The 144,179-nt window shown below is 38.9% G+C and overlaps 1 long non-coding RNA gene across 1 annotated transcript; it reads right to left on the reverse strand.

Moving 5' to 3' along the window:
• Positions 1–17,410: 17,410 nt before the first annotated feature.
• LOC113599093 (uncharacterized) lies at positions 17,411–87,877 on the reverse strand. The gene is made up of 3 exons (XR_003419827.2): positions 87,768–87,877; positions 19,463–19,575; positions 17,411–17,706 (listed from the first exon to the last, which is right to left on the reverse strand). It is a non-coding gene; the product is annotated as an uncharacterized LOC113599093 (long non-coding RNA).
• Positions 87,878–144,179: the final 56,302 nt, after the last annotated feature.

The following is a 144,179-nucleotide window of genomic DNA, read 5'->3' on the forward strand; positions in this document are numbered from 1 at the left end:
CACAGAGATAATGAATTGCTACAGAGGAGCATTGAAGACCTGAAGGAAGAGAAGGGTTTTTTTTTTCTTATTTGTTCACTCTACCTCGAGTGCCTAGAATAGAGCCAGCAAATCATTCAGATCAAAATCTTTTAAGCAAGTGAATGAGAATGAATTTGCTGAGCACCTACTGTGCACATTTGGTATTTGTTTATCCAGAGAACAGTGAATACTAACTGGGAAAGTTGGAGGAAGGACATCAAAAGGAGAGCAGCGTTTTGAGCTGGATTTTGAAGGGTAAGATGCTCTCTGCCAGAGAGAAGAAGGAAGACATTCCAAGCAGAAGAAATGACCTAAACAAATACAAACAAGTTTGGAAATTCACAGCCTAAGGATGCTTTATATTTTTACAGATTTGGAATAAATGCCTTTCCCCGGCCACCTCCTAAGCTTGGACAGACATAAAAATAACAATGCCTGTGGCCAAGTGGAATAGAGGGCTAGGTCAGAGGAAGGTGGTGAAAGATGCCAAAGGGAGAAGCGGCTATTTGTTGGTTTTTGGACTTTACTAATGCCTTTTTTCCCAGCAGCCACTGCTGCCTGCTTGATCATTAGCACCCGAACATCTTGTTTGTTTCCACCAGACGGAAGTAATATACAATTATGCAAATTATCTTAACTCTAAGTATGGAATCACAGGCCAGTCAATAATGTTGATGCATTATGAAAGGGCAGCTCCTCCTGGAAGAAATAACACGAGGAGCCGATCATAAGCAAACATTTTGAAGCCTGCAGAGGACTGGTCCCTGCAGCGCAATCTATTATCATATTTCCACATAATTAGTTTGTTTTCCACTTGAAATCAGAAAATGATTCGACATTGCCCTTCCCTGCCTCAGGATGGAAGAGCATCCAGTGGAATTCTCCTGCAAAGGTTCGCATGGTGCATAATTAGTGAGAATTAATCAGTGGAAATTAAAGTTTGGAATATTGTAGAACTCATGAATAGTGCATGGGACAGTGGGTGGAGGAAGAGATGAGCAGCACTTCCTTGGTAGGCAATCACAGATGACTGCTGGCAATCTGTTTTTTAATCAGTGCTGTGCAAGCCAGAGGGTTGAATATGGCTACGGGCTGTGGCGAAATGCTGTCAAATCTGTACAGGCAGAATAGGGAAATGCTTCCAAAGATGCCTATCTCTGTGTTCCTTTTCAGTAGGTTTTACTTGGAAGGGATGCCCTGCAATCAGAGGGGTTTTTTTATTTTTTTTTTTCCTTCAATCGATGTTGATGGCATTAACTACTTTAATTCTTGCAACTTCCCTATGTCCTCGATTTTATTATCCACAGTTTACTGAGGGGAAACCGGGACTTCAAAAGACCCAGTGATTGGCTGGAGCCACCAGGTTGTAAGTGGAAGCATGGAGATCAAAAGGCAAGTCTCCGTGATGGCAAAACCTGATAACTAGGGGCAGGCAACGCACAGGCCGAAACCAAGCTGATGTAGGTTCAAATTTTAATCCATCCAAGTATCAATTTCCTCAATTGAAGTGTATGTGAGGAAGGTACATAGTTTATATAGTTGTCTGTGGCTTACCTGAAATAGTGCATATAACCTCATTCACAAAGTATCTGGCACAGAGAAGGACACAATGAGTTATACTTGTATCAAAATGTTAGTACAAATGACTTCTCAAAGATTACTCTGACACTAATGGTATATGCCTATCACCCTGCCTTGGGAATGATCCCCTCAACTAATGTCAGGATCGAGCTATAATGCCCTTTCTCCTACAGCCCTACGATGGCAGTTTTCCCAACATCTGCTTACCTGAAAATACATTTAAATGGAAAATTTGCAAGTGATCAGGGTTACTGTCTCTAATTATTAAGTGGCTGGAAAAATGGGACAGCAGGAACACATAGCGGGGGAGGAGTTTTTAGAAGTAGAAAGCAAAGATATTTTTTCTAGATTACAGAGTGGTTTTATTTTCCATGGTGGGAGCATATTTTAGCAATAGTTCCTTATGATTACTAAAACAATGTGGTCACCGGAGTTCAAAAACAGTAAGAGTAGAAGAAAGAAAGCACGTTTTCAAAAGAACAAATAGTTTTTCTTTTTTACCCCCAATTACAAATGTAAAATTTATTATAGAAGAAAACTACATAAAAGTAGAAAGAAAAAAACCTCACCATAACCTTAAAGATCTTCCCTGTTAACGTTTTTGACATTTTGGGTGTTTCCTTCCAATTTTTTTTTTCCTGAGCATATTTTTCCATAATTGTTGTCATACTCTATTTGCAATTTAAATGTTCATTTTCACTTAAAGGGGTAACATAAGCACTTTTACAAAGGTTCTGAAAGCAGGGGAACTTCTTTTAAATAAAAGTAAGACATAGTCAATATACAGAATATTAATCGCTTTCACAACAAGGAACTGCTTTCACATTCAAAGATCACCTTTTGTTTCTTTATCTGAGAGCATGGTTTCCACTCCAAATGCACATTGGCCTCTCAGGCATCTGTTGGGTTTGGAAGAGGTTTCCAGATTGAGTTGAGAAATGGTCATTACGGTTAAGCTACAACTTCAATCTTGAAAATGAATGAATGGATCCAGTCCAGTCCTTTGGCTGGAACCCAGTCTTTAAAATCCAGCAGAACAATGAGTATGTGGCTTCGCAGCCAGCTGGTATCAGACTTGGGCAGGGAGAGTGTCAAAATATTAGTGACTTTTTTACATTTGTCAAAGCTGAGGCCAATACAAGAAAGGCAGACAGCTTGCAAATGTGGGTTGAGCACCAAAGGGTTTTTGTATGTGTGTTTTTTTTCAATCCTGCCCACCGGATGTCAACATTTCCTTGCTTTCCGACTACATCCCCAGCAAAGGCAGAGTAAAATATCTTTTACTTTGAATATGAAAACCACTATAGATTTATCATCAACGCACCAACTACTAATTTATTACACTGAGGCAATGTACTCAGCTGGAATAAAGAGGCCATCAGCATTTCCATGGAAATCCCTCCGTTTCTTTCCTCGGTTTATAACTCATCTGCTTACTCAGTTGTTCCTGAACCTGGCAGGCAAGGTCTCAGTGGGAGAATAAATATATTTATACAAAATGTTTAAGAAAGGCTGCCCACATTGAGTTAGAAAAATAAGCATATGCTAGTGCTGTCTGGCACTCTCTTTGCAATTCCCGTATCTCTCCAAAAGGGAAAAAAAAAAACAAAAAACTACAACCGAACATTTTTATTTTATTTAAAAAAAAAAGAAACATAGCTGGCAGCCGACTTGCAATATGGGCTTGATGGGTTGGGTCTCTCTCACTCTCTCTCCTCTTTATCATTTTCTTTACCTTTTCAAAGAAAACTATATGGGAGAACAATTTCATTGCTTCCAGAATAAAAAAAAATCAACTATCCACATGCATCTGTGGATAAGAGCTGAAATGTCTCTTTCTCCATTTTTCTTCCATATTCCTGCAATAAAAATGGGCAGTTTCATGCACATGACCAGTTCATGTTCCATGCACCTGGTGAGAAACAGTCAAGTCCAACGCCTCTAAAGCTGTCCCAGGTCCTTCCACCACTTGAAAACTGTGGGAGATTAGGCACATAAACCTCCCTGAGCCTCATTTTCCTCCTTTGTAATATGGGGACACCACACATCTTGGGGTTTTATTGCTGAGTATCGAGTAGCCCTGTGCCAGCCACCTAATATTCATTTTGTAAATGTCTGATGCCTTCCGTTTTTTGTTGCATCAGGTAATATTTATCCTTATTAAAGTGGAAGAAGAAGAACAACCACCACCACCACCACAACAACAACAACAACAACACAACATCAACAACAACAAAGATGTGGAGACAGGGCCCATGGAGCCACTAATAATGACAATAACAAACAAATAACATTTCTACAATATTACAGCTATGAGGCACTTGTTATCATTGGATCATTCAAGCTTCACAGCATCTTATTGAACCACTTGTTATTCTGATTATCTGCATTTTGCTGATGAGGAAACTGAAGCTCCAAAAAATTAAGCCATTTGCCCAAATATATTGTATTTTGAATGAACCAGACACTAGAAGAACAATGATAATGATGATATTTGACAGTGTTAAATTTTACCTAAGCTTTGTGCTCCTGCATGAACAATACAGACAGCAAGGCAATGGTCAAGAAATCCCCTTAACCCCTGTTTTATGTCCCCCAAAATGGCTTAATGCAAAGAACTAATCTTCCCCATATAAGGTACATATGGCTCCTATTTACCTTTGATAAGACAGGACTCAGATCCTCCAAATTCCCATTCTTGGTCTGATACAGGATACATGATTAGCTTAACTATTTCTTTCCACTGACCAGTCTCAACAAAATGCTCATAACTTGACTTGAGCAAACTTTATACAGTGTTCTTTCCTTCCCCTGTGTCTCTGAACTTCAGCTCACCACTAAGCACAGAACTTGGAACAACCCCTCCTTAATGATCCTCCTGAGAACCAGCTGACCTTGGTAGTGTTTACTCCTCCCTATCAAAGAAAATTCCTTTTCTGTCTGAGGTGCTTGTAGGACTTATGGTCAAAGCATTCTCTCTATTACAACAGCCTCAATATCCTTCCTGCAATATTCTTTTGGAATAAAGCCTCTTCTTTAGTTAAGTGTACATTTGCTTTTTATTTGACATGTTAGTGATAATAGTAATAATTGTTAACATATGTGCAGTACTTAGAATTAACCGTTCATAAGAATCATACCTATATTTGAATAATGCAACATGGCTATTTTTTTAATGCTTCCATTTTAATTATTTCTTCAAAATGATTCTTCCTCATCAACAGGACAGTTATCGCCCCATTTAAAAAATAAATAAATAAAGCCCATGAGGATGAGAAATAAAGTAAATTATCCCATTTCACAGAATCTAGTAAGTGGAAGCAAAGTGGGCAGTTCTGGACAAAAACATAAGCCTTCTGTCACCTGGTCCACTATTCCTTTGCTTACTGCATGAAAACAAGCCAAGCTGGGCTTACACTAATTTGACAAAGACCAATCCTTCATGCATTGATGATAAAGGTGATAAAATTTACGCTGTAGGACTTAAAGAAGTCATTTCCAAAACCTAATTTTGATTTATAATTTTTTTTTCCATAGAGAGTCTCCCCTCCCCACTGTATAATCTTCAAATCCCATAAAACACTTGGGAATAATGCCAATATATTGTATTTTGAGAAATATATTATTCCACTGCCACAAAATCACTCCTTTCAGGCAGTAGTATAATGCCAGAATTTCCACAAAGACAGTTTTCTGTTAAGACCCTGTCTCCCAAAGTATGTTCTACGTAGTGCTAATTTTATAAGATATTAACAGGTAACTCACAAAAAGAGAATTAGCAGACAAACAAAGGAGAGGGACACCTGGGTGGCTTAGTCAGTTAAGCATTAGACTCTTGGTTTCCACTCAGGTCATGACCTCAAGGTCATGGGATCCAGCCCACATTGGGCTCTGCACTGCCAGTGCAGGGCTTGTTTGAGGTTCCCTGTCTCTCTGACCCTCCCGTGCTCGCATGTATGCGTGCACCAATTTCTCTCTTTCTCTCAAAATAGATAAATAAACATTTTAAAAAAACAAAGGAGAATCATTAAGTTATAAAAAGTAGTGTTTTTTGTTTTTTCGTCTTTTTTTTAAATCTTCAGGATTCCTGAGTGACTTTCACATGTTAGCCAATTATGATTTCTAAGAATTCCTTCTTTTTCTTTTTTCTGTTCTTTTATTATTTTTTTAAGTAGAGTTGATACACAATGTTACCTTCGTTTCAGGAGCACAATTTAGTGATTCAACAAATGTATACACTCTGCTATGCTCACCCCAAGTGTAGCTTCCAGAATTCTTTTTTAATGGAGCATCTCCTTACATTAATATTCTTAAGAACAGCTTTAACAAAGCTGGATTAAGGAATGGGTCTTCAGGGAAACTCTATTTCAAGGAAATATACAATGCAGGCACAATGCAATAAGCAAATAAAAGTCTTTTATTCCTTAGGATAAATCAGTTAATCTGGTAAATCTTTGGGTAAATTATTACCCAAAAATTTGGTGTTAAAAAAATTTTAACATTTAACGTTTTAAATTTTAACATTTAAAAAAAATATTAATTTTTTTTTAACACCAAAAAAAAAAAACATTTTGGAGAGGTAGTCTCTGAGGATCATGAACCCAGGTGATGTCTTGGTAAGCAGCCTATGTGGAACCTCAACATGTGGAAGCATTTTATCTATAACAAGAAGAAGCCCAAAAAGACACAGGGCACTTTAGGGACAGAAGCCCTCTGAAAAAACGTTGGAGTTCAGCAGATATTGACCTCACCCACTGAAGGGCAACAGCTAGTATGCATACAGCTTTTAGTTAAAACACTTATTTTTAAAATTCTCATTTGCTTCTTTATCATTAAGCAGCTGTGTTTGGGAAAAGAGCAATGGATTTAACTTTAAAAGGTAGGAGTCTTGATATCAGCTCTTCTATATCTAGCCATGTAAAACTGAGAAGACATGTTACCTCCCTGAGACTGAGTTTTTCCATTTGAATGAGGAGACCATAATATCTACCTCAAAACGATGGTGGCAATTTATTGCGATGCTACTTGTAGAGAGTAAGGTCTGAAGCTAACCTATAGCATGGTACTCAAAACATATGTGTTGGGGATAGTCTGGGTACTTCAGTCAGTTAAGCATCGGACTCTTGGCTTCAAGTGGGGTCATGATGTCATGATTCATGGGACTGAGTCTGCATTGGGCTCTGTACTGACAGTGGGCACCTGCTTGGGATTTTCTCTCTCTCCCTCTCTCTCTGCCCCATCCCTGCTTTTGTGCTTACTCACTCACTCTCTCTCTCTTTCTCTCTCTCTGTCAAAATAAATAAATAAACAAAAAAATACATGAGTTGGATCTGAACTATAACCCTGGGAAGGCAGATATTTTATATCCTCTATATTATAGATGAGGAAATAGGTTCAGAAACATTAAATTCCCTTTTCAATATTACTCAGCTGGAGGGCAAATGAGCAGAGGCTCAAAATCTGGACTACAGATTTTGAGTCTTGGCTTCTTTCTATATGATATGTGTTTCTTTTTATAAGTTACCCTTGGGTCACTTTTTAAAGAAGATGTGAAATAGCTACAAGGTGCCTGAGGATATAGACTATATCTTCTCAGAGGAAGGATTAAAACTGATCATCTAACAGATTAGAAACCCACAAGGCAAAGCCCAAACTCCTTAGCATCTTATGAAAGACATCTGATAGTCTGGCTTCTACATGCTTGTCCAGATGTTTTCCTTACCATTTCATTCACCTTATACTTTGAGCTCAAATTATGCTAAACTTACACTTTCCAAATTATCCCTGCTGTTCCATAGTTCCCCAGATTTATTCATACTGCATAAACCTCCCTTTTCCTCGCCATCATATTTAAAAAAAAATTTCTGAATGTTTATTTATTTTTGAGAGGGGGAGAGAGAGAGAGAGAGAGAGAGAGAGAGAATTCACACACAGGAAGGGGCAGAGAGAGAAGGAGACAGGATCTAAAGTGGGCTCTGAAGCGCTGATAGCAGAGAGCCCCACGTGGGGTTCCAACTCATGAACTTTGAGATCATGACCTGAGGCAAAGTTGGACACCCAACCAACTGAGCCACCCAAGTGCCCCCCTCTTCACCATTTTTAACCATAATAATTATTTCTCACCATAACTCAATCTAGATGGTGCCTCTTCTGACACAAGCTTTCTCTGACCCTTGTTGGCCAAGTTTAAGGCACTTCCTCTCTGCTTGCACACCAACCTGCCCAAACTGCTCCTCTAACACTGGTCACACTGAAGCACAGGTTTTGGTTTATATGTCTCCTCATCTACATAACTGTTTCTTAGGGAAATTTTGTTGCAAGAAACAGAAGCCTATTCAGATTCTCTTAAAGCCTCGCTGAAATCCAAGACCAAAAGTGCATAAGCAGGTCTCAGGAGGTCAGGAGGAAGGCCTTCCCAGGGACCACAGCAGCAGGAATTCATGGACATCTGTGTTCTACCATTTATACAGCTCAGAGGCCAACTCCTTCAGTATTTGTCCCTTTAATTCAAACATTTAACAAAGAGAAACTGAGTCCATTGGGTCAGGTGTCTACCCTTAGACCAACAGCTATGTCCAGAAGAGAAGATAAACAATTATTAACATGGACACCTGGTCTACCCCTTCATCAGGGATGTGAAACACTTCTTAGAAGTAGTGTTCAGGCTGTACAGGGACCTTAATTATGTAAACTAGAGACAGCTCCTCAATAATAGGGACAGTACCTTAACCACCTTTATATTCCCACTGGCTAACATAGTGGACACCCAATAAATATAAATAATGAGAGAGATGATTTTTACTATTTAAAAAGCCTACAGTCCTCTTTGAGTCCAGCCCCTCTCTCTCTCTCTCTCTCTCTCTCTCTTTCTGAATAGATGAGACCTTGGGTTACGAGAGATTAATTTCCTTTGGCCATCAGGCAGGATTGCTCACTCGGCAATTTTTAAATGCAAATCCAATTGTGGGTTGCTCACAAGGTAATTTTGCCTTATTTTTTTCTTTTTTTTTTTTTTAAAGGAATTGACTAGGATGCCATTCCAAAAGATAATGACCACAACCAGTTATATTAAAATGTCAGATATAAAGTAGAAGTAATTATCTGTCCTTCAAGAAAATCTTGATGTATGGAGCCAAAAGCCCATTATATAGTCCATTCATCAACATTTATTCAATACCCACTATGTACACAATATTGTACTAAATGCATAGGAAGCTTTCAAAGAAAGGTGAAAATCAGTTTCTGCTCCGAGGAAGTATATAGCAAGTTTGCTAGAATAGACTGTGACCACAGAACAGATTATAGTTAAAGAATTCACACCATACTACATAGTACACTTCACTAAGTATTTGAAAGAATAGGAAGTTTTGTCCTGAAAAAGAAAGGATTAAGGAGAAAAATAGTAGTTATTATTTTAAGAAATATTTATTAAGCAAGAACAATGCACTATACATTGTTCTAGGCACTTGGGATATTCTTGTGGACCTTGTATTCTATTGAAGAAAATTGGATAATAAGCAAACACACACAATAATTTCATTTCGATAAGAGTTATGTAGAAATAGAACAAGATTATTCAATAAAAGTGATATATTGCTTTTAAGTAGTTTCTTTAGATAGGGTAGTCAGGAATGGCTTCCCTGAGCTGAATCCTACAGGATAAGGAGGGACTCTCCAGGCTCAAAGAATAACAAGGGAAAAGCCCCTGGGAAATGAATGAGTTTAGTTGTTCAAGAACCAGAAAAAAGACTCAAAAGGCTGCCATGAATGACAGAGGAGAAAAGTAATACAGATGGATTCCAACAATAGCCAAAACATGTCAAGTTTTCAGGACACAGTAAGAAGTTTGCGTTTCTTTTTTTAAATGTAATGAAACATCATCAGAGAGCTTTCAGCAGGAAAGTGGCTTGACATAATTTTAGGAAGATTACTATAAATGTCTTTAAGAGCAAAGATTATAGATTTCAGGAGCTCAAAAATCCAGTCACAGAAAAAGTCTGGAGCTTTTACAGTGGCCCAGGGGAGAGATGATGGTGTCTTGACCTCGTGTGGTGTTGGGGAGAATGGTAGTAGATAGAATCAGGAAATGTTTTGGGTTTAGCAATAAGGGACTGGGAAAAAAGGAATCATGGAAAAATTTCAGAACGTGGACTTAAGCAACTGGCAATTAGGCAATGCCATTAACTGTGATGAGGAGGACATCAAAATCAAAAGTTTATGATGGGGCAGGTGAAGTTAGAGATGCCAAGTGGAACTAACAAGTAGACAGTGAAATAAATGTGTGTGCAGCTCAGAGGAAGGTCAAGGTCAAGTTATTGGTACACATACGATATGTAAAACCATGGGAATGATCATTTTCTTCAAGTGCTTGCAGAAACGTAAAGTGATTTGTTTGTAGTTGTTTGTGGCAATGATACTCAAACATTGGCTGTTTGATCAAACATTTTGAAAATGTAATTGTCCTGGTGTCATTCCAAGTGTTTCTGACTCAGTAGTTCTGGAATTTCTATGTATGGTGCAATAAGATACGTGCATTTTTAAAATTAATCTCTCCCAGGTGAATTTGAGTTGGGAAATCACTGTTTTAAGGGTAGAGTCAAGGTAAGTGAATAAAGTCAATACCCTCTGGTGCTTCAGTGAGGATTGGAGGAGCCATTTGAGAATCTATGTGTTAATAGTAGAGGGCTTGAACTGAAAACTAAAATATGATTTGGATAACTTATTTTTTGTTTTTTGGTTCTCCAGTTTGAAACACTATTTTGACCATTGGTTTTCAATTTTTCATATAGGACGCATGGCCACCCCATAATATCCTGACATTCCATTTATATGCCTTTTCTATGGGTGGCATGAAGGATTTATGCAAAAACCCTAATGCAAGAGTCAGCAAACTTTGTCTAAAGGATCAAGAGTAAGTATTTTAGGCTTTGCTAGCTATAGGGTCTGTGTCTCAACTACTCAACTCTTAACTTGTAGTGAGAAAACAGTCCTAGGCAATATGTAAATGAATGAAGTTGACCATGTTCCAATAAAACTTTATTTAAAAAATCAGGAAGTGTACCTAATGTGGCCTGTGGGTCACACTTTGCCAACCCCTGATCTAACGTATGGTGTGAAATATGTAAAAGGTCTCTAGTGGTAGCCTTTGTACACAGATGATGGTGAAAGCCTGGAATTATCTGGACTTTTTCATTGCTTTTATACTGGTGATATATTTTATAAAATTTTACTAGCAGGAAATCAGAAAGTTAGAGTGCCAACCTTGGATTAAGGGTGAAGGCTGCATTTCCTTTCCTGATAATGTTTTGTTGCATATGTGGATTAGGAAAAAGTTGGAAAGTGGGAAATGGTATATTACTTAGATGCGCTACTCTTAGTTATGTGCTTGAGCAAGTTACTTAGCTTCCTAAGTCCAAGTTCTTCTTCCATAAACTGGGGACATATCTTACTGGCTTATTGTGATGATCAAATTATATAATAGAGGAAATACAGTATAGTCTCTAACAGAGAAAATACTCTAAAGTCATAATTAGATATAGATATGATTGTACATTTAAGCATGTAACGTCATAAATAGAGATCTTGGTATATGAATAAACATAACAGTATGGGAATAAATATGGACATTGGATACATGGTAAAATCCTGAGCTCCTGGACACTGGAAGTATGCAAGTAGAGGCTGAATGCTCACTTTTTAAAATATTTTTTAATGTTTCTTTATTTTTGAGAGACAGAGAAAGACAGAGCATGAGCAGGGGAGGGGCAGAGAGAGAGGGAGACATAGAATCCGAAGCAGGCTCCAGGCTCTGAGCTGTCAGCACAGAGCCCGATGTGGGGCTCAAACCCACAAACCATGAGATCATGACCTGAGCAGAAGTCAGACACCCAACCAATCGAATCACCCAGGTGTCCTTGAATACTAATTTTTGATGAAAGGAACAGGTTGGACCAAAAAATAATCTGAGTTTCTGATTTTATATTTACAAACTAAGGACAAAGCCAGGATGCATAGGGATAGCTTAATACTTCTATTTCAGGGCTTTCAGAGCTAGGTAGAATATTTTGCATCTTAAGGAGGCATCATGCTACGGAGGAAGAAGCATGGTCTTTGGCATCAGAATGAATTTGAAATTCCAGCCTCCTATTTTACTGTTTGACATTAGGCTTCATCTCATTTATTCAATGAAGATCATAATCTCTAAATAGATTAAATTAGTACACACACACACACACACACCAGACACTGGCACACCATAAAGTTACTTCCCAGCATTTACTTTTTATTTTGAATACCCCGTATTCATTCCATGTGTCATCCCAAATAAGATTCCCACCTGAAGTTTCTCCCTTAATCCTCCCATTTTCTTCATCAGGAGCAAAATGAAGTTTCTATCAAGTGCTCACTGACATTACCCTGGCATCTGAACTATCCAATGTGACATACAAAAAAAACTTTAATGTGTAGACATGCTAATCAGAAGGGAAATGTCAAATCTGCATACATTTCAAGTGACCCAACAATATTTACCTTCGAGCTAAGGCTCCTATTTTTCTGACAATTGCCTCATTGAGGAAGTGACTCATTCAGCATACCAAACCCAATTCCATAAGAGAACTTTACCTCAGACTGGTTTGAAAGCATCAAAAAAGATGAATGTCACTGCCTTGCAGTTAGTAACAGGCCTAATTTGATTTGACAAATGATGTTGATTTTGAAGGGGTCACTAACCATTAGAACTGCTGAGGACAAAGAGTGCCTTGAAGGTGGATCAAAATTGAATGTTTAAACAGTTTGTTATGCAAATTTGCTTTCTACCTGTCAGGAGTGGGTAAAGGATAGGAGCAGAGGGCTGCTGGTAAGGCCATACGCAGGATTGATGACCACCTGGCACAGTCCTTGGTCACTGCACAGAGGAGGCTTCGCGGAACATGGCCCATAGGTCTGCCACTCTCATTAGTCCAGGTGGAGGGTCAGGTAAGCACCCTTTCACAAAGAGATCTGAGATGTCCCACTTTCTCATCCCTCAAAGCCCCTTTTCCAAGGCCATCAAAGAAGAGTAAGCCACATTCAAATCAAGCTTTACCAGGAATACCACTTCTACATTCGCAAATAAAATCTCTCAAAGAGATAAGTGGGTCCTCTTGAAGGTGAAACTGGCATCCTCAAGGATGTCAGCCTTTCACATTGACAAGGCCTCCTTCTTTTCTCTTGCACCCCTGGGAAAGCCTTCCTCTCCATAACCACTCATTCTCCATTTTAACTGAAGACTTTACTTCGTTTTGTTTTTCAATCAGAGTACCTTTAAGGAGGTCTGTGTCCTCACTTATGCCCCAAACAGTGACTGCAACTTGGTATTTTTTCCCTCGCTGCTGGCACCACAGCCCCGTATTTTCCCTGTACTCCGTGCCATGGAAGGGCAACTTCAACCTCTTGCTGTTTGAGTTTTCTCCAACATCACCACTGAGATGGAAAGGTTTGCCCATGCTTGGTCTCTCCCCTGGCTGGAACCTGAACTGAAGGAGGTTTCCACACATCAGGCAGAGGTATAGAAATGGTAATGCTCCTGTGCAATTCCACTGCCTCCCAATAGCCGCGGTAGGGTACACATTGCAAGTGTTAATCTCACTCATCATACTGTGTTTTCTACACTCGATTTGTGATGATCAAATTGGTCATGGAGGGCTTTGCGAGCCATGGTCAGAACATTTGGCACTATCCTGAATGACACAAGAAGCCAGTGGAGACTTCTGAGCAATTTCTTATTTTACAACTTATGGACAACCATATGCCCTCAGAGGGCCTTTGTGAATTAATGTATGTAAAGCACATAGCACAAGGCCTGTTACATAATTGGTACATAATAAATGTTAGCTACCACCGTTATGAACATTAAATTCATAGCCTCTTTACCTTGGCCTTTTCATTATGTTTTATTTCATTTCTCTTTCTTTGGGTGGAAGGGAGAGTACATAATAAATCAAAAGGATGCCCTTGCTCTTGTAAGACTGATATATACTTATGAATAGTCTAACAGAAACCTAACAGTTCCAGACTACACATGCTTTTAGCAACTGAACCAAAGCCAGTGTCCTTGTTTTTAATATCTTCATGGCGGGAACTGAAAGAACATCCTGTGACTGAAGGAAAGAAAGTTAAAGCCGGCCATGATTGGCCTTTGCCCATTAATTCAATCAACAAATGTATATGGAATATTTTTATAAAGTACAGAGGCTTTGAACCCAAAAGTCCTGGTTCAAATGTCAGCTCTGCTGCTTATTTAATGTGAGACTGTGAGACTGTTACTTCATTTCTGCAAATCTATTTCCTCATCTTCAAAACGGGAATACGTTAGAAGGGACTCTGTTGTAGGGATTAAAAAGATAAGGTAAAAGAATACAGTATCTTTTGGTAGGAGAAGTCATAGAATAACTTTAATTTAAAAAGTGTCTGTTACGTGGGCATCTATCATCTTTCTAAATGAACAAGTTGCTAAGTCAGAATAATTTGTTTTGAAGTTCTACAACCCCAGGTGCCTGGGTGGCTCAGTTGTTTAAGCGTCTGACTCTTGGTTTCGGTTTAGGTCATGATCTCATAGTCCATGGGTTCGAGTCCTGCCTTGGGCTCAGCGCTGCTGATGCAGAGCCTGCTTGGGATTCTCTCTGTCTCCATTTCTCTCTCCCTCTCTCTCTCTGCCCCTCTCCTGCTCACTCTCTCTCTCTCTCTCAAAAAGAAATAAACTTAGTTAAAAAATTCTACAACCCTAAAAAATTTAATTTCAACAATTGAGCACCTATTAGTAACAGTACTCTTCTAATCCCTAAGAAGGATATAAACTTAAAGTCTGCTTCAGTTAGGGCTCTTTGGAGCAATGCCTCAGCCCAGCAAAGCATGCTGGGAAACACACTGAAAAGAAACCCCAGGTTATGACCAGAGTTCAAAAGTAGGAACCTAAACTAAACCATCCCATTGCACAACTCCCTATCTTCCTTACTGTCATGGTTATTAACCCTTACAATAATCTTATAACGTAAATATTATTATTTCTCTATTACAGATGAAAAATGGAGGTAAAGGCACTTATTCACTGTTTTCCAAATGGCAAGTGGTTAGGCTGAGTTTTTATTTCATTTAACTTTGGCAAATATTTATACAGTACCTACTCTGAGTCAGAGACTGTCCTAGGTGCTGGGACTACAACCCGGGGGAAAATGCTCCTGACTTCTGGGAGCTTACATTTAAGATCTGAACCCAGATCTGACCTGTCCCCAAACCTCAGTCTTTCTACCAAACCCAGTGCCTCATTGTACTGGTGCTGTCTGCAAAGATGAACCTGACCCCAATTCAGTGAGTTATGATGTTCCCATTATGCCATTTTCATTCCTTTTATGTTTTAATCAGAACACTTGCTTAAATTAAAATATAGCTTAGTCATGCATATGATTCTTTTTCCCCCCAACATTTTTTTTCACGAGGCTGTCAGTTTTGCAAACTGGCTTGATTTACACAGATATTTTATCCAGAAATAAATTGAATTAACAATTTAAAATGCAGAACAGAATAGGCTGCCAGTGTGCTAATAGCTCCATTTCCCTGATTAAGAGGGCTTTCTCCAAGATGGCATAAAGAACAGAGTCCTCTTTGGCCTAAAATTCATTTGGACAATGGTCTTAAAAGAGATAGATTCTAGAAAAACACTCTTGTCTCAGGAAGAGACATCCACCCCTAGTCTTGCTGCCAGACTGAGTTTCAAAACTATCACTTTGCACATGTACTTTTGTCATAAGCTTTTGTGGTTTCCTATGCTTGCAGAATAAAAATTCCAAACCCCTAATGTTGTCATTCAAAGTCACAAATTATTCTGTAACTTCCATTAATCTTCTTCCTCTCTGTCACTTTTCTAAGTCCTGGGAGACAGCAGATTGGTGTTTGAGGCCCCACTCAACTACACAGTAGAGGCGTTACCTTAGCCAAGTCACTTTGCTCCTCAGAGTTTCTGTTTTATCTTTATCCATGCCTAAAAGGGAGATAGTGAAATTAGCCCTGTCCTTCTCTTAGATCTGAAGAAAGGTTCAAATAAGCAAAAGATTTTGTACACTGTAAAGCACAAGACACAAACCACCCTGCAGTCCCTTTGCTCCTCCCATAGTGATCAACACTTCTTCCCATACACAACCATATCCACTTCTTTTAAGTCATTTCTCCCTCTCTGCCTCATGCATGCTTCCTCCTCCCTGTCTACCTAAATAAAAGCTGCCTTTTTCAGAAGCTTGATCTCAGAGAACTCAGTTGTCCTAACTGTCCTAGCCCTCAAGAATCTCCCCCTCCACTGTCATGCCACGGTTTCGTTCACTTGGTTCTTGGTCTTTGCTGCCTTTACAGTGCCATTCTTCAGTGGCTCACCAAGTAGCTTGTAAACCCTGATGAGGGAAAGACTGAAGTTTATACTAATTTGTGGTCATGTGTGACACTACAATTCAGGTTCAACTAACCTTTATTGAATGCCTACGACATGCCTGCTCTGTGTCAAGGACAGTCGTAGATGCTTGCCTGTTTGCTATCTCATTTCTTCCTCATAAGGTAGATATTACTGTTATTCACATTTTACACACATGGAGATGAGGATTCGGAGGAGTTAACTCTTCATCGTTCCACATCTCACAGATAGCAAGTGGAAGAGCTGAAAATTGGTTCTGGGACAGATTTCAAAGCCCATGTTCTTTCCACCAAATTATGCTGTCTCCTTTATTAAGTGTCGGCTGATGCCCATCCTAATCGTGATGATGGTAGGTAACTGGGGCATCAAATGGGGTCTCTAGTAGCTCAGAGCACTAACCATCTGGACCTGATTACAATTGACCATACGGATTCATACTTGACTATTCATCCTATAAATATATGTTTCTCTGGCTTTTATTTTTTACATAGGTTAAGCACATAAAAAGCAAAGGAAATGATATGGAATAAAATGTATAATTCAAAACTTAAATGCCCTCCTTATTATCATTATAATTTGTTACTTTTAACTCTTTGTGCCCTAGTTTCCTCACATGAAAAGTGAAACTACCATAGCCAACCTCACAGAATAGTGCAAAGATCAACTGAGGTGTACAAAATGAAGCCTCCTTTCAGTAGTTTTTATCACAAGATAAGCATACCTCAGAGATAATGCAAGTTCAGTTCCAGACAGTGCAATAAAGAAAACATTGCAATAAAGCAAGTCAGATGAATTTTTTAGTTTCCCAGTGCATATGAAAGTTATGTATACACTATACAGTAGTCCATTAATGGTGCAATAGCATACGTCTTAAAAATAATATATATATATACCTTAATTTAAAATATATATTATTGCAGGGGTGCCTGGGTGGCTCAGTCAATTGAGCATCTGACTGACTCTTGATTTTGGCTCAAATCATGATCCCAGGGTCGTGGGATCGAGCTCTGTGTCAGGCTCTGCACTGAGTGTGGAGCTTGCTTGAGACTCTCTCTCTCTCTCTCTCTCTCTCTCTCTCCCATGCTCACTCTCTCTCTCTCAAAAAATTTTTAAAAGTATATGTTATTGCTAAAAACAATGCTAACCATCTTCTGAACTTTCATGAGTCATAATTACCGATCACAGATCACCATAACAAATACTTATAAAAAAGTTTTAAAATATTTCAAGAATTACTCAGATGTGACACAGGGACATGAAGTGAGCAAATGCTGTTAGAAAAACAGTGCCAGCAGACTTGCTCCAGGCAAGGTTGCCATGAACCCTCAACTTGTAAAACAAAAACAAAAACAAAATAGCACTTGTGCCAGTACCAGGTGTAAATATTCCCTTTATAAAATCTCTAAGTAGAGAATAATCTAGGCAATATAAGTGGACACAAGAATTTGTATGGAGATAAAAATGGTTAAAGCTACTTATGAAAATGCAAACATCAGGGCACCTGGGTGGCTCAGTCAGTTAAGTGTCTGACTTCAGCTCAGGTCATCATCTCATGGTTCATGAGTTCAAGCCCTGCATCAGGCTCTGTGCTGATGGCTCAGAGCCTGGAGCTTGCTTTGGATTCTGTGTCTCCCTCTCTCTCTGCCCCTCCCCTGTTCATGCTGTCTCTGAAAAATAAATAAACATTGGAAAAAAAATGTTTTTAAAGAAAATGCAAACACTTCATAGAAATCTTTAAAGGTTTTTAAAACCTGCATTCTGGTATACTTTCTGATACCATGGGACTTCTAGCATAGGTTTATATATTGTCAATGAGGCTCAAAAGGCCATTTTTGAATAGGCTGATATGAAATTTACTTACATATTTAATACTACTAAGTACACACCTGAACATAATTACAGAATAGGGTGGGACAGTCAGGGTGTTTTGGTCAGCTCAAGCTGCTGTAGCAGAGTATCACTGACTATGTGGCTTAAATAACATAAATTTATTTCTCACAGTTCGAGAGGCTAGAAGTCCAAGTCCAAAGTGCCAGCTGATTCGATTCTTGGTGAGAGCCCTCTTCCTAGCTTGTAGTCTTCTTGCTGTGGCCTCAGATAGCAGATGGGGCACTGATTTTCTGATCTCTTCTTTTATAAGGACACTAATTCCATCATGAGGACTTTACCATCATGACCTCATCTAAGCTAATTACTTCCCAAAGTTCCCACCTCCATCTCATCAGGGGTTAGGATTTCCCACATATTTATTTGGAAGGGACACATACATTCAGTCCATAGCATAGGGCAAGATGAAATCATAAAGATGAGTGATATCTTCTTTCTGCCATCAAAGTAACTCATATTCCCATATACCCCCAAAACTAAGAGCACACTGGATATACTGTATGTTAGCCAACTTGACAATAAATTATATTTTTTTAAAAAAGAGAAGTTCCTCTTGAATTTAAAAAAAAAGTTACTTTTTTTAAAAAAGAGAAGTTCCTCTTGAATTTAAAAAAAAAGTTCCAAAGATGTGGTCATCCATGTGTCCAGAAAGACAAGAGAAGGAGCTCAATGGAAGCATTCTGATTAGAGACACAATATGGGACCAGTATTAGGAATAAATGCTCCCATCACAAATAGATGAATAAATTACTATACAATATATTTACCTTCCTAAGTTTTCAACAGCAAAACATTTATTTAAAAAAAAGAATGAAACAGTTGTTATATAAAACTTCAATATATAAAAGGCAGGAGCAGAATAAATCCAGTTTAAATGGAGATACAGAGACCAAACTTGTTTACTTGGCCTCTATATTAATCTGTTAGGGCTGCCACAGTAGAATACCATAAACTGGGTGGCTTAAATAACAGAAATTTACTTTCTCCCTTTTCTTGATACAAGATCAGAATGCCAGCAGGGTTGGTTTGTGGTGAGAGCTTTCTCCTTCACTTGTGATGATTACCTTTTCACTGAGTCCTCACATGGACTTTCCTCTGTGCCTGTACGCTCCTGGTATCTCTTCTTTCTATAAGGACATCAGTCTTAGTGAATTAGGGCCCCCCCTTATGGCCTTATTTAACCTTAATTAACTCCTTTTTGGCTCTGTCTTCAAATATGATAACATTGGAAATTAGAGCTCTGACATACAAATTTTGGGGGGTTGCAGTTCAGTCCATAACAGCCTCCTCCTTGCCTCTCACATGGTCTATAACACATTTTTAAGAAACCATATCTAAGAATCTATGGGGGGAATATGGTAGTCACACTACTCCACATTATCAGTGGATCACCTGTATCATCCAAACCTTCTGAAATTTCAATGCATTGAAATGCAGTGTTTCTCATTCATTTGTGTTTCTTCTTACTAGAATTAAGTCAACAATAAAGGGAGTAGTTTAGACAAATGAGATCTGATCAATAGATCATTTACTTACCAAATTGCACCTACTTCCAAGGATGTTTTCTCTGGATTTGGCCAGTCTACACAGGTTTGTAGTCTCTACAATGCTGAACTTCTCCATGCTCTCTGCAGTAGTCAACAAATGTCCTGTGTACATACAAAAAGTTGTAAACAAGAGTTTATTTCACCTTTCTTTCTAGAGGTTCAGATAAAACCTCTTGATTGGATGGGGAAAACATAAACATTCTGACTTACCTTTTGTATCATCAGTTAAAATTGGATACTATAGAGGAAAGATGCTCAGTCTTGGTGAAATGTCTGTAAGTACACATATCGGTGCAAAAGATCTCTATCCCACCCCACCACACACATACACACACACACACACACACACTCACACGCACACGTTCACACAAAAATATAACACATTCAGATAGAGTCTAAGAAAATATTTAACACATCTAGGAATGAACTGGCTAATGAGGAATTCTCAAAGGAAACAATTTAGTTAGTTTTTGCCCACTCTGACCATGATAATTTTGGCTACAATATTCAGTTACTTTGTACTTATACATAATAATATCTGAGGATTATTTTTCCTAGTATTTACTAAGACACCCAAAAAATTATTTTGGAAATGAGAGTAAGAGCACTGTAGGCAGAAGGCACAACATGGACAATGGCAGGTAAGCAGGAAACATAGAATGCATACAAATAACAAACATTAAATTTGACAGAGAGAATTAAGAATGAAAAAAAGGAATAGTGGTAAAAAAATTTTTTTTTGGAAAAAATGACTAGTCAGATAATAAAGAGTCTGTAGGCTGGCATAAGTAGTTTGACTATTTTCTTTAAGCACCAAATAATAGTGGAAGGTTTCTGAAAAAAAGGGACATAATCAGAACTTTGCTATAGAAAATTAACATGGTGGCCATGTGTGAAATTAATCAAAAGAAGGAGAATTGGAGAAATCATTTAGAACTCTAATAAAAAATGTGACATGACAGTCAAAACAGAAGCAGCAGAGTGTCAGTAGAAACTTAACATTTGTAAATTTAACATTAACATTTTCCCACCTATTCATAACAAACCTGCAAGGTCCCTAGCACAAGGAATTTCTCATTTTGTTGAGGCATGAATTTGAATCATACACTGTATAAGACAGATGTGAGGAAATTGGTCTCTCAATCTACTAAGTGAGTCTAGCTAAATGCCTCATAACCATTCCTCAGCCCAATGTACTCCACTTTCTCATATACACAGAGGCAAGAGGAAGTTGGTAGACTTGACTCAGGAACTATGCAAAGCAAAAACACAGTGACTTCCACTTAACTGGACTAGAAATGGCAGGGGCTGAAAATGGAAAAAAATACCTCTCAATCATTGACAGCTTCACACAAAGACAAAGGCAAAAGAACCAACTCTCACTGCTGGATAATTCCAGAATCTCCAAAATGCCCCATTCTTAAAATCTTTTCCTAAACAGCCTGCATGAAAATGCCATATTAAACCCCTTGAAGTAAGGCCTTTGGGAAAATGTGAATTCCATCCCAAGGTTCAGGAGAGTTTGCCAAAATGATGTTAACAGGAGATTTTCCCATGAAGCACTTGGACTGAGGTAGAGGATTATAGGGCTGGGGCCACACCAGGGTAATATTTCAGCAAGATAGCCCATGGCACTATATCATGGAAAATAATCCCAACTAATTGGGGAAGGAATCAATAGTCATATTAGGAAATAGGTGGCCAGCACACATTTAAAGATAGGGAGCATATTTTAATCTAGTGCCCAGTGTAGCTTGAAGCAAATGATTTTTGTCAAATATAGTTAATTAAGCAACAGTGTTAGAAAACCATTTCCATATCTGTTGATTTATCTTTTTCCATCCCTTAACTATCATTCTTTCATGTCTATGTATTTTAGATATGACTTTCATTAACTGTATTTATCTTGAGTTTTCTAATATAGCTATCTTCATAATCTTCGTCTTTCAAACAGAGTATAGTTCATTTACATTTACCATAATAATGATTTATCCAAATTTATTACTACAATGTTATTGTGTATTTTGTCTTTGACTTGGCTTTTTTTCTGTTTCTTTTTCTTTTTTTTAATTATTTTTAGATTGATCACTTTTCTCAATTTTTTTGGCCTTACTATATATCATATTTAACATGCATACTTAATTTACCAAAGTGTTCTCAATACCTTATGCTCCTTCTTATCAATACACACCCAATTTATATGTGATATTGTTACTATATCTTTTCATTTTGCATTATTTTATTTTAATCCCACTAAAACATTTTGTTTTACAAATCAATATTCATTCATTTGGCTACTTTTTTATTATTGTTTATCATTCCACATTACATCTTAAGGCTTTGATATGAGATAACTTCTGTCTCCTTGAAATTCATAATTTGGAATTTCCTATAATTAGAATCTGTTACCCTGAATAGCCAAAGCAATCCTGAAAAAGAACCAAAGCTGGAGGCATCGCAATCCCAGACTTCAAGATGTATTACAGAGCTGAAATCATCAAGACAGTATGGTACTGGCACAAAAAAGACACTCAGATCAATGGTACAGAACAGAGAACCCAGAAATGTACCCACACATGTATGGCCAGCTAATCTTTGACAAAGTAGGAAAGAATATCAAGTGGAAGAAAGACACTCTCTTCAGCAAATGGTGCTGGGAAAACTGAATGGCGACATGCAGAAAAATGAACATGGACCACTTTCTTACACCATACATAAAAATAAACTCAAAATGGATGAAAGACCTAAACGTAAGACAGGAAGCCATTAAAATCCTAGAGGAGAAAGCAGGCAAAAACCTCTTTTGCCTCACCCGCAGCAATTTCTTGCTCAACATGTCTCTGAAGGCAAGGGAAACAAAAGCAAAAATGAACTATTGGGACCTCATCAAAATAAAAAAACTTCTGCACAGCAAAGGAAACAATCAGCAAAACTAAAAGGCAACCGACAGAATGGGAGTAGATATTTGCAAATGACATATCAGATAAAAGGTTAGTATCCAAAATCTATAAAGAATTTATCAAACTCAACAAACTCAAATTTAAAGAGTTGCCCAGACAAACAAAACATAAAGGAGTTAATCACCAGTACACCAGTCTTACAAGAAATGTTAAAGGACTTCTTTTATTGGAAAAGCAATGGCCAAAATTATACATAAGAAAAATATGAATAAAAGGTGTAAAATGTGGATAAGGTAATAAAATATATACAATATGGAAATGGTAGTAAAAAGACAAAAGAAGGTGAAAAAGAAAAAGAAAAAATAGCAAAGAAAATTTTTTTCTTTCCTTTCCTTTCCTTTTCTTTTTTTATTTGCTAAGAATGTGTTTGAACTTAAATGACCATCAAATTAATATGAACTGCTATTTACTTAGAATGTTATATATATGAACCTTATGGTAACCACAACTCCAAAACCTATGATGCATACACAAAAAATAAAGAGAAAGAAAGCCATACAAAACACTATAGATATTAATCAATCATGAAGAAAGAGAGCAAGAGAACAAAGTACAAAGAAGAACTAAAAAAACAACCAGAAAACAAATTTTTTAGATGGCAAAAATCACATACAATCAATAATTGCTTTAAATGTAAATGGCTTAAATTCTCTAATCAAAAAACATAAGTGACAGAATGCATTAAAAAAAAAAAAAAACAAGATGGGGCGCCTGGGTGGCACAGTCGGTTAAGCGTCCGACTTCAGCCAGGTCATGATCTCACGGTTGGTGAGTTCGAGCCCCGCATCAGGCTCTGGGCTGATGGCTCGGAGCCTGGAGCCTGTTTCCGATTCTGTGTCTCCCTCTCTCTCTGCCCCTCCCCCGTTCATGCTCTGTCTCTCTCTGTCCCAAAATAAATAAAAAACGTTGAAAAAAAATTAAAAAAAACAAAAACAAAAACAAGACTAATCTCTATGCTGCCTACAAGACTAATCTATATGCTCCCTACAAAATCACATACAGACTGAAAGAGAATGGATGGAATTTATACAATGGCAATTAATCCAACTAAAAAATGGTCAGAAGACATGAACAGACATTTTTCCAAAGAAGACATACAGATGGCCAACAGGCACATGAAAAGATGCTCAACATCACTAATAATCAGGAAAATGCAAATCAAAGCACAAGATATCCCTCATTCCTGTTAGAATGGCTAAAATCAAGAAGACAATAAACAAGAGTTGAATATGTGGAGGAAAAGGAATTGTCATGCCTTGTTGGTGGTAATGTAAATTGGTATGGCTGCTGTAGAAACAAGTGTAGAGGTCCCTCAAAAAATTAAATATAGAAATACTATATGATCCAATAATTCCACTATTGGGTAATTACCAAGAGAAAATGAAAACACTAACTCAAAAAAATACATGCACTCCTATGTTTGTTGCACTATTATTTACAATAGACAAGGCATGTAAGCAACCTAAGTGTTCATCAGTAGATGAAAAGATAAGGAAAATATGGTGAACATGGAGCCTGCTAGGGATTCCCTCTTTCCCTCTGCTCCTCTACTGCTCACACACGTGCTTGGGATTCTCTCTCTCTCAAAATAATTAATTTTTTTAATAAAAAAATAAAAACTTATTTTATTTGTTTCAACCTACTGATCATGCTTATTTTGGTAAATTACGTTATTTTTCATCAAACATTCACTCTTCTCTTACCCCAAACCAGTGGGAGAATTATTCTTTCTTGCACCATTGACATTGGACTTGACTGTAACTTGTTTGCCCAATGGAATATCAACAGACATGATGTATACCATGCTTGTACATGACTTTAAATGTTTTTGCATTGCTTGTTTTGGTCTCTTGAACTATTTCAATCCACCATAAGAAAAGCACATCCCAGGGAACTACTGTATTTTTTCCCTGAGTCCCAGAATTTGAAGCATGTGGAATATACCTGAAGCCAACTTTCTTCTTAGAGTCAAGCTCAACCAGGCCCATGACATCCCACAAAAAAAAAGTAGAATCATATCTCTACTTACAAATCCTAGCAAGAAATTAATTTGTTTTTTTTTTGTAAACCATTGAATTTTGAAGTGATTTGTTACACAGACTTAGATAAAAGTTATGTGTACATTTAGTTAATAGTTAATATTAACTATTTTTTAATTAATATTAACTATTTTAATATATTAACTAATATATAGTTAATATAACTATATATTAATTAACTATAATATATAGTTAATATAGTAATTAACTATAATATATAGTTAATATATATTAACTAATTTAATATTAACTATTTTTAAATTTTTTAATGTTTATTCATTTTTGAAAGAGAAAGACAAAGTGTGAGTGGGGGAGAGGCAGAGAGAGAGACGGAATTGAATCAGGCTAGCTCTGAGTTGTCAGCATGGAATCTGACACAGGGCTTGAACGCACAAACCATGAGACTATGACCTGAGCCAAAGTTGGACACTTAACCACCTGAACCACCCAGGGGCCCCATTTAGTTTATGTTCTGACTGATAATTCCAATATCTGAAATTTGGGGGTTGAATCTGATTATTTTATCTGTAGTTTCTGCTGGCTCTTACCCATGGTATGCATTTTTTTCTGCGTTTTGTAATTTTTAACTTTTAAATTATATATATTTTTAAGTTTAGGTATTCATTGAGGTTTAGTTTGAGGATTTCTGCAAAGTTAGGTAGTTATATTTGCTTCTTCCATGCATTTAGTATACTATAAATCTAGAACTCTTAACTAGACTCTCGAATTAAGATTTGTTTTTAAAAAATTTTTTAATGTTTATTTATTTTTGAGAGAGAGAGAGAGACTGAGTGTGAGTGGGGGAGAGGCAGAGAGAGGAGACACAGAATCTGAAGCAGGCTCCAGGCTCTGAGCTATCAGCACACAGCCCGACATGGGGCTCAAACCCATAAACTGAAAGATCATGACCTGAGCCAAAGTCAGAGTCTTAATCGACTGAGCCACCCAGGGGCTCCTCAAATTGAGATTTTTTAAATTAAACCAGCCAGTGTCAATTTTGCCTACATATTTTAATGGTAGCTATTTTGTTGAAATTCTTAAGATAGTTTGTTTTCCTCTGTAACAAACAAAAGACTAAGATTTTTCCCTGCTGTCTTATTGAGGTTAGGGCATTCAGACTTAACCAAAGGATACACTGGAAGGTATCTTCAGTTATAAGAAAAGGAGGGAGGATGTACTGTATTAAAGTTCCTGGGCCATAGGTGCCTTTCAAAACCATGCAAACTAAGATCATCTGTGTTCATCAAACACCTTCAGATCAAAAGCAGTATGCAGGGCTATGCTTAGCTCTCTAGGTTCCTATTTTCAAGTTAGTTTGGCCTCCTTTCTTCCTAGCTAATTAGTTTATTTTTAAAAACTCACATTAAATCTAGAACTTTCAGGTATATTTTACAGGAGGGTCAGTTAGCTTATCTAATCTTCCATATAACTGGAAATGAATTTTTCTACCTTCATTGTCTTTCACAAATTTGTTGAAATATCCCATCTGTTGATGGCTTCTCCTCAATTCTTGGTGTTGTTTATTCAGTCATTCATACAAATATCAATTAAGTTTCCATCAGGTACCAGGAACTCCTCTAGGTTCTGGGGATACATCAAGCAGTGCCAGATAAATCATAACCCTCCTGGGCTTACAGGTTTTTTTTTTTTATTTAATTCCTTACTATACTTTTATTAAAACAAACAAACAAAAAAAGAGAAATAAACACATGGCCAATCAGCCAATGTTAACTGAAGTTCTCCCAAATACTATTAGGTTTCTATCTCTTTTATTGAGCTTGAAATAGTCTATATGGTACTCACATTATTTATTTACTTGCTATATACTCATGAAATATTGTGTCACGTCAATGAAAGCACTTTATTAATTTTTTCATTAGTTATTTTATTTTATTTTTTTAATATGAAATTTATTGTCAGATTGGTTTCCATACAACACCCGGAGCTCATCCCAACAGGTGCCCTCCTCAATACCCATCACCGATCCACCCCCTCCCTCCCACCCCCCATCAACCCTCAGTTTAGTCTCAGTTTTTAAGAGTCTCTTAGGGTTCGGCTCCCTCCATCTCTTTCTTTTTTTTTCCTTCCCCTCCCCCATGGTCTTCCCCCGTAAGTTTCTCAGGATCCACATAACAGTGAAAACATACGGTATCTTTCTCTGTATGACTTACTTCACTTAGCATAACACTCTCCAGTTCCATCCACAATGCTACAAAAGGCCATACTTCATTCTTTCTCATTGCCAAGTAGTATTCCAACTGAACAACAACATGCAGAAGAATGAAACTAGACCACTTTCTTACACCATTCACAAAAATAAACTCAAAATGGATAATGGACCTGAATGTGAGATAGGAAACCATCAAAACCCTAGAGGAGAAAGCAAGAAAAAAATCTCTCTGACCTCAGCTGCAGCAATTTCTTACTTTACACATCTCCAAAGGCAAGGGAATTAAAAGCAAAAATGAACTATTGGGACCTCATGGAAATAAAAACTTCTGCACTGCAAAGGAAACAATCAACAAAACTAAAAAGCATTTTAATAATTTTGATGAGCTAAGACAAAGCTAGGTATCATTACTATTTCTGTTGTTACTAGTTTATAAACTCAGTGGAGGCAAGGATATAAAAATTATCATGTAAAATAACACATTGCACTTAGCAAATATCAGAGCATATTTTTCAATTGCTCCCACTGTCAAGGGGAGGTATGATATAAAATCTGATGTTCCATCATATACTATAACTGGAAAGGAGCAGAGACTGAGTAAAATGACATCAGTTTACAGAGATAAACTGATATCAACTGATAAAATGCCAAGCCCAGAGAGCTGAATTACTTATTCAAGGTCTCATAGGTATTTAATAACACAATAGGGGATAATACTTAATATATAAATACCAATGAGTTTTTTTGTATTGATTTAGCTAGCTACTGTGCTGAAATCTTTTAATTTTTTTCAATATCTTGTCTGTAAATTCTTTTGAATTTTCAATATCAATTATCACATCATCTGCAAATAATGCCACTTTAATTTCCTAATTTCCAGGTTTGGGGACCTTAATGTATTTTCCTTTATCTGTGGTACTGCCTAGAACTTGAATACAAATTCCCTGACTTAAAAAAAATAAGTTAAGGGGCGCCTGGGTGGCGCAGTCGGTTAAGCGTCCGACTTCAGCCAGGTCACGATCTCGCGGTCCGGGAGTTCGAGCCCCGCGTCAGGCTCTGGGCTGATGGCTCAGAGCCTGGAGCCTGTTTCCGATTCTGTGTCTCCCTCTCTCTCTGCTCCTCCCCCGTTCATACTCTGTCTCTCTATGTCCCAAAAATAAATAAACGTTGAAAAAAAAATTAAAAAAAAATAAGTTAATAACTAGTATTAGTGATTTTCAATATTATTGCTAGTAACTAATACTACTATAATAACACTTTTAAGTAATTACTATGTTCCAGACTATTCTCTGTCCTCATAACAACCCTGTCACCCTCTTCCTTTTATAGATAAGGAAATGTTGGAGCACCTAGGTGGCTCAGTTGGTTAAGCATCAGACTCTTAATTTTGGCTCAGGTCATGATCTCATAGTCATGAGATTGAGTCCCACATTGGATTCCACACTCCATGGAGCCTACTTAAGATTCTCTCTCCCTCTCAGAAAGAAAGAAAGAAAGAAAGAAAGAAAGAAAGAAAGAAAGAAAGAAAGAAAGAAAGAAAGAAAGAAAAAGCAAGCAAGCTATAGGTGAGGAAATGGAGGAAGTATAGAGAATTTAAGTAAATTGCCTAGGTATACAATTAGTAAGGACAGATATAGAGTGGAATATTAACATTTTAGTTTTAGGATATATATTCTTGTGTTTGATATCCACTGATTTCTTCACTCAATTCTAAAATTTCCAGGTGTTAAAGAAATCTAACCTATTAGACCAAATATCATAATATATCACACAATCTCTTATATTATCTTCTCTTGTAATCTGGAGTTGCCTTTTCATCTTGTTCCAAGTCCCACAAAGCCTAGAGATTGTCACTTTATTAGTGACTTCATAACTTAAAAGAAGTTCTAATGTAGCCCAAATCTTATATTTAAATTATACTTTAACTGGTAGCTAAGCCATTTGATGAGACTTTATAGTTTTCAATACTTCATGTATTTAAAAACCTTTAAAAAAGAGGAGAATCCAGAATTGTTTCAGACTCAATACTCCAAATCTGTCATGTATATTAAGTGATACATTTCCAATAGAATCCTTTCATTACAGAGAGGATCTACTATATTTTATTAGTGTGTTTACACGTCTATTCCTACAATGATTTGCTAGGGCATGGATTATACGCTTTTATCTTTGAATCCTCCATGCCCAGCATGGTATCTAGCATTACAGCAGGTACTATATGAATTATAAAAGGCAGCAACCCATAGGACACGTATAATTATTCCTGTTTGGCAGATGATGAAAAGAAGTTTACAAGAATCAATGTAACCTCCAAAGTTACAAAATTTGTCAGTAGCAGAATCAGAATGTAATTTCAAATTTTTGATCCAAAGCCACAGTCTTTCCACTAAGCCACACAATGTATAGAAAAGACTTTGCTGTATATTTTTACAGCTAGACCATGACTTAAAATCATGTGGCTTCCTGTGTTATTTTCATAAGAAAATTAAAAGTTTAATAAAATAGAATGGAAATACTAAACCTTATGTCAAATTTATAAACTGATCTCTAAAAACAGTTTATTTTATAAATATAGTAACATATGTCAGAAAAACATCCCAGCCTCCGTTCCTCCTAGAAAAATCCCTATTTTTCTCTCCAAACTGACATCTTTTGCCAACTCTGAATTCCAGAAAGTGCTAATGAAAAGCTGTGCAATTTTTTTTTCAAATTCATACTTGCATGAGAAAATCATGGAGAACTGGAAATATGCCAAAATATCAAAAACAGGCTACTCTTTTAAAGGAGGGTAAATAAGAAAATCCCAAGAAATTAAGATATGTAAGTATGATTTTATCCCAGGCAAGAGAGAGGGTCATAAACAGATTTCTTGTTAGCATGTGGGAAAACCAAGGAGATCACATGGAGCCACTGTGAATTCACTTGGAAAAGATTCCACCAAGAAAAATCTCAGAACAATAACCATAGTGTTAATGTGACACTTAACATGTTCTCTGACAAGTAACAAAATATCACAAAATCTGTCAGTAACAAGGTCTAATGCCACATAACAAAACCTTTGGGATGCCCTCATTGATGACAAGATGAGGCAGTTAGAATTAGCTATAATATTGAACAATAGCTGGTACAGCAGTGATAATTATTGATGTTAACTCCTTGTTGTCATAGCCTCCAGGTCAGTGGGACTTGTTTTCCTGCGAGTGAAGAGAGACAGCAATGAGTAGCAAGAGATTTTTTTTAAATAACAAAAATGTGAAGTGAAACTAACTGCACCAGAGACCACATCTAAACAGAGGTATGCTAATTTAATGCCATTCTGGATCAAATGCCAAGAATCAGAGACATACTATCTTTGAGAACTCGGCAGTTTCAGAAGCACAGAGTGAAGAAGGTAGATAATTCCCACAGTTACGAGTCCTTCCAGGAATCCCACCCAGAAATAAAGCACAAGAAACAAAAAGTAGGTTACATTCTCTACCCCCTCACCACAAGAAAACCACTGCAGGATTAAAGAGAAAGTCAACTCTCCTCATAAAGCAAATAAAGTGCTAACAAAGTCACCAATCACCTCCACAGTGCTGAAGTTTCCATTCTCTGTTTTCATCCTTCTTGGCCTATCAGCAGTACTCCATATGCTTCACAGTTTTTGTTGGCATCCAGGACAGTGGCCTCTCTGGCCACTCTGTCCTTGTCTTAATATTGGAGTGGCCCAGGAACCAGTCCTTCATTGTCTTCTCTTTTTTTTTTTTAATGTTTATTTATTTATTTTTAGAGACAAAAAGTGCAAGTGGGGGAGAAAGAGAGGGGTAGGATAGAGAATCCCAGAACCTGACATGGGCCTTGATCTCATGAACTGTGAGATCATGACTGGAGTCAAAAATCAAGAATCTGACATTTAACCGACTGAACCACCCAGGTGTCCCCATTGTCTTCTTTATCTCCACTCACTCTCCTAGGGAACTCATCCAGTCTCATGGTTTGAAATGCCACCAATATTTTGAATCTCAAATTATCTCTAACCCAGATCTCTCTCCTTAAGTCCAGACTCATATATCCATAACTGGATCAGCATCTCCATTTGAATGTCTAGTAGACATCTCAAAATTAACATGTCCCAAACTGAACTCTGTTTCCCTCTGAAACTTGCTCCTCCACAGTTTTTCCTATTTCAGTTTCTAGCAACTTACTTCTTCCAGTTGCTGAGACCAAACACTTTGGAATCATCCTTGACACATCTCTTTCTCTCATGCAGCACCCAACTGGCCAAGAACTCCTTTAAGATCTGTTATCAAAATACACTTTGAATATAGTTCTTACCATGGCTACCATTCCAGGCCAAAGCACCAAAAACTTTCCCCCTGAACTCTGACAACTTCCTAATAGGTCTTCATGAATCCAGTCTTCCTTCCTTGCAGTGTGTTCTCAGTACAAGTGCTAAAGTGATCTTTTAAGACATCAGTCATATCATTTCATTTTACTGTTCAAAAACTTCTAATAGCCATTTCATTTAGAGTAAGAGCCAAAGTGTTACAAAATCTACTAAGGCCACTATGACATTGTCCACCATTAATTTTGTGTTCTCCTACTGCTTCCCCATCACCAACTCTGCTACTTGCTGTTAATCAGAGATGCCAGACTCATTCCCACCTCAGACACTGCCTTTATTCTATTCCTTCTGCCTGGTGTTCTTTACCCCCATATCCATGTGATTCTATTTCTCACCTCTTTCAAGACTTTACTCAAAACTCACCTCCTCATTGAGGCTCTCCTACTTTATCACTTTACTGACTACAACAATCTGTCTACCCACCCCAGAAACTCTTATCTGTCTTACACTTCTACTTTGCTTTTTTCCATAATAATTATGACTTCCTAAGAAATTACCTAATTCACTTGTTGATTGGTTTTAATGTTTGTTATCTATTTCTCTCTGCTAGAACAATAGCTCCATGAGGACACCGTTCTTTGTCTATTTTCTCAGTGATATACTCCAAATGTTTAGAGGAGTGCCTAGAACATAGTCAATGGTCAACAAATATTTGTTGAACGAATGCACCTTAAAACCTTCTTTACTTGTGCTCTGTCCCCATATACTAGGCTTAAGGCAATAAGAACTCTGCTTTCTTCTACCAGGATAGAGAAATTTGTGATAGAGAAAAAAAAATCCTAAGCAAAAAAGACCAGGATCTGAGAATAAGGGAATTCTGGACCAAGTGCTAGCTGAGAGCACCAGGAAACCCCTTTAACCCTTTGGCCAGGAAGCACCAGTTCTCTCTACATCTCCAGGTCATCACTGGAAGGGTATTGATATGATGGCTGGTTCACTCTCCTTTGGTTTGGGGGTCAGGGAACCCTACTTTTGCAAGTAATCAATACCTTTTCCCACTAACTGGGTTAAAGTAAGGACCCAAGCAGATTTAACAATATAAAAGAGGAAAGATTTGTAGATTGAGGTCAACCTATCCCTATTCAGCTTTGCTGCCATGAAAAGTACACACTCACATAAGATGGTCTAAGAAAAAACTGTCATAGCCACCTACCATTTTCTTATGGAATACCTAGATGCTTGCCTTTTACCCCTATCAACTTAACTTAAGACTTCCCCTGGTTTCTTCTTCCCATATTGGTTATATTTCTAGCTGGTTCTCTTTTAGCTGCTCTTTGGGCATCAACTTTTTCCCCTTTTGAAGAGAACTTTTCTCTTGTTTATTTTCTTAGATAGCCTCAAACACTTGGTAGTACTGAGGAATACTTAACATCCCATCCTTAAAACACCGAGGTTATTTGAAACTCCACCTTTTGAGATTTGTTCCATATCTATCCCCAAATGAGTGAGACCAGGAATTTGGCAACCTAAAAAAAATATTCCAGTGATTTCTGCTGTCTTCTTTATTTAACCCAATTGTGTTCAACATATTCCCTCAATGATTAGAATAATTACATGATAAACTGCTTGCAAAATTTGCAAGTGACAAACAGCTGGTAGAAATAGCTAATATCTTAGATGATAGACTCAAGTGCCCAAAATAAACATTGTAATGAATAGGTCAAAATGTATAAAGTGACAATTGATTGAGATATTTAGACCAATATCTGACCCATGGTAGGTACTCTATAAATGTTTGTGGGGCTAGTGAATGAATAAATTAATCAATACAAATTTTTATACCGAGGTTATAAAAATCAATTCCACACATCCAGAATGAGGGATGAGCTGGAATAAGAGCATTTTGTGTGAAAATAGATGTATCGGTTTATTGGATGACAAATTCCTTAGGAATCAACTCTATGAGAAAATGGGCCATTGCTAGTGAAAGCATACCTACAATTATTGTGTTGATTTGCAGGGTTCACATTCTTCAACTGATGTTGACAGATTTGAGTGATACCTGAGAAAAGTGATTGTGATTCTGAAAGGGTGAATATTGATTTATTCATTCATTATGTAATCTTGAGTGCCTACTCTGTCACAAGCCTTGGGCTAGTCATTAAGGATAGAGGATATTCATATATGGAATGGCTGAAAACTGAATATATTACTTGCTATTTTGCCATTATCAATTAATACTATATAATAGTGCTATGGCATTATCCTAATTATATTTATATTTATATGAACAATATAGCATAGGAGAATATTACTGTTATGATAAATACAATAATATATTATGATATAATAATGTCATCTTATTATATGTCATATTACTAATATGGAAGTATTTCATTTGACTCTATGCTATTGATTAATAGTAACATTAGATGCATAATAAATCCTTTTATATATGCAAATATTTTGCATATCAGAATTACAATGGAAGCTGCAATGTAATTCTCCATGAGAGCAAGGATCCATTACCTCCATTTAAATTCCCAGTTAAATAAAAACTTAAAAATATTTGAAAAATAATTTAAACACAGAATCCTTCTAAAATTTTGCAGTTTTCTCTAATCAGAATTATTTTCTTCACACCTTATTTGATGGTAATTATTTAGTATGCACCTCTATTGAGTTTTTCTAAAGCATTCAGCAGACTTTATTGAAACAAAAACTGTCCTTTCCTAGTAATATTAGTATATATACATTTACTCAAATTATATATCTATGGTAAGAACTCTAATTGGTACAAATGTTTTGGTAATTAACACAAGTGACTCTTTGAAAAAATATAACTAACTCCTTGATCAGATCAGAAGTACATGAGAATATTAGAGTATTGCCAGATGGCCACAAGCATTCTGTAGACATCAATATGAATGTTTTATAGAGGGGAGGAAGAGCAGCATTTAATCTTGCAAGTTGGTTAACCTAGCCAATTGGTTAAGTGGAAGCTGGTTAAGAGAATTCTAAATGAACACTAAACCAATATTCATAGAGCTTCCAGAATTTTCTCTTTAAAAACACACCCAAATATTTCAATATCCTTCTTAAAGTCCTTTAATGGCCCCAATATAAAGCCAAGTTTCAGAGACACAATGATATATGAGAGATGAAATGTAACTTACCCAAGAATGATTCCCTGCAGGTTATTTTTTATCGAGTTCTGAATAGTTTATGTGAAAAAAAATTAATTTTGGAAATAATTGGAGCCTGGGTGATGTTTCCTGCTTCAAGGAACATTTAGATTTGCCTCTGGCAGTGGCTAGGGGCACTAGCAGTGAAACTCCACCTCAGGGCATTTATAGTGATTGAGTCTCTAGAGAGCCAGGCTATTTGTGGCTCTCTGTCCCATCTGGAGTAGATGCCTTTGGGTTCCCAATTCAAAGCATGAGTGATTTACTGGAGCTTCCTATCCATGATGGGCCTTGGACCTCATATCCCAATATCTCAGCTACCTCTGCCTGAAATGGCAGATGTTCCTAGTTGAAAAGGGGCTCTGGATGCCAGACTCATCTCCCTGGATTTCGTTCTCTCAAATCTGACCCTGTGATTCTTTACTGCATTGATAAAGTTTTTATTTCTTCAAGAAGATGTTATTTAATATTTTATCCAATAGAGTGTTTCTTTGCATTACTTATTCCTATATTATTGAAGTCATCTCACTCTTAATTCTTTGTAAATAAAAAAGAATGAGGCCCCAGATTTGAAGCCAGAAGTCCAAACTACTATATCTGTTTCTTACTAGATGTGTTACCTTGGGCAACTTTCTCATAAACTCAGCTTCTATAAATAAACATAAGAATTATATCTCCCCACATGATAAGTTTACATTCAATTCATTGAGACATTGGATAGAAAAGCATCATAAACACTGAAGTATCAATTAATATACAATTACATTAGTATTTGCTCCCAAATATGTGTATGAGTGTGTGTGCATGCATTTTGTCAACTGTTACTTAAGAATGAAGAGTGGAAATTGGTTATGAAACAGTGTACAGATTAATTTATTCTTTATCAATGTCAATTTTTCATTCCTACATGTATTTAACATTTTTTGCATGCCTGCTCTGTCCTGGGCCTGATGCTAAGCAGCATTGACACAGAACAATGCCTAGATTCAATAAACTTCTAAAGGGCTTTCTGAAGGTGTTTTAACTTCCATAAACTCTCCATGATCAGACCCCAACGTGAGACAGTCTCCTGCCATGCTTAGCCCCCTGTTATGAATTAACTTCAGCATTCTGATTATAATAATACTTTTACTTCTATTTTATATTATTTGTTAAATGCTATGTCTACTAGCAGACTGCAATGCCATGAGGGTTACTACAAGGTCCACATTATAATCTATAAATTATTGTTAAAGATATGAAAGGAATGAACAAATGATTAATCATGTAGAGGCTAGGGGATCTGATGGAACGTGATAAGAGATAAGACTGAAAAAGTAAATGGGGCTCGGTTTGTGAGGGACTTTGAATACCCAGCTAAGTCATCAAGGCTTTATACTCCAAACAGTGAGACACCACAGGAAATAGAAATGATAGCATACACAAAGGCAAAAAGATGTAGATGTTTAGCCTTAAATACAAGAACACTAAGTCATTCTATTTGGTTGAAGATAGCACAGTGTTGCCTCAGGTCACTGACTCAGAGAAGGGCACATAGGAGCACCTAGTTGCTTCTTACGACACATTTCATTCCCCAAACTGGAGAACGGCTTTGCATCTTCCTGACTTTGTAAGATACTCTTCCAGGGAAGCACAATAGCACTGATTGGGATCAAATCTCTGGGGTAAGTTCCATCTCCTAAGCCAAACCTGGGAGGCTGGAGCACGGCGGCAATAAAATGTACTGATTGCAACTCTCTTGAGATTGTCAAGGATATTTTAGGATCATCAGTGCAAATATGAACATTGATTGCAAAAATCCCACATGGGGTCATAGGAAGAGAACCCACAGCAAGAGTTGGAGCATATGAATAGAAATCAATTGCTCCCCTGCTTGGCCGACTCTCCCACTACAGCATCTCGGAGGGTGGCAGGGTATTTGCTCATTCATCCAGTAGATGTTTACTGAACACCGACAAGGGGTCAAGGTACTGTCCAAGAAATACTCTAAGGATACAAAGTAAAGGAAACAGTCAGTGTCATCTAATTTTAGTATATGTGCTGCCGAAGCGAGCACTATAGTCAGTGTCATCTAGAAGAACTTCGTGGTCTGGTTGAGAAGAATGTGAAAGACCAGGCATTTAAATTAAGTGTGGCAAGTGCTCTGCTACTTATAATAGCAACAAAATATGAGTCCATAACTGTGGTCTCTAATGTGGCAGCAGTTTCAGAAAAGGTTTCTGGGAAGAAAAAAGTCTCAACTTAGACATCAAACATAAATCCAAATAGTCTTGCCAGAGGGAAATGTATTGGTCACACTTTTTAGATGCAAGAAACAAAAGCTTGTATTACAGAAGGTAGTCATTGCTATTATTAGTAGTATTTCCAACAACAATAGTAATAAGATCTAACATTTTCAGCACATACTGAGTGCCCGGGATTGTTTCAGTCATATTGCATATATGTTTAATCCCTCCAAGCAGTCTTTGAAGTAGGTACTATTACTATCCCCATTTTACAGATGAAGAAACTGATGTTAAGTAAAGTTATGGAGCTTGTATAAGATTGCACAACTAGTAACTGAGGTACAGAGGACTTGGACTCAGTTCTCTGGCTTTGAAGTTCCTGTTGTTGCTGCCTCTGTCAAATAGATAATCCTTGTTTTTGCCTTCTTGTGCCATAAAATCCAAGCCAAATTCTGATTGGCAGAGCCTGGGTCATATGCCTATGTCTTAGCGATAATGGGGTTTGTAATGAAGTACATTTATTTCATTCCTTGTGCAGTAAAACAGTCTATTCAACACCATATCTCCAAGTAGAGAATTCCCTACACTTGGCAAGGGTCCTGATGATAGAAAAAAAAAAGTGATACATATCAATGACAGGGATAAAAAATATCCCAGGTACAGGAAAGCATTTGCAAAGGCATAGGAGCAATACCACAGATGTTTCAAGAGACTTCAGGCAGTTGCTATGAACAGTATGTAGAATAAAAGGCTGGGTGAGTATGAGAAGAAGATACCAAGGCAGCAGGTAATATATCACTATGAAGGCACTGGATTTTATTTGTAGAGAAATGAGGTAAGGAGTGTTAATCAGAGGAGAGCTACAATCATATTTTCTATTAGAAAGATACCACTGGATGCAGAGAAAGAAGGCAAGGAGAATACTACCATCATCCAGAGCATGCCTGTATAATTCATTGTGTTCAAATGAGACCTATTTAACAGTGAAAGAAAATGGTCTTGTTTACACTAGGAAATAGGCATTTATGGTCACCATACTTCAAGGAAACAGAAGAGCAAGAGTAAAAAATTGAAAGAATAGTTTCACCAACCAATGACCTAGGCCTTTCAAATACATTATCATCTCTCTTTATTTTTATGGGAAACAGGTTCATTGAGATTAAATCACTTGTCCAGGATCTCAGCGGTAGGAAACCAAAGAACTCAGATTCCAATCCAGTTCTGTCAGACCCAAAAGCATGACCTGTCTCCAATTCTGTTGCCCCCATCCCTACCCCACATTTAAAGAATATTGCCTGCCTGCTACAAACTAGCATGGTGATTAAAAACATGACTTTGGAGGCAGACAAATCTAGGTTTGAAGACTGACTATACCACTAACTGCTCACCATTTATAATATTCTCTATGGGAAATGAAGTTATAGTATTCAAAAAGCTAACTTGTAGAATATTTTAATAGCAAACTTTGTAAGTTAGAGTCTATCCTTCTATTTTCCTGTTTGTTATGAGTCTATACCTACTGGTTCATTGATCATTTTTAGAGAAACCTTTATGTGCTAGCTAGCAAGTTTGGCATTCTGGAGCATAAAAAGATGAAACAGAAGCACAGTTTACCCTCATGTAAGGTATCAGTCTCGTGATAGAAATGGAAAGTACCCTGAAGAATGTGAAATTCAATGCAGAAAGTACTAAATTCCATAAAAACGGAATAGGAACAACATTAAGATATTTGACAGACAACAGAGATCATTCTCCCCTAAAGGGAACCAGGGAAGGCTTCATGAGGCATTGGCCTTTGAGGTGGGCTTTGATGGGGAGGTGGCTGATAATGAGCTGACTCCACAACCAAAGACTTTGGGAAGAAGAAACAAGGTGATGTGTGGACCACAATTGCTCTTGGGTTGGCTGCTCAAATAAAGGCCTTTGGCTTTCTATAGCCAACATAAAGGAGGTAACCGCCTTTCCTGACCTGCACCTTGGATTGGCTGTCATTGAGATGTTATAAGCAGATTTGTCAGTGATGGCTTGGTGCCCTGTGAAACTCTTAAAGAGACATGGAAGACAGACAAGATCATTAGCAAACTACATACCATCAACAGCTGCTTTCAAATGTTAACCTGTTCCCAATGCTACTCCCAGCTCAGGGTCAGTGCCTTAGGGAAATTAATATAGCCCTTCTAGCAAATGGTCCACAAGGTTTCTTTAACATTGCTTTTAGAGCCTGTCCAACTGAAGTTTACATAATCTAAGTACTTTTCACTAAAACTCCTCAAATTCACAACTGGCTTATTAGCAGTGTGTTATTATTGGTGGTAAGAAAAAAACTTGTTCTTTCAATTACTTCATAGTTTTCAAATTTATTATCTTTTTTAACTTGCTGAGCAATCCTAGAGGTTAAGAAGGCAGGGGCTATTATTGCTCTTATTTTAATGGAAGAGGTAATTGAAATCCAGAGAACTTAGTAACTTGCCAGGAATCACACAGCTAATATGGACACAATAAGGCATGACTTTCAGTTTTCAAATTCTCAGTCCTACATTCCTTCCCATCACATCACCAAGCCTGTATGGGAGACAGATAGGACTGCAATATGACGTATTTACACCACTGCATGTGTCGATTGCTCACTGCTTTAATGAAAAACACCAAATAGGAAAGTCTGAGGTTTAGAAAAAATTGAAAAAAGTAATATTCTTAGTGTTTCTCCTTCCCTCTCTTCCCCAAGTAAGACAAATTCCAGAATCAGTTGTTTTGAAGGGAGCTCTCCTGGCTATGCATTATCAGTTACCCATCCTTTAATGTGGCTGGTCTTCTGGGCTCTATGAGAGACCTTACACCATTCAGCCAGATGTAATTTGATGGTTAGGTTCTTTCAAATGACCAGAAATAAACACACACATATTACATTCATAAGTTTCTGTTTGTTTGTTTGCTCAAGAATACACAGAGAAATACATTTCAATTGCTGCAGACCCCAAACTCCAGGCAGATGGAATACTGCTAAAGAATGGGGAAGCCATTCTAGTGACTAGCCTTTGCTACTGCTGCATCAACAGTTAATGTGCATGACCTTCTCTGATGTCCACAATTACCATGACTTGACCATTCTTCTCCTGCTGCCACCAACAAATTCCTGGCTGGTTTCCTTCCTTATTTACTTAGTTTGGTACTGATATCTTCTATCACCTCAAACTTTCAGTAACTCCCATCCTATATGTACTTTATGGCTTCTGCCTTTACTACTAATCATTATCTTTCACTGTATGTATGCTAGTCAAGTTCACTGAGGGAAGATCTAATTGGTTCATTTGGTGATTAACATGGCTGTTGGACAAATCTATTATGCTAGGTCCTTGGCTGTCCTTGAGCCAGCTATCCACCCCTGGCTCAGTCATCTGCAACCGGTCTGCTGGAATAACACGTACAAATGTCCTATGAGGAAGTAGTGCATCATAAACTCCTCTTCAACAAAATTTAAAGGAGAGTGGAGAATGGATGACTTATGAATAATATATTTACATAGAGTCTAGAGGTAAGTAAGTCAGGAGAGTAAAATAGTGCAGAAATCCTAACACTTTGAAGAACATCATATTCAACTTCAAGCTATTCTGACCTGATCCACTGTAGAACTTCCAGAGGAGTCACAAAGGAACACACGATAAATTAGAAGTCTCAACCACTTTCATAACAAGACAAAGCTAATGGTTTTGGTGACAGTAGAAAAACTGGTGCTTTACATGTTCTGTGCATCAATGGCATGGGGTACTGAGGAGGACATGGAATTTGGAAACAGATAGACATGGCCTCTACTCCTATCCAGGCAGGGACCTATTTGGGCAACCTTAGATAAGCTGTAATTTATTTATCTTGGCATTGAGAATGTAATATTTAACCTGCATGTCAGTAGTGAGGACAAGTGAGAGAATATATGTAAAATCACCAGCATATAGTAAACACCCAAATAATGGTAATAGTCTATGTCCACTGCTCAACAATGAATGAAAGACCTCATTATTAACACTCTCCTGCCTCATATGTGGTAAATACTTAATAAGGATAGAGCCTCTTTTAGTATTTGTACTTATTTGTTTATACAAATGGGTTATCATTTTTAATAATTTGCACAGTGACTTTTTTGAGTGAGTGTTTGTATAAACACAGTGAAGTATCTGGATTCGCTTGGACACAATATAAATGCATGGGGAAGAAAAAACATTCTGAGAGCACCTTTTATCCACTTAAAAAAAAGCATATTATATTCTCAGTGCAAAAGTAACATTTGCACATTATGAAAATATGTTGAAAAAATAGAAGTGTAAAAAGAGAAGGAGGAGAGTTCCTCTCCCAAAAGAAAACATCTGTTATTAGTGAAATATGTTTCATTATCATTTTTCTACCTTCTGAGCATACCGTTGTTTATTTGTTTTATATAGTTGTTATCTTATTGAATATACAGTTACTTTTCCTGCGTATTTGCCTTTAAAATTATACCATATATTCGGAGGAGGGGGCCAACATGGCATAGAAGTAAGGGGATCTGAACTTCCCTCTTCTCCCAAACAAAGAAGTGTCGAAGCCAAAGAGTTCAGGAGAAAAAGAGACAGTCGTGCTTCCAGGGACCCACCAGGAAAACCTGACCGGCCACAGGTGCATGACTGCAAACTGGGAGAGATAAAATGGATGGAGGCGAGGGATTCACTTCTGCAGAGAGACAAAGGGAAGAGAAAGACCAGGTGGGGAAGCATAGGACTATATCTGGACAACAGAAAAACCTCAGACCAGGACAGACAAAGATCCAATCTCTAACTGTGGGGTTTGCTCTGACGGGGCCAGCTGCCTGGATCGTGAACCTGGGGTGGAGGGGACCCAGTCCTGGGCTTGGTGGCTAGGTCAGGGGAGCAGTCCACAGTAGGAGAAAGCAATCCCCTCCCTAGAGTGCTACAGGACAGGATAAAGCCTGTGCCCACCAGCCAAGGACCACATATCAGAGCAGCATTTCCCTAGTACCGGGATGTACAGACTGACAGTTTGAATCCCAGCCAAGCGCCAGGCATGGGAGTCGGTGGAGTGAGACAAACCACCTCATTTGTGAGGGTCTGTGGAGGAGAGACGGGGGCTTCACCATTTTTCTCCCCACCACCACAAAGGGGGGGGGGGTCTCAGGGATCAGACAGGGGGACCCACAGTGGAGGTAGGACCCGCCTACACGAAACCACACCCCCCTGTGCCTGGTAACTGCGTATCTACAGGAGCGGGCTAGACAGTGAGGAACCCAATGGCCCCTACTCCAGACCTGCACTGCTGCGTTGCCTGGATTAATTCTCCAACAATTCTTATTATGTAGATACATTCTTCCTTCCTTTTCTCCTTCTTATCTCCTCCCTCCTCTAGTCTGGTTACTCTGGTTGTTGGTTTGTTTAAGCAGACATATTTAATCCATTCTCTTGATACATGTTCCACACCTCCTTTATCCTCCGTTCTCTCTTTGGATAAAGCCATATAGTTTCTCTGCCTGGACAACTATCTTCTTTCATTTTTCCCCACCTCCTTCTTAATTTTCCTTTCTCTCTCTATCTGGATTAAGCCATATAGTTTCTCTGGTCAAGTTTATTCTTTCTTTTTCCCCACCCCTGTCATTTTTCTCTTTGTATGGGATAAGGCCTCTTCCATCAGCCCCGCCTCCACCCTGTTGTTTACTTGTAGCTGTTGTTTCTGGTTTTTTGTTTTTGGGGTTTTTGTTTGTGTGTTTGCATGTTTTTGCTTTCTGTTTGTTTCTTGTTTGTGTGTGTGTGTTTGTTTTCCTTTCCAGGGCTACTTCAAGGAACAAATCAAAGCATACCTGGTGGAGGGGCCAAAACATCACTACTAGTAGGGAGATAAAGTAACCAAAGTCACAACAACAGAGAGCAAGTAACACTCTCCAAAAAACACCTCCTGAAGGGCCAGGCCCTGGACAGTGTATGACCCCTCTTTAATATAGTAGTGCTCACAGGTGCAGGACACATAAAAAGCTTTTAAAACACAAAAGGGACAGAAAACTAGCCAAAATGACTAAATGGAAGAATTCTCCTCAAAAGAAATTCCAGGAAGAAATGACAGCTAAAGAATTGATCAAAACATATATAAATAATATAACTGAACAAGAATTTAGAATAATATTCATAAGATTAATCACTGGGCTTGAAAAAAGCATAGAAGACAGCAGACAATCTATTGTTGCAGAGATCAAGGAACTAAAATATAGTAATGATGAATTTTAATTTTAAAATGCTATAAATGAGGTACAAAATAAAATAGAGTCAGCCACAGCAAAGATTGAAGAAGGAGAGAGGAGAATATGTGAATTAGAAGACAAAATTATGGAAAAAGAGGAAGCTGAGAAAAAGAGAGATAAAAACATTCTGGATCATGAGGGGACAAATTAGAGAACTAAGTGATTCAATGAAATGTAACAATATCCATATCATAGGAGTTCCAGAAGAAGAAGAAGAGAGACTGAAAGGGGATGAAGGTGTACTTGAACAAATCATAGCTGAGAACTTCCCCAATCTGGGGGAAAAAACAAACATTGAAATCCAGGAGGCACAGAGAACACCCTTCAGACTTAACTTGAATTGATCTTCTGCACGACATATCAGGGTGAAATTGGCAAAATACAGAGACAAAGAGAGAATTCTGAAAGCAACTAGGGATAAGCAACTAGGGATGTGTCTACAAGGGTAGACACATAAGGGTAGTAGCAGACCTAGCTACTGAAACTTGGCCAGAAAGGAGTGGCAGGAAATTTTCAATGTGATGAACAGAAAAAATATGCAGCCAAGAATCCTGTATCCAGCAAGCCTGCAATTCAGAATAGAGGGAGAGATACAGGTTTCCCAACAAACAAAAAGTAAAGGAATTCATCACCAATAAACCAGCCCTATAAGAGATCCTAAGGGAGGACTCTGTGAGTGAAATGTTGCAAGGACCACAAAGGACAAGAGACATCACTACAAGCATGAACCTACAGATAACACAATGACTCTATGGGATATGACACTCATATCTTTCAATAATAACACTGAATGTAAATGGATTAAATGCTCCAATCAAAAGACATAGAGTATCATAATGGATAAAAAAAAAACAAGACTCATCTATTTTCTGTCTACAAGAGACCCATTTTAGACCTGAGGACACCTTCAGATTGAAAGTGAGGGGATAGAGAACCATATATCATGCTCCTGGAAGTCAAAAGAAAGTTGGAGTAGCCATGCTTATATCAGACAAACTAGGTTTTAAACTAAAGGCTATAAAAAGAGATGAAGAATGGCATTACATAATAATTAGAGGGTCTATCCATCAAGAAGAGCTATCAATTATAAATGTCTATGCACCGAATTCGTAAGCACCCAAATATATAAAACAATTAATCACAAACATAAGCAATCTTATTGGTACGAATGTGGTAATTGCAGAGGACTTTAATACTCCGCTTACAACAATGGACAGATCATATAGACAGAAAATCAATAAAGAAAAATTGGCCCTGGATTATACGCTGGACCAGATGGACTTGACAGATATATTCAGAAATTTTCATCCTGAAGCAGCAGAATATACATTCTTCTTGACTGCACATGGAACATTCTCCAAGATAGATCACATACTGGATCACAAAACAGTCCTCAGTAAATCTAAAAGAATTGAGATCATACCATGCACACTTTCAGATCACAATGCTATGAAACTTGAAATCAACCACAGGAAAAATTTTCAAAAACCTCCAAGTGCATGGAGGTTAAAGAACATCCTACTAAAGAATGAAGGGTCAACCAGGCAATTAAAGAAGAAATTTAAAAATATATGGAAACAAATGAAAATGAAAACACAACAATACAATTCCTTTGGGATGCAGCAAAGGCAGTTCTAAAAGGAAAATACATTGCAATGTAAGTCTATCTCAAGAAACAAGAAAAATCCCAAATACAAAATCTAACAGCACAAATAAAGGAACTAGAAGCAGAATAGCAAAGACACTCCACCCCGAGCAGAAGAAAAGAAATAATAAAGATCAGAGCAGAAATGAACAATATAGAATATAAAAAAACAGTAGAGAAGATCAATGAAACTAAGAGTTGGTTTTTTTAAAAAATAAACAAAGTTTATACACTTCTAGCCAGGCTTCTCAAAAAGAGAGAGAGAGAGAGAGAGAGAGAGGACCCAAGTAGATAAAATCACAAATACAAATGGAATTATTACAACCAATCCCTCAGAAATACAAGCAATTTTCAGAGAATACTATGAAAAATTATATGCCAACAAACTGGACAATCTGGAAGTAATGGACAAATTCCTAAACACCCACACACTACCAAAACTCAAACAGGAAGAAATAGAAATTTGAACAGACCCATAACTAGTGAAAAATTGAATCAGTTATCACAAATCTCCAACAAATAAGAGTCCTGGACCAAGATGGCTTCCCTGGGGAATTCTACCAGACATTTAAAGCAGAGTTAATACCCATCCTTCTAAACCTGTTCCAAAAAATAGAAATGGAAGGAAAAATCCCAGACTCATTCTATGAAGCCAGCATAACTTTGACTCCCAAACCAGACAGAGACCCCACAAAAAAGGAGAACTACAGGTCAATATCCCCAATGGACATGGATGCAAAAATTCTCAACAAGACAATAGCAAATTGAATTCAACAACATGTAAAAAGAATTATTCACCATGATAAGTGGGATTCATTCCTGGCCTGCAGTGCTGGTTCAATATTTACAAATCAATCAATGTGATACATCACATTAATGAAAGAAAGGATAAGAACAATATAATCCTGTCAATAGATGCAGAAAAAGCATCTGACAAAATACAGCATCCTTTCTCAATAAAAACCCTCAAGAAAGTCAGGATAGAAGGAACATACATAAAAGCCGTATATGAAAAGCCCACAGCTAATATCATCCTCAATGGGGAAAAACTGAGAACTTTCCCCCTGAGATCAGGAACTCAACAGGGATGTCCACTCTCACCACTGTTGTTCAACATAGTGTTGGAAGTGCTAGCATCAGCAATCAGACAACAAAAGGAAATAAAAGGCATCAAAATTGGCAAAGAAAAAGCCAAACTTTCACTTTTCACAGACAACATGATACTCTACATGGAAAACCGGACAGACTCCACCAAAAGACTCCTAGAACCGATGCATGAATTCAGCAAAGTTGCAGAGTACAAAAGCAATGTACAGAAATTGGTTACATTTTTTAACACCAATAATGAGGCAACAGAAAGAGAAATAAAGAAACTGATCCCATTTACAATTGCACCAGGAACCATAAAATACCTAGGAATAAACTTAACCAAAGATGTAAAAGATCTGTATGCTGAAATCTATAGAAGGCTTATGAAGGAAATTGAAAAAGACACAAAGAAATGGATAAACATTCCATGCTCATGGATTGGAAGACTAAATATTGTTAAAATGTCAATACTACCCAAAGCAATCTACATATTCAATGCAATCCCAATCAAAATTGCACCAGCATTCTTCTCAAAGCTAGAACAAACAATCCTAAAACTTGTATGGAACCACAAAAGACCTCGAATAGCCAAAGAAATACTGAAGAAGAAAACCAAAGTGGGAGGCATAACAATCCCAGACTTTAGCCTCTACTACAAAGCTGTAATCATCAAGAAAGTATGGTATTGGCACAAAAACCGACACAATGGAATAGAATAGAGAACCCAGAATTGGACCCACAAATGTATGGCCAACTAATCTTTGACAAAGCAGGAAAGAGTATTCAATGCAAAAAAGACCGTCTCTTTAGCAAATGGTGCTGCGAGAACCGGACAGCAACATGCAGAACAATGAAACTAGACCACTTTCTTACACCATTCACAAAAATAAACTCAAAATGGATAAAGGACCTGAATGTGAGGCAGGAAACCATCAAAACCCTAGAGGAGAAAGCAGGCAACAAACTCTTTGACCTCAGCCGCAGCAATTTCTTACTCAACACACCTCCAAAGGCAAGGGAATTAAAAGCAAAAATGAACTATTGAGACGTCATCAAGATAAAAATCTTCTTCACTGCAAAGGAAACAATCACCAAAACTAAAAGGCAACTGGCAGAATGGGAAAAGATATTTGCAAATGACATATCAGATAAAGGGTTAGTATCCAAAATCTATAAAGAACTCACCAAATTCCATACCCCCCAAAATAAACAATCCAGTGAAGAAATGGGAAGAATACATGAATAGACAGTTTTCCAAAGGAGACATCCAGATGGCCAACAGACACATGTAACAATGCTCAACGTCACTCATCATCAGGGAAATACAAATCAAAGCCACACTGAGATACCACCTCACACCGGTCAGACTGGCTAAAATGAACAAGTCAGGAAACTATAGATGCTGGTGGGGATGTGTAGAAATGGGAGCCCTCTTGCACTGTTGGTGGGAATGCAAACCTATGCAGCCACTCTTGAAAACAGTGTGGAGGTGCCTCAAAAAATTAAAAATAGAACTGGGGCGCCTGGGTGGCTCAGTCGATTAAATGTCCGACATCAGCTCAGGGCATGATCGCACAGTTGGTGAGTTCGAGCCCCACATTGGCCTGTGTGCTGACAGCTCAGAGACTGAAGCCTGCTTCAGATTCTGTGTCTCCTTCTCTCTCTACCCCTCCCCTGCTCATGCTCTGTCTCTGTATCTCAAAAAATGAATAAACGTTAAAAAAATTTTTTTAATTAAAAATAGAACTACCCTGCAGCCCAGCAATAGCACTGCTAGGAATTTACCCAAGGGATACAGGAGTGCTTATGGATAGGTGGACATTACTCCTATGTTTATAGCAGCACTTTCAACAATAGCCAAATTGTGGAAACAGCCTAAATGTCCATCAACTGATGAATGGATAAAGAAGACGTGGTTTATATATACAATGGAATACTACTTGGCAATGAGAAAGAATAAAATCATGCCATTTGCAGCAACGTGGATGGAAATGGAGGGTATTATGCTAAGTGAAATAAGTCAGTCAGAGAAAGACAGATATCATATGTTTTTACTCATGTGTGGATCTTGAGAAACTTAACAGAAGGCCACGGGGGAAGGGAAGGGGAAAAACATAGTTACAAACAGAGAGGGAGGGAGGCAAACCATAAGAGACTCTTAAATACAGAGAACAAACTGAGGGCTGATGGAGGGTGGGGGAAAGGGGAAAATGGGTGATGGGCATTGAGGAGGGCATTTGTTGGGATGAGCACTGGGTGTTGTATGTAAGCCAATTTGACAATAAATTATATTTTAAAAATTATACCATATATTTTATTTCATATAAGCCCTTCACTTTGAATCATATTTAATGTCTGTGTAATAACCCAGTAAATGGATGTGTTTTGATTTACTCACACTTTCTCTCTAGCCAATGAACAGTTAGGTTTTTTCCTTTTTGTTGTTTTGTTTTGACCATTATAATTAATGCTGCATACAAAATAATTGCACATGCCTTTGTCTACATCTTTAATTATTTTATGAGGCTACATTGTGGACTGAATATGTCCCCTTAGGGATTGAAAGTGTGCATTCCACCATATCTCTGATAGCATTACATATTCTAATTTTTTGTTCATTTTATAGTTCATAAGTCGCCTTGTAGGGACCCTGGGGTTCTAGGCAACTCCAGTGATTCTTCTTCTGCTTCCCTGAACCTTATACCTAATGAGATCACAGAGAAGGAAAAAAATCTGCTCCTGCTTCCACATGACAGCCCATGAGATATTTGAGGACAATTCTCACATCCTGAGACTTCATTTTAGCAACAAGAAGAAATGCCTCAAACTGTGACTGTTTTTCAGGAAAATACACGTTTATAACAAGTGACCCCAAACTTGTTGCAGTAAAGTTATAAGTTTGAGCATTGGGATTCCCAGAAAAAAGAATAATAATAAGTCTTATAGCCAATGCTGGAATCTATTCCCTATGGAATAGCTAACATTTGACGGCTTTTTATGTGCATTGTTCTAAGGGCTTGCATTTTCTCAATAATCCTCAATAATGCTATCAGGTTTATGTACAAACTGCTCTTATACAGAGTTAAATCCACTTGTTTCAAAAATGAATGGAGGGAAAAGAAAATCCGTATTCATTAAGCCCAGCTGCGTTACCCTATGTATTCATTTTCTACTGCTGTCATAACAAACTACCACAAACTTAGCACTTAGAACAGCATAAATTTATTATCTTACATTTCTGTAGGTTTGACTCTGGTACTGGTCTCAGTGGCCCCACCCACCCCCAAAAAAATGAATGAAAGAAAAAAAAATCAAGGTGTCAACATAGCTGCATTCCATTGTTTCAATGGGGCACAGGCAAAGGAGACTGCAAAATCCTAGAGAAATTCTTCTGCTGGAAATGGCAGAAATTCAGGAAGAAAATCATGTGATGACTTTAAGGTTATCATGCTGTAACTCCCTCCCCTCCATATCCCATTGGCCAAAGCAAGTCCTATGATTAACCCCTAATCAAAAGGACAAGATTTTCCTATAGTGGGAGTGACTGCAGGCACAAGGTAAAAGTCAAGGATATAGGAAGAAGTAAAAAAAATTGGAGCCGATAATTCTGCCTCCCATAGCATCATTACTCACATTTTACAGGTAAAGAAAATGTGGTACGGAGAAGCAAGCTGACTTGCCCAAGGTCACAAAACTCAAATTCATATTTGACTTTAAAACTCAGTTGCCATTGTTTTAGACCACAAGGTGTCAAGATACAGTCTCTGAGTCATTCTCTTCCAAATAAAGGAGTTAATAAATTGGTATCTAAAAATGCCTTTTGCAAACAATCGTCAGAAATTTCATTTTGCTCTTCTGCCTCCTGTTTCACGTTATCAGCCTAAAATTTGTAACATGGGCAGGAGCATGAAGATAAAATTGGCTCTGAAAATGAGAAAATGGATTTTCTTGCCATGCCTTTGCATTACAAATGGTCCCAGTCTACGGCAATCATGGCTGCACCTGGAACAGTGCACAGGCCCCATGAATAATCCATGTTCCCTACACACGCTCCTCCCTGCAGTGCTGATTCAGCAACTGCTCTCCTACTCTGCAAAGCAACAGCAGCATATAGGTCAGGTGAAGTGTAAGAATGCAACAACACTCTGAACATTTGGTTGACTCTAAAAGCAAACAAGGGACTTCGAAATCTAATTAGAGTTTAACCAGACTGCAATGCTTGCCTTCTTAGAACATTCCGTTACCTTCGGGATTAAACTAGACTCCTTTAATTGATGAAAGCTGGGCTGAGGCTCAAAATTCTGCATTTCAAACTACTTTCCAGGTGATGCCAATGCTGTTAGTTAAGGACCACACTTTGATAGAGCAGGAGTCTGTAAATTGCAGCCCACACCTATCTGGTTCATGAGAAAAAGGTCTTCACATTTCCAAATGGTTGGGAGTGGGGTGGGGGTGGAGGAGTCACAAGAAGGAAAATATTTCATAACATGAGAAAACTATGAAATTCACATTTCGGCGTCCATAAATAAAGTTTCACTAGAACACATACACACAGATCTAGACTCCTTCATGTGACAGACACACAGGAACATTCATGTCACCATTTCTTATATGCTCAGGCCTTCAACCTACCATTCCCTGACCTTCCACATGACCCCTTTTGCCACCTCCCTTATCCTCAATGCCAGCTATACCTAAGTATTTGTACTTTCCTAAAAGTAAGCATATTGTCTACAATCCTTTGAATTGTTGATCCCTTCATCCTAGAAAACTCTTTGTCTCCTTTTGTCACTTATGTAAATTGAATTCCTTCTTTCAGAAGTAGCTCAGGGGACCTGCGGAAAGACTTTCCTAACCTCACCCCTGCCCAGGCACCCAGCCTACTTGGAGTTAGAGGCTTCTTTTCTAGGAAATATTCTGTGCTTCTACTAGATAACTTATCGATCTATATTAGAGTCACTACTTACTGTCAATCTCACACTGAACACCTTAACAATCTTCTGGTTCTGAAAGCACATTGTTTTTGGCACAGTGTCAAGCAGTCATCAAATGTTTGCAGAAAAAAAAATTGAGAAAGGAAGGAAAAGGAAAAATAACAGAGGAAGGAAGGAAGAAAAGAAGGAAGGGATGTAGGGAGAAAGGAGGACAGGAGGTAGGAAGAGGGAAGGAGGAAGGGAAAAGAGTGAAGTGGGAAAGAGGGAAGGAAAAAGAGAAAAGGGAGAAAAACAAAATCACCTATGAAAAAGTATCTTGTAAATGGCATGTGGCCACATAACTACAAGGAGCCCTATTCATTTTTCCCAGGAAAATGCTGATGTGCATGGCTTGCTATTCTCAGGGCAATGTGTTTCCTTAAATCCTTCTACCCCAGCAGTTCAGACCCACTAAAATCCAAATCCTTTGTAAATGCAAGCAAGAGAACTTTTAAAGTGTGGAGCTTCTTAGCCAGCTTCTCAGTGTGCTCCAGTGCAATCAATAACCAATCCAGATGACAAATTAATGTTAAATACAGTTTGAAGAATGGCAAGAAAGAAAAAAACGTAGTAGGAAAGGATTGGCAAAGAGCCTTACCAGAACTGTGGCCTTACAGAAGGTATAAGGACCCTGCTGTGATTCTGTGGGTAAGAGGCAAGAGGGCTAAAAGAGGGACTGTGGGTTGGTTTGGAGATTACTGATTAGTAATCTGTCAAGTGGGAGGGCCATCTGGAAATGGAATTATTAGATATTGGGCTCTCAAATCAACTGGAACAAGAGTTTCCAGGTAATATTTCCAAACATCAACTGCTGCTATTTTAGCCTAAACACCAAGACTGATGGATGTGATTGCTTGATGGCTTTGAGGCCACCTTTACACTCTAATAATTGCACTTTCTGAATTGCACCTGAGGTGTTACCATATCTGATAAGGGTCTTAATTGATGTTTTAGCATAATTACTTGGAAAACACATCCTTGGAAAGAATAAATAGAAGATAGATCAAATATGTTCTGGGATCATTCTTTGAGTCACTATGATAAGTGCTTTTCTTACCTCCCCGCAAAAGTCAACAACCTGATGGTATTAAGGCTTCAAAGATCTGCTAAAATTCCAGAAGTTTTGCTCTTCTAAAAGAAGAAAGAAAGAGAGAAAGAACAAGAGAGAATGCGAGGAAGGGAGGAAGAAAGAACAACCTTATTTTTTAGGTGAAGAGGGGAGATATAGGTGCTGTGATTTAGGGCTGCCAAAGTCCTGACCCTAGCTCTGAGTTTAAAACAGTACTTGGGTTTGAATAGAAACAGCAATGAACTTAGAGCAACTTGTTGGCTGAAACTCTCTGACCCTCAACACTTTTCATCTCTGAAAGAGGGAAGGTAACTTATCTTCAGTGGACTATTGTGAGGATCTAATGAAATTTGATTGCTAAGAAGCAAAGAAAAAACTAAGCTATTTCTGTATGGCTGAGGATTTATGGGTTAAAATTATAATTGTGGGCTAGAATTAGTTGAACTGAGACAGAAACGAGAGCAGGGACAGAGTATTAGTCTGTTCTGGCTGCTGTAATAAAGTACCATACTTGGGTGGCTTACATAACATAAATTTGTTTTCTCACAGTTCTGAAGACTGGAAGTCCCTGATCAAGGTCCGGCAGGGTCCGGTTCTTAAAGAGAGTTCTCTCCCTGGCTTTCAGATCACCTCCTTGGCCTCTCTGAGGAGAGAGAGCCGGGGGAGAGGAAGGGAAAGGGGGGGCAGAGAGGGGGAGAGAAGGAGGAGGGAAGAGAGTGGGGGAGAGAGGGGGGAAAGTGGGGGGAGAGAGGGAGAGAGGAGGGAGGGAGAGAGGAGGGAGGGAGAGAGCTCTCTGATGGCCCTCCCTCTTATAAGGACTCGAGGACTATCAGATTAGGGCCCCACCCTGATGACCTTATTTAACCTTTATCACCTCCTCACAGGCCCTCTCTCCAAATAGTCACATTGAGGGCTAAGGCTTCAACATATGAATTTGAGGGGGAACACAAACATTTAGTCGATAACACAATATTACCAAAGGGTTCCTCTTCCAACTATCTTAATTTACCATTTACAGAAGTCAGACGTGGCTTTGGATTCCATGGATCATGTTTTAGGCTGGTTCAAAATATCCACTTTCCAAAGAAATCTTTCTCTACTCTCCTGCAGAACTAATTCCTGCCCCTCCTCATACTGGCTAGAACTGTCCTCTCCAATAGCACTTAGCTCATTATGATTTGTCTGTTTCTCTTGGGAGGAGTGGGTCAGAAACATATCTTCTTTTCAATTTTATATGGCCAGATTATTGGGGATTCTCACTAGGGTGTAGTAAAAACATGAATATATTTTAACTTTTTGCCATTAACACCTTCCACAGTATTCTGATAAATCAACCTTTCAAATTTCTTTACAACACCTTGGGAAGATTTTATAATATCTATTTATTTTTCATGACTGAAGTAAAGTTTAAAACTTTAATCTCAAAATTGATTTAAAACTCATCTCTTCCACTTTCCCCACCTAAACCTTGGGCTGTGATTCTGACTTAAAAGAGCAGGGGGTCATAGATGAGGTTGGGTGGGCTGTGTTATGAGATCCATGCAGGATATGTAACGTTCAACTCTAGGGAGCATTCATACAGTGTACCATATGACCCACTCTATGTTGTCCAATACATAATCTGCACAACCATAGAGAAAAGCCCTGAATACATAGTCTTCTATACCCTCTTCTGATTCTAATTATTCTAGGGCTTGATAGGGACCCAAGAAGAATAGAGGAAGTAGGGGTCATTGTATAAAACTGATCACATTATCAGTAAAGGGAAGCCATCTTTGATCATACTCTGATTGCATGGTTTATCTTCTCCTAGTGATTTCCACAAATAATGACAATAATTGTAACAAATAATAGCTATAATTATAATGATATATGATGCTTCTTGAGCACTCACAACCACACTTCATAAATTCTAAAATACATTCTTTCATATTCCAATATTTCTGAAATAGCAATGTGATTAATAATTGATGATGTCTCATGGTTTAATTGTAAGCATTTTCTTCACTCTTGTGGTGCATAAAATAATGATGACTCTAACAATTGATGGCCTCTGAAAATTGATAAAATACAGAATGTGCAAGCCACAGTTCTAACAATTTTACATGTCCTAATTCATCTAAGACACTAATATTGTAAGATCTGCTATAATTATTAACCCGTTTTCCTGATCTTGGAACTGTAACAAGGAGGTTAGATAAGCTACCCACAGCCACACCTCGTGGGTGGAAGATATAGTGAATATTACATAGACAAGATATATCTTGGGCTTTTCTGGAGTAGTGTTTGGCTTTCTCCTCACCTCCTCCATCCCTGAAGAGCCCCTCAGAAAGACATAGCCATGTTTCCTTCAGCCACAACCAGTGGTGCATTCCCCAAGTGTCCTCTCTAAGTGGATGTCTTCATGCTCAGTAGTCTCCTGGAAAGCTCTGTAGCCTCTGCCACGTCTCTACCTTTTGGTCTCCTTCACATGGAGCAGTGTGAGATGCTGTGGTCTTCCTTTTCATGGTCCCTAGAATTGGACAACTATTTTCCTATTCCCAGTCAGATAACCTTATAGCCTTTCCTTGGCTTCTTAGTTCATTTTGCTCCACCAAGCACCTTACATCCAGGAAACCCCATAAACAAAAAGATAGCCTTCTCTGTCCCAATTAAACCTCTCACCATCCAGGTTTACTCATCAAGCTTTCCTCAAGATTTTCTCACCAGGTTCCCCAGACCCATAATCAGTGAAGAAATTGAATCAGTTATCAAAAACCTCCAACAAATAAGATTCCAGGACCAGATGGCTTCCCAGGGGAGTTCTACCAGACGTTTAAAGCAGAGATAATACCTATCCTTGTCAAGCTATTACAAGAAATAGAAAGGGAAGGAAAACTTCCAGACTCATTCTATGAAGCCAGTATTACTTTGATTCCTAAACCAGACAGAGACCCAGTAAAAAAAGAGAACTACAGGCCAATATCCCTGATGAATATGCATGCAAAAATTCTCAATAAGATACTAGCAAATTGAATTCAACAGCATATAAAAAGAATTATTCACCATGATCAAGTGGGATTCATTCCTGGGATGCAGGGCTGGTTCAACACTCGCAAATCAATCAACATGATACATCACATTAATAAAAGAAAAGATAAGAACCATATGATCCTGTCAATCGATGCAGAAAAGGCCTTTGACAAAATTCAGCACCCTTTCTTAATAAAAACCCTTGAGAAAGTCGGGATAGAAGGAACATACTTAAACATGATAAAAGCCATTTATGAAAAGCCCACAGCTAACATCATCCTCAATGGGGAAAAACTGAGAGCTTTTCCCCTGAGATCAGGAACACAACAGGGATGCCCACTCTCACTGCGGTTGTTTAACATAGTGTTGGAAGTTCTAGCATCAGCAATCAGACAACAAAAGGAAATCAAAGGCATCCAAATTGGCAAAGATGAAGTCAAGCTTTCACTTTTTGCAGATGACATGATACTATACATGGAAAATCCGATAGACTCCACCAAAAGTCTGCTAGAACTGATATAGGAATTCAGCAAAGTTGCAGGATACAAAATCAATGTACAGAAATCAGTTGCATTCTTATACACTAACAATGAAGCAACAGAAAGACAAATAAAGAAACCGATCCCATTCACAATTGCACCAAGAAGCATAAAATACACAGGGATAAATCTAACCAAAGATGTAAAAGATCTGTATGCTGAAAACTATAGAAAGCTTATGAAGGTAATTGAAGAAGATATAAAGAAATGGAAAGACATTCCCTGCTCATGGATTGGAAGAATAAATATTATGAAAATGTCAATACTACCCAAAGCTATCTACACATTCAATGCAAGCCCAATCAAAATTGCACCAGCATTCTTCTCAAAACTAGAACAAGCAATCCTAAAATTCATATGGAACCACAAAAGGCCCCGAATACCCAAAGTAATTTTGAAGAAGAAGACCAAAGCAGGAGGCATCACAATCCCAGACTTTAGCCTCTACTACAAAGCTGTAATCATCAAGACAGCGTGGTATTGGCACAAAAACAGACACATAGACCAATGGAATAGAATAGAAACCCCAGAACTAGACCCACAGACGTATGGCCAACTAAACTTTGACAAAACAGAAAAGAACATCCAATGGAAAAAAGACAGTCTCTTTAACAAATGGTGCTGGGAGAACTGGACAGCAACATGCAGAAGGTTGAAACTAGACCACTTTCTCACACCATTCACAAAAATAAACTCAAAATGGATAAAGGACCTGAATGTGAGACAGGAAACCATCAAAACCCTAGAGGAGAAAGCAGGAAAAGACCTCTGTGACCTCAGCCGTAGCAATCTCTTACTCGACACATCCCCAAAGGCAAGGGAATTAAAAGCAAAAATGAATTACTGGGACCTTATGAAGATAAAAAGCTTCTGCACAGCAAAGGAAACAACCAACAAAACTAAAAGGCAACCAACGGACTGGGAAAAGATATTTGCAAACGACATATCAGACAAAGGGCTAGTAACCAAAATCTATACAGAGCTCACCAAACTCCACACCCAAAAAACAAATAACCCAGTGAAGAAATGGGCAGAAAACATGAATAGACTCTTCTCTAAAAAAGACATCCGGATGGCCAACAGGCACATGAAAAGATGCTCAACGTCGCTCCTCATCAGGGAAATACAAATCAGAATCACACTCAGATATCACCTCACGCCAGTCAGAGTGGCCAAAATGAACAAACCAGAAGACTATAGATGCTGGAGAGGATGTGGAGAAACAGGAACCCTCTTGCACTGTTGGTGGGAATGCAAATTGGTGCAGCCACTCTGGAAAACAGTGTGGAGGTTCCTCAAAAAATTAAAAATAGACCTACCCTATGACCCAGCAATAGCACTGCTAGGAATTTACCCAAGGGATTCAGGAGTACTGATGCATAGGGGCACTTGTATCCCAATGTTTATAGCAGCACTCTCAACAATAGCCAAATGAATGAAAGAGCCTAAATGTCCATCAACTGATGAATAGATAAAGAAATTGTGGTTTATATACACAATGGAGTACTACGTGGCAATGAGAAAGAATGAAATATGGCCCTTTGTAGCAACGTGGATGGAACTGGAGTGTGTGATGCTAAGTGAAATAAGCCATACAGAGAAAGACAGATACCATATGTTTTCACTCTTATGTGGATCCTGAGAAACTTAACAGAAACCCATGGAGGAGGGGAAGGAAAAAAAAAAAGAGGTTAGAGTGGGAGAGAGCCAAAGCATAAGAGACTCTTAAAAACTGAGAACAAACTGAGGGTTGATGGGGGTGGGAGGGAGGGGAGGGTGGGTGATGGGTATTGAGGAGGGCACCTTTTGGGATGAACACTGGGTGTTGTATGGAAACCAATTTGACAATAAATTTCATATATTGGAAAAAAAATCAATATCCAAATAAGGCTAAAGTTTCTTCAGTATAATAAGTCCATTCATCAAAATGCCAGTCCGTATGTTGTAACTACTCCAGTCTCTACAATAACTCTTTAGAACTACTTCACACTCCCACTCCCACTACTAGCTTTCAGATAAAAGGGTACTTCCTCTGAAGAAATATTGTATTTTTTATACACTTAAAAACAGTATGCTTCCCTTATGTGAATCTGAAGAGAGGAGGAGTGTCGTTGTAACAGAGCCAATTCTGACAGCTCTTAGTAAGACTAGGTATGGCAGCCTCTACCCCCAATTTTTGATAGTTATTTTTAAAACATGGGGAACTGGAATCCGTGTCCTCAACTCAGACCCTACTTAATAATTCTGGCAATAGATGTAACCAATCAACATTCTGCTTGATTGGTTTTTCCCTGAGTCTAAAATGGAGCAGCCAGACCTCCCTTTTAGATAACCCACTATACAGAGCATAGTTGACTGGTGGCCTCCTGTGGCCACATCCTTGGATTCTGTGTGGTATTCATGCCAAGGCCGTGCTTCCTCCACACTGTTCCCAGACAATGACTGGGCATGATAGGAAAGGTGTAAGAGGTGGGAGGCCATTAATGCCCCAAACAGTATTTCTCAGATGGGCAACATTTTCTTGGCAGCTCCCCATCTGCCTAGCCAATCATTCTCAGAATTGCTCTAGTCTGAGGATCTTCTGACACAGTCCTCCTCTGTTTTCTCCTTTCACAGGTGTCAGACTTGAATTATGGTCCGAAAGTTCTTCCTGCCTCCTTCTGCTCCCTTCCTACTTATGTTTCACAAGCATCTCCCCCAAGAACTCTCTTGCACATTTAATTATCTATTCCCCAGAGATCCTATACTGACTTATTGGCAGAGTAGGAAGTATACAATTATCTTAAGATTACTCAGGCTTTTTTTTCTATAAAATATAATTACCTCCTGAGAAAAATAAGATGTATATTCATTTTAAAATTTGACACTGACAACCACTACCTTCTTGAAACTCCCCCCTCTTCTGAGACTACATAGATCTATATAGAAACTTGGGAGTAAGAGTTCACGGATCTCATAAGACCTTCTAAAACCAATCTATTCAGCACCTCAATTCTGTAAGATACAGTCAAATTTATGACCAGTTTTCCAACCCTCACTAAGAAGCCCCAGTTTACCTGTAGCCATATTGAACTGCTTGTGAATTCCTGGGGATATGGCACTCTTCCTCACTTCCTTGCCTGTGTTCTTGCTACTCCCAAACTCTGCAATTCTTCCTTATCTTCCCCCACTTCCCCAACTCACCCCAGACAAAAGTCAGCTGAGCAACTTCACCATTTTAAAATCTTTTTCAAATCCCTAGCATCAAATCCCTAAGCACCCTTTTTATATCCACTGCCCCTTACTCTGAACACAGCTCTGTTAAAAAAATTTTTACAGTGTTTCTTTACATGGATTCCAAAAGCATGAGCCCTTTGGAGGCAGGAGCTGTGTATGACTTTTCTTAGGTTTCCAGGACCTACTACAGTGGTAAGTACTCAGTAAGTGTTTTGTTGTTGCTGCAGCTGCTATGGCTGCTGCAGTTTTTAATGAATTAACAGCCCACACTGAATGCTGGACCTAACCAGTTATACAATCTTAAGGGATTTTCACAACTTTGAGACTCCTTTTTTTTGTTTGTTTTGTAAAAAACAGATAAAAATAGTGACTACTTCCCTGAAAATACTATTACTAAGATCACTAATACAAATGCAATGATGAATTTCTGTCCTCTTCTTTCCTGACCCTCTCCAGGTCAGCATTAATGTCCTCCTTCTTAAAATCCACTGCTCTCTTCTCTTTTCCTTATTTCCTATTTTATTTGATTTCATCACAGTTACTGAGTCACCCAAGTCAAAAACTTGAGTGTAATCTTTGAATCAGCCCTCTCCCTTATTTGCCACTTCCAACCAATTACCTGCTAAGTCCTATCCATTTCGCCTTCTAGGTATTTCCTTTATTTTCCCATTGACTCTGGTCTACTCTAGGCAACCATCACTCCTTGGGCTATTACAGTATCACATCAGCAAATAACTTATCTTTCTGCTTCTGGCCCTAATCCTCTCCAATCCATTGTCAATGCCAATGTCATAAATCTGACCATGTCGTTCTGCCACTGAAAATGTTTCGTGTCTCTCTGCTATCTAATAATGGCTAACATTTCCTGAATCCTCACTACCTTCCTAACAAAACAATGTGAGGTAGATATTATTATTCTTGTTATGAAAAAGAGAAATTTGAAGCACAGAAAGGGTAATGACTTAGTAAGTTACCAACATTTGAACCGACTTCAAAGTTCTCAATAGAAATCTATGTCCCTATATAATACTGCCCTTACTTGGTTTGACAGCCTTGCCTTACATTTCATGTTTCAATACTAATAAACAGCTTTGTTGCATATTTTGTAATGTTTCTTGACTCAGAGTTTTTGTTCATGCTATTTCTTTGACTGAAATTCACTTTCCAGGCAGACCCTCTTCCCTTCTCCTTATTAGCACCTCTGATCCCCAAGAGGATTAATTTTTTTTCTGCTCAGTGCTCTGACATTCCCATTAAATACACTTGTCATTGCATTTACTATGATAGATATATAGAGATAGAGAGCTTTATAGACATGTATGTAAATTTATATTCTCCTCTCCTAGTATAGAGTAATAATAATGATGATAATAATAGTACTAATCATACTATACTGCTAGTAATAATTTATCAAAGGAATGGAGGATACAGCCAAGAAGCATACATGTATTAACTCCCAGTGGGGCTAACTTTAACCAATGAGATAAAGGAAACTGGGGACGCCTGAGTGGCTGAGTTAAGTATCTGACTCTTGGTTTCTGCTCAGGTCATGATCTCATGGTTCGTGGGTTTGAGCTCCGCTTGGGCTCTGCACTGTCAGTGCAGGGCCTGCTTCGGATTCTCTCTCTCCCTCTCTCTCTCTCTCTCTCTCTCTCTCTGCCCCTCCCCTGCTTGTGTTGTTTAAATAAATAAATAATGAATGAATGAATAGGAAATTCGAACAAGCCAAGCAATCTCTTTCCTTCTCATTTCTTTTGGAATTCTCTGAAGCCTGGGATTGTTGTATATCCTGACTAGCAATATTTCACGAGGCCAAGTGGATCCAACTGCTAAGAGATCTGGGGTCCATATTTGTGGTGTTTATGAAGCAATAGATAAGGAATAACACATCACCTTGTCTTGCTTCCCAACTTCCAGAATATGGAATATGTATTAAATCAAAAACCAACATGCGGTACTGTGACCACAACACCTAGAGTACATAGGTCAGGTATCAAGAAGTGGATGTACATATGTCCTTTCTCATATCCAGGGACCTACTTATAGCATTGTAGTTCCTATCCCCACAACTTTGTGTTGGAGATAGGGAACATACCCAGCAAGGAAGTCAATTAACAGTTCCACTGAACTGGATTGTGATGTGGCTATTTTGGGTACATCCTGCTAGTGGGCTGGTAGGCAAACAAAGAAGTTACTACATGACATGGGCAGCAGGGAAGACTGTGCTTTTAACTCAGGATACTCACTGAAATTTCTTCTAATATTTCCATGCCAAGCAATAATCACTGATAAGCAATGACAGCAACCACAACCCAACAAGAGTTAGGCACTTAAGGGCTCATTTCCATCAGGGATAAAGATCTGTGTTACTCTACCAGGCAACTAACCAGACTAGCTGAAATACTGGGCAAAGGTAAGGAAAATCTAGAATGATAGAGAATTAAGCTACATTTCTCAAGACCAATCCCTAGTGAACACCTACCGTAGGCCAGAATTTTCCACATCTTTTATCTCATTTAGTGCTCCAAATTGACTAGTGATATAAGATCATTACTATATATCTATTCTATAGATAATAAAACTGAAATGAAGAGAGACAGAATGGAATCTCAGAATGGACCTTTACTTACCTTAGAGTTAGAAAATAATATTAATTATTTAACATATCTAACCTTTTAAATGGTGCTAAATAACAGTAAATTCCCTGACTTTCTCAAAGGATTGTTGCCAAGATGAAAAGTAGAGAGTTCTATAGGCACTATTTTCCATAGATTAATGAGAAAATTCAGGTTCAAAATATAACTTTTAATAGGATTATGTAGCACTGTGTCAATGTCCTACAAATTGTATAGTACACACAGTTGAATCAGTCTCTGAATCAACCACCTGCTCCATTTATACTACATCATACTGTGGATCTCTGGCAAAGGTGGGAAGGAGATTTCAGGTGTCCTCATTCTAGTCCACCATGTTTCCACAACACACTTCCAATGGTAGCAGGAGTAAATCACGAAAAGCATGTCTTAGAGGTGTTGGGTTCCCTGGCACCTTTCAAAGAAGCCAGAGCAAATGAGACCATTTGGTCTGCAGATATGAACACAAAAGTTCCCATATTAATAAGGAGCCCCTGGCACTTGATAATCCTCCAAGTTCTTTTACTTATGTTGGTGGTTGGTTTGTAAGGTTAATTATATATATTAAATAAAATAGAAATGTGTGTGAAGATGATGCTGAGGTATCTTCTTTCAAAGCCAAAAACACTTGTATTGTTAAGAGTCAGGTCAAAGGAGGGACACATGATAACAGTGAACACAATAGTATCAGCAACAACTGTCCATTTCATAAATGCAGGGCTCAGGTTAGAAACATACTATAGAACTCTGTGTAAGAGGTGTAGGGGCCACATTTAAGCACATGCCCAGACTGTGCTTCTAAGCAAACTTTCATTCCCTGAGAGTGTTATGGATGTTGGACATGGATTGAAGGAACATGCCCTTTAAGCATAAAATGTGAAATGTACTGTTTACAGAGTTGAGTCTTCTGATGTGTCATCAAAGGATAGTGTCGAGAGGGGACTACAATTCAAGAAATCCTTGTATCCTCTATAGGTTTCACTGGTCCATGAAGGTGCACAGCTAGAATTCTAAAAAGTAAATCAACTTGAATAAAACCAGAGGTTAGATTTCCCAAAGGGATTAGGTCCCATTTGTCTAAAACATGGTATGGGAAGTATGCCTGGAAATGTTGCTTTTGGTAAAAACGCAAGAGTGCTTTGAATGCTTGGTACACATTTGTGAATGTTTGGTAGGCTACGAGAGATTAATTGATGTTCTTGACAAATGAAATAGCATGATGTGAAATATGCTTCAGAAAACTTAATCTTGCCACAGTGTGTAGGGAGGATTGGAGTGAAATATGCAAATAAATTGGAACAAGTAGTTAAGAGGCTATATTACAGACTTATTTATTCTATTGTCAGTTCTCCAGCTGTGTTATGAAAACTTGGGCCTTCCAAATAAGAGACCCCAAATAAAAAAGTAAGTATCTTTCTCATTCCCAGAAGATCTAATGACAAAAGGAAAAAGGTTTTTAAAAATCTGGATAACAGCATTTCTGGGAAGAGAAGGCAAGAATTTAGACCTCTGTGATAGAGATTGCTGGATGTCACCCAATAACATTTCTCCCCACATTTATTGTAAAAGAACCCTGATATTATTTGAGATGGCAATGAACCCAGCTAAAAGACTTCATGTCCTAGCCTTCTTACTGTTGAGTGTGGTAAAGTTTAAAAGATCATGATCAAAGGCCATGACAGGTAAGTAGAAACTAGAAAACCTGAACCCTTTTGGCTGTCCTGCTTCCATCCTGGAATGCAGATGTGGTTTTGTTCCAGCAGCCATCTTGGAGAATGAGGTGACCTTGAGAATGAAAGCAATATGCTGACAGTAGGAAAATAGAAAATGGCCCTGAATTTTTTTTTTAATTTTTAACTTTATTCATTTATTTTTGAGAGAGAGAGAGAGAGAGAGAGAGCACGAGCATGAGTCAGGGAGGAGAAGACAGAGAGGGAGAGAGAGAGAATGTCAGTCAGGCTCCACAATATCAGCATGAGCCCAACACAGGGTTCAAACGCACGAACCATGAGATCATGACCCAAGCTGAAATCAAGAGTCAGATGCTTAACCAACTGATCCACCTAGGTACCCCCTGAGGTTTTTTTTAAATTTATTTATTTATTTACTTATTTAGCACAAGAGACAAACTCTTCTCTTATTTAAGTCATTGTTTGGTATTTTCCATTATGTACAGCTGAACCCAATCCTATCTGATTCTGCAACTTTACAAAAATAAACCTCGGGAACCTTGGATTTAGACAAAACTTTAAAATAATTACTAGGGGACCATCCATGTTAAAGCATGGCTCCAGCTATGAAATCTACTCTGTATAGCTTCCCTCAAGATGACATTATTTTCAATTCAGTTTTTTAAAAATCTCAACAACATACCCCTTCCTTTCCATCCCTACCACCATTATCTTAATTCAGTCTCTCATCTCCTTTGTTCTACACTTCTTCCTAACTTGTTTCCCTGTCACTTATTTGCCAACTTGCTCACTCCACCTCATTGCCTAATGTCTTAGCTCTAGCTGCTATAGAAATATACTATAGTGACTAGGTGGCTTGTAAACAACAAACATCTATTTCTCACAGTTCTAGAGTCTGGGAAGTCCAAGATCAAACATCAGCAGATGCACTGTGTGGTTAAGACCACTTTCTGGGGGCGTCTGGGTGGCTCACTCGGTTGAGCGTCCAACTTCGGCTCAGGTCATGATCTCACAGTTCATGGGTTCAAGCCCCACGTCAGGCTCTGGGCCTGCTTCCGATTCTATGTCTCCCTCTCTCTCTCTGCTCCTCCCTGGCTTGCACTCTGTCTCTCTCTCTCTCTCTCTCTCTCAAAAATAAATAAACATTAAAAAAAAAAAGACCACTTTCTGGTTCATAGATAGCATCTTTCTGCTGTGTCCTCACATGGTGGAAGGGGCAAAAAAACTTTCTTTGATAACGTCACTAATCCCATTCATGAGGGCTTCACCTTCATGACCCAAGCACCTTCCAAAGGCCCCACATACTACCATCATTACCTAGGGGGTTAGGATTTCAACATATTAATTTGGAGGGAACACATTCTATCTATAGCACCTACCATTTTCCACACTGCCAAAAAGGTGCCATGTCTAAATCCAAATACAGTCGCATCATTCTCTCACTTAAAGCTTTTCGAAGGTTCCAGATTACCTGACAGGTCTTTCCTTTTTCAACCTTGTCTCTTCATAATATACTCCAATATTCCATTTTCCATCAGCATAAGGTCCTGAATGTGCCACATTGCCTCATGCCTCCTGTCTCTCTCCTGACATGTTCTTCCATCTCTCACTCACTTGAGTTGTTCTTATCTGTATTTAAAGACTGCAGGGGTGCCTGGGTGGCTCAGTTGATTGAGTGTCCAACTCTTGATATTGGCTCAGGTTGTGATCTCATGGTTGTGGTTAGGATAAAGCCCCATACCAGGCTCCATGCTGATAGTGCAGAGCCTGCTTGGGATTTTCTCTCCCCCTCTCCTTCTGCCCCTACCCCACTCACACATGCTCTCTCCCTCCAAAATAAATAAATAAACATTAAGAAACATTAAAGACTGCAGTGCGTATCTATGGCAGTAGTTAACAAACATTTGGTCTTGGAATCATAACCTACTTTAAAATATCATTGAGGACCACAAAAGTTATTTGCTCATGTCAGTTATATCTATTAACATTTATCACTTAGAAGTTTAAAATGACAATAATTTTGAATAAAGACATGTTAATTCATTTACGGTTAAGAATATGTTCCAACATACATAAAATATTTTATGAAAAATAACTACATTTAAAAAATAATGAGAAGAGTTATAGTGTTTTATATTTCTGCAAATGTCTCTGTTGTCTGACTTAATAGAGGACTATTCTGGCTTAAAAGAAGATTTTCCTATCTGTGACTGCATTGAATCTATTTTGACGTTTTTGGCTGAAGTATATAAAGAAAACTTGGATAACTTTGTAGATATTATTCTTTGAATCTATGCAAAACTCAATAAGTGGTGACTTCTTAAAGGTTACCTTCAATATGGAATCTGAAACCACATTAATAAGCTCTCCATACATTGTTATATTAAAATCCATTGGTCAACTTTGAATGGGTCTTTTACCCACAGACTTTGTAGCATCAATACATAGAGCACTTGAGAAATATTGGTTTAGCCATGTGGATCTTCCAAATGTTGAAATATTAACCTATCATATCAATATCACCACACATCTCATCAGAAAAGTCATTATTAGGAACGATCAAGTTCACAATGGGGGGACACAAGTTTTACAAAATTCTGATTTTTATTTGAAAGTTCAAATGTTATCACTGGCAACAAATATTGTTAGTTGTTTTCCTTAAAGTAACAGGCTTACTTTGTTCATGAGTATGTCTAGCAAACATCTAAATCTGAACAGTCATAGTTTTTCTGTAAATTATTTTTCTGAATAAAAATTGTGTTCCATGAAAAAGACACAGCTAGTTCAGCTTGTAACTCAAATAATTGTGCCGTGACTTTTCTTCAAGGCAGCCTTTTTACTTCAGTATGCAGCAAAATAACTTTATGGCATAAGTAATTGGGCATGTAAATAGGGTTAATATTTAATAAAATTAAAAGTTTTACTGTTTATTCAAGGACATTCTTAAACTGGCATTTTTAGTTGTGAATGCAAGGTGCTAACAAATACAATCACAACCTTACAGTTTGGTGCCACTGTTTTGATCTATGCTAAGATGCCAAGCAGTTTGCACCTGTAACTGCTTTTGTCACATTAATGCAAATGTCAACATAGTAAACCAAAAAAGGTCAAATGATGTTTGAGGATTATTGAGAAAATCGTTTGACCTCAAGGACCCCCGAAAAGGGCTTTGAGACCCAGGGACCATACTTTGAGAGTCACCTATGGACTCAGTAACCTGATCCTATCTCCCCTCTTTTGGGAACTGCCTCTTTCAGCTCCTCTGATACAGCTCCTGTGGAAGCTCCTATTTCTAAGTAATCCTGCCCCAAACCACATCTGGTTGGCTTGGAAGCGAACCAATACATTTATTCCCCAGAAATTTTGGCCTCAGAATTTTGGCATGTGGACAGTTCATTGGAGTAGCTTCTTTCCAGTGAAGCTGTTGGTGTAAGCTTTTGCAAGTGCCAGTTTCAATACTTTCTGAGAAAGACACCAAGAGACAGAGAAGACCAGTCTGCAGCCAAAGTGAGGTGGAGAGGAGAGGTGAAGAGATGCCTTGTTAATGTTCAGATAAATGAACGTTGGGCATGGCCAGGTTGCTATCCTTGATTACTGGGAACACACTCATGTCTCTACAATAAAAGTCCTCTGAGATTAAATCATTTATATAGGTTTTGTATCACTTACAATTAAAAGCATTTGGGGGAAAAAGTCTGCTCAAGGGAATCCTCATCTGTAAAGCTGCCCTAACTCTATCCTCTGAGCAGAATTGATAGCTCCCACCTTTAAGCCTACATTAAACCTAACATTCCTGTCTGGCACAGCATCTGTCTCACTGCAATCTCATTGTGATGCTTCCTCCCTTGGATGTTTCCCCTGATACGCTGTGAGTTCCTGGAAAGCAATGTAAGTATAGGACTTCTTCTTTTTTTTTTTTTAAATTCAGGTCTTAGCAAATTAAGTGTATAAATGGATAAGGAGAGGGGGGGGGCGGTTAGAAGAGAAATAATGAAGGAGGAACAAAAGCATTGAAATAGGCATAAAATCTTGTTCTTGTCCTTCCTGGCTATTTCATCTTTCTGTGCCTCCATCCACTCACCTACAAAATACCTGGGCCCCTGGGCTGAGCCTGGATTAGGTGAGACAACTGCAATGACTTCACTAAGTAAAGGTTTCCTAAGTTAAGAAACCCCATCCTTGCTGGCTCAGTTGGAAACACTGATGTTATAGAAACTATATCTTTAGATGGTCCCTCTAGGAATCGTGATAAAGTTTATAAAACTTTGTGCTTTGTAAATTGGAGGCATCCAAAGAGACCCCACCCACTTTCTCCCATTTAACTACTTAATTATTCAGGAAACTTGAAAATGAAGTCCCCCAGGGGTGTCCGGCTTCAGCTCAGGTCATGATCTCATGGTTTGTGAGTTCAAACCCCATGTCTGGAGCCTGCTTCAGATTCTGTGTCTCCCTCTCTCTTTGTACATCCCCCGCTCACGCGTGCGCGCTCTCTCTCTCTCTCTCTCAAAAATAAATAAACATTAAAAAAAATTTTTTTTAAAAACAAAGAAAATGAAGTCCCCCAAACCACTAAGTAGAATTTTCTCAAATACAAATCCTATGATTCTTTGACAAATTATTTAATCTCTATTTCCTTGCCTGTAAAACAGGAAAAAACATCTTATGAAATTACATAAGACAGTCTTTGTTGAATAATGTGCCAAATAAAGTGCCTAGCGCAGGGTAAACAAAGTCTATTCTTTTACAGCTTTTTTCTTCTCTCATTGAACTGCAGGTTTCCTTCAGGAAGTTCAGATTGAAATAGGATTTATCAATGAGTGAACCCAGGCTGAGAGAAGTCAGAGGACTGGTGGAAATTCACACAACTACTCATCACTGCTGCCGAAACTCAACATAGCTTTCTGACTCCAAATCCTGCTCTTTCCACCCCTCTGACCTCTCCCACTCAAGCAAAGAGCCCTAAGATTTAGCTCAAATAAAAGACAAGTAATTTATTCAATCTTTGGGGACATAAGCAAGTAAATTTTGCAAAAAAAAAAAAAATTAAAAAGCTGAAAGGTGATAGAGGCATTTAAATACATTACAATATGATTAAAAATAATGATAGGTAGGTTGGAAAGAGGAGGATGTGAATTCTAGACACTGCCCTGACACTCAATTGGTAGGTTAGGCAAATCAGTTATGCAAAACGTATAGTAATTTCATCACTTATAAAATGAAAGCATTTGTTCTTGTCCTGCAGGGAAGGAGAATACACCTATTTTCTGAGCACCTAGCCATGTATTTTCAAGCATTATCTCATTTAGTTCTTATAATAACTCCGTTCATCTGCTCAATAGATATTATTGGCTGTTGTTTTTCTGAGAAGGAATCTGGGATCTAAAAAATTCATTTAATTTGCCCAAGGTCACAGAATTAACCCTGTGATTCCCAACACCACACACTGTTCTACATGCCTTAAAAAAAACAGCTGTGACAGGGGCACCTGGGTGGCTCTGTCAGTTAAGCGTCTAACTTTGGCTCAGGTCATGGTCTCACGGTTTGTGGATTCGAGCCCCATGTCTGTGCTTACAGCTGAGAGCCTGGAGCCTGCTTCATATTCTGTGTCTCCCTCTCTCTCTCTGCCCCACCCCTGCTCATGTTCTGTCTCTCTATCTCTCTCAAAAATAAACATTAAAAAAAAACTTTAATAAAAAAAATAGCTGTGACATAAAATAGGACAAGAGATAAAAATGGACGTCACACTGTCCAAAATCTGGTACCACCGGTGAAAGTAGAAGAATGATCCCCGAACATTAAGTCAGGAAACCTGAGTTTTAAGCTCTTATTTCACCACTTACTAACTGTGTAACCTTGACAACTTCATTTCACTTCTCCAAATCTCATTTATCTTACCAGGAAAATGGGGCACATACAATCACAGGCCTAGATGCTTGCCTTACAGAGCAGTTAGGAGGTCCCAGCAAGATCACAATTGTAAAAAGGCTTTGTGCTTCATAGAACCCTATACAAATGTGTGTTATTATTATTATTGCTATTACCATTATTATTACACCATGTTCTTTGGGCAAGACATTTGTGTTAAACTGACACAGCACATAATTGGAGTGCTCAAGTCAAATAAATGAAGTCAGCTGTCTGACTCCTTTAAGATAAATGATGTTATTACAACATAATTGTATAACCCCATATAGCTTACAGCAGCAAAAGGATGTGTATTTCACATGCCCTCCTATAATTATATCCCCATTATAATTTTGCAGTTAGTTGCGATGAGCTCTGGTCATGAAAACATGCCAATTTTGTATGGGATTGAAGTCTGCCTAATTTTAGCAAATTGAGAGTCACACAAAAGAAAAGAGATAAATACTATGTTGTTATTTTTCATTAGAGAATTGCTATATTAAGAGGCTGCGATCCAGCTGTGTTTGTTTAAATAAAAGTGTGATTTGAATACCTCCTACAGCTAATGTTCCTGCCAATGAATAAAAGATAAAAATGCAGCTCTCCTCTCGTTGGATGTGAGTCTCTGCATTCTAGCTGACTTGGAAATTTATTGTTCCACACAAGGAAGTTGAAAGCGTGGAGGGCAGACCACACGCAGGGGCCTTTTGTGTATTGTTTCAAGCCATACCACTAATAGATTTCTTCCACCGAGGCTCCCAGCAATTCAGCTGTGCTCAAATGCTCCACTTAACTGTGAAAAAAATAATAATAAAATAGTAATTATGTCTAAACAGCAAATGTAGCCCAGCTCGATGCTACAAGGAGGAAAGTAAACAGGAACAGATACCATTCAGAGAAGGAATGCTGTATTTAAGTGTCATCATGATAATGGATTTAAGCCTCCTTTATTTCTTCCAAACAGATCCTCTCACTTCTAACCAAGTGCCTCTCTGTCCCTCGTATCCCCCAGGAACTAGCAATATTCTTCTGACATCCATGGCCCTGCAAGCTGGCCAACCCAGAATGAAAGACAAGAGATGATATCCAAGCTGTAGCTACCATGTAGTGCAATTCTGAAGCATCTAGAATAATGTCTTAGGAATCTGGCAAACCAGGACATGGACAGCATTAAAATCTCTGCCTGCAGGGCCAGAAAGGCATGGCAGGAGATCTTCAATGTGATGAACAGAAAAAATATGCAGCCGAGAATCCTTTATCCAGCAAGTCTGTCATTTAGAATAGAAGGAGACATAAAGGTCTTCCCAAACAAACAAAAACTGAAGGAATTCGTCACCACTAAACCAGCACTACAAGAGATCCTAAGGGGAATCCTGTGAGACAAAGTACCAGAGACATTGCTACAAGCATAAAACATACAGACATCACAATGACTCTAAACCCGTATCTTTCTATAATAACACTGAATGTAAATGGACTAAATGCGCCAACCAAAAGACATAGGGTATCAGAATGGATAAAAAACAAGACCCATCTATTTGCTGTCTACAAGAGACTCATTTTAGACCTGAGGACACCTTTAGATTGAGAGTGAGGGGATGGAAAACTATCATGCTACTGGAAGCCAAAAGAAAGCTGGAGTAGCCATACTTATATCAGACAAACTAGACTTTAAATTAAAGGCTGTAACAAGAGATGAAGAAGGGCATTATATAATAATTACAGGGTCTATCCATCAGGAAGAGCTAACAGTTATAAATGTCTATGCGCCAAATACGGGAGCCCCCAAATATATAAAACAATTAGTCACAAACATAAGCAACCTTATTGATAAGAATGTGGTAATTGCAGGGGACTTTAACACTCCACTTACAGAAATGGATAGATCATCTAGACACATGGTCAATAAAGAAACAAGGGCCCTGAATGACACATTGGATCAGATGGACTTGACAGATATATTTAGAACTCTGCATCCCAAAGCAACAGAATATACTTTCTTCTCGAGTGCACATGGAACATTCTCCAAGATAGATCATATACTGGGTCACAAAACAGCCTTCATAAGTATACAAGACTTGAAATTATACCATGCATACTTTCAGACCACAATGCTATGAAGCTTGAAATCAACCACAGGAAAAAGTCTGGAAAACCTCCAAAAGCATGGAGGTTACAGAACACCCTACTAAAGAATGAGTGGGTCAACCAGGCAATTAGAGAAGAAATAAAAAAATATATGGAAACAAATGAAAATGAAAATACAATAATCCAAACGCTTTGGGATGCAGCAAAGGCAGTCCTGAGAGGAAAATACATTGCAATCCAGGCCTATCTCAAGAAACAAGAAAAATCCCAAATACAAAATCTAACAGCACACCTAAAGGAAATAGAAGCAGAACAGCAAAGGCAGCCTAAACCCAGCAGAAGAAGAGAAATAATAAAGATCAGAGCAGAAATAAACAATATAGAATCTAAAAAAACTGTAGAGCAGATCAACGAAACCAAGAGTTGGTTTTTTGAAAAAATAAACAAAATTGATAAACCTCTAGCCAGGCTTCTCAAAAAGAAAAGGGAGATGACCCAAATAGATAAAATCATGAATGAAAATGGAATTATTACAACCAATCCCTCAGAGATACAAACAATTATCAGGGAATACTATGAAAAATTATATGCCAACAAACTGGACAACCCGGAAGAAATGGACAAATTCCTAAACACCCACACACTTCTAAAACTCAATCAGGAGGAAATAGAAAGCTTGAACAGACCCATAACCAGCGAAGAAATTGAATAGGTTATCAAAAATCTCCCAACAAATAAGAGTCCAGGACCAGATGGCTTCCCAGGGGAGTTCTACCAGACGTTTAAAGCAGAGATAATACCTATCCTTCTCATGCTATTCTAAGAAATAGAAAGGGAAGGGAAACTTCCAGACTCATTCTATGAGGCCAGTATTACTTTGATTCCTAAACCAGACAGAGACCCAGTAAAAAAAGAGAACTACAGGCCAATATCCCTGATGAATATGCATGCAAAAATTCTCAATAAGATACTAGCAAATCGAATTCAACAGCATATAAAAAGAATTATTCACCATGATCAAGTGGGATTCATTCCTGGGATGCAGGGCTGGTTCAACATTGGCAAATCAATCAACATGATACATCACATTAATAAAAGAAAAGATAAGAACCATATGATCCTGTCAATCGATGCAGAAAAGGCCTTTGACAAAATTCAGCACCCTTTCTTAATAAAAACCCTTGAGAAAGTCGGGATAGAAGGAACATACTTAAACATGATAAAAGCCATTTATGAAAAGCCCACAGCTAACATCATCCTCAATGGGGAAAAACTGAGAGCTTTTCCCCTGAGATCAGGAACACAACAGGGATGCCCACTCTCACTGCGGTTGTTTAACATAGTGTTGGAAGTTCTAGCATCAGCAATCAGACAACAAAAGGAAATCAAAGGCATCCAAATTGGCAAAGATGAAGTCAAGCTTTCACTTTTTGCAGATGACATGATACTATACATGGAAAATCCGATAGACTCCACCAAAAGTCTGCTAGAACTGATATAGGAATTCAGCAAAGTTGCAGGATACAAAATCAATGTACAGAAATCAGTTGCATTCTTATACACTAACAATGAAGCAACAGAAAGACAAATAAAGAAACCGATCCCATTCACAATTGCACCAAGAAGCATAAAATACACAGGGATAAATCTAACCAAAGATGTAAAAGATCTGTATGCTGAAAACTATAGAAAGCTTATGAAGGTAATTGAAGAAGATATAAAGAAATGGAAAGACATTCCCTGCTCATGGATTGGAAGAATAAATATTATGAAAATGTCAATACTACCCAAAGCTATCTACACATTCAATGCAAGCCCAATCAAAATTGCACCAGCATTCTTCTCAAAACTAGAACAAGCAATCCTAAAATTCATATGGAACCACAAAAGGCCCCGAATACCCAAAGTAATTTTGAAGAAGAAGACCAAAGCAGGAGGCATCACAATCCCAGACTTTAGCCTCTACTACAAAGCTGTAATCATCAAGACAGCGTGGTATTGGCACAAAAACAGACACATAGACCAATGGAATAGAATAGAAACCCCAGAACTAGACCCACAGACGTATGGCCAACTAAACTTTGACAAAACAGAAAAGAACATCCAATGGAAAAAAGACAGTCTCTTTAACAAATGGTGCTGGGAGAACTGGACAGCAACATGCAGAAGGTTGAAACTAGACCACTTTCTCACACCATTCACAAAAATAAACTCAAAATGGATGAAGGACCTGAATGTGAGACAGGAAACCATCAAAACCCTAGAGGAGAAAGCAGGAAAAGACCTCTGTGACCTCAGCCGTAGCAATCTCTTACTCGACACATCCCCAAAGGCAAGGGAATTAAAAGCAAAAATGAATTACTGGGACCTTATGAAGATAAAAAGCTTCTGCACAGCAAAGGAAACAACCAACAAAACTAAAAGGCAACCAACGGAATGGGAAAAGATATTTGCAAATGACATAGCGGACAAAGGGCTAGTATCCAAAATCTATAAAGAGCTCACCAAACTCCACACCCAAAAAACAAATAACCCAGTGAAGAAATGGGCAGAAAACATGAATAGACTCTTCTCTAAAAAAGACATCCGGATGGCCAACAGGCACATGAAAAGATGCTCAACGTCGCTCCTCATCAGGGAAATACAAATCAGAATCACACTCAGATATCACCTCACGCCAGTCAGAGTGGCTAAAATGAACAAATCAGGAGACTATGGATGCTGGAGAGGATGTGGAGAAACGGGAACCCTCTTGCACTGTTGGTGGGAATGCAAATTGGTGCAGCCACTCTGGAAAACAGTGTGGAGGTTCCTCAGAAAATTAAAAATAGACCTACCCTATGACCCAGCAATAGCACTGCTAGGAATTTACCCAAGGGATTCAGGAGTACTGATGCATAGGGGCACTTGTACCCCAATGTTTATAGCAGCACTCTCAACAATAGCCAAATGATGGAAAGAGCCTAAATGTCCATCAACTGATGAATAGATAAAGAAATTGTGGTTTATATACACAATGGAGTACTATGTGGCAATGAGAAAGAATGAAATATGGCCCTTTGTAGCAACGTGGATGGAACTGGAGTGTGTGATGCTAAGTGAAATAAGCCATACAGAGAAAGACAGATACCATATGTTTTCACTCTTATGTGGATCCTGAGAAACTTAACAGAAACCCATGGAGGAGGGGAATAAAAAAAAAAAAAGAGGTTACAGTGGGAGAGAGCCAAAGCATAAGAGACTCTTAAAAACTGAGAACAAACTGAGGGTTGATGGGGGGTGGGAGGGAGGGGAGGGTGGGTGATGGGTATTGAGGAGGGCACCTTTTGGGATGAACACTGGGTGTTGTATGGAAACCAATTTGACAATAAATTTCATATATTGAAAAATAAATAAAAAATAAAAAAGGTCAAAAAAAAATCTCTGCCTGCAGGTAGATCACAGTCCATTGATCGATATAAGGTACATACGTACGCCCCATTCTCCAAATCATTAAGTGTAACTTTAAAAAACGCCATTATCTTGGGCCCCTGGATGGCTCAGTTGGGTATCCAGCTGTCTCTTGATTACAGCTCAGGTGATGATCTCATGGTTCGAGAGACTGCCCTTAGTTGGGCTCTGTGCTTACAGCATGGAGCCTGCTTGGGATTCTCTCCACCCCTCCTCTGCCCCTCCCCTGCATGCTGATTCTCTCTCTCTCAAAATAAATAAACATTTTTTTTAAAGCCATTATTTGGACACTGATCTTGACCATTCAATTCTTGGCTACTTTGCCCTCTAACATAGCTATGCCAGACTTACATACACACACACACACACACACACACACACACACACACACACACGGTTTTTTACCTCCAGGTCTTCTCTACCTGACCTCTTTCCCTCCTGCACTCACTGAGTGAACTTGTCTTCATGATTTAATTCAAATATCAGCTCCCAGAAGTCTTCCCTTCACCACCCTCAAGGATGTTCCAAGTGTGGTGGAAACATACTTCTTCTCTGTGGCAATAACACCTGTGCTAATGTCTCACACTAATCCCCAGTTGAGGAGGCTAGACTAAAGAGACATGCATCATGTGTTTCCTGTCTTCTTATCTCCATTCTGGGGTGAGGGGGACATGTCACTTCCCCTTTTCCCCCTTTACCCCCCTTTTTCCCCCTTTCCCCTCCCACCAGTCCTCACCAACCACCAGAATCATAGCCATAATGGTCATAAGTGTCCATTATGATAGGAATGCAACTTTCAGATGTGTGGAGCTGGAATAAAAATAGAGTATGATAGTTGTATTGAAATATTCTGTTTACTTATGTGTCCCTTTAATAGGTCTTTGAAGAGGAACCATGTCTCTGCATCTCTGTATCCTCAGGGCCTTTAACAGTGACTAGAACTTTACAGATGTATAGTGAATGGTGGATGGATGGGTATGCAAATGAACATAATTTAGGAGAGAAGGTGACTAGTGATACATGAAAAGTGAAAAAAAATGCAATGAGAACCAAAATAGTTCATTTATAGCTGGGAAAATTGGACAAGCCTTCTGAAGAAAGTGACCACTGAGCTAAGACTTAAAAGATTTGTGATGAGGAAATAACTGGGCATTCCAGGCAGAGAGAACAGCAAAAGCAACAAATACCTCAGAATCTACACTATATCCAAAGGGTATAGTCGCACTACCCAGAAAGTGAAATTACTTTAGACATAAAAACTTTGAGGGGAGCCTGGGTGGCGCAGTCGGTTAAGCGTCCGACTTCAGCCAGGTCACGATCTCGCGGTCCGTGAGTTCGAGCCCCGCGTCGGGCTCTGGGCTGATGGCTCAGAGCCTGGAGCCTGTTTCCGATTCTGTGTCTCCCTCTCTCTCTGCCCCTCCCCTGTTCATGCTCTGTCTCTCTCTGTCCCAAAAATAAATAAAAAACGTTGAAAAAAAAATTTTTAAAGAAAATTTAAAAAAAACTTTGAAAGGCTACGTATTGCTCCAATAATAACCAATTTCTAAATACTTTAGGAACAGTCTTCAAGATCTACCTACATAGGCACTAAAGAAAATCTGTTTCAGATGGCGTTGAGTTGTTGTTGTTTTTTTAACCCAAATCTGGAATACCCAGCTTAATCTCCCACCTCATTGTTCCTTCGAAGGTTGAATATACATGATTCACACACACAGCATGTGCTCAATATACTGAATGAAGTCAGTGAACTAACAAACTCAAAATCGCCACCACTGGGGACAATAAAAATGTCACATCAGTTCATCATAGTCACCAGGTCATGGTGAAGAAGAATTGCTTGGTGGGGAAAAAAAAAAGGAAAAAAAAAGCATACCACTTACTATTTAACCCTGTGCATATTATATAACTTAGCTAAGGGTCAGTTTCCTCTCTTATATAATGACAGTAACAGCAGTTGCTTCTTAATGCTGTTGTTAAGATCAGATGAGACAAATGTTAGGTTAAAGCCTATAAAATTACTGTTTTCTGGTGAAAGATCAGTAATTTGATGTGATTCAACCTAATAGAACAGTGAGTAGAGTATAGTGAATGCTATATTTACACTAAGAATAAATCTTCATGGGGTGCCTGGGTGGCTCAGTTGAGCATCCAACTCTTGATTTCAGCTCAGATCACGATCCCATGGTTGTGGGATCAGGCCCCGAGTCAGGCTCCATGCTGCGTGTGAAGTCTGCTTAAGAATCTCTCTCTCTTGGGGCGCCTGGGTGGCTCGATCGGTTAAGTGTCCGACTTCGGCTCAGGTCATGATCTCACGGTCCGTGAGTTCGAGCCCCGCGTTGGGCTCTGTGCTGACCGCTCAGAGCCTGGAGCCTGTCTCAGATTCTGTTTCTCCCTCTCTCTCTGCCCCTCCCCTGTTCGTGCTCTCTCTCTGTCTCAAAAATAAATAAACGTTAAATAAAAAAAAAAGATTCTCTCTCTCTGCCTCTTTCCCCTGCTCATGCACTCTATCATTTTTAAATAATTAAAAAAGAATAAATCTTCATTGTGCATATATGATAACTGCAAGTTTACACCTTAGTTATATCATTAAATAGCAGTTAATGAGTAAGTCGCTTAATGAGTAAGTCCCCTGTTCTACCTCAGTTCCATCATCTGTAAAATGGAGTATACCATGAGAGTAACAGAAATTCAACATATCAGTTACAAGGAGGTCTCTCAACCAACAGATGCCTTTGTGATTGCAAAATAGCAAGATCTATAAAAGGGCTACAGGATTCCAAAAGAGAATGACAGGGAGAAAGTTTCTTCTAGCAGTTCATGGCCATAGGTATTCTGGCTTCAGGTTGGAATATTCTTTTTAAAAAAATATTTTAATTATTTATTTTTGAGATAGAGACAGACAGACAGAGCATGAGCAGGGGAGGGGAAGAGAGAGAGGGAGACACAGAATCTGAAGCAGGCTCCAAGCTGTGAGCTGTCAGCACAGAGCCCGATGTGGGGCTCAAATTCACTAACCATGAGATAATAACCTGAGCCAAAGTCTGAAGGTTAACCAGCTGAGCCACCCAGGCGCTTCCAGGTTGGAATATTCTTTATTGAAATCCTCTCACCATGCACATAATGCTAAAGAACTGGTGTGTTGGAGCCAACTTAGTTAAGGCCAAATAGAGGACTTTGGGGCCCTTGCCAGAAGCCACTGACCCTTGAAGTCTCTGGAATGTCAGGAAGCCTAGTTTATATTGTCTGAGTCACTTTAAATAACCAGCATGCCTGAAGTCTAAAAAAATCTATTCAAACAGTAAACTTCATGATCAAATTAAAACTACATGTTCCCCCCCACCCCAAGGATATGGCATGGAGATCAAAACTAGATGTGAAATACTCAGAAGGATCTGATTAGCAGCAGGAGTTTCTGACTAGAAAAACATAAAGAATTCATTCATACCATCAGAAATTATTATTATTGTCAGAAATAATAATAAACTAAGTTATTACAACATGCAAAAGTACCGGGCAGACACGGTTTTTATCAAGTATGTCATGCTAAATAGCCATCCAATAAAGTAATTATTACAGTTAAATTTTGGAACATCTGAGTAGTATATAGAGATTGTAAGGAGATACTCTTCACTGGGCATGTGCAAGGGAGTGCTTTCTCAGTGCCTGGAATGTGTGCTTGGGGACCTCAATCTCACATCCCAAGTTTAGAGGGCGCATCTTAATGTGGTGCTAAATATGAGTCACCAAATCTCAAAAGGAGTCTTCACTTAGAATTTGGATCAGGGATGATGTGAGGAATCCTCAAGGGGTTTTCTTGGAGATTGTCCTTTTCAAAAAGGGAAAAGAAAAGAAAAATAAAGACATTCTGAACTACACTGTGAGGCATTCAAATGGGGAGAGGGAAGAGAGTCCTCTCTGTAAACCAGGACTTGAACATCAGCCGGCCACGCATATTTGGCACCAAACAGCGATAAAGGATGGGGACCTAAGGGTCCAGGCTTTGGAGTCATCTCTCTCTGATCTGGGTGCCAGTTCGGCCACTTTAAGACCCTGGGCAACTTTTAATCTTTGGTTTCTTTATCTGGTAAGGATGCTAATGATCAGCCTCATGGGAAGTAAGCAGCACGGAACCTCAGAGACAGTCTGTAGGCAATAATGGGGATTAGTGGGGGCGTGCAAGTTTGCTCAGCCCCTCAAGGAAGATTTTGAGCTGCAAGAGGACAAACATCAAGCCTCCTCATGTAGCGTTGGCTACCCAGACTCTTTCCCAAGAAAGCTATATTGTGGGCCCCGGGGAGGCAAAAGGGGCTATATGGGTGGCATCTGAGATTTTGAGGTGTAGATGCTGACTGAGCACCAAGGAAACTGAGCTCTAGTTTGGAGTGGTCTCTGCTCAGAATACCCTGAGGCCCTGGCCTGGGACTGGGGAAGCTATGGCACTGGACGGACTAACCGGATCCAGGCTGTTGTATGATTGCTGCAATATTATGGGGGAAATGATAGGTTTTCTCCTATCGGAAGTCTGAAAGCAATTCGGCATGAGATGTTGGTCACTTGAGAAAGAGCTTGAATGAGAAGCAGGAGAAGTTGAATATGAACATATCTTTTCAATAACCTTGACAGATGCCAAAAGAAAAGTTAAGAAACAAATGGGATACAATAATAATGCTTCCTAAACTGTTCCCAGAACACATATTTGAAATGTTCATTGGGATCTTACCAAAAAAAAAAAAAAAAAAAAAAAAAAAAAAAAAAAGGTGTTCTGTGGTCAGATAAGTCTGGAAAATGATGTACACTATGTTTACATCCGTCTTGAATCTAGCAATTCACATTAGTAAATCAAATGATCCAAGAAAATCTGCAATAAAAAATTTATTTAATTGCTTAATCGTTGTGTTACGTGTTGTTTTACTTTGTTTCTTTTTTTAATACAACATCTACGAACACCTCTGGAAACACCAGTATTTTTACCAGTTCAAGGTGGGAAGTACAAAAGCTAAAAAAATGATAGTGTCAAACAACTGTTTCTATGAGTGTTTTCCAGGAACTAATGCCTCCTTACATTATAATTCCCATTTTCTTCACTGGAAAACATGGCTTAGCATTTTCAGGCACAAAGTCTTAAATGCTTTCAATTTTCGCACAAGTGAGGAAACTTTTCCTGTAGCCCCACAGCCCATGGGTTTGGTACGTGTGACAGTGTATTGAAATCATCTTTGGCTAGAACTTGTTGTCCCCACTTAGCCGTGAGTTCCTTGAGGTCAGACTTGCAACTGAGACACCCGTACCCCAGCAACTACTCAAAAACCCACATACGCCGAGTTAACATCCTTCACACGATTGTTAAACTTTCTAAGCTAAACATTTAGGTTTGGACAAACCCTCTGGGATCAGTCTGAAAGTCAAAGCAATTCCAGGCCTTTGTCTACAAAGGCATTATCTTATCCCTGGTTTGGCTGCCTTCACAGAATGGGAATCTTCAAAGAAAGGGAAGCTCAAAACTTAGCTTCTTGCCTGCCAAGTAAAATGCTCTTATCTGTGCTACAGCCACCAAAAACAAGAAGCTTTATTCTAGATTTTATCTCTACGTGTTCAGAATGTATACAGTCGCCTTCAATCCCACCACCACTATCCTTGTTCCAGTATTTGATATCTCTCCCCAGTGACATTGCAAAGATGTCTACACTGGTCTCTCATCTCCCATTCCCCTTCACAAGATTGGTGATTTTCTTTATTAACAATGTGTACCACTTCTACAAAAAACCATGGGATGTGTTTTCACCTATATAATATTACTTAATATTATCTAGACCACAGTTTTTTCCTACCCCCAAAAAATATTTCGTAGAAATTCATGAACCTATCCAATCATTCAAAGCCATTTAAACCCAGCTTTCTGATTGCAAAACTGAGGTTGAAAATTTGGGTATTTATATTGTGAGATATTCTTTAAGCACTCAATAATAAATTTCATTTTAATTTAGTTCTCAATATATTTACTTTTTTAGATAATAATCTAACATGCTTTAACTTTTTACTAAGCTGCAAAACAGATTCAAATACATTGCACAAGTATTATTATATGGCTAAATAATATAGTATTTGCCTTTCTCTGACTGATTTATTTCACTTAGGAGAACTGACATCTTTCAAAATTTTATAGACTGCATTCCACTTCTTCTCACTTACAGTGTTTCTAACAAGAAGTATGCTGTTATCTGTAGCTTTGTTTCTCTGTTCATGTCTCTTTTTATATATTTGCTTTAATTATTTTTTCTCTGGTTTTGAACAATTTAATTATAAATTCCTTGGTGTAACTTTCTTCATGTTTCTTGCACTTGAGATCTATTAATCTTCCTGAGTCTGTGGGTTTACAATATCCATCCAATTGGAACAGCTTGGGTGATTATTTTTCAAATATTTTCTCTGTCCCTTCTCTTTCCTGATCTTCAGGAAATCCAATTATATTTACATTGGGCCACTTAAAGTTATTCCACAGCTTCTGGAAGTTTTCTTTATTTTTTAAATTATTTTTCTTCCTGTGTTTCATTTTTATAGCTTCTATTGCTATGTCTCAAGTTTACTGATTTTTTGGTCTGCAATGTCTAGTCAACCATTAATCCCATTAAGTAATTTTTCACTTCAGGTATTACAGTTTCAATCTCTAGGAGTTTGATTTTGGCCTTTTTATATCTTATATGTCTCTACTTATCTTTTTGAACATATGGAATATAGTTATAATGGGTTTAATACATCTGCAAATTCTGCATCTTCGTTAGCTCTAAATCAATATTCATTGATTGATTTTCTTTGACTCATTATGGGTCATATTTTCCTTCCTTATTATATGCCTGCCATTTTTAAATTTAATGCCAAATATTGTGACTTTATCATGTTTTGTGTTTGATACTTTCTGTATCATATCAAATTTGTGAGTTTTCTTCTTGAATGCTGAAGTTGTTAATTGGAAACAGTTTGGTCCTTTCAGGCTTGCTTTTAAGATACATTGGGTGGATATACAAAAATAAACTCAAAATAGATGAAAGACCTAAAGTAAGACAGGAAGCCATGAAGATCCTCGAGGACAAAGCAGGAAAAAACCTCTTTGATATTGGCCTCAGCAACTTCTTACTCATCTCCAGAGGCGAGGGAAACAAAAGCAAAAATGAACTATTGGGACCTCATTAAAATAAAAAGCTTCTGCACAATGAAGGAAACAATCAGCAAAACTAAAAGGCAACTGATGGATTGGGAGAAGATATTTGCAAATGACATATTTGCAAAAGGGTTAGTATCCAAAATCTATAAAGAACTTATCAAACTCAATGACCAAAAAAAAACAATTAATCCAGTGAAGAAATGGGCAAAACACATGAATAGACACTTCTCCAAAGAATACATCCAGATGGCTAACCGACACATGAAAAAATGCTCCACATCACTCATTATCAGGGAAATACAAATCCAAACCACAATGAGATACCACCTCACACCTGTCAGAATGGCTAACATTAACAACTCAGGCAACAACAGATGTTGGCGAGGATGCGGAGAAAAAGGATCTGTTTTGCACTGCTGGCAGGAATGCAAACTCGTGCAGCCATTCTGTAAAACAGCATAGAAGTGCCTCAAAAAACTAAAAATAGAACTACCCTACAACCCAGCAATTGCACTACTAGGCATTTATCCAAAGGATATAGGTGTGCTGTTTTGAAGGGGCACATGCACCCCAATGTTTATAGCAGCACTATCAACAATAGCCTAAGTATGTAAAGAGCCCAAAAGTCCATCGAAGGATGAATGGATAAAGTTGATGTAGTGTGTGTGTGTGTGTGTGTGTGTGTGTGTGTGTGTGTGTATATTTATATATACACAATGGCGTATTACTCGGCAATCAAAAAGAATGAAATCTTGCCATTTGCAATTATGTGGATGGAACTAGAGGGTATTATGCTGAGTGAAATTAGTTTGAGAAAGACAAATATATGACTTTACTCATATGAGGAATTTAAGACACAGAACAGATGAACACAAAGGAAGGGAAGCAAAAATAATATAAAAACAGGGAGGGGGACAAAACATAAGAGACTCTTAAATATGGAGAACAAACAGAGGGTTACTGGAGGGGTTGTGGGAGGGAGGATGGGATTAATGGGTAAGGGACATTAAGGAATCTACTCCTGAAATCATTGTTGTACAATATGTTAACTAACTTGGATGTAAATTAAAAAATTAAATTAAATTAAGAAAAAAAGACATATTGGGTGAGATCAGAGCAGAGCTCTGTATGAAGCTATTTACTTTCCACTATGGAGGCAAATTCTTTGGCTGCTCAACCCAAATCTTGGTGATGAATCATAAGGTCTGATCTTTTTTCCACTCTGACTGGTAGAAATGGGCACAATTCCCAGCCTGGCATGTGTGCCATGAACTATTCCCACTATCATTTCAGGACATTCTTTCCTTTACCTCAGGTAGAATCCCTACAAGTATGAGCTGATTTATCTGTTTAATATTCCATGGAGATCCTCTACAGCAGCTGTTGAATATTCAGTGGACATCCTCTACAGATCTCTGGCTCATTCTGTAAAGCTATCCCCTCTCCAGTACTTTGACTTTTGAGCCTGTCTTAGTCTCCACAGATGCTCATCTGTAGCACCTCAACTCAAGGGGTCCAATGGGCTCCATGTAGACTCCCATTAGCCATACCATGGCCTGGAAACTCCCATGGCAGCAAGATAGCAAGATCATAGGGCCTACTTTATATTTACCCCTTTCCTGAAAATCACTGGGTTTTTGCTGGTTTGGGAAGGTGTTTATTGGTTCTTTCATATGGGAGAGTAAATTTAGTCTTTGTTACTCCAACTTGATAAGCAGAAGTGGTCTATCTCTGTTTATTTGTTAAACCTGTTTCCTCTCTGTGGCTCCATTTGTATATTTCAACTTCATTGACCTCTTATTCTGCATTTTCTAATCTGCTGTCTAATTCCATCTAGCAAACTTATTTTTCATTTCAAATACTACATTTTTTTAATCTTGAAGTTTCATTTTGCTCTTTCTTTAGTCTATTATTAATTTTCTCATGCTTGTGTGGGTATGATTCATAGCACCCCAAAACAATTATAATAGTACTATCAAAGATCACTGATCACACATCACCATAACAAATATAATAATCATCAAAAAGTTTGAAATATTGTGAGAATAACCAAAACGTGAAATAGAGTCATGAACCGAGCAAACGCCCCTGGAAAGATGGTGCTGTTAGACTGGTTTGATGCAAGGTTATCAAAAACATTCAATTTGTAAAAAATACAATATCTGTGAAGTGCAATAAAATGAAGTTTACTAAAATGAAGTATGCCTGTATTCAAACATCTCCCAGTCCAGAGTGAGCTCTTGGAATTATTTAATTTATATCCTTTTTTAAATTTTAATTCCAGTGTAGTCCACATACAATGTTATATTAGTTTCAGGTGTACAACATAGTGATTCAACAATTCCATACAACATCTGGTACTCATCACAACAAGTGGACTCCTTAAACCCCATCACCTATTTCACCCATCCCCTCACCTACCTCCCCTCTGGTAACCATTAGTTCTCAACAGTAAGAATCTTTTTCCCTCTGAATTAGTGCTTTTGTATTGTGTGTGTGTGTGTGTGTGTGTGTGTGTGTGTGTGTGTGTGGTGGGGGTAAATGCTCAGTAGTACAATTGCTGGGTCACAGGGTAGTTCTATTTTTCACTTTTTGAGAAACTTCCATACTGTTTTCCAGAGTGGCTGCACCAGTTTGCATTCCCACCAACAGTGCAAAAGCGTTCCCCTTTCTCCACATCCTGGCCAACACCTGTTGTTTCTTGTGTTGATTGTAGCCATTCTGACAGGTGTGAAGTCGTATCTCATAGTAGTTTTGACTGCATTTCCCTGATGGCAAATGATGCTGAGCATCTTTTTATTTAGCTTACATCTTAATGGCATTTGTTTTTGTTCTATCTTTATACATGAATAGGTTAAATTTAGCCAAGGATTCAAGGAGATTTTCTATCCATAGATCCCTTTCCTTTCTCATAATTTGTCTAGAAAATTCTTACCACTTATAATTTCTAAACTTTTAGCCCTGTACCCACAACTCAGTGAAAATGCCATGCTATGTGTGGGGTTCCCTTATCTGCACCACAGTCCAGAAAATTCCTCCAAACAGATAGTCAGGACAATCACCTTATTTTTCTCTCCTTCTCTAAGAGATTACTGTTCTGCAGTACCTGTTGTCCCATGTATGAAAAATTATTTTAATGTTTATTTATTTTTGAAAGAGAGACAGAATGTGAGCAGGGGAGGGGCAGAGAGAGAAGTAGACACAGAGTACAAAGCAGGCTCCAGGCTCTGAGCTGTCAGCACAGAGCCCAATGCGGGGCTCAAACTCACAAACTATGAGATCATGACCTGAGCCGAAATCAGATGCTTAACTGACTGAGCCACCCAGGTGCCCCTGAAAAATTATTTTAAATATTTTGTCAGGTTCCCTAATTGTTTTCAGTGAAAGAGTAAACCTATTTTCAATTATTCAGTTATGGCTGGTGTTAGAAATCCTCTCTGGGTTTTCTCTCAGCATGTAAAGATGTCATACCATTATCTCTCAGTGTGCATGATTTCTGAAATCTGCTGTAATTCTTATTTTTTCTTCCATATGTAATGTGAATACTTTCTTTATCTGGTTAACTTCAAGAATTTCTTATTTTCCTTTTTTTTTGGCAGCAGTTTGAATCTCTCTCTCTCTCTCTCTCTCTCTCTCTCTCACACACACACACACACACACACACACACACAGAATATTACTCTGCCACTAAAAAGAATGAAATCTTGCCATTTACAACAACATGGATGGACCTAGAGGGTATTATGCTAAGTAAAATAGGTCACAGAAAGACAAATACCTTGTGGTTTCACTTACATGTGGAATCTAAAAAAAAAAAACCAACCAAACAAACAAAAAAACCAAATGAACAAACAAACCAGAAACAGACTCATCAATGCAGAGAACTGGTGGCTGAAAATTGTTAATATAGTAAATTATCATCCCAAGGAAAAAAATTATAATTATGAATGGTGATGGATGCTAACAAGACTAAATGTGGTAATCATGTTGAGAAATATACAGATATCAAATTAGTATGTTGTACACCTAAAAGTAATACAATATTATATGTCAATTGTACCTTAATAAAGAAAAATAGAGGGAAAAATAATTAGAACTAAAAAAAAACCCTAAAGAGATGAAACATGATATTTATAATATAGTACGTGTTTGATGTATATTTTTCTGATTAATCTATTAATCAATAATGGTATAAAGGTGGATTAACTGAAGCTCTCATCAACACATCTGAAAGTTAAACATCTACTTCAAACTTGGCTTCTGGAAAAGTCTAATTTCCTCTGTTGCTATCCAAAAGGAAGATGGAAAATAGATGTTCACCACTCAGATATTAAGAGTGTTTTAGTATATAAAGGAATAAAACAGCAATTTATCAGGTATTGGGTGAAGGGAATGGGGGTCATGGGGAGCCCTCTAAGCATGAAGTCTCTCCATTATCTGTCAACGGTGGTCAGTGAAATAGAGTAACCAGAAGATACAGTGAGATGACGTGTTGAACTAAGGACATCCTCAGACGTCAGACAATGCTGGCTTTAAATACCAGACCTTCTATTTATAAATCTACAAGTTGTGACAATTTAGGCAAATTAATTAATCTTCCTAAACCTCAGTGTCTTTATCTGCAACATGGCATTCCTAGTGCCTCCATTACAAATTTGTGATAAGGATTAATTAGGATAAATGAGATAATATCCATGAAAGAGCCTGATCGATAAGAGGAGTTCACTACATGTTTGTTTAAAAAACACACATACTTACAAAAAGAATGTTATCTAGCAGGAAACAGTAACTGGAGCCAAACACACAACACAAGCCAAAACTCAGAAATCTAAGAGAGAGATGCCAAACCAGGAGCTCGGATGCCAAGATTAAGAAGCAGTGGTGAGTAAGTATCTTCTGAATCTGATTTTCCAATCAACATGCAGCACCAGTCTGCCGGAACAGAATTAGCCAAACTAGGGTTAGTAAAGACAATGTGTCTCAAGGAGGGTGACGGGGGAGTCTATAAAGAATTCCAGTCAAGGTCACCTCTAAGGAGCCTTTCAACACTTGTATTTTAGGATTCCATGCTTTTGCTTAAATAGCTTTCTCCACCAGCTCCCATTTCTAGCCCACAAAGTAGCACGCTAAAGTAGTTCATTCCTGGGTCTTAGCAAACCCTCCTTTAGCATCTCAGCATTGTGACTTGGGGCAAATTCTTGTAATGGACATTTGCCATTCTTTTCAATTACCTATTATCTAAACCTCTTCTGCATGTTTGGGATGTTTTCTACCTTATAAATCTTGGTTAGAGCATAGCTTAATTCTCACCTTAGAAGCTAAAGAAGCTGAATGCTTGCGTTTATAGTCTCCTAGGCAGGTAGGACTTGAGCATTTGAGTCTGCTGACCAGCAAAATCCACCATGGGCTTTCAATTAGAAGTTCATAACCCCAAGAAGCAGCACCATGGAAATCCTCTCATTCGGAGGTTACCATCACAAAATAACATTCCAGCTGTCGGTCTCTAGTGTCTTGTAACTGCTAGTTCTGTGTTGGCAGTCACAATGTTTTCCACTACAACCCAGTTTTTCTAGGGTTGATTTTGGGTCCTGTTTTTGGTAAACATCTTCCAAATCTGATTTTCCAATTAACATGACGATTCTTTTAAAAAATTCCCTTTTCTCAAATCAGACAAGTCAGTTTCTTTTTCCTGCAAATACTGCAATTAATACAATGCCCTTTAGCATCAGTTATGCCATCTATAAAATGGGGACAATAGCAGTTTCTGCTCATAGGAAGCTGTGATGAGTCTCTGAAAGAGGCGTATAAAATGCTTAAAGGGTGGCACTAGGTGGCTCAGTCGGTTGAACGCCTGACTCTTGATTTCAGCTTAGATCATGATCCCAGGGTTGCGGGATCAAGCCCTGGGTCAGGCTCTGTGCTGATCATGGAGCCTACTTAAGATTTTCTCTCTCCCTCTCTCTTCCTCTCTCTCTCTCTCTCTCCTTCTGTCCCCTCCCCTACTCATGTTTTCTCTCTCTCTTAAAAATATATAAATTAAATTAAATGCTTAAAGGAATTGCTGGCATACATATTTTTCTTTGTAAATGTTAGCCATTATTATTTAGTGTTTTATGCTTTACAGAGAAATTTTGCAAACACTATACCATGGGAAGCTCACCAAATCACTCAAGGAAGATATTTACTAATTTGAGAACCTAGGTCCATTAACGTTAAGCAGACAAAATGAACAAAACTAGATGTGCTGAAAAAATCACTAGGCAAAACTACCATTAAGATGGCTTATAAAACAGTAGGAATGAATCAGATCAGAGCAGGAAAGGGTGTGACTGAGAAGAGAGTCCCAAAGGCTCAAGAATACTAACGTTTAAAGGTCCAGTGAAGATGAGATGTTTGCAAGCAATTTTAAAAAGAAAAAGAAAAGCAATACTAACAGGGAAAAGAATAAAGGAAAAAATAAAGGTTGGTTAAAAACAAAAAAGAAAGAAAATCATGTTTCAAGAAAGAAAGGGTCCATTATTCTCCTGCTTCATATTCTTGTCCATCTTTCTACTGAAAGAGGAAAAAATATGCAGGGCTGGAGGTAAAGAGAGGATGGAAGGAATACAACCAGGATGATTTGGTGAAAGAGGAAAATAGAACTTACTGATGCAGGAATGACCAGAGGCAACTTGTTTGGCTGTTTCTACTAGAGTGTTCCACGGTTCAATACAGAGTGCCAGGGAGGGTGGAAGAAAGGCTGATGGGTCCTCGACCTGGTGTAAAAGAAGGAGCCCAATGTCATGCAATATCATGTGAAGGAAACAGCTATGGGAATCTCTAAGCAGGTTGTTGCACTTGAAAACAAAGTAAAGACTCATTCAGAATCCTGGTTACCAAACCTTTCAGGATATGATAACGATTTGTTGTTCTTTCGTATCAGGGACAGCAGCACCCAAATTAAAAAAAAAAATGAGGCCTAAAAAGAGATGTTTGGTCAATAGCTAAGCTGGCTAAGAGTTAAGCCAGGGCTCACACACAGTATGGACTGGCACACACACAAAAAAAGGAAACTAATGTGAAAAAAATTCAAACAACAACAACAGCAACACACCCAGCTATAGATACAGGACCTAGGCATATAGGCAAGTTAGGCGAGATCCAGGGCCACGATGAACACTTACTGCTGAGGGTCACCTCAGACACACCATACAAGGGCATGGTGGAAACAGAAGTAGAGGAGAATGAGACACCTGGTGTGCTCAGAGAGAGGGTGTTCATACACCTGCAGGGGAGCAGTTTCAGGGACCCCAGGTGAGGATGCTGGTAGAGGGAAGGGAGAAGGGGAAGGGAGGAAAAGAAGGAAAGAAAGAGGAAGTGGGAAAGATAAAAAAGGAAAGCATGGAGAGTAAGAGAACTGGAAGAAGATAATGGGGGGGAGGAAAAAAGAAGGGAGGAAGGTGAAAGTGAGAGAGAGAACGAGAAGAAATGAGAGAAACGGTCTCTATGTTAAATCAGGAAGATGTGAGAGAATTATAGTGAGAAGGAGGGTGGTAGAAAGAGCATTTGAAATGTATGTAAAATGTAACTCAATTATCTAAGATTAGCCATAACACAGGAAGAAAAAAAATCACATCAGGTTGTAACTGCTATAGTACCAAATAGTTACATTTAATGCATTTATAAACAGATATCTTTTGGCAAGTGAATCAAAAAGGCCTCCACAAGACACGCGATTCTGGGCTTCAATCCATTCACTCTGTGAATTAATTGACTTTATTTGAACTCTACTGTTTTCAGTTGGAGAATTCACTGTGAACATGTTGTACATCTCTCAGATATCAAATAGCAAATGTATTGCAGCCAGATTCTGAAACAGAGCCAGAAATTGTTTATTAATCAGACAAGGGTTTCTCCGTGATTAGGAAAGACGACCAAGAGATAGATAAATAAAATACACAGCTAAAACTCTTTGAAATGTCTTCCACATTTCTCCTTTCACTTGGGAAGCACAGACTTCACCGGAAATCGAGTAATTATACTTACTAGGAGAAGGAGGTGGTGTGTGACACCTGCTTTCAAAGCAATGTTTTTTTTTAAACCTCACTTCTAATCTTTTTCCATATCTTACTCAAAATAATCATTTGCCAGCAATAGATTCGCACATCCAGTTTTTTTCCTTCTCTTACAGCATAAAACATATTACAACTTAATCTTTTCCTGCATATAAAATGTTTCTTTGAGCTAACAAGCCCAGGGAATATATGTTCTGACTAATTTCTAAAATTATTGCATTTTAAAAGGTTAAAGCACGTAGTGTTCTAGCCAGGATTCATGGGAGCTAGCAAAAGATAATAGACCCAGTAATAACCCTGGGTCTCCAAAAGACAGACAGGAAGGAAGGAAGGAAGGAAGGAAGGAAGGAAGGAAGGAAGGAGGGAGGGAGGAAGGAAGGAAAGGATGGAGGGAGGGAGGGAGGGAGGAAGGAAGGAAAGAATGGAGGGAGGGAGGGAGGGAGGGAAGAAGGAAGGAAGGAAGGAAGGAAGGAAGGAAGGAAGGAAGGAAGGAAGGAAGGAAAGGATGGAGGGAGGGAGGGGGAGGTTCACAGACACCCATTAGAGGATGGATGGATGATCAGGCTGGGAAATAGCCATAGCCAAAGGCAAATCAAGGTCTGACCTGGTCCACATGCCACTGCTACTGGAACTGAGATCGATATTACCTATAAATATTCCTTCTGTTTTCTTTTTTTAATTCAATATCTCTCCTTATTTCTTCATCTCCCTTCCATGACCTATCCATGAGCTAGGCAACAAAGCGCAGAGATACCCTTCAGAAAATAGCAATACTCAGAAGATGCAGTCAGGGAAAGTGTCTCCGGCAAGGAGGGAGAGAGCCGTAAACAGGCACTGGTTAAGCCTCGATTACAACTCCAGCCTCCACACTCAGATATCACCTCACGCCAGTCAGAGTGGCCAAAATGAACAAATCAGGAGACTATAGATGCTGGAGAGGATGTGGAGAAACGGGAACCCTCTTGCACTGTTGGTGGGAATGCAAATTGGTGCAGCCACTCTGGAAAGCAGTGTGGAGGCTCCTCAGAAAATTAAAAATAGACCTACCCTATGACCCAGCAATAGCACTGCTAGGAATTTACCCAAGGGATACAGGAGTGCTGATGCATTAGAGGCACTTGTACCCCAATGTTTATAGCAGCACTCTCAACAATAGCCAAATGATGGAAAGAGCCCAAATGTCCATCAACTGATGAATGGATAAAGAAATTGTGGTTTATATACACAATGGAGTACTATGTGGCAATGAGAAAGAATGAAATATGGCCCTTTGTAGCAACATGGATGGACCTGGAGAGTGTTCTGCTAAGTGAAATAAGCCATACTGAGAAAGACAGTTACCATATGGTTTCACTCTTATGTGGATCCTGAGAAACTTGACAGAAACCCATGGAGGAGGGGAAGGAAAAAAAAAAAGAGGTTACAGTGGGAGAGAGCCAAAGCATAAGAGACTCTTAAAAACTGAGAACAAACTGAGGGTTGATGGGGGGTGGGAGGGAGGGGAGGGTGGGTGATGGGTATTGAGGAGGGCACCTTTTGGGATGAACACTGGGTGTTGTATGGAAACCAATTTGACAATAAATTTCATATATTGAAAAATAAAAAAATAAAAAAAAAACAACTCCAGCCTCACCACCACCACTAACCCCAAAAAATATTATTTGGAAAATCACAAGCAGGGGCTCATGTGTCAACTTTCTTTAACAGTAGCAGCAGAATAGAAGAAACGAATAGAGAAATAACTTTTAAAAGCACAATTAAATAATTTACACAGAGAAAAAGGAGCATAATGGAAAATAAACAAGAAATAAGCAACTCTGAAAAAGAATCACTTGGATTTATTGGGTATAAAAACATTATTGCTGTAGTAAAGAACTCAATGGATAGGCTGAATAACAGAATATAGAATCAAAAATGATTTGGTTGGCTAGAAGATCCAGTCAAAGAATTATCCCAGAAGGTATTAAGAATGTTTGTGATGTTTATTTATTTTTGAGAGAGAGAAAGTATGAGTGGGGGAGGGCAGAAAGAGAGACAGACACAGAATTCAAAGCAAGCTCCAGGGTATGAGCTGTCCGAACAGAGGCTGACACAGGGCTTGAACTCACGAGCCATGAAATCATTACCTGAGCCAAAGTCATGACCAGAGCCGAAGTCAGATGCTTAACTGACTGAGCCACCTAGGCATCCCAAGAAATTTTAAATAAAAAGAAAACAAGAGATACAGAAGAGAAATGTAGAGGTATCAACATTTGATGGTAATACCATTAAATGAGAGGAATGAGAGAAATAAATGGAAAGATAAAAGGAGGGAAAAACACATTTGAAGAACAATGACCAAAATAAAAAGATATGCAATATTTCAAATTAAAAGGGATCATAGAGTTTGACATAGAATAGATTTCTAAATGCCTAGATATATTAAAAAAAGAATATTCAAAACACCCAAATCTCAAATAGGAAAAAAAAATGAATTCCAGAGAGTTACAGTAATTCACCTAAGGCAGGAAAGAAATCAAACAGATGTCAAAATTTTCAATACCCACAGTGAATATAAAGAAAAATAGTATATACTTTTATTTTGAAGGACAAGGATTTGAAACAAATTTTATATCCAGCTGAATTATCATTTATATATAAGGATGAATTTTACACAACTTCTGAGTCTGCATAAGAAGATATGGTCTTAGAAAAGGGAATTATGATGAAGAAGAGGAAGGAAGAGTAGGAGGAGAGAAAGAAAGAAAAGAGAAAAGAAAAGAAAAGAAAAGAAAAGAAAAGAAAAGGAAAAGAAGGAAGAAAGAAAAGCAGGGTGAGAGACGGAGGAAAGAAAGCAAAGAAAGGCCTAATAGGTATAGAAAATATGACTATTAGTAAATATAGATAATATAGTAGAAATAGGTCTTATCATTATTTATAATAATGAAAATAACTTTAGCTAATTTAAAGATATTTCCAGAATAATTTTTTAATCCAGCAATATATTAAATGTAAAAGAGAGATTTAGATATTATTCAGCCATAAAAAAGAATGAAATCTGGTCATTTGCAATGATGTGGAAAGAGCCAGAAAGTATAGTTCTAAGCAAAAGCAGTTAGTCAAAGAAAGACAAATAATTTCACTCATGTGGAATTTAAGAAACAAACAAACAAAAAAAAAAACCAAACAGGGGGGATGGGTGGGGAAAGAGAGGTAAACAAAGAAACAGACTCCTAACTGTAGAGAACAAAGTGATGGTTACCAGAGAGGAGGTAAGTGGGGGGAATGGGTGAACTAGGTGCTGGGGACTAAGGAGTGCACCTGTTGTGATGTATGGAAGTGTTGAATTACTATATTGTACACATGAAACTATAGTTTCAGCAAAATACAGTTATTACGCTGTATGTTAACTAACTGCAATTCAAATAAAACCTAAATAAATAAATAGATAAATAAATTGAATAGAAACAAAACAGTTAAAAGTAAACAGATAGAAATTTATACCAAGCAACTGCTGAAGAACAGAATGCTTGAGTACCAAATTTGAGATGATAATACACTATAATATCCCATGTAAATTACAAAAAGCTAAGCTTATAATCCTATATATCTAATAATTAAAATAATTCTGCTATAATATCATAAACTACAAAAAATTTTTAAATTTCTTGGTCCTAATTACTGAAATAATACTACTAAATAATCCATGGGTTAAAATTAAGTCAGAAGGAAACTGTTTAGATTTAGAGCAGAAAAACAATGAGAGAGGTATATGGCAAAATTTGTGAGATACAACTGTAGCAGTATTTAAAAGGAAAATTTTACTTATGAATATGTTTATTAAAAAACAAGGAAGACTGAAACAAATAAACTGAGCATTTAATAATAAGCTAAAAGAGTATAGCTCAATAGCAAAAACAATAATAATTATAATTTATTTAAAAGCAGGCAAAGGACTTAAACAGATATTTCTCCAAAGAAGACATACAAGTGGCCAACACATATATGAAAAGATACTCAACATCACTAATCATCAGGGTAATGCAAATCAAAACCACAACGAAATACCTTCTCACAACTGTTAGGTTGGCCATTAGTTTAAAAGGAGAAAATACATATTGACAAGGATGGGAAGAGATTGGAACTCTTGTGCACTGTTGATGGAGGTATAAATGTTGCAGTCACTATGGAAAACAGTATGGAGCTTCAAAAATCTAAAAACAGAACTACCACATGATCCATCAATTCCACTTCTGGGTATTTATCCAAAAGAATTGAAAAGGGGATCTTGAGATATTTCCACTTCCATGTTCATAACAGCATTATTCACAATAGCCAAGAGGTGGAAACAACATAAATGTCCATCTAGGATAAATGGATAGGAAAATGTCATATAAGCATACAAGGGGATATTTTTCAGCCTTAAAAAAGAAATTCTGTCATATGCTACAGCATGGATGAACCTTGCAGACATTATGCTAAATGAAAAAAGCCAGTCCCGGAAGGACAAGTATTGCATGATTCCATTTATATGAGGTACCTAAAGCAATCAAACTCGCAGAAGCAGTTAGTAGCATGGTGGTCACCAAGGGATAGGGGGAGGGAAATGGAGAATCAATGTTCAGTGAGTATAGAGTCTCAGCCATGCAAGATGAATAAGTTCTGGAAGTCTGCTCTAAAGCAATATGCATAGTTAACAGTCCTGTACAATTAAAAATATGTTAAAGGGTAGATGTCGTGTCACCTATTTTTACCCCAATAAAATAAAAGAAGCTAGAAAGAGTATTAACATAAACACAAAGAAACAAAAAGAAAGAAATAAAAAACATAAAAGAAGTAATTGAAAAAGAAGAAAACAGGTAAACAGCAAACAATAGTGTTTTTGTTTTTTTTTTTTAAGATTAGTAGTATAGGGTCGCCTGGGTGGCTCGGTCAGTTAAGCGTCTGACTTTAGCTCAGATCATGATCTCACAGTTTGTGAGTTCAAGCTCCGTGTGGGGCTCTGTGCTGACAGCTCAGAGCCTAGAGCCTGCTCAGATTCTGTGTCTCCTGTCTCTGCACCCCCCCCAACCCATGTTCGCATTCTCTCTCTCTCTCAAGAATAAATAAACATGTAAAAAAATAAATATTAGTAATATAGATAAATCTCTAGTAAAGAACAACTGACAAACACAGAAGAAGAAAGCACATGTATACACACATACATACCCACACCACCACACGCACAGAAGGAAAAAAAGAGAAATAGATTCATAAAAAATAGAAATTTTTATGAAACAAGAAGACTTCTGAGAACCCATTGAAAATTGATACATTTCTAGAAAATATAAAATGCCAAAACAAGCGTATGTGAAATTAGAAAATATTAATGAATCAATAATCACTTTTTAAAAACTGAAATGGTAACCGAAAACCTTTGCTCACCTGAGAAGCCACAGCATATAGACTTTCAGATGAATTCTACAAAGTTTTCAAGAAATAAATATTCCAATCTGGACAAGTTTATTTTTAAGAATATAAAAAGAGGTGAAACAACCCTATTCATTTTGTGAAGCTAATATAATTCATTTTGATACCAAAATCAGACGACAAGATGAGAAAATAAAAATACAAGCCAATTTCAGTTTTAAATGTAGATGCAATGTCCACACAAAAATCTGCATGGAAATGCTTCTATCAACTTTATTCATAATTGCCAAAACTTCGAAGCAACCCAGATGTCCTTCAAAAGGTGGATGGTAAAGAAACTGTACCAATTCATGGAATACTTATCAGGGATAGAAAGGAATAAGCTATTAAGTGAATCAACACTACCAGTGAATCTTATATGCATATTGTTAAATGAAAGGAGCCACTTTGAAAGACTTCATACTTTATGTTTCCATTTTTATGACATTTTGGAAAAGACCGGATGATAGAGACAGAAAATAAATTAGTGGATAGCTGTTTTAAACACATAAATATGTACATTTTCAAGAGTTCACAAGCACTTACTATTTGCCAGTCACTAATTTTATACTGCATACATATTAATCTATTTATTCACCAAACAACCATATTCGAATTAAGCAAATGAGGCACAGAGAGGCTAAACATCTTGCCCAAAGTCCCACTGTCAGGATGAGGAGTGGACCCTAGGTTCTAAAGCTTGTATTCTTAAAGTTTCTTTTTGTTTTTAATTTGAGAGTCAGCGGGGGTGGGGGGTGGCAAGTGGAGAGAGAATCTTAAGCATGGAGCCTGATGTAGGGCTCAATCTCATGACCATGAGATTAGGACTTGAGCCGAAATCAAGAGTTGGACAATCAACCAACTGAGCCATGCAGGTACCCCTGGCACCTGAATTGTTATACAGCATGCTATATCACCTCTTCTGTGGCAGATGGTTTAGAAGGGCATATATCAAATATACCATTTGTATGCAATTGCAGAAATGGAGGAAATAGCAGAGAGGGAAAGAGAATGAAGGGGGAAAGTGCTAAATATAACAACACAAAAAAGCGTACCTTCTAGTACCGATGATGATGAGATGAAACAGACTGAGGAAGATTAACTTAAACTGTGCATCTGATGCTTTTTCAAAAAAAGTGCTGACATTACCTAGGAAATTCTGAATGCTCTTCAATTTTAGAAAACCAAGCATTTTAGAGACATGGTTTTTTGCTAAATTAGCAGCATTGTAGATCAGGTATATATAGCCCAAAAGATTCAGGAATACTTGCCTAGAACATCTAAAGGACAATTCGATCCCATAACTCTGGAGACCTATTCAACACTTGCTTGGACCATAGCACCCCAAACCATATATTCCTAATTTGTGCTTGAACTTATTGACCAGAATTCCTCCCAATTGGAGAATTTCTCCCAATTAAAGATCAGCTTACTGTCTAGCACCTAGCCTCTAGCCCTCACCTAGTATACATGTCTATTCCCAAAACCTTTCTCCTGCTCCTAGCTCTGTTTTGCCTTTAGCTCTGACACATAAGCCCTAGATGACATACAGTTGGACTTATAGATACTAACCAGTGTCTACCCATCCACTTGTCCATGCATGAATTCAATCACCACACACTAAGTCCCCACCATGTCCCAGGCACCAAAGGCACAAGGAGAAGTTAGACACTAACTCTAATGATGAGAAGGTCATAGTTCAAGAAAAAAGAACAACATACAAATAAGAGTGCAGGATAATGAAAACTAACTGGTTGATCACCAGAGTTAAATGAAATAATGTATATAAATAACTCAGTATGTTTATAAAAAGTACTGGGGCTAGTGTTTAATAGCTACATCAACTTCCACAGAGCTTCTCCCCAAATAGGCATCAGTTTAATTATGGGCCAGGGCACGTGGTGGCTCAGTTGGTTGAGAGTCTGACTTCAGTTCAGGTTATGATTTCACAGTTTGTGAGTTCAAGCCCCACGTCAGGCTCTATGCTGACAGCTCAGAGCCTGGATCCTGCTTCACATTCTGTGTGTGTCTCTCTCTATCTGCCCCTCCCCTGCTCTCTCTCTCTCTCTCTCAAAAATAAATAAACGTTAAAAAAATTTAATTATGGGCCATTTATTCATTCAGCAACATCAAGCACTGTGAAAGGTGCTTGGGCAAAGCCAGCTAACTAAGCACCCAAAAGCTATACTCCTGTTTCCAAAGTATTAAAACTGTTTCCATTGAGAAGTGATTGCATGACCAGGGATCATATCTCCCATCCTCTCTTGCATCTAGATGAGGTCATGTGGATTTGTTAGAGTAAACTTAACCACTGTAGCAAAGAGATCCCAACATTCCAGAGACTTAACACAATAAAAGTTCATTCTGCTTCATCTGCAATAAAATGGAATTAGTCATGGTGAGTGAAATGGGAAATATTCTAAACAATCATGCAAAGACCCAGGTTCCTTTGCTTTGAGGCCTTTCCATGCCCCAGGGCCTTATCATCACTGAAAGAGAAAAAAGGTGAAAAATGATGCCCATTTTTTACCATCATGGCCCAGGTGTTATGTACATGACTTTCATTCATATTCCATTAACAAGAACTAGTAACACAGCTCCAGATTTGTTTAAGAGGGGACCCAGTAGTGCCTGTCTGGACAGCTACCATCCAGTGACAAACCCCCATAATTGAAAAAAAAAGCATGAATGTTAATCGTGTCATGTAACTAGTTCTAAACAATGAAACATAAGAAGTATAGAGCATCACTCCTGAACCAAAGTAGGGTAGCAGCCTCTGTACTTCTCCCTCTTTTTCCCCTTCTTCCAGGTGAAAGTCCCTCAAGGATAACTGAACAAAAGAAGTGCTGATTCCCAAATTACCACATGGAAGAGAAACTCCTCTAGACAGGAATGCTGTTTGAACTAAAATATGATAAAGAAATAAATTTCCCCTAAGTTCATCCACTAACATATTGGCATTTAATTTGTTATAACAGCTAGCATTGCTCAGTTAACAAAATACCATACTTATTAATAAAAACTTTAACTCTTAGTAAATGACTCAGCACCTTGTATGGCACAGAGGTAGGATTCAATAAATACTATATACTTGCCTATTTGCATTTTTTAAATGTCTTTTTGGAAATGTGTGATCCTTTTGCAGAAGACATAGACACTTCTCCAAAGAAGGCATACAAATGGCTAACAGACACATGAAAAAATGCTCATCACCACTCATCATCAGGAAAATAAATACAAACCAAAACTACATTGAGATACCACCTCACACCTGTCAGAATGGCTAAAACTAACAACACAGGAAACAACAGATGTTGTCAAGGATACAGAGAAAGGATACAGGCACCCCAATGTTTATAGCAGCACTATCAATGATAGCTAGATGATGCAAAGAGCCCAAATGTCCATCAAATGATGAATGGAGAAAGAAGATGTGGGGTGTGTGTGTGTGTGTGTGTGTGTGTGTGTGTAGGAATATTACTCAGCCATCAAAAAGAATGAAATCTTGCCATTTGCAACAGCATGGATAGAACTAGAGTGTATTAGGCTAAGTGAAATAAGTCAGAAAAAGACAAACACCATATGGTTTCCCTCATCTGTGGAATTTAAGAAACAAAACAGATGAACATAGGGGAAGGGAAGGAAAAATGAGAGGAAGGAAAACAGAGAGGGAGGCAAATTATAAAAGATTCTCAACTATAGAGAACAAATTGAGGGTTGCTGAAAGAGAAGTGGGTGGGGGAGGTGGGCTAAATGGATTATAGGTATTAAGAAGGGCACTCGTGACGAGCACTGGGTATTATATGTAAGTGATGGATCACTAAATTGAAACCAATACTACACTATATGCTAATTAACTTGAGTTTAAATAAAGTCTTGGTAGAAAAATAAAATAAAATAACTTGGTGGGGGGGGAAGAAATGTGTGATCCTCTTGCTGGTTAAATGACTTCTCACACATTTTCCTTCCTCTCAGAGGCCCTCAGGATGTGGCTGTGGCCCTGCTGCTGCTCATATTAATGTGCAAAAGAACAAATGTATCAGGTTCACATTTAGAGTCAGAAAGAAAAAAAAAAACCTGGTATTTTCTGTACAGCACATTTTCCCACTTGCCTATTCATTTTTCAGGCCTGTCCTTCTCAAGCTCTCTTCTATGGTATGAAAAGCTATCCTGCTTTTGAATCCTAACAGTTTAATTTAATCTACACAACAACTGTTTCTTTAAACAAACATGAATATTTACCATTATAAAAGGCATGAATTATTGAAACTTTTGAAAACAAATCTAATATGATTTGAAGCTTCCATAAAGGTAAAAGAGGCCAGATGCCATGTGCTAGGGCTGCCACAACAAAATATAGACTAGGTGACTTAAACAACATAAATTTATTTTCTCACAGTTCTTAAAACTGGAAATCCAGGACCAAAATGCTGGCAGGGTTGCCTTCTCCTGAAGCTTCTCCTTGGCTTGTGGATGGCTGTCTTCTCACTGTGTACTCAGATGGACTTGTTTTTCTCCATGCACGCTCCTGGTATCCCTTTTTCTTCTTATAAGGATCCCATTCCTTATTGGATTAGCAAACCCCCCTGATGATTTCATTTAACCTTAATTACCTTCCTAAAGGTTCCATCTCCAAATATAGTTACACTGGGGGCTAGAGCATCAAAGAATGAATTTGGGTGGGACACAATTCAGTCCATAACATCATCCTTAGAGGTACAATATCTTCATTCCCAAGGAATTCATCACTGCGTGTGCCACACAACTTGGGGAACGCTTGTAGCTCTAACATAAAAATCAAAGTTGATTGTTGTGAAGAATGATATCATCAAAATGGCAAAATTGGAGTTTTCTACTTTCTTAATCCCAAAGAACACTGATTCTGACAATCACCCATGGGTGAGAGTGCCTTTGTGCAAGTCCAATAGCCCAGCAGAGAAATTCCAGCATGCCATGGGGGGGGGGGGGGTGGAATCTGATACAGGACATATTGAAGAGGGTAAGAGGAATAGTTTCATTTTTCCTGTGTTACCCCTCCCAAAAGAGACCTTCCAGGCCCATGACTTCTCCCACAAAGACAAGTGAGAGTATACGAATGAACATCTGGCTTCCCAAGCTATGCAGGATGCTGCCAAAGACACTCTCTTCTTTCTTGCCCAATCCGGTATACTGAGATATGCTGTACAACTTGGGGGCAGAAGGTGGCTGGAAAAACAACAGCCAGGCCTCTCAGACAGCATCTAAGGAATGTAGTACTACTAACTGCATTGCAGACTCCATTAGGAAGCCTGCCCATGAGCCAGTGCGGATATCTTGCTTGTAGATCCCCTCAACTGACTGATGGGTGACTCCAACACACAGTGTCCTCACCTACACATGCCCCATCCCACAGTTGGATCCTTGTGCATGTCCCTGAGGGCAGAAAGATCAAGCCTTTGCAGATATCTAGTGAGAATACACAGAAAGCTGGCCTAATTTTTCAGGATTGGAAGAAAACACAGAAACTTGAGCAGTTAGCGCTATCCCAGGAAAAGCAAATGGAAGGCTGTCAGCACCTGAGAGAAAGCACACAGTTTTAAGAATTCCCCCACAAAAAGGGGAAAAAAATGTATGGGGCACGTATATTATAAAGGTTTGAGAAAGCCTCAGAATCCCCAAAAGGGTTGATGGAAGGTATTTCTCTCCTAATACCAGTCAATAAAGACTGGAGGAGATGACTCTTCTTCAAATGCAAGGAGAGCAATCAGACCTCAAGGAACATGAAATACCAAGGAAATAGGACATACCAAAGGAATGTGATAGCTTTCCAGGGTCTGACCTCAAAGAAATGGAGATCTGTGATTTGTCTGAAAAAAGAATTCAAAATAGCTGTTTTATGGGAACTCGGTGAGCTAAGAAAACCCAGAAAGACAATTCAACAAAATCAAGAAAAAAATACACAAGCAAAATAAGAGGTTTAAAAGAGGCACAGAAATTTTAAAGACCCGAGAAGAAATTCTGGAGTTGAAGAATACAATGAATGAAATGAAAAGTACAATGGGGCACATAAATATTAACTTGATCAAGCACAAAAGCGAATCTGTGAGGTAGAAAAGAAATCATTTGAAATTATCCTGTCAGAAGAGAACAAAGAAAAAAAAGAATGAAAAAGAGTAAATAAAGCCTAAGTGTACTATAGAATACCATAAAAAGAAACAATCTATGCATTTTTATAGTACCAGAACAAAGGGGGGAAAGGGGTAGAAAGTTTATTTAAAGAAATGATGATTGAGAACTTCACAAATCTGGGGAAATATTTGACATCCAAGTTCATGAAACTCAGATGTCCCCAGACTAATTCAACTCAAAGAGATCTTCACCAAGATTTAAAATTTTTAAATTAAAAACAAAGGGAGAATTTTAAAAGCAGCAAAAAAAAATCCTCATGTACAAGAGAACCCACATAAACCTGATTTCTCAGCAGAGAGTGGGATGATACATTCAAAGTGCTGGGAAAGAAGAAAGAAAGAAAGAAAGAAAGAAAGAAAGAAAGAAAGAAAGAAAGAAAGAAAGAAAGAAAGAAAGAAAGAAAGAAAGAAAGAAAGAAAGAAAGAAAGGAAGGAAGGAAGGAAGGAAGGAAGGAAGGAAGGAAGGAAGGAAGGAAGGAAGGAAGGAAGGAAGGAGAAAGGAAGGAAGGAAGGAAGGAAGGAAGGAAGGAGAAGGAAGGAAGGAAGGAAGGAAAGAAAGAAAGAAAGAAAGAAAGAAAGAAAGAAAGAAAGAAAGAAAGAAAGAAAGGAAGAAGCAAGCAAACCTCTGTCATCCAAGAATACTTTACCTAGCAAAGCTGTCCTTCAGAAATGGAGAGATAAAGACTTTCCCAAACAAAAGTTGAGGGAATTCATCAATACTAGACCTGCCTTAAACAAAATGTGGAAAGAAGTTCTTCAAGCTGCAATGAAAGAATGCTAATTAGTAACATGAAAACATATAAATATATAAAACACACTGGTAAAGGTAAAAATATAGTAAAATTCAGAATATTCTAATGCGGCAATACAGTGGTATGTTAATCACTTAACTCGAGTAGGTTATTCTGCATTAAAAAGAACTAAAGTTACCAAACCATAAAAAGATATGGAGGAACCTTAAAAGTACATTACTACTAACTAAAAGAAGCCAATCTGAAAAGGCTACAGATTATATGATTGCAACAATATGACTGTCTGGAAAAGGCACAACTGTGGAGATAGTAAAAAGATCAGTAGTTGCTTGGGGTTAAAATGGAGGGAGAGAGAAACAGGCAAAACCCAGGGGATTTTCAGGGCAGTGAAACTGCCCTCTCTATGATACTACAAAGATGGACTTATGTCACTATAAATGTGTCAAACATACAGCATGTCAACACCAAAAGTGAACACTCATGTAAACTTTGTACTCTAGGTGGCAAAGGTGTATCAATGTAAATTCAACGATTGTAACAAATGTCCCACTCTGGTGGGGGAATGTTGACAATGGGGAAACCTATGAACGTTGTGGGGGCGGGGGGAGGAGAGGGGATGTAAGAGAAATCTCTATACCTTCCTCTCAATTTGGCCGTGAACCTAAAATAGGTCTAAAAACTAAAGTCTATTAAAAAAAAAACTTAAGCATAGCCATAAGATAATCTACAGCTAGTTCCCAGGCCATTCTAATTAACAAACAAGATCTTTGTGTATCATAAATTGTGGGTTTTTTGACCTACATTTTCCTTACCTGTATATGCAGGGGTAAGGAATATCAGCATCTCTCCTCCAAACATGAACAACCCCCAGGTTACCCCAGATTACCAGATGGAAAGGGTAAATGCATTTACCGACTTTATAAGCCAAGGAGGATGCTCAGTTTTATACAGATAGTATAACTCATTTAACCATCAAAACAACTTAAAAAAATTTTTTTAATGTTTATTTATTTTTGACAGACAGAGCGCCAGCCGGGGAGGGGCAGAGAGAGAGAGACACACACACAGAATCTGAAGCAGGCTCCATCCAGGCTCTGAGCTGTCAGCACAGAGCTGGAAGCAGAGCTCAAACCCATGGGCTGAGAGATCATGACCTGAGCGGAAGTTGGACACTTAACTGACTGAGCCACCCAGGCACTCCTCAAACCTACTTTAGAAAGAAATATTATCTTTGCTTAGCAAATAAGAAAACTAAGGCTCAGGAAGGTACAGAAATGTCAAGTAACTTATTCAACATCACTCAACAACAGGCAAGAAAGTTGTTGCAGAAAGCCCATGGACTTTGGGGTGAAGAAGACTAAGATCCTGTCAATTACTAGTGATGAACTTGGGCCAATAACCTAACGGCTTTGTAGGAACTGATTGAAATACCCTCTTTAAAAGCCTGGTCTTGGTACATACTTACTAAATAGTGACCCCACCTTCTCCTAGTCAGCAACAGGACTCTGATTTGACCCCACTTCTGCCTGACTCCAGAGTCCATGCTCTTTGCCCTTCCTAGTCTCCCTCCAATAAAAACATGCCTTGTACAGACGTGCAGAACGTGTTTTTGCACAGTTTTGTGCAGCACTGGGAAAGATGATCCATGGCAACCTTAAAAATAGAATATTTAAGTATTGATGTAGGGGCGCCTGGGTGGCGCAGTCGGTTAGGCGTCCGACTTCAGCCAGGTGACGATCTCGCACTCCGTGAGTTCGAGCCCCGCGTCAGGCTCCGGGCTGATGGCTCAGAGCCTGGAGCCTGTTTCCGATTCTGTGTCTCCCTCTCTCTCTGCCCCTCCCTCGTTCATGCTCTGTCTCTCTCTGTCCCAAAAATAAATAAACGTTGAAAAAAAAAATTTAAGTATTGATGTACTTTTATCTAATATTACTTCCTGAAAAACCTCTTGTCTACTGAAGATTCAATTGAAATTATCAGCCCATAGGCATTATGGATACATGACATATACAGCTCTAATAAAAACGGATTAACCCCTCTCTCAGATTTTATACCACATCAGGCACTGACAACTAAGCCTGATGTAATAGATCTCTTTTGTGGTTTTAATCATAACAAGTGTACCAAATGACTTTTCTTTTTGTGCATGTGATAACATCATAATGGGAAACTAAATCGATAGCATATCTCTCAATCTAATTATATGCCTTGCATTTCTAAACCAGTGTTAATGCAATACAATAAGTGGTAGTGTGGAAATTAGAAGAAGCTGAAAAAGAAAAAGCAGCTGCAAATAATGCTGTCAGTGCCAGGAAGAGAAGCGGGAACTATGTCAGGATAGGTGAACAATGCCTTCCCATTTCAAATGTACAATAAAAAGACCAAAAAAAGGGGGGGGGATTATCCAAACAAATCACTGTCTTCAGAAACAAGGATTTTTACGTAATAAACCTAGGCTACTGCAATTCAAAACTGGATCAGGAGCATCAGAGACTGCAAAACTCATCTGCATATCAACCTCCCCTGTGACTCGTAGCCAGGTCACCAGTTCATAAACACACTAACGCCGTCATATGAATTGTAAATAATTTCTTTCCTTAGCGAGAGGAGTGGCTAAGATTCATTATAGAAACTTTTGTTTAATATTGGAAGGTACAAATAAACAAATACGTTCAACCAAAATCGCTCACACAGAGATAACCAAGATTAACATTTTGCTACTTTTCCTTTTTCTGCGGTGAGCATGATACATATTTGAAACAATGCAATGTACACATATTCAGACAGCAAAGTCAGAATGCATGGTCAGATAGCTTAAAGTAGTAAAGTAGGTAACACAAAAAATATGTTACTTTTATAGGTGCTGCATTGGTTTCCTAGGCTGTCATAACAAAGGACCATAGAGTGAGTGGCTTAAACAGCAGAAATGTATTTTCTCACAGTTCTGGAGGCTAGAAGTTGGAAATGAAGGTGACGGCAGGTTGGTTTCTTCTGAAGCCTCTCTCCTTGGTTTGTAGATGACCATCTCCTACGTCTTCATAGGCTCTTCCCTTTGTGTATATCTACATCCATATTTCCTCTTGCTATCAGGAGACCAGTCATACTGGATTAGGGACAATGGTAAAGACCTCATTTTAACCTAGTTACCCCTTTAAAGAATTTATCTCCAAACACAGTCACATACTGAAGTACCAGGGGTTAGCACTTCGATACATGAATTTTGGAAGAACACAATTCAGCCCATAACAGGTGCTAAGTGTGGCAACACAAATACATCAAACATCCAAGTAAGAAGATGAGAGGTTCTAGGCCTTGCAGCAGGTACAAGAGACATCAAGATTAGAAAACAAGAGTCTATGTCTTGTAAAAGCTTAAGTCAGTGGCAAAGGAAGGACTATTTAATAAATGTCTTCAGGGAATTTATTAATACCCTGGGGAAAAAATATGTAAAGTCTCACCGTATACTATATACCAAAATAAATCACATTATCGTTAGTAAAATGAGATGTGCTAAGGAGAGGAAGAGAAGGAAGAAAGATAAGGAAGAGGAGGGAGAAGAGGAAAAGGAGGAAGAAGAGGAGAAGAAAGTGAGGGACAGGAGAGAAGGGGGAAAGGGAAGAAGAGGGTAGAGAAGAAAGAACAAGTAGAAAACAGAGATGAATTTTATCTATCTTACCTATGAATGGGGTAAGTATTTTGTTTTTAATCCATCCATTCATTTAATAAACATTAGGTGACCATCTCCCACCCGCCAGGCACAGAAATGAACCAGGGTTTTTACTACTGTGCACAATGGAAGGAGCACTTAGGATTGTTTAGCATGTAAATACACGCTCACATTCCTTTACAGCCCGGTTCAGTGTTGACCACATCCTCTTATACCAACATTATGAGCAGTATACAGTCAATATGCTGCTGTGTAAGTTGTTTTCAAGACATTTTTTTGTAAATCAAATCCGATTAGAAATGCACAGAGAGAGCCAGCTGTTTAAAGGAGCCCTAGAGGGAAACCTATGGTAACAAGAAGCATCCTTATGTAAAGGGAGGGACTCAGCCTTGGTTCCAGCACTGTGTCAATCCCAACTGTCATACCTGTGTCCTGGTTTGCAGGTTATGCCTGAGCGCTCATCTGTGCTCACACTGTCTGTCCTTCTGCCTTGGATTACAAACCCCTGGAGGCTGGCCCACCGCATCTGTTCCCATCATTGTGTCCAGTGCCACAATGAAGTATTTACAAAGAGATCCGAGTAAATGCATTTAGATGTTGACAATGGATGCAGAAACAGACCTCAGCAGGCAGTGTCCATGGGGCTACATTGAGGAGATGTCCCATGCGTCCTACTTTGAAACAGGTCCTATATTGTGTGCATGGCCTAGCGTTGCCAACCGTAGGGAGCAGACCCCCAGGATCCCTGGGTACTATTCACATTCCCAGGAACAGAGGGGAGAAATTATTTAAGGGGATGACAAGAGAAAAAGAGTTGGAGACCCCTTGGGACACTCCCAGAAGCTCAGTATGCCGTATTTGGTTGCTCACCACCCAGTACCTTTGAAGAATACAGGCTTCTCTATAAGCTTCTGGGTACTGCAGAATGACAGTTGCTGTCCTCCCCAGTGGGAGTCCTCTCATATCAGGAGCACATTGCATAGCAGCTTGCTCGCAGAATCTAATTATCGACTCAGAAGAAACGAATAAATCCTTGCTTTTTATGTTCAGTTCAGAGAAATACTTCAGCCAAAATTTGCTTTTCTAATAAATAGTTTCATAGTTCCATTGCCAATAAATGAGTGGTATAATTTTTGGCTAACAATGCTCAATTCAATCAAAATGTAGTGACCCTAAAATTGTTTAAACTCAACAGTCACAAATACAAACATGTCCCCAGAATTATATCAGTATTAGTGAATCTTCCCTAAAAAGAAAAAAAATACACACGGGGCACCTGGGTGGCTCAGTCGGTTAAGTGTCTGACTTTGGCTCAGGTCATGATCTGTTTGTGAGTTTGAGCCCCACATGGGGCTCTGTGCTGTCAGTGTGGAGCCTGCTTTGGAAACTCTGTCCCCCTCTCTCTGCTCCTCCTGTGCACATGCATGCTTTCTCTCTCTCAAAAATAAACATCAAAAAAATTTAAATATATATATCTATATTTATATTTATATATGTTTGTTTTCGTGTTTGTACTGTGTGTGTGTGTGTGTGTGTATAAAGTCATTTTAATTCTATGACCAATTTTTTAATAATATTTTCTGTTTTTATTTTTTTTTTATTTCAGGTTTTTATCTCAATTCTAGTTAACATATATGGTAAAATTGGTTTCAGGTATAGAATTTAGTGATTAATCAGTCACATATAATACCCAGTGGTCATCACAACAGGTGCCCTCCTTAATGCCCGTCACCCATTTAGCCCATCTCCCCACCCAACACCCTCCATCATCCCTCAGTTTGTTCTCTATAGTCAAGAGTCTTCAACGATTTGCTTCCATCTCTCTCTTTTTTATCCCCCCTCTGCTATGTTCACCTATTTTGTTTCTTAAATTCCACATATGAGGGAAATTATATGGTATTTGTCTTTCTCTGACTCATTTTGCTTAGCATAATACACTCTAGCTCCATCCATGTCATTGCAAATGGCAAGATTTCATTCTTCTTGTTCCATCTTTATTTTTATCTTACTAAAATTACTTTCATGAATATCCACTGGTTTTCACATACATTTTATAATAGAACTTTCATTTATTGATTTTTTTCATCCACATCGAATTGAATAATAGTTTCTGCCATAGTAAGTTTTCCCTGTGGGCCATTTTTTCCACAAAGTCTAATTTTCTTGACGCAATTTTGCATTTATAATTTTTGTCAGTATTATTTTATTCACTCATCAATATTTTGTCAATTTTCCCCATATGTCATTTTTAGGCTTTGATGGTTTTGTTGGGTTATTTCTCCCAAAATTGTCATTTCCCCAGTTCATTTTTGCATTTTTTCAACTTATCCATTTTTTTCACCTGTAATACATTTAATCATGTAAAGTTTTAGTCATTACCAACTTTCTGTTATTCTGGTCATTTCTACCAATAATATTTCATGTAAATTCAAGGTAAAATAATGTTTTTATTCATTTGTAAAGGCAAGTAGGAAAAGTATCTGCAAAATCAATATAGTGTAGTGAAAACTTTCTACTTCAAACATCCCTCAAAAGGTCAGCCACCACTTATAGTTGGAATATGGAAAAAGTGATTTGCATTTCATGCTTGTCTGAAAGATGGAAATGGAGGTTTTCACTTGCCCAGCTGCCTGGCAGCTGACATGTGGGCACCTAACCTGGCTTCTATCCACCCCTTGCCCCTTCCTAAGGCTTTGACTCCACAGCTGGAGAAACAAAGCAGCAGGAATCAGAAAGCTGTTTTCTATGGCACAGCTGTGGTAGCAGGGACAGAATCCTAGAATGATCCTGAGGGCCTTAAATGCCCTGCTAAGGGGTATGAACTTTATCCTGCAGGGATTGGAAGTTATTGAGCACTCTGTTTGGGAAGCCATATGCTCAGATCTGAGATTTAGAAAGAGGGCTCTGGCAGCATCGTGGAGAATGGATTGAAGATGGCAAACCTGAAGACAGACCTCTGCAGGGTTGACTCTGCACCACACTTCTGCACCTTCCCAATCCAAGACACTGGGAGCCCTCCCTGCTGCCCTGGTCCTTTATGAAGTGGCCTTTGCCAATCTTTCCATCTGCCTGATAACCTCACTCAACTCCACTGGGCCCCTCTCTGTTTTCCAAACAAAGTATTCCACAACTCTATGCCTATATACACTGTTTTCCCATGACCCAAGTAATTCCCCACTCCCAGTCCCTACTTGACAGGCTCATACGTACAATTATTTCAATATGAAACAAACATCAATGACTGTAATATTCACACTACGTACTTATTGAGAATATGCTTCATGCCATTCCCTTCTATTAATCTCACCAAATAACAAAACTGAGTCCTGCAAAGATTGACCAACTTGTTCAAGATTGCCCTAGTGAGTCCTAGTGAGTGGCTTTCCTGGATTTAAATTTAGTGGGAGTTGTGTATGTTCTAAATCCACACCATGCTGTTCCACCAGCAAATATGTGAATGTCCTATATGTTTTCATACATATTCTCTTATTTGATGTCCACATTATTTTAATGAAGATAAAACTGAACCTCAGGGAATCTAAGTAATTTCCCCAGAGCTATTATATTGAACTAAAAGTCATTTTACCTCATTTTACCAAATGTCTGACTCATACTTAGTTACTGACACACATTGGCTCCTTCCCTCCTACTTCTTCTTGCTGTATCTCCCATGCCCATATCCAGATCACACATTTTACCCAAAGGTGAATCTGGTCTGATCACACTCACCCAAAACCATCTAGTGTACATTCCTACTGAGAATCTAGCTTGCCTTTGGGGCTGGAGGAATCAGATATTTATTGTACCTTTTCATCCAGATCCTCTTCTACAACCCCTGCAGCCTATGTGATATATGATTCTGCTCTTTGACTACAGCTAATCAGACCCAGAAGTCATCAGTCAGATATCCTTCTTGGAACGTTGAAATAAGGAACCCTAAGGGGATTAGTTAGGTTACTATTGGGTACTGCAGCTCAGTGATAGAGTCAGGACTAGAGTAATGATGATGGTCCAAGGGCAAGCCAAAGATACAGGGTGCAAGAATGGACAGATGCCTGGAAATCCAAGTGGGTAGGAAAAGAATGCAGTGGATGTGCTCATGGAGCAGTACAACCTCTGAGAGGGTGGGGGAGACCATGAGGCCATGACAGAGGAAGGAAGCAGTCATCAGAGCTGCCTGGTTCCTAACAACTCCTCCTTTTCCATCTAAATATGTCCCTAAAGAATACTGTCCTCACGTAATGTAGGCAACACTCTGTTTCATACCACCCAAAAAGCCAAACTTAATAAACAGCTGCTCAATCTTGAGTTTTTCCTGGAAAAGACCTTTGGGTCTCCAAATCCAAGAGCAAGATAGGGAAAAAGTTAAATTTCAAGATGCAAAGCTTTGAAGTTTTAAGCTAAGTCTGTGACCCCAGCTGCCAACCCACAGACCTCTCCTCCCCATTCTTCTCTAACCTATCTGGAGGGTCCCCCCCACCAGCTCTCCAGAGTCCCTTTCAATTGCTTTAGAGCCCAGGTTGGCTGGGCTGTGAGAAATCTTCTTTCTTTATAGAGCTCCTAATTTATCTGATCTGACCTCTCTTCAAGCTCTGTGGATCAGGAATGGATTTTTGCTGTTGTTCATTCATTGCTGTTACAAATGCAACCCAGATCTGACCCCCTCTTATCTGTGGGCCTTTTATCCCTGCTTTCAGAGTAAGCCACCGGAAGGAAACATATCTTGATTTATTTTTCCTTCCTGATGATATTTCAAGTCCATTTTGTCCAGCAACCACACATACCACCATTACTAATGCAATTTAAAAGGTGAAGGTCTGGGTTCTGGCAGCTTCACCAAACCTCTACATTTATTTTCAAACTGTGTCTCCCAAAGACCCCAGCCGTCATTAAAAGCTTCACTTGACAAAGGTGAAAATGCGAATGCATTTGGACTCAACTCCTGTGATAAAGGGCTGCCAGGCACACTTTGAAAGAAGAGGCTCCATGTGGCTGTGACGCTAGCAAATCACGCTGTTCTAAATATGTTTTTGCCTCAATGGGAAGTTACTGGGAAATGAGGGAGAGAGTGATGTGGGATGATACCTTCTTTTCTCTTGCTGTTTGCCCCTCACTGCTCACTCCACGATGCACAAACACACATGTGTGCACACACTGGCATCTGGAATACAACCTGAGCCAAGTGAGTCCATGGCACGATGTCTCTGGCACTCACTGGTCTCTTCTGCCTCACATTTCTGCCAGTTCTAGTTCTGAGGGGTTAGTATTTCTAAAGATGCTGAACTTCTCCCTTGGAAAGGCAATGGGACAATTCCCTAGTGCGTTTCTAGGGTGAATATCAGAGCTTCTCCTCATCAATAAAATGAACAAATATTTGGACTTGTGGGTGAGTGAGTGAGGAAAGCCAGAGAGGATGAGAGAAGATGAGTGCATTAATAACAAAGTTTGTGGGGTTTTATTTCCTACAACATATATTTTCATAAAAACATATAAATATTAAAATTATTCAACCCTCTATCCCCATAACAATATTCAATTTTGTCCAGCACCTCAAATATCCCAATTTAGGTAGGTTAACATCCCCCTGACTCAACACTGGAGCTTTATGTCTTATTTCCCAAGAACACAGATCCTGAGTCAAAAGCTTTCATGGTAGAGCTTATTGGAGAGCATATCCCAGGGACACAGGATGCAGAGAAAGGGGAGTGAGACCAGGAAGAAAAGAAAGAAAATACAAGAGACAGCATTACCATACTGGTCATATCTCACTCTCAGGGGGTATCTTCTGAGAGATCCTATGAAACCATCACTTCTCCATAGAGGTGGAATATGGACCAAAAGGGAGAATTAACTGATAAAGTTAACTCAGTGTTAGCATCAATTTCCTCCCACATCCAACTGTATTACCCTGCCCCTTGGCAACAGTCTCAGGGAAGTCAGATCCCTGGATCCCTGAAGCCATCCCCTAAGAGTAGCTGAGGCATGAGTCCCTACAGGTGGTGAGCCTGTGGCTCTCCTCGTCTGTATGTGTGCAGCCTGCAGCCCAACCACAGTGAGCTAGCATGCATGCTTTACAACAAATGTCAGGGCTTCACAGTGTTTCCTGACTCAGTAGCAGCAGGAAATCCCTGGAATAGGAGCCATCATGTAGATATGAGGGACTGGAAACAGGTGGAGTACCGTGACAAGTTAGCCCTGCCATAAAGTGGTCACAGATCTTAAGATGAAAACCTCCCCTCTTCGGCCTGTAAGAATACAACTGTTGATCTTCCTAGATCAACAGCATCAAGCAGAAAACCATGGCCAAGAAGATATGGAACAGTGCACAAAATGAGTCTGGTGACACACCCAATAAACAACAGGTAACTTTTAAAACTTAAGCAAGAAATCAGTTAGTTAGAATAGTATAGGCTGTTCTAGTAAGGGAAAAGAAAACAAATCTCATGACCCACTACCAAGCATTTCTACAGTCTTTCTGGCACAGTTAGCTTCTACATTCCTACCTTCACCTCTCAGTCTCTTGATGTCCATGATTCCAGAGGCAGCCCATTGTCATGGGAAAACATGACACCTATTTCAGTTAGGAATTATATTCCTTCGATAAAAGATCAGATGTTGAAGTCCAGGACAGGTAAGGCAGTTGTGTGTTTTTATCAATATCTCAGACTCCCTCTGTTAGTTTTCCCTGCCATTGTGAGTGACTATTGCAAATGCTTTAGGATGAGAATATAAGCTGCCTGTCGGCGCTTGGTGATCTATGCTTCAGTTTAATCTACTCTTGAAATTTCAGCAAAGACTGACTTTTGCCATTGTCCCTAAAAATGCACAGTCTCCCCATGAAAGTAAAACAGAAAGCAGTAGTTGACCCTTTAATACAAGCTGGCTTCAGAAGGTCATTAATGCCTCGTCAAATGTTGTGTTTTTCAGTGGCATGGCAAAGAAGGGAAGATCGCTTTGGAATAGAGAGCCCATATCATAATTCAGGCTCATATAACAAAATACCAAACAACAATGTGGCTTACAAACAACAGAAACTTATTTCTCACAGCTCTGGGAAGTTTAAGATAAAGGCACCGGCAGATTCAGTGTCTGGTGAGGACCTGCTTCTTAGTTCACGGACCACTGTCTTCTAGCTGCGATCTCATGTGGAGGAAGAGACAAGAAAGGTCTCTGCAGTCTGCTTTACAAGGACACTAATCCCATTTGTGAGAGCTCCACCCTAATGACCTTATCACATCCCAAAGGCCCCACCACCTAATGCCATCACATTTGGGACTAGGTTTCAATATATGAATTTGAGGGGAACACAAACATTCAGCACGTGCCAAATGGGAAAGTTAAGTGTCTTAGAGAAGGGAGGATTTATTTACATGGGTGCAAAGGGGGAACAGGCCTCTGTTAGCATTAGTCCGAGGTATTTATTACAAGAATGACAGAAATGTTGGATTGCTGGAATATCACCTCATTCTTACTTATGGAATCATTGGTCTCCTTGAAGACTGGCCTAATATCATAGGGCTCAACATTTCTGACAAAATCTGTACCCTAGATATCTGCTTTTCTGTGTACATATATTAATCTCACACACACACACACACACACACACACACACACACACACACGAGTACTATGTTAATTGAGGGGATTCTAGCCACTGTGACAAACTCTGAGATGCATGAGGGCTCAAATATTATAAGAGAATCTCATTCAAGGATAGTCCACAACAGGTAATCCTGATTGGTGAAACTGTTATTCTAAGTGATGACTCAGGGTTCAGGTTCCTTCCACCCTGTGGCTCTGCCATCCTTCATATGTGCCTTCCAAAATCATGGTTAGTGTCTTCCACAAGCCAGTGGTAGGAAGAAAGAGCTTGGATGACCTCACACGCGAGATTTTCAAAAGGAAAGGCAGGGAGTGGCACATATTACTTCTGCTCACATTCCGTTGGCTAGAACCCCATCAAATAGCCATATTTAGTAACAAAGGGAGTAGGAAATGTAGCCTGGCCCATGAAGAAGGGGAAACGGGGTTGGTGAAAACTACTCCATCTCTGCCCTTATGCCTCACTCTGCTCTAGGCATCGGGCTATGCCCTAGAGCACTCAGACATGGGCTCCCCTCAGGCAGCTGTGAATGTAGAGGAGAATAAAGTGTTTCACAAGTGATCACAAATACATGGACACACATATTTAAGCAATACAATTACAAATGTGATATGAATGTAGAGTACAAAAGGCAACTTCTGTAAGTATTAGGACATAGCTTACAGGAGGCTAAGATGTATAGGAATAAGTAGGAATCAACCAAGTTAGAAGAGACTGTGTGAGTGTGTGTATGTGTGTGTACACATTCATGACGTTGAGGGAAAACATTCCAGGGTGCAGAAATAACATGCATAAGGGCCTTTGTCATGATACACCATATTCCATTTACTCAACTTAGGTGTCCGCTGTATACCAGGCATCAGCCAGTCTCATGCAAACTCCTGCAATCCACTGCCTCTTCCTTGAAGAACTCATTTTGACTCATCAGGAATGAGACCTCATAAATAATAAATCTCACATATTTAGTATGACTTCAAGTGTGGAAGAAGACCTTTATGCCACTGAGGCATTTCCATCTTTCCTTTTATTAAGCAAACTAAGGAGCCCTCCGCCAGGATATCAGTATCCCCTTACACTTATCAGTATAAGTATCCCCTTAACTCAAAGACCCAACTTTATCCTACTGGAGAACAGGCTGAAAATTTAAATACCTGCCATACTTACAGCCCCTTTTTAAGGAAGTCACCGCAAATGGATTGTTGTGTGTAGCCTTTCTGTGACAGCCACAGTGCCACCCTGCTACCCAAGACTGCTCAGACCAGGGCTCAGAGCATGAGCTCTCAGCCTCTAAACCAAAGGGACATAGAACAGCCCAACTTTTTCTGTTTAGAGTAATATGGTAATTTTAATGGTAATAGTAGTAGTCATATTGTATAGTAAGAGTTTGATATCAAACTTATCCAATCAGATTCCCTCTCTTAGTTGTATTATAAAATCTAGATTCTTATTTCTTTTGGAATAAAATTCAGAAACTATTTCCTGTTTACAGAAGGAAAAAAAAAAGAAGTTTGTACCCAGAAAAGCCTCCTATGCTGCCCTGGATGGGTAATAACAAAAAAAGAAGAGGGAGAGAGAGAGAGTACACACACTGACTTGCTCTGCACATAAGTTAACAGGAATTTTGGAGTTGTGGTCTAATGAAACATATCTGTAAGTCTGTAAGTGGGACCTACTATAAACACTGCAAGTGAGACGTTCCCTGTAGAAAAGAAGGCTGGCAGTTTTTGAGATGTCTAGTAGTCTAGCTTGCATGTTAGGTCATTTCCCATTCTGTGCTATAATCCTGTAGTCATCCCTAAATTTTTTAGCAAAAGTCTGTTACATATAGCTGCATTCTGTGAGCGATGCTCTGTAGAGTGAAGAAGAAAGTGTCAATAAATGAGACTGTGCATGGAGAGGCAGGAGGGCAATCATGAGAGGCAATGCGTGAGCTGGTTGATTGAGAAGCCAAATTCACAGCCAGGGACCATAAGAGATCATAAGGAGCTATGTCATGAATCCACTTACATCTTCAGGAGGGCACGGGCTGCCCACTGTAGACAGGTAAAGGGCTCCCAGACACTTTAACTGGTCATTAAATTAAAAAGTAGTCTGCAGAAGGCCAAAGCACATGGGGCCACTGAGGACAACTTTACAGGCTTCCTTGCAGGTCCTGCCAACATCAAATAGGTATATTTTCAGACAGTTGTGAAAAGAGATATTGATGGCTTGGTTTAGTAATAACACTGAAGTTATTCAAGCAACCAACTAAGAAGACAGAGATATGTTGCTTCTACTCTTCTTACCTTCTTGTTTCCAAATGTGTACATTGTCGGGTTTTGGTAGGTTTTTTTTTTTCCTGTGAGAAATGAAAAATTGCATCTTGAAAAGCAGCCATAAAGCTTTTCTGTAATTACCAAGACAACTATCAATTTCATAGACAATCTAACTGATGACATGTGGTCCAATGCTATGTGGTGGTTTCTTTGTTGTTGTTGTTTCTTGTGGGTTTTTTTTTCCTTTTTGCTCTCTGAAACCAGCACGGTTTGGAGTGATATTTTCATTTATTATTACGAAAGGGACAGCAACTGGTTCTTAATGGTTACAGGATGGTGCCTTGCAACCTTGTCCCAGCTGCTGTCACTGCCGTGCGGAGAGCAGACTCGCAGCATCTTGTCTCAGGCACACATCAGTGCTCCCGCCTGCTGCCTCCCTCCCGGTGGACAGGCCGCCACCTGCTGCTGGCACAGCGCCGGTCCTTCGGGGAACAAATGTTCTCTTGCTGTTGGGTGACAGGACAGGACAGACGCCGGCTTTCAAGGGAACCAGGGAAAGGCGCCCTTGGGGCCGTCTGCCTCTACTCCTCCACCCATCTGCCTTCTCTGCCCAGCAGAGATCTCACCAATCAGGGACCCAGTAGAATGGCCTTTCTGGTCTGTGGTCTATAAAGGGGACCGACCAGTCTCCCTTAAGGCTATAGTGGTCATATACTTATTCATTTATGCCACAGCATTTATGGTGCCTCTGTTCCATGCCAGGTGATTTGCTAAATGCTATGAATATAGACTTGAACACCTCAATCCCTGACCTTGAGAAGATCACAGAGTAGGAGGGTGGACAAGACACAGCAACCAATAAATTATGACCCAGCACAAGAATGCAACAACAGAGTGAAAAAACAATGAGCAGAGAATCATTAGAGAAAGTATCACATAGGCATAAAACATGGACTTGGACACTGCTAGCTGCAGAGAAATACCAGCTTCCCCTCTTCCTGCTTATTTGCCTTTGGACAAGTCCCTTATGGTCTTTAAGTCCCAGTGACTCAATAGTAAAGGGCCATGTGAGACAATGCAGTGAAGCACTTTAACATGGCACATAGTAAACACTCAATAAATTTCACCCATTGTTACCCGGTGCAGTTTGTATGCAAATGCCTCTTCCAGAGATGTAGGGTCCCAGCCACTGTACCTGTACAGGAGTTCTAAAAGCTGAGAAAGGATACAGGGAAGGGGTCAGCAAGTGGACTTCAAAGCTCAGAGCCAAAGAGGACCCCAAAAAGCCACGACCAAGGACAAAGCTACAGTACAAGGCCAGGCAAAACTTCTACTTGGACTATCAGGCAGGAGGAACGAGACAGAGTGGAAGAAGCCCATTCAGAAAAGAGAATGTGATGCAGAGGTGAAAATCTGGAGTACCAGAGTCTTGGAAAGGCTAGAAAAATCTTCTCAGAGGAGGTGGCATTTGATCTGTCTTAAAGGATGAGCAGGAGCTTACCAGGGAGAGAAACTAGGGAAGGGTATTCCTTGACAGGGCAACAGCAGGGACAAATGCATAGTGATGCCCAAGGAGAAGAGCAAAAATGTCAAAGCAACTAGAACATGGAGTATGTGGAATGCAGTGGGAAGAGATGAGCCTGGAAACAAGGCAGGAGAAGAGACGTGGAGATGTTGAGTGACAGACTGGGAACCTGGTCGTATCCTGTAAGATATGCGCCAGTGGGCACATATCAAAGTCACCCTTTGACTCTTACAAAGTGCCAATGCTCAGGCCACACTGCTAGCGATTTCAGGTTTAATTAGTCTTGGGTAAAGCCAGGCAATGGGTATTTTTTAAATTTCTCCAGGTGCTTCTCATGTTCAGTCAGGGCTGCAAACCAATGCAGTAGGCAATCGGAAGCAGTGGAGATCCTCCTTGTGTGCCCAGAATGCTGTGAAGCTAAGAATAGAGATTCATTTAATTTCAGCAAACATTACGAACGCTGACTTGGTGCCAGGCCCTGTGCTAGGCATTGTATATATGGAGATGAGTAAGTCAGGGTCCACTGCTCTCTGTTTAGCTCTGCAGAGTTTATGAATCATGTTCACCTTCACTGTCTTATCCTGCCTGGGAATCAAGAGGGAATGCGGTTGCAGTCCTTCAGGGGAAGCAGTGCACATAATCAACTCGGTCATCATGGGGCCTACCCTGAGGTCTGGCGCTGGGCCGAGGTGGAGAAAATGAATTGAGCAATCTTTTATAGAAGAAAATCAATAGCATCTGAACAGCCAGCCACACCAGCAGCTGAGGCTGGCAGTAGGAGGGGAGAGGGACCAGGGATGAGAGAGGGGCTTGTGGGAGACAGCAAGGACACTGCATCAAAAAGAAGAGACATAGAGGTGTCAAGGAGGTAGGGTGAAAGGAGGGTTAAGGTGAGCAGGTTAAGAGGGGGCGAGGTGGTGGTTCCTGAGAGAATTTGGACAAAACCAGTGTATTCCTCTTGCCTTAAGCTGCCTCTGCTGCCCAGAGCCCTGAGTAGAGAGGTACATAAGTGAGGAGTTATGAGTGAGAACTAATACTCAGCAAGCTCCTGTCCGTGGCCGGGCGTTTTGCATACATTAATAGAATGTAATCCTCACTAATCATGAATTTTACAAACGAGAAGGCAGAAATCCTACAGGTCACTAGGCTACCACGCTCATGTGTGATGATGTCATTCACCCCCAATAGGCTTAAAAGATAAATATATGGGAGAGTCACTTTGTAAAAGGAGAGGCACTTCAGAAATCATAATTTTTCCATGTTCCCATGTAACACTTGTACATGGTTCAGAGTAGGAAGGGATGTCACAGATCATGTGGTGGAGATGGGACTAAGCCCAGGACCAGAGCCCTCATTGGCCCACAGCTTCCAGATAAGACCTTCAATATACTTGGAAATATAATCAAGTGCTTTGGTTTACGTGAGGCAGATGAAAGACAAAGGGAAAGTCTACCATGCAACCACACAGAAAATTTTCTTAGAATATTCAGGAACAATGTCCTCCTATAGGAGTTCCACTGGGGGTGGAAAGGACTCCAGGGAGGAGAATGAGCTCACTACAACCCACTGAAGTGAGAAAGCCCTTCTGGAGGGCAGCAGAGTCCTGTTCTGGCTCACCCTAAGCTGTCAAACTGCATGATCAGGTCGTCTGTGATTGCTTTAGATGTATCCCCAACTCAGACTAGCTCAGGCAAAGAGAAAATATATTGGAAGGATACTGGGTTATCTCACATAGGTGGAAGTGTTGAACCAAACTGCAGGAATGTATGGTTGTAATTGGACCTTGGAGCAATTAGAATATGAACCATAAGGACTTGTCTCATCTTGTTTTTGCACCTCCCTGGTTTTGCACTGCTGGCTTCCTTGTCGATCCCTGCTGACTGCCTTCTGCAAAGTGAAAAATGTGGCTACCCATGACTCCTGAGCCTCATATCACACAGATTCTTGCACCAGAGAAGTGAGCCCACAGCTTGAAAAATCCCAGAGTCTTCTATGAAGCATTCTATTTGGTTCAGCTTGGGGTGGTACCTACTCTTGTACCAATCAGCTGTGTCTGAAAAAGCAAGGTTATGTTCAACAATATGGCAAACCCAGCTGTATCTGTATGAAAGGGGATGGGGGTAGGCTGCTCCCAGAAGAACAGAGAGGAATAAGGATCTCACACTCCATCTCACCAACAGAAAGAAGACACTTCAACAACAGCTGAGGGAGGTTCTCAACATATGATTCTCAACACATACAAAAGCAATTTGCACTACAGAGAGATGAATAAGACGCAGCCCTGGTCCTCAAGGTGCTCACAATACTAATGTGGCAGATTATGATGTCCATTTCCATACTTACCAGGCACACAGTAAATTTCCTAGCCCACTTGCGGTCAGGCACGGTCATGCGATTGTCTAAGACCCATGGTAGTTGGTGTGGGTTATTTCCAGACCTGCTCCAGAAAATTGTTCCTCATGTAACCCTCCATGTGCTTCCTCCTTTCCAACTGAATGGAATAGAGATGACCCACAGGTAACACGGGGGCTGTGCATTTAAGACTGTAGAACCACAGATGGAAGGCACCTGGCTCCCTGAATCATTGCCTAGGAAAGACCCACTAACCACAAGCATACACACTGGGCTCTCCGATTAGCAAGAAAAAAAATCGTTTGTAGTATTAACCATTAAGATTTAGAGGTTTACTTATTATAGCTGTTAGGACTGTCATCATGAATATAGTTAATAAACATTGCCCTAACTGGAATTGACTACTCTGAGTCCCAGCTCTGTGGCAAACTTGCTGGGATGACTTGGAGAAAATCATGTTACCTCTCTGAGTCTCCCCAGAGTCTCTCCATTAATCACATCTACATTGCAGGATTTTTCATTAATGAATAGAGATAACACTTGTGAACAACGTGAATGCTAAATTATTCTACAATTTCAGAATGGAATATTACAGACTTGTCTCTCTATTGCCATTTCTCAAGTAGGCTGAGATTTAATTTATTTTTATTTTTTTTATATTTATTCATTTTTGAGAGACAGAGAGTGAGCAGGGGAAGGGCAGAGAGAGAGGGAGACACAGAATCCGAAGCAGGCTCCAGGCTCCGAGCTGTCAGCACAGAGCCCAACGCAGGGCTCATACCCATGAACTGCGAGGTCATTACCTGAGCAGAAGTCAACTGACTGAGCCACCCAGGCACCCTACTGTTTGTGTTTGAGTTTTGGGAGGAGTGTCTCCAGTGCTACTTTAACTAGAGCAGCACTGACTCTGCCCATCCTACACATTGAGCTTCTGGATTAGAAAAAAGAGTTTCCTAGTTAAAAAACAAAAATAGTTGAACGCCACTAAACCACAAAACTGAACTTTGGGGTCATAATATGATGGCAAACAAGGGAGACAAGAGATTCATTTTTTTTAATGCCAAGCCTGCTACTAATTCTTGTGACTTTAGACAAGTCTTTTTCCCTTTGAGGCCTCAGTTCGCTTGTCTATAAAATGGAAAATTTAAACAGCATAAGAGCTAGCCCCCTTCCTATTTCACTTTGGAATGTCCGTGGGGCGACACAGCTCAGGGTGTGCATGCAGCATTGAAGTGGAAGCAAGAGAGATAGGAGGGGCCAAGTGTGAGAGGAGGAATCAAAGCCCAGAGAGAGATTTTAACCTTATTAAAAAAATACTCATTGAGTTACAATGATGTGCCAATCTCTGTGCAAAGCAGTGAGGCTATCACACTGAACCAAATATAGTGCTTATGGTGCCTGGCTTAACCATGATGGGTGTCACTACAGAGGAAGCAAGAAGGCTGTCAGAGAGAAAGGAATAGTACCAGGAAAAAAAATAAAAAACAAAAGATCTTTGTTTGGGGGTTCTCCCTCCCAAATTCAATCGTCATGTTCTTCACAGGGTCCTAACTCCCTCTCTCACCCCTTCAGTCATTGTTTTGAATCCAGAGTAGAGGTCAGAAAAACCTAGTCATTCATTCATTCATTCATTCATTCATTCATTCGTCATTTACATAGTGCACACATGGAGAACCTCCTATGTCCAAAATTTTATACCAGGCACTGAGGACCTAGAAATGAGCTAAATGTGATACTAGCCCTCAGGATGCTCATGGTCTAGTGGGGAGTTATGCAAAGCACAGCAATGCAACGAATGTACTAAAGGTCAGACATGCAGATGAGAGTAAAGAATCACGGGTAGTCCTTCTCCAGTCTTCAGGTGACTCCAAATTCCTCCTTCCCCGACTCCACCACCTCTCTGCACCTCACCTATGCCTTTTGGATGCACCCCCTTATGCTGAATCAACAAGATCAGGCACAGACATCCGCAGTGAGAAAATAATGAGGGCACCAGAAGGTCACTGCAAATAGAAGGCAGTTATGTTGCTTCGTGATTTAAAGTACTAAATGGTACATTTATTTCCATTAACTGCAATGGGATGGTGTTCTCATGGATGATAACAGTGGGATTTTCATGACATCATTTTGGCTTATCTGGTTACAGAACCTACTATTTGAATAGGTTTCCTGAATGTGAATATTCCTGAAACATTGAAAAAGAAAGGATATTCTGTACCTTCCTAGCATTCCTCCACCTGATCTTCTTTAGTTATAGATGAAGTCTTTATTTTTCAATAATTCAAGAAATATTTACTGAGCCCTAGTGCATGGCAGACACTGCGTGTTTACAGACAGAGAAATGAAAAAGAAATGATCCCTGATCTCAAATTTCTAACAGCCTCACAGGGAAAATAATCAAGATGATTAAATTCAATACGGTTGGTGCCACATGAGAAGCCAGGCCAGTATATGTAAGGGAGCATAAGAGAGGGACACACCACCAGCTGGAAGGTTCTATAAAGACTTCCTGCATGAGAAAACCAACCTGAGTCAGGGGTGAAGAATCATGGCTGGTCAGGTAGGTGAGGGTTGGAAGGATGTCCAGGCAGAGGAGAGTTTATCTCCTGAGGATACTTCCCAAAGCCAATGTGCTCATACTGCTCAGAAATTCGGCATGCTACAGGCACTTTGGAGACAGATTTTATTCTCCTTTTGTTCTGTCTCTTCACCTACTTTGAGGCATGATTGTGATGAAAACACAGTAGATGATGTCTTTCATACAGTCTCTTGACACCAACAAATTCTCATAAACTTGGAGTGATAGAAGCATGCGTGTAGGTATTTGAGCGTGTAGAGTGAGGAGCCCCTGAGCATGTCTTTGTAGGACTGAAGCCTTATTTTAATATTTATTTATTTTTGAGATGGGGGTGGGTAAGGAGCAGAGAGAGAGAGACAGAGAATCCAAAGCAAGCTCCACACTGTCAGAGCAAAACCCAGCCTAGGGCTTGAACCCACTAACTGCGAGATCATGACCTGAGCCGAAATTGGAAGCTCAACTGACTGAGCCACCCAGGTGCCCTGGAAGGCTTATTTTATCCAGTATAATGAACTATCTATCTCCGATTTGTTCCCTCAGATCCACACCTGACCCCTCATCATTAGCTGTGTGCCCTGGGAGCCTGACCTGTTCAGACTCCATCAAAGGGCTTCCTACCTGACCACCAGTTGAGTCAAGCAATGGAGGGCATCTCGAAGATCTGAGAGAAAGAAGAGTCATCTCATCTTTCTCCTCTGCAGTCATTGCAGGCTGCTGTATCCTTGGCAGAAGGTCACAATTCCTGCCAAGTAGCCCTCTCCATACCATTTTCTATACCATTAGATTCTGTTAACTGCTCTCTCCTTTTATCCCTCACACACAAGGGTAAAAATAGCCAGCTGCTAATAGTCCCAGACACAGTATTTTTCTTGTGGCTTCCATACAACCTATCCATACCTCTGTAAACGAATCTTTTATTCAATTCTACCCCAATAGCCTAGTTTGAGTATGTCATCTATTTCTTTCTGGGACTAAGTCCTGCACGTGGACTCCAAATAAATATGTAGACATGGGAATTCATTAAAGATGAGGGAAAATGAGTATATTTTTTAGGGACACCTTGAGACACTGAAACAGCTGAGGGCTAAGTAGAGAGGCTCTCCTTTCTCTCTCTCTCTTCCCACTAAGCTAAGCAAACTGGAAAGTGTTCAAATCTTATTCATTTTTTAATCTATACCCCAAAATCTAGCTTTGAAGCTGGGATACAGAATCTGTGCTCAATATATGTGTATTGAAGGGTTCTACAGCATTACCAGTGGGTGGAAAAGATGAAGGAAAAAAAGAAAAAATAAATGATATATCTATATTTGCTGCTTCTCCATTCTTTCTCTCTCTCTCTCTTTCTCTCTCTCTCTCTCTCTCTCTCACACACACACACACACACACACACACCATAATGATGACCTTTTTTAACATTTCAAGAAATCTTCATTTGGTCATTCCAATCTTGATTAAACTAACACATCTATAGAGGTTCACAGAAACAACTCTCCTCTTCGCTTTGTGGATTAAGACTTCAAGCTGCAAATACTGGAGATGAGATGGAAACTCTTTCATTGAATCGAGGAACTCAGAGCCAGATGGAAGCTTGGAGGTCATGTGATTCAGCCCTGTTTGCTGCCGTATTTGAACACTCCAGGGGACAGGGAGATCTCTACCTCCTCAGGGATGCACACCCATCTATGGTTGTTTATCCCTGGTAAGAAAGGTTTTCCTTGATTCTAAGTCTTCTTCTGCAACTCCATCTCTCTTTGAGAAGCAAACATTTTTCTGATAGATATTTCAGGCAGTTTTGAAGCCCCAAGATATCTACTTCCTATAAACTCCCTGATTTTAAATATCATAGGACGTGGTCTATGAGGCGTGATTTGGAAAGGACCAAGAGGATCATGTGTCTATGAGGACCTTCTCTGTGCCCTAATTCCATCTCCCACCACCTAAAACATCTCCAGTTGGGATCACAACTATGAGTGGGAACTTGTACTCAAGGGACCTCCTTTGAAATGGAAATAGCTCACTGTAAATGTCTTTAAGGGAAGGGCTGTCTTCTACATGTTTTGTATTGTGACCAGACATTAGGAGTACAGAGCTGGAAGACTAGAGCACTGTCAGTTGAGGATGAGGAGGTATCCAAGGCATCATGAAAATCAAGGAATCCTGGCATGGGGAATAGCATTTGCAAAAGCACAGAAGAATGGAGAGTTCAGCCCTTTCAGGGCCACATTATTTGGTGAGATTATAGAGTACCTATGGAGAGAGGCAAGCTATGGGCTGGGGAGAGAGCAGGGCCCAGCTTGGCTACCTTCTAGCTACGACCTTGGGAGAGTCACTTCCCCTCTCTGTGAAATGAGGAAGTGGGAGGGCTACACCATTTCTAAAGGCTTTCCTTTTCTATAAATCAATGATTCTAAAAATGCCTCACATTTCTGTAATCTTCACAGTTCATAAAGTACATTACCTCATTTCATTCTGCAGCACGGAAGGCAAAACTTGGCAGAATTCAGAATTGACCTTACTCTTTTCTGATGACTTTTCAACAAGAATGCAAAACTCAAGGCATCCCCAAGTTCTCATCTCTGAACCATTCTTTCAAGTAACCTATTACCCCCCTGCTCAACACACACACACACACACACACACACACACACACACACACACACACACGCAGTTTCTCAAGGACAAAATAATTCTCCTTAAAAGAGTTCCCATATTTAAATTTCAAAAAGTGGCCTGATGCAACAACCCCAACCCTAATTAAAATGCTGAAAAATAAAGGTCACTTCCAGTGCCTGGAAAGTAGGCTTTCCATAGAAACCCTAAGTGATTTAGAGATTAAGCTAACATTCATGACCACAGGGTCTGAATCCAGGGTATCAAGAAAGGTATTTCTAATGGGAATATATTAGGAGAATGGGGTCAGGGAGCACTTAGCTTCCTCACTTGAGAATTTAAAATTGTGTAATTGACCCAAAAGGGCCTTAATAACTGAGGTTATGTTGTAATGAGAAATACTAGGAAGATATTTTTAGTCTAGATTCTAATGCTGACCAGCTGGGTAACCTAGAACAAGATAACTAACCTCTCTGAGATCTGTTTTCTCATTTACAAAATTAAGGGTTAAGTGATCAATAAGATGCCACTCATGGGGCACCTGGGTGGCTCAGTCAGTTAAGCATCCGACTTCGGCTCAGGTTATGATCTCATGGCTCATGAGTTTGAGCCCCGCGTTGGGCTCTGTGCTGACAGCTCAGAGCCTGGAGCCTGCTTTGGAGTCTGTGTCTCCCCCTCTCTCTCTCTGCTTCTCCCCTGCTCACTCTCTGTCTCTCAAAAATAAATAAACATTAATTTTTTTTTAAAAAAGATGCCACTCAGTTTATTTTTTATTTACTCAATGCATGTTGATTAAACATCTACCCTATGTCAGACATTGGGAAAGTTACTAGAATAAAACAAAAAAAAGTTAATTAAAACTAAGTTAGAGTGAGACAGAGAAACATTCCATGCCCTCAGGAGCTCACATTTTGGCGGGGGGGAGGTAGATGTGCAAACAAATAAATGCATAAAGGTCATTGTGCAATGATAACCACCTATACAGAGGAAACACAAGGGAAGGAATTCTTCCTGGTGGAAGAATCAAGGAGTCTTCAGAGACAGAGAGGGATGCTTAAGCTGGATCTAAAGGTAAATAAGGCAGAGAGGAGATTTCTACCAACAGGAATCAGAGTAAATGGAGACAAGTTTAGGGAAACGGAATTTGTTTGTCATATTTAGTGACAAGGAGGGAGGGTGGCTGCTGGAGATGAGGGCAGGATCCAGACTATGAAGAACCAAGTTAGCCTGGGTAAGACACTGAAAAATCACTCAAAGTTGTATATAAAGGAGAAACACAATCTGCTCTGCATTCAGTAATGTCATTCTGGTTGTCATGGGGAGTATAGACTGAAGGGACACAAGACGAGGGGCAGAAGCTCATTGAGAAAATGAAAATCACTGCACTATTCCAAAGGAGGTAGAGTCTGAATGAAGGGAGACTTCATGGAGATGGAGAGGCTGAATTTAATAGCCTTTCAGGGAATGTTATGTGTGATTTATTTATTTAATAAATGCTTACATAGCATTTACTATGTGCCAAGCACTGTTCTAAGCACTTGGAAATATTAACTCAGTCATCACACCAAACCTATGAAATTAGAACTACTATCATTTTTGTGTTATAAATGAGATAAATATGACACAGAAAGGTTAAGTCACTTACCCAAAGTCCCACAGCTAATGAATGGGTCATTGTCCTTTTGAGTCCATGTTCTTAACTACTGATATCACCAATACTGTGCTACAAAGAGTGACTCCCAGGAGTGACTGACTGTGACTTTGTTGGCTACTGGATGGATGGTCATGCCATTTACTTCCTGATACAGGGGAAAGGAGATGTTGGGAGAAAGAATTACATTTCTTTGGGAGCATATTAGTTAAGGCAATTGAGAAGTCATGGTGGAAAAGCCCATTAAAGAGCTGAGCAAGTGGATGTGGGGCAGAGAAGACAACCCTAGGCTGAAGACATAGATTTGGAAATCACCTGTATATAGATGGCAATGGTCACCAAGTGGGTAATTTGGACAGTCCACCACTATCATTGGGGTGGCCCATGTGAAATGGCAGGGTGGTATTCTTCAAGTTGCAATCTGGTTCTGATTGCATGTCAAGAACTGTTTTTTATTTCCTATGGAATACTTGTTATTCTACTGGTTGTAAACTATCTGTTGTCTAAGGACATGGCTATTTCACCTAATGTTCACGTTTAAACTATTCCAAAACATACAAAAAATAAGCAATTGAACTGCTGACAGGAAATGGGACTTTGATAGAACACCTATAATAAGAAATTGAGGCAGAGGAAACCTCTAGCAAGACTTGATTTCATAAAATCCTCCTTAGTAACCCTGGTATTTAATATTTAAAGCCTACATGTAATAATAGGTACAAAACATCAGAACTGTAATTTGGTCATGCCAGTTCTGTATTTACATTTCTTTTATTAAAAATTTAGTGAAAATGAATAATTGAAGAAAGAGGAGAGCTTAAAGAATTTTGCAACTACAAGTTAAAGGTTGAATTCTGGTCTACTGAAAAATGAGTATATCCATTTAAGAATTAGGGGGTTTTGTTTTCAGAGCTTAAAGAATTCTGACATGATTTTATAGAAAGCATAGGTGACACTAACTGCAGGCAAGCCACTTCATTTACAGGCACTGTGGTTACTCTTGTCATAACAAATAAATGTATTAAGCTGTTATATGTGCCAGGCATTGAGCTGGTTGCTTTCTATCCATTGTCTCAGTAATATCTCACAACTGCCAGGCAAAGGCAAAGTTATTGTTCTCGTTCTAAGGATGATGAAACCATAGTTCATAGAGGGGCATTCACTTGCCCAAGTTCATTCAGTGAGTATATTACAAATTGAGGACCCCACTGCTATACAAGGTCCATATCCTATTTGGACAGTAATCACAATCTCTCAAACGTCAGAGCTCAGCCATTTCATTGATGCTAGTACCATTTCTCTTCCTCCCTGAAAGGCCTGCCAAATATTCTTCAACTACCTGATCTTATCTCCATCCTTCCAGACCTCATCTCAAGGCTCACTTCTCCTCCAACTCCATCCTAGCCCATACCGATTCCTCTTATTGTCCTTTCTTGTCTTGACTGTACAACCCACATTGTCATCTGGGGCCACGGGCTTCCAAGGGTAAGTCCTGACTTTGCCACGTCACTGTAAGCCCTTTACAGCCTAGACTTAACAGCACCTTGCAATGCAGGTCTCACTAGACTTGTTAATAAATTATTGCTAAATTAACTGAAAAGTGTTGTTGGGGGTCTCTGAGGGAACCTGGAATAAATAGTACCCCTCCTCTCCTGAGTCCTGAATGCATTTAAGAATAAGCAGAATAATAATAAGAATAGAAGGTGAAGGTCAAAGTCCAACTTCAGTGCCTGTGCTGATAGGTTGGAGTATGTAAGCTAGCAGGTGAATCAAAATGGCTTTTCTAGCACTGAAAACAAAAACCTGGTAACTAGACTCAATTACAGCATGGCGAGCCAGGACAGGTATGCTCAGGTGACACTCACAGTGTGGCTAAGCAGAAGGAAAGTTCACTGCAGGAGAGTAGTCCTGCTTTTCCCCAAGAGGAAAAAAGAATAGGTCATCCCCAGTTATTCCTACCTAATTTTTTTCATGAAGTCTTGACACCTCTCCAGAAACAGAGCAATTCCATAAAAAAAGGAAACTAAAAACTTGCCTAGAGCAGGTCATGGGGAGAAAACATCTCCTTCTAACAGTGTGAAATAACTCATGAAATTTCCACTCATGCTACACTGATGGAGCATAAAAAAAAATGACAGCACCCTCTACTAGACCCATGAGAGTACCTGAAAAACATTAACATCTCAGTCATAGTAATAATAATAGTAATAATAATAAGCACTCACTACACACCAGGAATTATGCTGTGCTTCAAATCTTTGTAATTACCATATGTAAGACACTATTATTATTCCCATTATACAGATGAGGATAATAAAAATTACATTCTGTCTCAATAAATAAATAAATAAATAAATAAATAAATAAATAAATAAAGGGTTTCTGGGTGGCTCAGTTGAGCAATTGACTCTTGATTTCAGCTCAGGTTATGATCTCACAGTCATGAGATCGATCCCAAGTCAGGCTCCATGCTAGGCGTGGAACCTGCTTAAGATTCTCTCTGTCTTTCTCCCTCTGCCCCTACCCCATTTGTGTGTCCTCTCTCTCTCTCTTTCAAAAAATAAGTAAATAAAAATTGAATAAAATCTCCAAAGTCACACATAAATTAAATGGTAGAAGCAAGACTCAAATCCAATTTTTCTAACTCTACAGGCTCTTAACAATGATAGCATGTAAGTACCCATTCCTAATTTTGCCTACGAGATAAATAATTCCTAGACATATGACCTTTACTTATAATTTCCATACTATAGCACATCGACCTTCTTAAAATATGACTTCCAAAAGCCGTTAACCTTTTATACTTAATGTCTACCAAAGTAATTATCAATGTCAACAGCAAACATATATGCATGCTGTATAGAGGCAGTTATTTTATCATGTGAAGGGTGGTATACTTCAAGACCAAAGATCCAGGCATGAAAGCCAGCTTGAACATTTACTGGCCGTGACACGCTATGTAGAACAAATCAACATCCCAGATCTATTTTTTAATGGGATCATTAAACATCCTACAGTGTTGTTATGAAGACTAAATTAGATGGTCTACATAAAGTGTGCAGCACAAAGTCTGGCACATAGTAAGTATATAAGAAATTGTTACCAGGAAAAAGGCAAAGTGTGAGAAGGAGAGGAGGCAGAATATCCACACTCTATCTTGGCAGTGTTTTCACAGGCCGGTAACTGAGGGAAGAAAAGGAGGAGGCAGGAGGAAGGAAGCAGAATCTACAAAAAGTGTAAATGTAAACTGATTTTGCAAGTATTGAGGGGACTCTAATAGCAGAAACTGTGTGCTATTGGCTGTCTCTCCAGTGACTGGCAGAGTGTGTACTCAGGGCAGGAACTCCACAAATGCACACAAGAGGAGATCATCCTTGCCACAAGGTTATCCTAGACCCATTGTATTTATCAAACAGCTCTACTCCTGAGACCCTTCTTGTGTTTCTATCTTACCTAAATCATGGTACATTTCTTCACCAATGACATTACAGAAGAACACAGTCCCCTCACCCCTCACCTCTACGTAGTGTCAACAATTTCCTTTATGAAGAGCTGCCAATGACTGCCATGGGTAGGATGCTTTCACATGCTGGACCTTAGTGTCCTCAACTATAACATAGGGGGTTTACAACAGCTGCCTCTCAAGGATTACAATAGGAATACAATAATGCATTTTAAACCAAGTTTGGCAGAGTCATGGTCCTTCCTTACATATATAGTTACTCATTTTTTACAATGGCCCTGTGAGTTAGGGAGCAGGGCTTGTGGAAAGGGACAAGAACTTATTGTTAATTTGTTCCGTTCCTTCCTACTTTAGCATGATCAGCTCTGTTACCGTTGAGCACAGTGTTTTTAAACATAGATATTTAAATATATAGATTTTAAATCTGGGATAGTGAGGGGAGTTGCCATTCATCCCATGTATGACAGCCCTTCCTCCTGCTAGAGAAAGACTTCCACAGGTGCCTCCAAGATGAGAGCCTGTACTGCCCTGCTACAGAGAACATATGGTCCCCAGTCCTAGGTTTTCCAACTGTACTGCTGGCCTCTGCAGGGGAGTGTAAGGAGGAAGCCCTGACACCCCATCTTAGCATTTCTTTTATCTCTTTTATGGATTGAGCCCTTATCTAATATTTCCATTGAGAAATGGATCTGCCAGTAATAATAAACAAGAAAATAGCTTGAAGATCACAAATCTTGTCCATGCTTTCAACTGATACTCAAATCTTCTTCATAGCATCTGCAAGAACTTGTCCAGAGAACTTGACATCCCCACTGATGGGAATTCAGTTACTTCAGGAGCAGTTCATGTCATCTGTGACTGTGAGGAATTTCTGTCTTGTGTTAAGCAGTGATCGAGCCCTCCATAAGGCTTATTGTCCTTTGGACTGAAGTTAGGGTGGCATTCACAAAATTAACAACTTGCAAGGTTGATGCAGTTCATGCCATCTGCATATCAGCCCTGGTCCAAGTCATGCACTAAGGCCATAGAACACAGATGTAATAGCTTATCTGCAGGAAGCCCTTTGAGTAATTTTTCAAATATTTATCCTTGTTTATGAAAAAGCTGTTCAAGTATTTATCTCATTTTTAATTGTGTTGTTTTCTGCTGTTTAGTTGACTTATTTGAATTTTTGTGTATTCTGAATAAGTTCTATAGGTGTGCATTGTACACATCTTATCCAACTGTGAAAACTGTATATTCCTTTGCTTAATGGGGTTTAAATTGAGAAAAAATCTTAATTTTAAGGAAGTTCAACTTATCAATCTTTTCTCTTATGATCCATTATTTTTCTATCTTTAAGAAATATTTGACTGACCTTCCTTTAAGTGAAGGGCTTCAACATAATTTTTAAATGCTTGGTCTTACCATAAAGGCCCTACCCTCATTCTAGTCTTAAAAAAAAAAAAAAAAAGCTGTCAATAAGCTTCATTCGTATGAGAAAAGAATATACTGGGGCACCTGGGTGGCTCAGTCAGTTGGGCGTCCCACTTCGGCTCAGGTGATGATCTTGCAGTTCATGGGTTTGAGCCCTGCATCAGGCTCTGTGCTGACAGCTCAGAGCCTGGAGCCTGCTTCAGATTCTGTGTCTCCCTCTTTCTCTGCCCCTCCCCCACTTGCACTATGTCTCTCCCTCTTCAAAAAAAAATTAAACATTAAAAAAATTTTTTAATAAAAAAAAAGAATATACTTTCTGGAAGCCAAACTTTACTAGATCCAAGAAAACAATAGTCATTACTATAAACCCTTTATTTGACTAATTTATTCAGTCAACATATACAAAAGTTGTTTAGCATAATAATTAAAAGCAGGAATCTAGACTGTGCTATTCAAATTTAATGTCCAATTCTGATTTCCTAAAAGCTGAATGCTGCTGTGTACTAAATTGCAAATATCATCACTTACCTGTAACTGGGTACGAGCAGTGCTATTTTGTATATAAGTTTTCTGTATTCCAGCCTGAGCGGTAACAATGCCTGGAACTGTATCAAATACACCCACCATGCTGATTACTTTTCTCTACAAATGTGTGCACTACAGTGACTTCAACAGTGTAGGTGTGTTTGCTCTTGATCAATATAAATTTGGCTCACATTAAGACCTCTTTATCTTTTCAGGAATATTACCCTGCCAATTTATATTAAACCCCAATTTCATGAAAACTCCTAACCACTGGTTCTCAAACTTTGGTGTGATGCTAATCATGTAGGTATTTGTTAGAAATCCAGATTTCTGGGCCCCAACTTAGAGATCCTAATTCAGTATATCTATGGTGGGGCTCAAGAACCTGAATTTTTAATAATTTCCCCCACCAAAAATTCTGGAGTCAGTGATTTTTGGACAATATTTCGAGGATGCTGCTTCAAGTCTTTCTGATAGATGTTTTAGAAAAAGTCCATCTCCTAATGGGGTTTTTTGTCCACTTGGATTTGAAGGTCCAACTTCTTTACTTTGTACTGATTCCTCTTAGATTCACCAATAAAAATTTGTGGTATGGAAAATTTAAAAAGCATAACATTTGGCGATAAGAAGCCAACACCCAGCTCTACCAATTCTGGCCTCAGGCAAGTAAATTAACTCTTTGAGTTCCAATACCTTCATCTGTAAAATAGGAGAACACATTTCTGCCTGGACTGTTATAATCATTCAGATCCTCCTTACTGTACAATATCACATAACCCTAAAATAATGGTTACAAAAGGCTATGAGAAGTATGATCACATTTTTTGTTGTTTAAAATACACCTATGAGGGAAAAACAACAAAATGTTAGCAATAAGTTTATCTGGCTATTAGAATTCTAGGTTAGTTTATTTTATATTATTCTCTTTTTTAAATGTTTCTACAAAAAAAATATCACTCTTACAACAAAATTTAAATACATATGCTATTTTTCATGACCGAATTTAGCTCAAAACTATGAATGTGCTGCTAGAGATTCTCTCCAGACTAATATTTCTCAATGATCAGAATTGTTTATCCACCATCACTTATTTCTGAGAGGAATATCTGTTTATTGGGGACTAGGTTACAAACACTATGGTATAGGCACTTGTACAGGTACAAGTACTATCCTAAGTTATCTCATAGATGTTATTTCAGATGTTCTTCAAAACAATCTAATTTGGTAAGTAATATTATTTCTCCCATTTTACAGGCGAAGAAAATGAGACAGATGGATTAAGTATCTTGCCCAGGGTCAAAAGCAAATGATGGGAGAAGCCAGGTATAAGTTACATGAACTCTCTTTCTGTATTATTTCTTACAACTGCATGTGAACCCACAGCTATCTCAAAACAAAAAAAAATTTTAAAGCAAGTAACTGACACAGCAGGGATTCATACATAACCCTGAGTGACTCTAACACCTGTACTTTCTCGGTCACACCGGTACTAAATTGACCCCACCTGGCTGTCATCTGACCTCTCTTTCTCTACCTTGTCCACTAAGATACTCTGAGTGACTTTGTTGGAAGTTTACAAAAACCCAACTCATTGTCCTCTACGGTGTGACTCTGCTTAAAACCTCCATGAAGGCCACTTGCCAGGTCTGCTAGAAGCAGCAGAGGGGCAGCCTGCAGGTTTTGGTGCCAAGAAGGAGCAGAGTAAAGGAGGTAAGAGTCAACGGGCATTTTGCCTGACTAAGGACTCTGGGATTGGACCCTCAATAGATATGCAAATTGAATTCTGTGTAATTTGTGCTTTTCAATAACCTCAGCATGTGTTGGATGTGTACAAAAAGAACCATAAAATAAAATTGCAGACAAAGGGGGGAGTCAGAACACAGAAAGGGGAAGAATCGGTTTATTCCACGAGCCAAACAATGGGTCATAATAAATTCGCCAGGCATTAGCTCTTTGGTTGCATGGAACAAAGAGATTGAAATGAAATGGGAAAAAAAAGCATCACAGTTAACTGTTAGGTGGCTGGCCTGCTTCCATTTGGCCAACCAGACAGATCACAGGATGAGCCAGGGAGCTGCCCGGGGGCATCTGCCACCTTCATGGGGCAGCCCCCACTGGTTTGCAACCGAGCCGTGGCTCTTCCATATGTTCAGGTGCCACTGGGGCAATTTTTCCTTAGGAAAAACACATAATAAAAAGATCCAATTGTGTTTTAATCGGCCATCAGTTAATCCATAGTTACATGTTCCCAAAAGAATTATAAGACAAGGTGTAAAAGGAGAAATGAAGAAATGTAGAGAAGAGAGCCTTACAAAAAGAGGAACAGAGAATAGAGAGAGAGAAACTGACAGAAATATGAGAACAACAGTCAAAACTGCTATTGCCAGTGCTGTTGCTCCCACCGGCAGCACCATCACCATTTTTGAGTATTAACTATGGCCTCAAACCTAAGGGCAGTTGTCCCTCCAGGACAGAGCCCTGGCAGCCCTCCACACACCTCCTGGGAGGCCTGTGAAAATCACTATGAAACTGCCATCCTGTGTGAGCATGTCTCAATCACTCAACTTCCCATCTTAGCTTTTAGCTATTTTTTTTTTAATTTGTCCATCTTCCTAGTAGACTCAAAGGTCCTTGACAGTAGAGTCTAAAGTTTGGCTATGCATCCTAAATAAAGCACTGGGCCTGACCCATTTTAAGTTCTCAGACATTGTTTACAACATGAATGAATGTGTTCTAAATGGATAAATGGATGGATGGTTGGATGGATGGATGGATGGATGGATGGATGGATGGATGCCGGGGCACTCTAATCTTCACGCTAGTCCAATGAGTTAATGTTAATCTCATTGCACAAATGAGGACAGTAGTGCCTAGAGAAACCCAAGTTTCTTTACCCTGTGAAATAGCGTCATTCAAAACAACTCATATTCTAAGAAACAAAGAGGAACAACTATTAAGAGAGATTTGGGGGGCAAATGAATGGGGAAAGAGGAAGAGGATGGAGAAGTTGAGGCAGAACTAAAAGGGGGTTCTTCTTGGTGCCCTTATAATAGAGGACAAGGCTTGGCTTTGTTCAAAAAATGAGTAATAAAGTCTGGGGTGAGCCTAAGCCAGAAATGGATGACATCATATTAGCATAGAATCAGGAGTTTAAGAGACTCTTAAATCCTATTTGGCTCTGACAGCAGGTGCACTGGGGTTGAGGATTTGCAAACTGGCCAAGGTCATCCCTGGTAGTCCTAATGCAAAGTGAAAGTCAATAGAGATTTGATAAATAAACAGAAGTGCTCAGAGATTCTGGTGTCTGCATTAAAAAGACGAAAGTAGTGAAGCAGTTTTGCTTGAATGAGGCCAGAGCAATCTTGCTCTTAAAGACATAAGCCCCATGGACCCTGCTTGCCATAATTTTCAGAGTAATATGATTTTTGACAAATTCATTAAGCAATAAGACATGACAGACTGTAAATTGCTTCACTGTTAATTTATGTCCACGATATTGTTAGGCATCAAGCCAAAGTTTGGTCCTATCTGAAGGCAAAGATATAAATTGTCGTTGTATAACCACAATCTGGAATACTTTGTGAGGATCAGAGAATTATCGAACACTAGAATCCTCCACATGCAGAATTAGGATCCAATCCCTTACCCAGCCATCAGCTTCCACTGAGTGCCCACTTTGGAACAGCTATCTCCCTTGAAGAGAGTTTATCAGAATGTCAGGAACACAGATAGCTTGCTTTCTATAAGTAATAAACTCTGCACTGAAGGTAAGATGCCAATACCTTGGGAGCACAGAAAAAGGAGTGATCAGCTCTAGAGCAGTAGGAATGAGAGGAGAGAATCAGAGAAGCCTCCAAAGAAAAGATGACTTTTGAATTGCATCCTAAAATAAACACAGACATCGCTCAAATGGAAAAGGATGGAAGTCTGACACGGGAAAATCTCGCAGAGGCACGAAGGTATGGTGTGTTCAAGGAGCTTGAATAATTTGGTGCAACTGTAGCTCAGTATGCATGGAGGAGAATCATAAGCAGGTTACATAGCAAGAGCATAAGTTTGGATCAAGCTGAGAAGCCTTGTACTCCATGCTAAACATCTAGGAGTTTATTCAACAGAAGGGTCTCTGCATCTCCATTGCCACTGCCATGTTCAGGCCATTACTGTCACACTTAGAGAATGACAACTCCCATCAAGAATGATGCCTGGATGAACCATTCATTAGTTCACATTATAAACCCTGAGGCTAGTACACTATTCCAATAATTTAGGCAGTAAACAATGATAAAAAGGACAATGGCTAGTATTATTGATTGTCATTGTCAGAGTCACTTTTGGGAGTTATTCTGCTCAGGCTGGAGAACTGGGTTAGAACACCTCTCAAGAGCTACTTTTAGAGGAGAGGTTTCCCAAGCCTATTTTCTCATAACCCAAAAATAAAAGAAAAAACAAGTTTAGACCTCTTCCTTTCTGTCTAAGCATCTAGGCAAAGACGAAGGGAAGACTTGGGTGTTGGGCAATATAAATCTCCACTCCATCAGCCTTATTCCCTATTTATTCAGCAGAGCCCTTTTCACACACCCTTAGACTGAATCAACAGATCCAACCCCATGAACTTGATCCTCCTTTCAGTTTCTCCTAGGCACATCCAAGGAAATGGAAAGAAAGAAGAAAGATAATCTCTTGAACAAATAAGGTTGGGAAAACTGGACAGCTAAATGCAAAAGAACGAAACTAGATCACTATCTTACATCATATGCAAAAATAAACTCAAAATGGATTAAAGAGTTAAATATAAGACCTGGAGCCATAAAACTCCTGGAATAAAACATAAGCAGTAAGCTCTTTGACATCAGTCTTAGCAATATGTTTTTAGATATGTTTCTTCAGGCAAGGGAAACAAAAAAGCAAAAATAAACTATATCAAACTAAAAAGTTTTTGCATAATGAAGGAACCTATCAACAAAACCAAAAGACAAACTGCTAAACAAGAGAGGATACTGGCAAATGATATATCCAATAAGGAGTTGGAAATATACAAAGTGCCCATAAAACTGAAAAACAAAACAAAACAAAAACCTGATTAGCAAATGAGCAGAGGATCTGAATAGGCATTTTGCAAAGAAAATATACTATATATTCATATACTCAACATTACTAATCATCAGGGAAATGAAAATCAAAATGACGATGAGCTACCACACCATGTCAGAATGGCTATTATCAAAAAGACAAGATATAATAAGTGTGGACAAGGATGTGGAGAAAAGGGAACCCTGGTGCACAGTTGATGGGAATGTAGATTGGTACAACCACCATGTAAAATACTAGGGAGATTCCTAAAAAAATAAATAGATAGATAGATAGATAGATAGATAGATAGATAGATAAATAAATATAAAAGAATGAAACTACCATACAATCCAGCACTGTCACTTTTGGGTATTTACCTGAATAACATGAGAACACTAATTTGAAAAGATATATGCATTTCATGTTCATTGCAGTATTATTTATAATAGCCAAGTTATAAAAGCAAACTAAATGTCCATTGATAAATGGATTAAAAAGTATAGTATATATACAATGGAATTTTACTCACCTATAAAAAAAGAATGAAATCTTGCTATATGCAACAGTATGGATGGACCTAAGGGATATATACTAAGTGAAATAAGTCAAAGACAAATACTGTATGATTTTACTTGTATGTTAGATCTAAAAGACAAAACAAATGGACAAACAAGAGAAACAGAGCTGAGAACAAACTGGTGGTTGTCAGAGGGGACGGGGTTGGAGGAACAGGTGAAATAGGTGAAGTAGATTAAGAGGCAAAAATTCCAATTATAAAATAAATAAGTTACCCGTATGTAATGTACAGCATAGGGAATATAGACAATACTACTTCATATAGTAACAGATGGTAACTAGACCTATCATGGTGATTATTTCATAATGTATAAAAATGTCAAATTACTATCCTGTATGCATGAAATCAATGTAATATTTTATGCCAATTTTAATTCAAATAAATAAATACATACTGACATACATACATAGGCATGAAATTGCAGGAGCTGATTTCTGACCAGTAGCAACAGAATTGAGAGACTTATATTCTGAAAAGTACCAGGAGACCTGGTACTTTTATTCCATCCTCTTACTAGTCCTACAGCCTTGAGAAAAGACACCTCACCTGTCTGGGCTGCTATGGGAATTCAAATGAGATCATACATGTGAAAACTTTTGGCACAGAGGAGGCTGTCAAAAGACGTTTTCAAATCTGAAACTATACTCAGCTAGGATGGATCTTAAGAAATAAACAACATTCATAGAGGAATGCCCAACATGCTGGAAAAGGGAATAAATTCAATGCAATCATCAGCATGATCTCCTGGCATGGTGGAGTGATTTTTAGTACTTTGTCCAGTTATTTTCTTCCCCTAGAGACCTTTTATCAGTTCCCATTCTATATTGATACTGTTGGTGAAGTTGGCACACTTTATTTGTCTTCTTCAAGAAACACAGTGAGACAGCTCCCAGGAGGTGGAGGGAAATTTTGTTTCATGTGAATCTAGCTATGTGTGAAACACACTGAGTCCTTGGGGATTCCTGGCATGATTTAGATGTTCTTTGCCTGCCCACTGCAGGAGGCTATATACAGAAAAGGTATCCTGTCACCTCAGTAACTAATGGGAAGCAGACAAGGTGCAGTAGAAAGAATGCTGGCCTTGGTCTCCAGAGGTCTGGGTTCAGAAGCTCAGCTCCATCCATTGGGAGACCTTGGGCAAATCAACTTTTCTGAGTTTCAGTTTGTTTGTCTAAGTGTAAATAATGGCACCTACTATTTGGGATTATTTCTGGACTCAAATCATATAACTTATGTGAAAGCACTTTATAAATTGTAAAGTGCCAACAACCGTGAGTGGGTGTTATGACTCTCATCACTGCTATTTATGGTGATGGAGTGTATAGGCTTTGCTGCCCGTTAAATCTTTCAATCCCCATGTCCCCATTACCCCTGGCTACTGTCTCTATCATTCAGAGTCACTGCAGGAGAAATGATTCATTTCCAGATGGTTCAAATGGGGAGACTCTAATGAAGCCCCTATTTAGAAAGGGGTGGGTATAGTTAAGAGAATAAACAAAGGATGGTGAGGTGCCAAGAGGCCAGCAATATCTGGAAGCAGTTATCCCCTGCTATGGCCTCAGGGACAAAGCAAGTAAGTCTTCTACCAGAGCACAGTGAGCACTATAGCCCTAAAGAACGAGGGGCTGCCCAGAGGTAGACAGCTATTGCCAGATGTGGGACACTAAAATAGGAAAGATGTCCCTTTCCTCCTGCCCACCAATCTCCCATTGGCTGGAGGCAATCAGAAGGCAACCTGCAAGGGACCCTAACTGATGCAATTCACAGGGTTAGACTCAAAGACTTGGGTCTTGGTGGCCATTTGTTACTTACCTTCTACTCTTCACAATGTTTTGTGCATGATATCTAGGCAGCAGCATAGCTGGTGATGATGAGCAGGATTTTGAGTCTACAGGTTTGTGTTCAAATTCTGACTCTCACTTACTAGCTATGTGACCTTAGGCAAATTTCGTTAACCTTTCAGAACTCCAGTCAATCACAGGATAATGAGAGTTATCAACTCCAGTAATACAGGTAAAACATTTTACAAGGTACATGGTAAGCACACCATAAATGTTATTGATGTTGCTGTTTTACTTTCCATAGACTTATTATCTATGCTCCCCTCTCTCTCAAACCTTTGCAAGAAATCTCTCTCCATGGAAACCACACCCTTTTACATCTTTAACCTGTTTTTCCTCACTGAAACCTAGATCTCCCTGATAATCTTTTTTATTTGACATCTTGGCAGCATTGATACTGGTGGTCATTCCTTTCTCCTAGGGAAGCCTTCTCTTGTGTTATCAACTCCTGGTTTTCATCTTGTTTTGATAGACTATGTGCAAAACTGATTTTCTTTCTCACAAAGCATGCTCCTTCTCTCTTACTTTAATTAATGATACCACATCACCCAATTACTTAAATCTGGATGTCTCACCTCTTACTCCCTATAACCAATAAATCATGGAGTTTCATACATTAACCTCTAAAGTATCTCTAGAATCCATCTACTCTTCTCCATCCTCAAGAACATTGTGTTTGTGTAAATCATCAACATCTTTTGGCAACTTTATTGCAGTAACTCCCTAACTGGTCTCATTGCCTCTTGTCTTTCTTTCCCTACCCATTCTTCACACTGTAGTCAAAAAGATCATTCTAAAGAAAACACTTTCTCATATCAGCAGCCTTATTAAACACCCCCCCCCCCGCCGTGATTCTCCATTGCCCTTATTAGAAAGCCCTTTCTTTCCTGTGCTAGCAAGACCCTCTATGACCTAATGCCTGCCAATGACTCCATACTTACCTAGAGCCACTCCTTCCTCTCCCTCAACCCCAATCATAACAAATGACTTGCAAATCCCCCAGCTCTCCAACTTTCTCTCTCCTGTGGGTGATGCTGGCCAGGACCCTCCACCCCTAAGCTATGCTTGGGTAACTCTCACTGGCCAGGTGAGTTGCTATTTTCTCTGATAAACTTTCCTGATCCTGAAACTGTCATTTAGTTGGGTCTCCTGGGCATGCCCCCATGACCTTGAAGTGCTGACTCTATGAAGCAAAGGGAAGAAACATATGTGTTGAAAAACAGTGGGAAATGAAGTTAAACACATAGAAACTGTCCACACATTCAAAAGAAAAGGTAATATTAAAATTCACTTCTAGCTCAATGGCTCACTTTGGGAATAAGCTATTTTTAATTGAATTTAATTATCTCTTCAAGTTAAAATAAGTATGGCTGTTATCAAGAGAAGATACTCTTGATAATCTTCAAAATGGGAAACTAGTTAAAATGATTTTACTTTGCATTTATTGCCCACTTCCCACAGACACTCCCATAGTAAGTGCTTTGCATACATCATCATGCAGAATCTGTACAAGAACCCTATGTGGTAGATACAAACAGGCTTCCCCTTCACAACGAAGAAACTTAGATTAAGACACATTTCCAAGTCACAGAGTAATGAAACCCAGATTCAATGCAGGTCTTTCTGATTCTAGAACTTCCATAATATCCAGCCTCTTGTGGTCACGGTCAAGGACCATGACATTTGGGGGTTTGAGGGTGGGGTTTTGTTTCTCAAATATTAGCACACAGCCCTTCCTCCCCTTCAGGATGCCTAACTAAGGAAGCTGTGCATACAAAGAAAAGTTGTAAAAAAGAAACCATGTAAGTGATTGCCTAATCCAGGGTTTCTCTATTAGAATAATTAATATCTAGTCTCTTAGCAACTTTGAAGTTTATAGTACAGTATTGGTTGATTATAATCACTATGCTCCACATTAGGTCTCTAGAACTTATTTGTACCCTTAAACATCACCTGCCCATTCCACCCCCCACCGTTAGCCTTTGTTAACCACCATTCTACTCTATTATTATTATTATTATTATTATTATTATTATTATTATGTTACCAGTTTGGCTTTTTTAGATTCCACATATAAGTGCTATCATACGGTATTTGTCTTTGCCTAACAATACCTTCAAGGCCCATCCATGTTGTTTTTATTTTTGAAATAAAAATTGAATACATGCTATGTTCCGGCCCAATGCTGGGACATGAAGATACAACAATGAACAAAACATATTTCCTGCCACCAAAACCCTACAAGTTAGTGGGGGTAAAGATACAAGTAAACATAGATTTACAATTCACTGTGAAAACTGTTTTGACATAGAAAAACATAGTATTTTTGAACACTTTTAATAATAGCACTTGCCTCACATGGTTGTTGTAAGGATTGAATGAATTAATGCATAAAAAGCACTTCTGCACAAGTGCTTCTTATGCATTAATTCACTCAATCCTCACATCAACCATGTGATGTAAGTGCTATTATTAAGCCCATTTCACAAATGAGAAAACTAGGGCACCGAGTAGATAAGCAATTTAATACAGATCCAAAATGCCTTCATGATGGTACTTGGCTCTGAACCCAGCAGTAAGATTGCAGAGCCCATGGGCTGTAATCACTGTCCAACACTACCTGTCCAGGGGCAAACACACAAGGAGCTGCGAGAGCAACAAAGGAAGGAATCTAGTCCAGAATGGGAATCAGACAATGGCACATATTTCCTGTCTGGGCTACATAATTCAGTCTCTGTTCACACTGATACTAGAGTGAACACTCAGCTCTGACCTCCAATACCTCCCTCCAAAAGCAGAGCTGTGAATCAGACTGACACAGTTGATTTTGTATCCGCCTCTCCTCTTAGTAGTCAGCTTAGGCCTTGGGAAACCAACAAAAAACCAGATGTTATGAATATTATACATGCATAAATATTATAATGATGTTCAGTTGTCAAAAGCATCTACCTTCTTAGTTGGAAAGAAGAGCATATCACTTGAGAAATTTCTTACAAAGCCAAGTTTTCAGCCAAAGGAAGAGGAGAGAATAAACAAGAGAAGCCCAAGGAAAGGTACATGGAAGCAAAAGATGAATGTTTAGTCTGTGTCTAATAGTTTGAAAAGAACATGTGCAATCTGGGAAGATTCTGGGGGAAATTGCCAAGGCCAGGCAAGCTCTCTACAGAGGGATATACACATGCTGCATGTTCAGAAAGCATTGCCAGCACTCTCTGAGCTAAGTTGTCCTTTGGTTTGCCCAAGTAAAATAGCACACAAAGAAGCAGAAAGGACCCATATCTCATAAATACCTATTATGTGTCAGGTGCTACTCTGGGTCCTTTACATTTATCATTTAATCCTCAGAATAATATCACAAGAGAGAAATTTTAATCTCCTTCTTGCAACTGAGCAAATGAGTCTCAAAAATATGTCCAAAGTTGTGCTTGTAATTTGTGTAGTCAGAATTTTAACAGCTGACTGCCACCAAAGCCCCTTCAACTCTTACTGCTTTCCCTCCAATATTTTTTAGGACTCTTTCATCAGATATTACTTAATCTTTAAATCAGAATTCTCAAGATCCATGAGGGCAGGGACTATCATTTGATGCCAACTACCTAAAATCAAATGGAAGCTCAATTTTTTTTAAAAAAACTTTCTTGAACAGACTATCTTGTAGTGTAGTTTTAATTTCACAGCAAAACTGAGAAGAAGGTACAGAGATTCACATATACCCCTGCTCTGCCCTACGCAGAATCTCCCCCCACTATCAACACACACCAGAGTGGTATAGTTGTTACAATCAGTGAAGCTACACTGACAAATGTAGGGGTTTGATAAATGCATAATGACATGTATTCGCCATCAAAGCATTGTACAGAATAGTTTCACTGCCCTAAAAATTTTTGGTGCTCTCTTTATCCCTCCCTTGCCCCTAACCCCTGGTAACCACTGATTTCTTTACTTTCTTCACAGCTTTGCCTTTTCCAGAATGTCACATAGTTGGAGTCATACAGTATGTAGCCTTTTCCAATTTCCTTATTTTACTTGGTAGTATGCATTTAAGCTTCTTCCACATGTTTTCATGGCTTGATAACTCATTTTCTTTTAGTGTTAAATAATGTTCCATTGTCTGGATATACCACAGTTTATTTATCCATTCACCTACTGAAGAACATCTTGCCATGTTTTGGTAATTATGGATAAAACTGCTATAAACATTTGTGTGCAGGTTTTTTGGTGGACATGACTTGTCAACTCCTTTAGCTAAAATACTGAGGAACATGATGGCTGGGTCATATGGTCTGTGTTTATTCTTGTAAGAAACTGCCAACTTTCCAGAGTGGCTGTACCATTTTACATTCTCACCAGCAGTGAATGAGAGTTCCTATCGCCCCACATCCTCTCCCGCATTTGGTGCTGGCTGTGTTTTGGACTTTGGCCATTCTAATAAGTGGGTAGTCAATAAATATTTTTTTCAAAACATAATTCTTTTTTAATTATGAATTAAGATGAAAAAATTCTAAATTATTACAAAAGTAGACTTATAAACTCTGTTATTCATAAGATAACTTTTGGAGGACGAGGACTAAAGAAAGAGCCCCCTCAGTCAAGCTCCCACTTATCAATTTCATGTTACCATCCACACTCCTCTGGGCACACTGTCCTGTCTACTCCAGGCAGGCAATCTGATAAGTGTGTGTGTGTGCTGGGGGTGGGAGGTGGGAGGCAGATAGGCATATACTTTGGAATCCTAGTCTAAGATCCCTCTAATTGCTGTATTTTATTCTTCTCTAGCTACTGCATTCTGCTTCCCAAATTTGAGATGCAAATATAGTTATATCTCTTCAGTTATTATAATTAATTGCTATGGAGCCGGCTGTCATTATTAGAAGGAAAAACAGTACCTCCACATTGGCATACCCCTACTTATAAGTCTTCCAGATATTAAAGTCAAGTCTTCCAGATATTATAGTAAAGCTGCAATAGTTTAGTCTGGCACACACATAAATAGAACATAATGTCAAATTATGAAAGAAACCCAAATGCCTGGGGAATTTAGGATAGGATAAATGGCATTTCAGTTTTGGGAAAAGTGGATCCATGAATATACAGAATGAGCATGATTGGGGTAATTTGGGGGAAAAACTGTTGGATCCCTACTTCATATCTTACTCACAAATGACTTCTAGAAGTGTCAAAACACTTAATAATTTAAAAGGAGACTATAAAAGGACCAGAAGAAAATATGATTCGTTTTAACAATCTAGGAGTAGAGAAGCCCTTTTAAGCAATGACACAAAACTCTGAAACTTTAAACAAATTAATAAGTTTGGCCACATAAAAACAAAATATTTGTAAATGGCTAAAGAAATAGAAGACAAATGAAATATTTGGAAAAATATATTGGAAACTCACCAAAGGGATAATTTTCCTAACACAAATAGGATGTTTAGGGAGGGATAAGAGAAAATAACTAACCCCATTGAAAATGATCAAATTATGGGGACATAGCTTACAAAAGAAAAAAATGGGTCTTTAAAATAAGA

The sequence above is a fragment of the Acinonyx jubatus genome, chromosome C1 (assembly GCF_027475565.1).
Source record: "Acinonyx jubatus isolate Ajub_Pintada_27869175 chromosome C1, VMU_Ajub_asm_v1.0, whole genome shotgun sequence".
Lineage (NCBI taxonomy): Eukaryota > Metazoa > Chordata > Mammalia > Carnivora > Felidae > Acinonyx > Acinonyx jubatus.